This window comes from Strongylocentrotus purpuratus, unplaced genomic scaffold, assembly GCF_000002235.5.
Source record: "Strongylocentrotus purpuratus isolate Spur 01 unplaced genomic scaffold, Spur_5.0 spur5_scaffold_17, whole genome shotgun sequence".
Taxonomy (NCBI): Eukaryota; Metazoa; Echinodermata; class Echinoidea; order Camarodonta; family Strongylocentrotidae; genus Strongylocentrotus; species Strongylocentrotus purpuratus.
In genome coordinates, this window is record NW_022145602.1 from 27232546 (window position 1) to 27376724 (window position 144179).

At 37.9% G+C, this 144179-nt stretch overlaps 6 protein-coding genes across 9 annotated transcripts; 4 read left to right on the forward strand and 2 right to left on the reverse strand.

The window, feature by feature from the left end:
• The first annotated feature begins 2922 nt into the window (after positions 1 to 2922).
• On the forward strand, positions 2923 to 36444 carry LOC586044 (receptor-type tyrosine-protein phosphatase beta). 3 transcript variants are annotated; one of them, XM_030988002.1, is made up of 27 exons: positions 2923 to 3196; positions 4104 to 4376; positions 8143 to 8412; positions 9422 to 9694; positions 11236 to 11505; positions 12148 to 12405; positions 13459 to 13725; positions 14897 to 15172; positions 15468 to 15749; positions 16464 to 16763; positions 17426 to 17689; positions 18560 to 18690; positions 19154 to 19249; positions 19769 to 19841; positions 21805 to 21957; positions 24211 to 24330; positions 25395 to 25515; positions 26269 to 26336; positions 26912 to 27038; positions 27545 to 27646; positions 28043 to 28124; positions 29404 to 29494; positions 30290 to 30501; positions 31335 to 31457; positions 32952 to 33106; positions 34336 to 34471; positions 34924 to 36444. In XM_030988002.1, exons 1-27 carry the CDS (start codon positions 2944 to 2946, stop codon positions 35074 to 35076), a joined length of 4929 nt encoding a protein of 1642 aa, XP_030843862.1. In that variant the 5' UTR covers positions 2923 to 2943; the 3' UTR covers positions 35077 to 36444. The 3 variants fall into 3 exon arrangements, with proteins under 3 accessions (XP_030843862.1, XP_030843863.1, XP_030843864.1); XM_030988003.1 differs by lacking the exon at positions 12148 to 12405; XM_030988004.1 differs by lacking the exons at positions 11236 to 11505; positions 12148 to 12405 and having other exon boundaries at positions 2924 to 3196.
• Positions 36445 to 42771: 6327 nt separating this feature from the next.
• LOC586025 lies at positions 42772 to 67290 on the reverse strand. Its single transcript, XM_030988005.1, has 12 exons — positions 67122 to 67290; positions 57930 to 58741; positions 56907 to 57076; positions 55842 to 55971; positions 55034 to 55259; positions 53159 to 53842; positions 50962 to 51269; positions 50420 to 50611; positions 49828 to 49948; positions 48977 to 49124; positions 45950 to 46199; positions 42772 to 45210 (listed from the first exon to the last, which is right to left on the reverse strand). The coding sequence occupies exons 2-12, from the start codon at positions 58683 to 58685 to the stop codon at positions 44986 to 44988; spliced, it is 3210 nt and encodes a 1069-aa protein (XP_030843865.1). The 5' UTR covers positions 58686 to 58741; positions 67122 to 67290; the 3' UTR covers positions 42772 to 44985.
• Positions 61510 to 67215, forward strand: LOC764514. The gene is made up of 3 exons (XM_030988338.1): positions 61510 to 63804; positions 65512 to 65658; positions 67135 to 67215. Exons 1-3 carry the CDS (start codon positions 61510 to 61512, stop codon positions 67213 to 67215), a joined length of 2523 nt encoding a protein of 840 aa, XP_030844198.1.
• Positions 67291 to 72220: 4930 nt separating the features above from the next.
• On the reverse strand, positions 72221 to 81265 carry LOC586003 (retinol dehydrogenase 8). The gene is made up of 5 exons (XM_785803.5): positions 81041 to 81265; positions 78607 to 78880; positions 77215 to 77394; positions 74903 to 74996; positions 72221 to 73072 (listed from the first exon to the last, which is right to left on the reverse strand). The coding sequence occupies exons 2-5, from the start codon at positions 78869 to 78871 to the stop codon at positions 72751 to 72753; spliced, it is 861 nt and encodes a 286-aa protein (XP_790896.3). The 5' UTR covers positions 78872 to 78880; positions 81041 to 81265; the 3' UTR covers positions 72221 to 72750.
• A 3978-nt stretch (positions 81266 to 85243) lies between these two features.
• Positions 85244 to 86608, forward strand: LOC105439607 (cGMP-inhibited 3',5'-cyclic phosphodiesterase A-like). Its single transcript, XM_030988006.1, has one exon. The coding sequence runs from the start codon at positions 85464 to 85466 to the stop codon at positions 86268 to 86270; it is 807 nt and encodes a 268-aa protein (XP_030843866.1). The 5' UTR covers positions 85244 to 85463; the 3' UTR covers positions 86271 to 86608.
• A 17261-nt stretch (positions 86609 to 103869) lies between these two features.
• On the forward strand, positions 103870 to 114752 carry LOC115924968. Of its 2 annotated transcripts, none has more exons than XM_030988007.1 (2): positions 103870 to 104833; positions 105810 to 114752. In XM_030988007.1, exon 2 carries the CDS (start codon positions 106416 to 106418, stop codon positions 112416 to 112418), a length of 6003 nt encoding a protein of 2000 aa, XP_030843867.1. In that variant the 5' UTR covers positions 103870 to 104833; positions 105810 to 106415; the 3' UTR covers positions 112419 to 114752. The 2 variants fall into 2 exon arrangements, 1 of the variants encoding a protein (XP_030843867.1); XR_004064514.1 differs by having other exon boundaries at positions 103871 to 113453; positions 114431 to 114752.
• Positions 114753 to 144179: the final 29427 nt, after the last annotated feature.

Genomic DNA, 144179 nt, shown 5'->3' on the forward strand with positions numbered 1-144179 from the left:
AAAGTGCATGTGTATTAATTCTTTTTGTTTATTTCTGGGTTTGCTATGAATAAGGACTTACATGAACATGTAAATGAAGATGCACTTTAAATACACCTTTGATTATTAGGTAGTACAAAGTTTTGGTAAATTTTGAAAATTGGGTGGATAGTGATTCTTTACAATTTTGACATATCTGGATGCCTAGGGATGTATTATAAATACAAACAAATTTAGCCCCTAAAACACTTCTGCTTTCGAGAAAAATTGAATATACAAATTTACAAGTGCTCCCGGTAAATTTTGATAAATTTCAAATAGCGCCTACGACCATACGATGGTAGCTGCGACCATGAAAATCTCAGAATATGTAGTTGTGATATATATATTCTAAATGGTAATAGCAAAAACGGTCGATTTTATTTAAAGAACATTGTTTTACAGCTAAATTAATATATTGACCTTGAGAGGGCACTATACAGCATAAAGAGTTTATTATTTACAATTTCATCACTTTAGAGTCGCTTTTGAACCGCGACAACATCACTGAATATTATAGGGTCGCATATGCTTCCAATAATGTTCATTTGAACCAAATTTATGACCCCATACCAAAAATTTGTATTACCTTTAAGGAATGACTATTTCTGGCGCTTTATAATCAGGATTTAAATATATCCTTCCCAGTTACTGTCAGAAACTTTCCTTGACATATAATTCACATCTCTTGAATCATCCAACTAATTTGTTCATGATAAACCGTCAATAGTAAGACAATCTCTATACATTGTCCACCTGTAGTACCCCTTAGCGTCGAATTAGTTGCTAATACTTCTACTGCAAGATCTGTGAGTGCAACCTGGCAGTTTCCGGGAGGTGTCGTGGAAGACTTTGAAGTTCAGTGCAGCGATGGCAATGAAACAACTTATACGGTCCAGGACGTGGAGTATATGGCCTTGTGCACGGGCCTAGATACTCCAGGAAAAAATTACACAATGATGGTTACCAGTATTACTAATACGCAGAGAAATGCAGCATCGATTGTATTGACAGCTTGTAAGTACATGTATTACATCCGATATGCAACCGTGGTGAATTATCATCTGCTCCAGTCACGTTTACTACCCATCTATTCACTACAGCCCTGGTATGTGTTATCATACATTAGTCATGAAACATCTGCAACATTTGGGGAAAAATTCATTTAGTATCATGTCTGTAGTAAGACAATCTTTACCAGAACTCAATATTGTAAGAGGCATCATTGTCTAGTGGATACGTTGTCGGACTGTGGATCACATGGGATGCGGTCGGAGTCCTGTCGCAGCACTACATGTATGTCCTTCCGCAAGACATTGATCTAAATTTACTGCTCTCTCTCCAAAGTTTAAATGGGTATTCCTTGAATAATGTGAGCACTAAAGTTGGTAGCCTAGCAGAGTCGGGGTGGTATTAGAGTGCCTTGAGCACCTTGCTTGGTGGATATGGACTCATTATAGATATCCAATATTATTATAATTATTTTTTTTAAACAGCTCTTTCTCGTCAATTCAATACATGAATCAAAGACTATTTTTCTCACTCTCCCATGATGCATTGCCATGCTTCATCATTCACGCACCACCATGACGTATCCATGTGCAAACAATTCTGCTCATTGTGTTGGTAATCAAGGGATTATGAGTTTATACCTCTCAAAAATATGATTCTGTGAAATGTTTTCCATGCATCTTATTCATCTTTCATGTATCTTTTATATTTTCTTTTATAATTTTTTTTTTTCATGAAAATTTGGGCAACTTGAAGAGGAGCAACCCCCAGCAATTTAGTTAATTAATAATTCATTTTCATGTTCTGTTGATGAGAATTTTATTTTACCATTGAAGTTTACATCCATCATCTTGAGTTTGAATGCATTTACATGTATAACAACACATTCATTTTTGCAGTCTGGTACACATGTATACTCTTAACTAATTCTTTCTTCATGTTTTGTTTATACTTGTTCTCATTTAGGGAAGGCCAATTACTTTTTTATGTAATATACATTTTTTTCCAACATGACTGGATAATCAGGGTGAAATCAACAAATATTTGAAAAGCATTTCGCCATAATTTGTTTCCCAGTAATATCGCAGACCCTTTTCATGTCGTAAACTCGTCAAGAATAATTTTAATGAATATGTCCGTATCATTTCTGTGGAAGGAAAAAATACTCTTCATTCTTTTCTTCATATTCCGGGTAGTACGAGACATTTTCTTCTACATAAACCGGTACATTGTACCTTAGTCGTTTTTTTTTACTTTCATGATTTGGCCCGAGTCATTTAAGTTTTTTAATCCAGGCCCTGACCATGTTTTTCCTTCATCTGATACCGGTACTCTGATTTTCTACAGATTTTCTACAGATTTTACATTGACTTAATTAGACCATATACATGTACCTTTAACTAGGTCAGAAAGATGGCTAAAATTTAACTTTTCATACTAGATTAGATTTCATGCCACAGTTCATTATCAAATAAAACTAGTGTTCATTCATTTAAGACTGCTTAGATCTATTGATGACCTGATTTGAAAAGACCGTTTTGAGTTCAAGGATTTCTCTGGATCCTATCCTACTTAAACATGGCATTTTCATGTTCTTGCAACCCGGAACGTGTATCTGCGATCGCTAACATGACCACTAGAAACCATATATTCTTAAGAATACCACCAGGCGAAAGTTGCCTATTTAAGCTCGTTCAGATACGATGTGGTAAACCCCAACAAATTATGCCTAAATGAATGGCAACTGTGTACAAGAAAGGTATTATGCCTATTCACTGAGCTCTTTCTTATTGGTATACAGAAATGTGACCGTGTTACACTTTTCGTCATCATTTCTAAACAATTGCGTTTTGCCACTTCATATCTGAACGAGGTATTATGTTGCATTTTTTTCTTGTAGTGCCTGAATCAGTCATGTTGAATGAAGAGAGAGACAGGGTGAATACTTCCACCATCACTGCATCATGGACAATGGCCAATGGTATAGTGGATTACTATCAAGTCTCTTGCTCCAATGGAACTGCTTCACCAGCCCAGGTCAACCCCTCAGAAGACCTGGAAGCGTCTTGTACAAGGCTATCAACTCCTGGAGATAACTATACTATCTCTGTGACGACAGTCAGCAATGGTCAAAACAGTGCAGTATCGACCATCACAATCACTGCTTGTAAGTATTTCTTACAGCGTTTACACTAAAAGAAATTTATATGAAAAGTGTAGAAAACCTTTGTTTGTTTAGAATTATAGTACATGCAAATAGTTCAACAAAAGGGCCATTGACACGTGGAAAAAAATATCATGTAAAAAAAAGGGAGGCTAAAAAGACTAGGTTTAAAGAAGTTAATTGACATATGTCGGCCTAGATGACAGCTGGCCAGTCAGTGTGTAGTCATGATAAGCCACACCCAGGAAAAATGCAGGATTTTTTACAATAAAACATTCACATTTTAAAAATGAGCCCTGATTCTTTATTAATTTTTCATTCAAAATGATGCTGAAAAATCTGTTTTGCTGTATGACGTTTTGTTATACAATGTTATACTGTACAAAATAATTATGGACTGTAAAATTAAACTATACACTTTTTGTATAATGAAATTATAGATGTACAAAACATTTTTAATTTCTTAATTTTACATCAATAGCATTTAATTATTGACATGTAAAATGTTTGGTCCAAGGTTGAAGTGAGGATATACATGTATGAGCTTTAAACTTCCCACATCTATTTCTTCTTCTTTTTTGTACTAAGAAAATGAATAACTGACTTGTTTATGGTGCTTTAAGTGGTTGATATTTGCAAGGTACATGCTGTGATGTCATGATGTCTGTATATAATAAAAGTTCATACAGTTGTAAAAAGAAATGGAGAAAATGCCAGTGAGAAAAGATGTCCCCTGAAAAGGATGGGATGGACTTGAATGGAATATATCCTGTTTTCTGTCTCATTGTATTTCCCATTTAAAAGTTATGCCAGTTGATTTAGATGGTTCCTAGTTGAATAAGTGAGGCATAAAGATTGATACACAAACTTATACTTAAAAGAGTTTTTTCTTTATCTTCTTACAATTTAGTGCCCTCGCAAGTTACTAACCTTGCAGAATCAGGAGCAACCAATGATTCAGTCTCAGCAACATGGACCAAGCCGGATGGTGTGGTCAGTAGCTACAATGTGACCTGTCCAGATGGGACCACCCGTACAGAACCCGAGGAGAATGATGACAGTACACACTCTGTGACATGTTCTGGTCTACCAGATCCAGGACCTGGGGGAAACCACATTATCATGGTTGTAACACTGAGTGGTAGCAAAGCTAGTGATCCAGCTACAGTTACCATAACTGCTTGTGAGTTGATTATTCATTTGGTAAAATTAAGAATTTAATAAGCAAATAATTACCGTTGGTGAAGGTGATGGGACAAACTATCACTTCCGAGGCGATCTGGATGTAGCTATCTTTCCGAAGCGAAGCTGAGGAAAGATAGCGTATAAATTCTGATCGACGAGGAAGTGATAGTTTGCCATCGCCTGAAACCAAAAGGTGATTATTTGCTTTATATTCCACATCTAAAAACAATATAACTACAACAAGAAAAGGATGTGTATGCATCTACATGAAAGACACCAGGCCCAAATAAAATTCACACCAAAAAGGTTAAAAGTTTAACCCAACCCCTTGAGGGTACGGTGCGCACATGTGTTTGCTTTAATTGCACTCATTGGTAATGCGCGCTTAATTACGCCTATTTTAGTGCGCTTTTGGATAATCTTCAGTGAAAGTGCGTTGCCCTTTGTAGATAGTACCTCTATCTTCAGTAAAAGTGCGTTGCCCTTTGTAGATAGTACTACTATCTACAAAGGGCAACGAACTTTTTGCTTCTCCCATCAATGATGGGCAAACTATCTTTGATCACGTGATTTACTTATGACCAATCGTAGAGCAAGATTCTTAGTATGTGGAATATAATACCTTTTACATCGAGAGATATATATTCATGCCTATTTTAAAATTCATTCAAGTCCATCTACATGTACATGCATGATTAATGTGGAAAAAACAGTGTTTATGGTAAAATTGTACTGTATACACCCAATCGCTTTATGAAGCCCCACCTATATCCACTTATCCACCCCTCAAACCTTGTACATTCTAACATGGAACTGAACAGTAAAACAATTGTGGGTGAAATTGTATCCACCTATTCACACATGCAGCCACACCTACATCCACTGACCCTCCACCCACATCCCACCCCTTCGTTTCTTACAAAATGTGACCCTTATATTTGAACAGTTAAAGGAGAACTAAACCAAGCCCTTAAAGTCTCATAATCCTGTACAGAGTAATAGTATAGTATTAATGACTGCTTTGAGAGAAAAAGTTGTTTTTATACGCTCAAGGGAAGGTTAGAATTGTGTTAGAATTGTGCTAATAGTTATTTTTTAATGACGTGATAGCATGTTAGTTTCACTGCTTTGGAATTGATTGTGATTTCAGTTTATTACCTGTACATGTAAATCTCATTTAAAAAATCTGAAATCATTGTTCCTGAACTTTGTTTGTCTGAACTAGGGAGTATGGCAGTGAAATACATGTATATATGGTTTATGAGGTTTAAACTTCCCACATCTATTTCTTCTTTTATTTTGTAATAAGAAAATGAATAACTGGCTTGTTTATGGTGCTTTAAGTGGTTGATGTACATGCTGTGATGTCATGATGTCTGTATATAATAAAAGTTCATACAGTTGTAAAAAGAAATAGAGAAAATGCCAGTGAGAAAAGATGTCCCCTGAAAAGGATGGGATGGACTTGAATGGAATATATCCTGTTTTGTGTCTCATTGTATTTCCCATTCTAAAGTTATGCCAGTTGATTTAGATGGTTCCTAGTTGAATAAGTGAGGCATAAAGATTGATACACAAACTTATACTTAAAAGAGTTTTTTCTTTATCTTCTTACAATTTAGTGCCCTCGCAAGTTACTGACCTTGCAGAATCAGGAGCAACCAATGATTCAGTCTCAGCAACATGGACCAAGCCGGATGGTGTGGTCAGTAGCTACAATGTGACCTGTCCAGATGGGTCCAACCAGACAGTATCCGAAAAAAATGATAACAGTACACGCATTGTGACATGTTCTGATCTACCATCTCCAGGACCTGGGGAAAACCACACTATAACGGTTGTAACACTGAGTGATAATAAAGCTAGTGATCCAGCTACAGTTACCATAACTGCTTGTGAGTTGATTATTCATTTGGTAAAATTAAGAATTTAATACCTTTTACATCGAGAGATATATATTCATGCCTATCTTAAAATTTCATTCAAGTCCATCTACATGTACATGCATGATTAATGTGGAAAAAACAGTGTTTATGGTAAAATTGTACTGTATACACCCAATCGCTTATGAAGCCCCACCTATATCCACTTATCCACCCCTCAAACCTTGTACATTCTAACATGGAACTGAACAGTAAAACAATTGTGGGTGAAATTGTATCCACCTATTCACACATGCAGCCACACCTACATCCTCTGACCATCAACAAACCCACCCACATCCCACCCCTTCACATCTTACAAAATGTGACACTTATATTTGAACAGTTAAAGGAGAACTAAACCAAGCCCTTAAAGTCTCATAATCCTGTACAGAGTAATAGTAAAATATTTTTGATACGAAAACTCGCTCATTCTAGCCTTCAGATGTGGTTTTATTAACTATTTAATATGACACGCGCCGTCTGTTCTTGTACTAAATAGAGAATCCAGAGATGCCAACCAGTACGATTAAATCGTATTTAGTACGATGATAAGAGTAAAATATGATAATACGATATCACCTCTCAAAATATGATTTTTCACCTTAAAAAAAAAAAAAAAAAACGTGGAATCGCATAGAAACATTTACAAGTAAATATCAGCAACCCCAACAAACAATTTACTTTACAATTTTCTCATTAAATTTTAATGAAACAGCAAACATTTAACTTGACCGTTCTTAGCAGTAAAACATTTTTCTGAAATGTTACTGGCCCAGGGCCAATGTGCCAGTGGTTGTGTCGAGTTTTTGTGAAAATTTGATTTTTCTCTCCAAAATCTAATTTTTTATGATATTCAGTATTTTTTTGTGTGTTAAGAGGTTTTCATCTCTGGGAATCGCCATTTTCACGGCCTAAGCCTGAACCCCTGCTGAGTTGTGACGTGTCAGCGGGTAACTGCATTAGGGATTGTATATTCATGTGTGTACTTATCGCAAAGAAGATGGTGTACTGCCAAGCGTTTGGGTTTAAAAATGCCTCCGGGAAAGGACTCTAAGGAAAAGCAACCAGAATCGTTTAGGCAATGAAAGGGCTGCGATTAAAGTTGAAAATTCTTAAAAAAACAGCTACAAACACAGCCATCATGATGTGATCTATATACTTGTGTACAAGTGATTTGTGTACATAGGTATACGATTTTTGTACATTGCTGCAGTGGGTGCTCGATTTGAAGATCGGCAAATTTCTCATTTTCGTTATGTCTATTTCGAATATATCAAACTAAAATAATTCATCAAAAAATAAATAACTGGTATTAAAAAAAAATTATTGATAGTAAAGTCATAAATTCTCTAAAATTGACAAAAAATTTCTAACAGAAATTAAATAATGCGACCATAAGTATTGATCGGGTCTTTAACCAGCCATCCTAGGTGCGTACGTTACTCTGCTCATACGTCACATGCCCACGATCGGTGGCAGCACTTTTGAAACAATGGCTACTACACATTTGGCAATTCAGCTATCATACTCAAGGCCCTAAAATTTTACTAATTTTCTTTCTTTTAGTGAATCTTTCATATGTGGCTCTTAGGGGTATGTAGGAAGTTATTAACACCCATTTAGATCGCAAATTGATGTAGTTTGGGTTTAGTTCTCCTTTAAGTGTTAAATGCACAGACACACCTACACACTCCCATACTCAATTCTTTTGAATAGTTGTTAATGTAAGTTAAGTTAACTCTGTGCCACTGTCACGAACCATGACTGTGTATAATATTAAAACTGAATGTGTCAAATTTGATTTCATGAATCATTTTCTTGATTTCATACTATGCGCAGTTCCGAACAGTGTGGTTCTAAGAGAAGATGGAGTGACAACCAGACAGATAACTGTGCAATGGGTTGATCCTGTGGGAGAAGAAGATTCCTTCATTGTAGACTGTGGTGATGATGGTAGCAATGACATCACCCTCTTCCCTGGTGATGCAACAGACAATACTTTTGAAGCAACTTGTAACACATCGGCGGCTGGAGCTCCCTATGACATCACTGTGACCAGCGTGAGTGGGGATAAAGAGAGCCCTGTCACCGGGACTTTTACAGCAGCAAGTAAGTACTGATAACTCTTTTAAAAGTAGGTTCCCAGTAACAAGACAAGCTTATCTACAACGAGTTGTTCAAAGACATGCCTGTGTTTTTTTTTTACAACCAAGTAGCTCATATGTACAAGTGCTGTCATCAACAAGCCTTTTGCTGATGTTTGATCCTTTGACCAAATACACCATCATTGAGCTCTAACTGATAGTCACACCATGCTTCTGGTTGGTGGTCCTGTAATGCCTGGTCGAATATTGAAATATAGCAGGCTGTTTATGAACTAAGACAAAATAATTGAAGGATCACTACTCTACCAATAACTGTCAAACTTTTTTGGAGATTCTGGGACCAAGTACTATTCCAGGAAGAGGTACAAGAATTATCCATTAAGAAGTTTTGTGGGCACTGTTATGGCAGGAGAATTTGATATTGGCATGTCAGCAGTGAAGATCTGTGCTGACAATTTTAATTGTACTGTGGTTCATAGAAGAAGAAGACAATTTAAGTCACATAGATTTTTATTTTTTATTGACCCATTAACAATTGTTTTTTCATGGTACCCATAGGCTGTGATACAAGATCCACTGGTTTTCCATAGCCATGGGATAAGAAAGCTATCATATACTAGCATGTAAATATAGAGAAGAAAAGGAGTAAGATGCAGCTGAGATTATAGCTCATGGAGACGGTTTTGAGGAACCAGTAATTCAGAGAATAAATTGTTGATTTAAAAAAAAGGCTGGCTAAGTGTACACCAATTTGGTTTGTAATCATACAACCCAATTCTATATTCTCTTCAAAACAAATTCCATTGTACTCGGGTGACATAAATTTCCTTTGGCAAGACATTGATCTTCATTTGCCACACTCAACCCAGGTGATGTAAATGGGTACCTGGCAGGAATGAATTCCTTGAAATGCTAGAGTGCTGTAATGGCAGCCTTGCTAAAGCTAGGGTAATAATCAGGAGTGCTATACAAGAACCCAATATTATTATTATTATTATCTTCATACTCTTTAGCTCCAGATGGCGTGACTTTTGAAGAAGGTTCAGCAAGCACAACGGCCGTTACTGTCACCTGGATTGCATTAGCCAGAGCTGATGGGTTCAGAGTTAACTGCTCTGAGGGCACCCCATCCCATGAGGGCACCCCATCTCCTGACTCTCCCCTTCCTGGTTCAGCTACTGAGGTGACTTGTAATGGAGTCACACCAGGGGGCAATCATTCAGTTAGTGTTATCACCCTGGAAAACAATGGAGAGAGTCCAGCCGCGGTCATGTATGTCGTTGCAGGTAAGTTGATCTTTCATGTTTACTAAATTAATTAGTATCAGTGTCGTTGTTTAGTGTCCATCTTTCCCACGCTGTTGGGTTAGACGTTTCAAATCCCTTATAGCTTCTCTCCTAGCATTCCGGCCTTCAGCATCCACCTGGGTGAGAACAGGTGCTCTTCTGTCTTATTTTTGTTTCTCCTTCCAGGTTTTGTGATGGTCTTCCACAGAATTTTCAGTGACAACCTGAAAATTCATTGCTACATGTATTCATTACTGGAAGTTTTTGTTAAATGGTCATAGTAAAGTAGTATATGAAAAGTTTGACAAGTTCACTTGTGATTTATTTGCTTTTGTTCTTCGTAATTTTTATGTTTTTATCTGTAGATTGTCTCAATTTGATATATTTACATGTTTTATTTGTATGTTTACCTTAAATGATACCTATTTCCGAGAAATAGCTTCAGTTATTCTGAGAGATTTATTGTATTTTTTCCCATTAATCTTCATGATTCCCCACCAAATTGTATAAAAGAGATATAAAGAGAATAATGTACATCAGCAGGACATGGGCATCACCATTTTCTTGATAACGTTCCGTACTATGCAAAGTCATTAATCAACTATTATGCATTCAAATTTATGGATGCTTCCTTCCCAGGTTTGTGTGGTTGTGATGCATTCCATCCACCTGTTTTTATCCTTTGTATTACAATTGCCAGAAAGCAAAATAATTTTACCTTTTCATCTGTGATTTTCCCTCAGTGTAAAGTAAAGTTTTTGTTATCAATTTGTTTAATAAATCCAACTGATGCTTGGTGCATGATACACGTTTGTCTGGTACGTCACATTATTAAGAAGATGGCTGCGCCTATGTCATGCTAAAAGGCATATTTCTTCCAGGCCATTAATCGTACTTTGTTTTTATTCTTGCATTTAGCTTTTCCTTTTTAATCTGATTGGAAACACATCGTCTGGAGCCAGAAGGGCACAAGTCATGTAATTGCGCACAGATTTAATCCCTTTTGGCTCCAGACTGACGATATTATGTTTCATCTGAAAAAGTACTGCAAGCTCATATGATAACATTGTGTGTTCCTGCATCATATTAGTATACATGCTTGTACACTATATTTTACATTGTACATGGTTAATGAATTCACAATTCTTCTGTTCAGAGTCTCCTTTTAGAGGCATTTTTTATTGTCTTTTCATCCAGAATACTTGGAATTTCATATTCTACATTTACATGATCAGAATGGTCAAGGATCACAGAAAATTTGAGTCCATTTCTTATGCAATACATCGTACCTTTCACGAATACGAATTTTTTTAGAAACAAATGTTCTTATGAAAGAGGACATGGATTTCTTAAGCCAAATATGCCTTTCTGTGTGTGCCACAAGGCCCTACAATTGGACCTATGCTATTTCCAAATACAAGGTTAAACAATAAGGCTACCAGATCCAATGCCAGGTTCAACCTGTTGTTTTTTTGTATATTAAGTGCAAGCCAAAGTTGTTTGCTATAATCTAAACTTGAATCCATGTTGTTGACATGCAGTACCTCTAAGTGCTGACCTCGCTGCTGATACCTCGACAATAAACTCTGTCAGTGCCATGTGGCCCTATCCTGGAGGATTGGTGGACATCTTTGAGGTGAACTGCAGCAATGGTACAGAGAGGAACGCGACATTGGCTGCTAATGAAGATCTTAATTCTAGCTATGTAGTTAGTTGTGATGGTGTGTGGAATCCTGGAGACAATTACTCCATGGTTGTTACAAGTCTGAGCAATGGAGAGGAAAATTCTGCTAGCATCATACTAACAGCTTGTAAGTGATAACATCAGCTGACAATAAGAAAAGAACATTTTTTTAAACGATAATTACAACATTCTGTATATTTGTTTATTGAATCTTGTCAAATTTTAACGTCCTCATTTTGTTTCGAAATACATTTAAAAGAAGTTGTTGAAAAGGGTACAAAAATGAAGTGTAAGAATTTTTCCAATAGTTAAGTTTAACACCAAAATAGAAATTTCTGTTTAAATTCCTTTTTCAGCAGTGAAATCCCATACAGTGTACATGTACAGTATAGAACAATGCTGTCTATGATGTAATTTTATGAAGCAAAAAAGGGATTATTACTATAACTTACTAGGTATTTAACACTGGTGACTTGAATTATTTAAATGTATCACTTGTAATACCCGTAGATGTACAGTATGCTCAGATTTTTCACTAGTTAGTTGAAAACTGCAGTGTTTAGTTTTCTCTGTGATCATTTAAAACCAATTTCAATTTTCTTTGATTAGAAAAACTCCTTGTATTCTGCTGATTCATTCAATTTTCAATGAAGTCTGCTCAAGCATTTAATTTTCAATGAAGCTAAATGTAAAATGTAGTTCCATTTCATAAAAAGCTGTTTTACAAAGAAGTGATCAAGAGTGTTTTTTCGTGAACGTCCACCTCTAGTACCTGTTAGTGTAAACCTGACAGCCGGGGGTTCTACAACCAGCTCCGTGACTGCAACCTGGGATATTCCTGGAGGCATAGTGGACGAATTTGAAGTTGAATGCAGTAATGGTACTGCAAGTACCCCTGGTAATGGTTCGGACCAGGATTATTTAGCCTCCTGTGACGATGTAGACTCTCCTGGAGATAATTACACTATGACGGTCAAGAGTCTGAGTAACACACAGAGAAATTCAGCTACAATTGTATTGACAGCCTGTAAGTGAATGACCCTTATAAGCTATTCTGCGATTACCACCATGGCCATTTCACTCTTCTTGGACGTACATTACATGTACATTGCACTGCACCAACCATTGGGACGGTACAAGAAAATGGATAAAACTCTACTATTTATATTACATTTCATGGTCTCATTATGGCTGTCATGAGTCTGAGTAGCATGCAGAGAAATTAAGCTACAGTTGAAGCTACAGCTTATAAGTGATAGACTGATGTAAGCTATTCTGCAATTACCACCATGGCCATTTCACTCTCTTGGACCTACGTTACATGTACGTTGCACTGCACAAACCATGGAGACGATACAAGAAAATGGATAAAACTCTGCAATTCATCTCACATTTCTTGGTTTCATTTTTGATGTAATAGAGTTATGGCCTCTTAAATCAGTTTCAATTAAGTTTTTTTTTCATCAATCAAATTATTTTGACATTGTACATCATTTGAATCATTGGGAGCTTCACTGCTGGCACGTTACTGTCTCCATACCGGTATTTGTTTTAAGGATAGTGTGTATGGAATATGGAAGTGTTTATGGTTTTGCCTTCATTTACAATATACTTTTGCTACTTGTAATGGTATTCATTCATTAAACCTGTACGTACATGTATGTTGTACTTGTATTTCATTAAACTGTTACTGTTACTGTTAATGATTGACACCAGAACTGTTTTTAGAAATATCCAAACAAAAACTCTTTACTTGGCAATATGTTCAATAGCTCAAATTACTTAATAAGTTTTTGTTCTTTATTTTAGGGTTAAAGGAAATCAAACAGTATATATTCATTATATTCATCCTCTTCATATATATATATATATATATATATATAAATGTGATTCAAATGATGTAGCAACAAACAAATATACCAGTGTAATCAATTTGTAGGAAAAAACATGATCAACTTAGCCACACAAATGCCAGTGATTAATGATTTAAAGTAAGAAAACATTCCCCCAAAATTCTATTTCATTTGACGCATGTATGTATTTATTTATTTGTGAATTTTTTAATATTTTATATTTGTAGTGCCTGAATCAGTCAGCTTGAATGAGGCGATAGACATGGTAACCACTACCACCATTACTGCATCATGGACCAAGCCCAATGGTATAGTGGATTACTATGAAGTCTCCTGTTCCAATGGAGACCCTTCACCAGTCATGGGCAACCCCTCAGGCAACCTGACAGCATCTTGTACTGGGCTATCAACTCCTGGAGACGACTATACTATCTCTGTGACGTCGGTCAGTAATGGTCAACGTAGTGAGACAGACACTATCACAATCACTGCGTGTAAGTTTATCCCATGAATGTTAGAAAATCCAGGGGGAGGGGAGGTGTGCGTCGGAAACCTCTGAACCCATACCCAATTTCAAGGGTCATTTGAGGGGGTATAAATGGGTACCCATTATTAGGGAGTTCCATATAAAAAGGAATTATTTTTTGCATCTGGGATCTACCGTTTAGTAAAAACATTGGAAATGGGTGAGGTATAATTCTTAAAGAAAAAATGTTACCCATGATTAAGGTCGATATCTAAAAGTAGGGCAATTTGAAGGGATTTTTTATATACAAAATCATACCCCATACTTTGGGATTTTTTTTTCTCATAAAAAATGCCCCATTAGAGCTGCACATTCGTGTATTAGGGGTGTGTAGGCTGTAGCGTATCCACACAGTCCCTGTAGGTTTTACATGTGTGTAGTGCAGCATGCCATTTTTAGAAGTTACATTGCAGGATGGTTTCTAAATTATTTCAACCTTTTTTGGTGTTTTACCAAATAGGGGCGTTGTCAATCACCAGGATTAGAGTTCAGTTTTCATGGCCAATAAGCCTTATGTAATGCTCGGCATTTTCCACCAATCGCCCTATATGGTAAAGTCATTATCTTACACTTCCCTCTCCAAAGACTCTGAGAGACTAGGGGATATTTCCTGATGGGAATCCAGTTTTACTGTGTGCTAAACTTGTACACCCATTACTGATATTTCCACCAAGTCGGGTGTCGGCAAATTATGAACTACTGCTCATGGAATCTGACTACCATCTCTCTTTAACTCTTACACTGCCATGACATGTAGGTCTAGAAACAATTAGACCATCATACACAGATAGTAAGACAATTTTCTTTTTTTATAATTGTCTGTGTTTACAATGTTCCTTGTGATAAAAGTAGTGTTCTGTACAAACAGTCGTCGAAATCTATAAACTATATGTTTGTCAAATTTCAAGAAAAAACAACAATCTGTTCCAGGCCTGAACAATATGAGATGCAGCATTGAAATTAGGGCAGTTAAAATATTCAAATACATTGAAGAGGTTTACATTAAGTAATCAACATAGTTTTGCAGAAATCACAAAGATTTGATATGTATTTTTATGTTATAAATAGACATCTGTAAATCAGTGTAATAAACGAAAGTACCTGTCATGGTTTTTGATTAAATGATTTCTTTAAAATAGTACCAGAGGCCGTTGAACTTTCCGAGGGTGAGTCTAACACAACAGTCATCTCAGCTACATGGACAGTCCCTAACAGTGTGGTGGATACCTTCAATATCACATGCTCCGATGGTACTGCATCCCCGCCATCTATTTCTGTGGACAGCAGTCAAGCCGGGCAGCAGCTGACGGCTTACTGCGTAGGGTTACCCACATCTGGAGAACAGTACGACCTCTCGGTGGTTGCTATTAGCAAAGAGAAGCTGAGCGCCGTCAGCACCGTTGGAGTCTTTGCACGTAAGTTGAATAGACAGTGCAGATGATAAGACATTGAAACCTCGTAAAAAGACCATCAAATCTTACGGTGTACCAAGGTACATGTACCGGTACATGTACAATACATGCACTTTTAAAAGTTCTTGCTCTTTTTTGTAATCAGTAGTATGTTTGAGAAACTTAAATGTTTAGAATGCGATGTACACTGTATGAATATTTTATCATTATTATTATTATTCTCATTAGTACATTTGAATTATTATTTTTATTATTATTATTATTATTATTATTGTTACTTTTAATAACAAACATTTAGTGCCCCTTGGAGTTGACCTCGAGGAAGGACCTTCGACCCTGACATCAGTTAGCGCATCCTGGATGAGGCAGAATGACACCGTAGAGAGTTACAGCATCACGTGTAGCCATGGAGACGCATTCCCATCCACCATCGAAGACACCAATCAAGAATCATTCTCAGCAGCCTGTGTGAACCTGACAGGACCAGGAGCGACCTATAGCATGAATGTTTTCAGTGAAGTGGGCACAGACTCATCCTCTAACGGCACAAGAGCTTCGAGTCTTATCAATCTGGTTGCAGGTTTGTATTATCTAGTAAAACAGGGCCTGCCTTATAAAGAGTTGTGATCGATCCGGATCAATCGCAAGTCCTCCAATCAGTTGGAAGTTTGCAGTCTCTTATCTCTTTAATATGTCCTTAGTTGGGATTGATATCGATTGCAAATTAGTTGCAATTGATATAAACTCTCTATAAGACGAGGCCCTGTTGTGGATTTTGACACTACAGTGAAACCTGATTCAGCGACCACCTGTATAGAAAGACCACACATTCTGTTTCCCTTGAATACTTTTTCTCATTGGAACATGTACTAAAACAAACCCCTACAGAAAGACCACCTGCCTATAATTATGGTACTGTACGTGTTTCGGTTGGTTAACTCATATCCTGCCATAAGGCCGCACGCACACTTCTGTTATAGTGCTTTGTACACACGGGTGAGCTATCGATTGGCTGCTTAATTCGTGCGAGCGAGCTACTGCTTCGCTGCTTCATGCATGTTTGCTTGCATTCGTAATAGCAGTTATTGTTCATGCCCATTGTACTGTACTGAGTGCTTAGCACCGCTATTGATTTTAACATTGCGTGCATCAGATTATCTCAAAATAAACTTGGCACAGGGAGATTTGTGGCTTGGCACAATGGGGATTAGCCCTGTGGCTCAGGGCTGTATTCATTATGGCAGGATAAGAGATAACTGGTAAAGCACTTGTTTTTGTTATCCTTTAATTGCAGTGCCTGCATCGGTTGAAAGCATTGCTGTCACTGAACCCACCACAACTACTGTTGATGTACAGTGGAATCTCACGCAGTGCTCAGAGTGCGTCTACAACTATTTCCTGTTGACCTTTCAACCCGACAGTCAGGAAGCAATCAGAGTAGATTACATGGCTGGTGTTAATGAGTATTCTTCTCAAGTGTCGGGTTTAATACAGGGGAGGAGCTATAACTTCACTGTGGTGTCTGTGAGTGGGGTTGGTGTTGAAGACGCGACACTAAAGACTAGCGAGGAGAAGAGTGTGGATCAGAGAACAGGTAATTAAGGATAGTAGTAAAAGAAGTAATAGTGATATTTAGGAAATCAATTTATTTTAATTCATGATGAAAAAGAAGGTAGCTAGAGGAAAACAGAAAGGGCCATGATACGGAAGATGAGTGGTGTGAAACTGTCCAATAGAAAGAACCCAACGGAGCTCATGGAAAGGCTGCGTCTGGAATAAACTGTGGTTGAAGTGGTAAAGAGAAAGGAATTGACAGGAATGGGTCATGTGTTGTGGAGGGAAGATGATGAACCTGTGAAAAGAGCGTGGGAGCATGGGATCTGGAAATGGATGGCATAACAGGGAAAGGAAGACCGAATATTTTATGGAAAGATATGGTGACAAAAGAAAAGCAGTAAGGTTGGTCAAAATAAGGATGCTCGAGACAAGAGGAAGTGGAGGGAGGAAGTGTCATTCTTATAAGAGGGAAAATGATGATGGTGATGATGATAATACATGTAATACTTCTACTACTAATTTATGTTTAGGGTTGGGGGTTAGGGTTAGGTATAGTGTTGGGTCCAGAGTTTAAGTTAGAAATTTGGTTACCGTAGTTCAAGAAATTGATGCAGATGAATTGTCACAGGTACCCAGGAGATGCAGATAAGCGTCTTCATGGCAGCATAATTGACATCGTTCCTTACAATTTCCAAACAGTTCCTGCAACTCCATTTGGGTTGGTCATCGTGTCTAGCCAGCGGGAACTAAACCTGGAATGGGAGTATCAAGGAGATGCAGATGACTTTACCATCACAATCACACCCGACCATGGCAGAGCCGTGTTCAATGAAAACTTTACTCGACCGGCTGCAGAGATCACGGATCTGACCCCAGGGACAATTTATGACATTGCCATAGTAACCGTCAGTGGCAATGAGAGGAGTGAACCCATAACTGATACTGCCAGGACCGAACCTGATAGTGAGTTTTTAAAAAAATTACTTCCATATTTTTTTCTTCTCATGTATTAGTTAGAATGGTGTTTAATACATACCTGTAGGGTCAATTCCAGCGTAATGGACATAACATTCCGACCTATTTTGGGTTTTAAACAACATCAAAAATCCTAATACATACATGTACTTACTAAAGAGAATCCGAAACATTTGACTATTATTGACATTTCCAGCAAGTTTCACAGTATAGTAGCCCAAGATTGAAATGGACTCCTCGTAACCGTAATGATTGGACATGACACAAAATGGACAAAGATTTTTGTTGCCCCTGTGAACAGTTTTGAAAATTCTTTGAGTTTAAGGGTGCAATGAATATAATTAAGGCAATATTAGGATCCTTATTCATACTCTGAACATAAATATACGTTGTTAACTATTAGATTACACATTTTCTTGCCAGAGCTGTAAAAAAAGTACATGCTACTTTTAAAACCCCTATAACTTTGTTTAAACATGTTCAGTGGGTTATTAAAATAACTTATCCCTAATATTCGATCCCTTCATCGTGATTTACCATGACAAAAAAACATCAAATCTGAAGCGCTTGTGGCATGAAATAATGAGAACCAAAGATGAGATGTTATGATAAAAATTATGGCCATATTTTGGCCCAAGAGTGGGTTTTTTTCAAAGAACTTCACGCTTTAAAGTATGTTTACCTCAATCCTATTGATTTACCACTCAACTTTTGGGGAGATATCGCCCAAATCATATTTTTTAGCAAGTGAACATTTTCTGTGGAATTGCCCATTTTGGAAACAATGTTAGGCTCTGATATGCAAAGTTAAATCTTGATTTTTAATGTATTTGGTTTTGTGATTTTTTATCATTTTAGAGCCAAGTCCTGTAGGCAACCCTCAAGCAGAAGTAGTAGATAAGAATACAATCACCTTGACTTATGAGAGTCCAGATGAGCCTAATGGTAATATCACGTCTAATGTGATAAGCTACATTGGTACAAGAGATGTAAGTACATTTTACAGAGGTGATGATGATGATGATGATAATGATAATGATAATAATGACAATATTACATATCATTATTTTCATAATAGTTATTATTATTATTATTATATTAATAATAATAATAATAATATTAATATCAATAATAGCAATAATGATAATGATGATACATATACATGAACAAATAAAGATAAAAATTATAATTATAGTGCATGTAGTGGTATTATTAGTTGTAGTAGTTGTAGTAATAGTAATGATGATAATAATAAAAACAATAATAATCATCATAATCATAATCATAATAACAACAATAACTGAATATAATTATATATATATATATATATATATACAATTAAATGTTATGCAATTGATTCCAGTACTCATGCAGATAATTAAATGAATTCATTTGCATGGATCATTTGTATAATATGTTGAATTTAATTCTACTTTTGTCACCCACGTACAGGACAACCCTAGTCATGAATTCAGCAAAGTTTATAGTCCCCCGGTCCTGACAGTTACATACGATGATCTGTATCCTGGGTTCTCTTATACATTTACGGTGAGTAATAAATAATAACTAAATATTGGCCTTATTTACCCATGGTAGCCACATCGGTATTAATACTGCTTTTTTTCTGCAAGCCCTGCAATTATTATTACTCCAGCATTGCCAGGTACCTCCACCTTGGTGGAGAGGGACAGATGAGGGCAAAACACCTCGTCCAAGGATGTAAAAACCAAGCAGCGATCGAACGCAGGACATCTCATATGAGATGCACATTAGTGATAATTATTTTTTAGTGATAAACTGATAAATTGACAGTTATTTGCTGAATGACTAATAGAGAGTGATAACTGTTGAATAGATAAAACAAACAACTTTAAAAAATAATAATAGTAAAATATTAATGATAATAATAATAATAGTGGGTTCTTGTATAGCGTTCATGTCTGTCAAACCTGACACTCCTGGCGTTCTGCAATTATTACTACGGCTTAAGCATGGTGACATGATGGCGCCCTAGCAAATACACTGCAATAACAAAGCCAAACAAATTTCTCTGTATTTCTCTATCAGATAATAGCAGTGAATGACGGACCTTTTGAAAGTGAACCAGTTTCAACTGCACCAGTGGAAACGCCACAAGAAGGTACGTGTTTTGGTGTCATATCTCTAAAGACTAAATACTAGAAAAGGTTGAGTTCTGGTGAAGGTGAAAATTGTCTGAGTAAGCTTTGTCATTCTTTTAAATCAGCTTTGAAGAGTATCGTGGAAGAAATGTCCTCAGAAAAAATATTGGTCTTCAACTGCCCTCATATTTGAAATATGAAGAGGAACAGCTGAAAAGTTTCACCCGAAATTTCATACTGTATATTTGTGTAGTTCCATATACACATTCCTGTGTGCAGAGCATGCAGCTTTCAGCAAATATGTTCTTTTCAATATCTTACACCAATCATTTTGCACTACCTATGTAATCATCATTACCCAATTATTTTCAGAAATTTCTTTCACAGTATAATTAATTGAACAGGGGGGTGTTTCACAAAGATCCTAAGTTGGACTTAACAATTATGGAAAGCCGTTGTCATCTTTAAAAATGTTTTGTAAAAGTTATTTTAAAAGGCATAAAAATGTTGTTTCAAATCATTCATATTTTCTATTATCAAGGAGATTTTATGTTCTTGATGTGGAATTTATGAAAAGTCTAAAATACTTTTTTTTGTTGCTTTTGAATATATGTTATTTTAAGGCTACAAATGGCTCTCCATAATGTTAAAGTCCAACTTAGAGTTAAGTTCGACTTAGGATCTTTGTGAAACACCCCCCTGGACTCAACTGTTATCTTTAACCAAACATGGACATTTTTCTCTCCCTTTGTAGTTGTACATGTACATGTACTTCCGCTCGCCCCAATCATCTGGGTAGCACTTTTCCATCCCTTTCTGACCTGAGCTTTTTTCTTAATTTCATCATATGTTACATCACCTTTCATGTCAGACTCTATCCCAGGGCTGAGGCTACAAATACACACACACCTCTTGCCCCTCTTGCCTTTCATTATCCCTTTTTACTGGGTCTTTAGCAGGTTGGTTACCCTGGAAATTGTACATGTGTCATGTTTATCTTTTAATCCATTTTCTGATTGTTTCCATTTCTAATTTCACTCTTGTCAGAACTTCATTATTAGTGAGTCTATTCCACAAAACAATTCCTTACCCTCTTCTCTACAATGGTTTTTCAAGACTCATTCATTGTGGGGTTTACTTTGTTTTGTTATAAATATGATGTGAGTGTATAACGCTTCACATTTTGTATCTTTTCACACAGAGAAAAGTGAATACCCAGTATGCATTGGAACTTTCTTGCACGCAATTGGCAATTCATTTACACATTAAAAACAAATTTAACAGTTTTACTTCTTCATATCTGAACGAACCTTTAGGCATTCTTTCTTTATTTCTCTTGGTGGTTCTAGTTACTGAGCTATACTAAACATTCTGACATGTTTCTCTAATCGCTAGCAGGAAGTTAATTATCATCATTGCAAAGAGGAAGAACATAGATCCTGCCAGTGTATTGTATGCAGAAACAGTTCTGCAAACTGGCTGAGTGGTCACATGTAGAATTGTTCCAGAGATGTCTCTTTTCTTCTTACTTCAACTCCTCTCTAATCTAGACATGCAGGTAAAGTACATGTAGAAACATTCCTGAGATCTGACTGAGTGGATACATGTAGAATTGTTCCAGAGATGTCTCTTTTCTTCTCACCTCAATTCTTCTCTTAATCTAGAACTGCAGGTAAACTACATGTAGAAATAGTTCTGCAAACTGGCTGAGTGGCCACATCTAGTATTGTTCCAGAGAGGCAATACTAAACGTGAAGTGCCACTGCATCACTGCTCGTGGCTAGCGATCACCGATTGGAGTCACGTTCTTGTTGCAGTGGAGACAAGATATTCCTTTGATTCTCTAGATCCTAATCATTTCATTCATAAAACATGTGCACATGATTTGTCAATGTCATCAGATCCTTCATTGTTGATACCAATTGTTGATACCACAAGGTGTTTTGGATAGTTTTTTTTACATCTGACATTTTTGAACGACAGAGCCATCCCCAGTTCCGGAAGACTATCCCTATGAAGCCAATACAGTTTTCTCTGAGACCTCTACCACCTCGTTCGCTGTGGTGCTTCCAGACGATTTATTCAGCCATGACAACGGTGAACTTTTGAGCTTCGCTATCATCATCACAAAGGAAGGTGAGTTTGGTATAGATGGGTCATGAGACATACTCTGAAAACATCTTCCTTAACAAACCAAAGTCTTAACTTCTAATTACAATCATATTATCCAGTTCAACCCTGTGCCAAATACTATATATGTACAGTTAACAACCAAAAGTATTCATACCCTTTAACTCATATCCTGCCATGAGACTGCTAGCACGCTATTGTTATAGTGCTCTGTGCACGCGAGCGCGCTATCGATTGAATGCCACGTTCATGCTAGCGAGCCACTGCTACTCTGCTTTGTGCACGCAAGGGCGCATATGTAATAACAGTCATTGTTCATGCCCATTGCACCGTGCTGAGTACTTTTGCAGCGCTATTGAAAGTACCATCGCGTGCATCAGATTATCGGCTTTGGATTGTGCATCTTTGTATACAACAGTCAGATTGGATTTTCTCGAGTAATTTAGCGATTTGTTTTTTGTAAAGATTTGAATAACACGCGCTTGAACCAACCTTAAAATTAACTTGGCACACAGGAGATTTGTGGCTGGCACAATAGGGATTAGCACTGTGGCACTGGGTGCATTGTACGGGTGGCAGCTTAAGAGTTAATACCAAGTTTTGTACTTTGTTGAAGTATGTGAAAATTTGATTTGTCCCAATTTATGTTTCTCGAGAATGTGACATATTAAATCACACATCTAAAGTATTTTAAAAAGGCCCTTATTTAACCAGTCCACCTTTCATTCTTGAGTTACAAAAAAAAATACATCCAATTTACAAAGGATATGAATAATTGAGTCGTTAACTGTACATGTATTGTATACCGTAAATCTCCGTGTATAAGGCGCACCTGTGTATAAGGCGCACCCCTATTTTGGGGAAAAAAAAAAAAAAAAAAAAAAAAAAAAAAAAAAAAAATCATTTTTTTTTTTGGTTGTTGTTGTTTTGTTGCCGAAAACCCACGCGGGGAAGGACCTTCATTTTACATCGAGGTGCAGTTGAAGGCGCTGATTTGTGCTTGTGAACTTGTCACAAATAATAGTAACAATGTCGTTTTTAGAAGAGTGTGTAAGATCATTAATGTAAATTAAAAACAAAAGAGTACATATGGTACCAATGGTGCACCTTGTGGAACACTATTGCTATACAAAAAAATATTTGAGGAATTATTATTATAAACTACATTTTGAGATCTATTAGAAAGATTACTTTAAAACCAAGATGATAGACAAATTTGAGTGTTGTTGTAGTTTCCGAGTGGTGAGTCAACACACTGATTACTGAGCTGGGAGACATTGCCAGGCATAGCGCCATAAATCGAAACTAAAAAAAAAAAAAAAAAAAAAAAAAAAAAACTTTTTTTTTCTGTACCTGTGCATAAGGCGCACCCCCGACTTTCAAATTTTTTCGGCGGCAAAAAAGTGCGCCTTATACACGGAGATTTACGGTATATATTTACCTGTACATGTATCGCCCTTGTTCTGCTTTCGGTTGTTGCAAAACCAACCTAGTGAAGCAGGGGCATCGTGAGAATGATGACACCATGTGCATGTGTGGAGAGGAGCGGACTATGCATCATCTCATAGCCTGCCCACATCTACCAGCGCTGTAGAAGAAACAATTATTATGATAATGAAATGTATTATTATATTTCCGTATCTCACAATTCACTGATCTGTGAGTATGTGTAAGGGCCATTGTTATACTTTTTGTGTACCTCAACAATATCGCTGTGCATTTCATTCACAATTTGCATAGAGCCAATATGGCATGAATTATGAAATAACTGAGTTTTACTTTCAGCTGTTCATTGCCAGATTTATTGATCAACGTATCAAATTTAAAAAAAAATGATAGGCTGTTTAATGTTAGACAATTACATGTATCTTGGACTAGGAAAACAAAATCTGCCAATACACCAGTTTACGGTTATGGGCGCCATTTTAATTTATGGGTAAACAAACCATTGACCTCTAGAGGTCAGTAGTTTACGCGTAAATCAAGATAGCTCCCATGCAATCACTGCCTGCGCTATGCGCTCACATCATATTTGCATGGGCGCCGTCTTAATTTACGAGTAAACTGACCTCTAGAGATCCGTGGTTTGTTTACCCGCAAGTTAAAATGGCGCCCATGTCAGCGCATGCGCACTGTTGTAACCGTAAACTGGTGTATTACAGTTATTTTCAGGATTAGATCTGAATATCCTTTTTTTTGTTGGATTCACACTGTATTTAAATGTTAAATGTACACATATGTTTTGAATCCTTTATTTAGCTAATGATCAAACTGTTGGCAGCACAGAACTGACTTACGACGAGGCCAGAGCTCAGAATGGGAATATGCCTGCTTACATCACAGCCATTGATATCCCATATCCATATCCACCGTCATTTGGTAAGAAGGTCAAAGGTCATGCTTGAAGGAAAAATCCACCTTGATATTTAGATGATTTTAAGAACAGCAGAAAATGAAGTGAAGCAGGTCATTGAAGTTTTGAATAAAAATTAGGAAAATTATGAGTATTTGAAGTTGAAATCAATCATACCCAAATTGGCAATGCCGTGACTTATGTTGCGAGTTCTTCTCTGTTCAGAAAATTTTACAAAATACCATTTTCTTAGTTGCTGATGAAGGATTTTTTTTGACAACTTGTAAAAGGCCACAATGTTGTAGAAATCATAACTGAAATCTTTCCCTCAAGTACAGTATTGTGGTAAACTATTACTTATTAGCAAAATTTCATATTATGACCCAAAAATAATTTTTGATTATTTCACAACTGGCACAACATTGAAATGTTTACACTTTGTGAAAGTTCTTGCCATGAAAATGGCTGGTGTTTATTAATTCACAAAATTTTCACATGGAAATTTGTGTGTGATCACACTATTTGCAATATAATTAACTAGGAAATCTAAAAATAGTTTGTGTTTAGAACTCTTAGAAAAATATTCAATTCAATTCAAAATGTTTTTCAATTTATTTTGGTTTATTTTTTTATTTTTTTTAACTTGCAACATAATGTTGAATTGGGCATGATTTACAATCAAAATGATAAAACATTCTTACAAGTTGAAAAGAATAATTACTATGAGTGATGGTTGAAAATAACATGGAAAGTTTAACATATGTAGAGACTAATTTTAAATACATGATGAAGAAAAACATATGTAGTCCTTAACATAATGATATAATTTTCTCATAAATATACTACAGAGGGTACAGACAGGGTGCTAATATTGTGATGGGGGTAATTATGAAGAAAACAAATTAATACTCTGCTGTACAACTTGTAACATTATTTGTTTACAAATGTATGATTGAAATGTACAAGCTGGAGATGAGAGAGAGAATAATAATTTACCAATTTTATGAGATTCATAAATCATAATTTGATATTAATATAATTTGATTGTATGTGGTATGTGATATATTCTTTACATATGTCTATCCAACAGGCTCTAATCGTAAAAGACGGGCAACGGAACCCTCGGCTACAGTAGTCATAGGTAATGGGACCTGTGCAGGTAGTCCAAAGGAATATTGCAATAGAGGTTTGGATGACGACACAGAATACTAGTGAGTATATCAATTTGTGGAGGTATAATTGTTTTGTTTAAAGATAGACTTGATTCCTGGACATGCAGTAAGATTGTGAAAGAAACTAAGCAGTTTGGAATGGTTGATAGTATACAGTGTACAGTGGTATTTTCCATCAAATTACCATTAACTACCATGATGTTCATGATAAATGTAATTTTGGTGACCAATACCACAATATACTACTGGTGGCCGAGGTATTATCCATGGTATTACCATGTCTTACCATGATAACCATGGCAAATGTAAAATCATGGAACAATATCGCAATAGACTAGTGATTACATGTGCCTCTATGCTGATTAATACTGCTAAAATTGGTTAAATTGAGTAGGATATTGCAATTACTTTACTTACATTTCTATAAGAAAACACATGTATTACACAGTCCTCTAAAAAGGAATCATGGTACTACCACAGTAACCATGGTACTTTCATGGTATTATCATGATAATCCATGGTACCAGCATGGTACTATCATGATAATCCATGGTACATGTACTAGTATGATATTTATGAATGCTCTGTCATGGATTGTGGGTAGCATCTTTGGAGACGGATTGTTCAACACAATACCTTGAGAGGAGTGAGAATGGTTGCCTGGTAGCTTCCTGAGGTGCTGCCATAAGTGAGAACATACTTGTAGAATACAATGAGTGCATGGATTTTTTTATTTGTAGTTGGTAAATCTGTATCAATTTGAAATGTTTTTTTCTTCCCGTTATTCAACAGCTATGCGTTCAGAGCATACAATGGCATGGGTAATGTGACATCCAGTACATTTGGACCTGTGAAAACAGGTGAGTTTCCTTTTAACACACAGCTATTTGCAATAATCTTCAGGTCTATATACTATCATATTTCCCCTTCAAATTACTACCAATTATTCTTATTTTCCACTTCTACATATTTTTAAAAAATTAGATACATGACATGAACCAATGTGAATGAAAAATGCTAAATTCTACCAAAAAAAATGCCCATTTGTACACAACAATAGTGATCATAAATTTCACACCGCATTGTCAATCTTAGAGAGTGTATTAAATGACGACAATGTATATACAATCAAATAGTTGTTCTTCAGGAATGGTTCAAAATTGGACTCAAAATTTTCTGTGATTTTTGCTTTCTGCTCATGTACAGTACACATTTTTTTTTTTTTGTTTTTTTTTTTTGGGGGGGGGTCTTTTATTTCCTCAATAAGGCCTACCTACATGTATATCATTGCATATTCTGGATAAACATATACATAAAGTTTGTAGTACTAGTATCAAAACTTATTTTCAACTTGGTACACACATGTACATGTACATGTATAGTTTGGGTTAACGATTACTGAAAATATCTTTCTTTCTTTTCAACACAATTTTAGTTAAAGACAACACAGCGGGGATTGCTGCTGGGGTATCCGTCTCACTGATCATCATCATCGTGGCTGTAGTGGTAGTTGTCGTGTTCTTAAAAAGAAGACAACCAAAGGAACCTTCACCACGCCCAAGGTAATAATATTTTTCTCTAATTTGTTTTTCTTGGTACTGATTTAAAAGATTTTCTTGTTTGCAACACAATTTGAAATCTGTGATTTATGATATTATGCATTTTAAGAAAGGCACGTTCTTGTGTTGTCAATAACTATCAAATCAAAAATAAAATCAAATCAAATATTTTGCTGAAACATTACATTTTAATATGATTACTTAAGACTAATTAATTTAAAAAGTTTTACTAGGCGTTGTGGTGTGCGTCTGTAATCTAGCTAACAATGGGAGTTACAAACTGATTCAGCCGAGGACGCAGGTTTGAAACTGAGTCACGTCTTTCGGATGGTGATGTTAAAAGTCGGTCCCCAGACGTAAATAATCATATCTGATTGGTACACCTCTGTAAAAACCCAATTACACACACACACATTTAACTTTGTAGGTAAATGTATGTGTAATTGAGTTCTACCTGTATTTTCATGAAATTCAAATGCAAGTACTGGTATTTTTCTTTCTTTTTTCAGTCTTGAAGGCAGAGAAAATCAAGGCTATGATGGACCTGATCATGAAATGCGACCAACACGAAGAAAAACCGGCGGCTCAATGCACAGGAAAAGTCATTCTAAGTGAGTATATTTGTCTTGCTTTTATTGGCAACTTATCGAGATCGAGTAGCATTTACATGTATTGTACACATTTTTTTTTTATAACATTTTTATTTTGCGAAAATGAAGAGAAATTACAAAACTAAAACTACAAAAACTAAAATTACAATGTACAGGACTACATAAAACTTAAATAATAATAATAATAATAATAGTAGTAATAATAATAATGATAATGATAATAATAATAATAATTGATGATGATAATGATAATCATTTTTTCCAAAAAAAATAGTTTTTCATCCTCTTTCATGTAATTATTTTATCATACATGTATTTTTTAATGTATCACACGATCATTGATTCCCAGTAACTTTTACAGTGCAATTGTATTTATCTTGAACCCTTCTTCTCCAGGCCCATCGTCTTGAATAAGTTTGAGGGGCATTATGGCCGGATGAAGGCTGATTCAGATTTCAGATTCACAGAGGAATATGATGTAAGTATGGAACTCTTACCCACTACCTAAATCAAATCATTTGTGTGAAGCTGGAATTTATCAATTCAACCTAAAAAAGCATTGTGTTGGGTAATGGTTAAAGGGGAAGTCCACCCTGAAATTAAGTTAGTTTTAATAGGAGTAGAAAAATGAGAGAAACGAGTCAGTGAAAGTTTGAGCAAATTCCGATTAAAAATAAGGAAGTTAGGATTTTTGAAGTTGTGATCAATCAAACACAAATTGGCAACTCTATGACGTATCATGCGAGCTCAACTTCCATTTGCTCAGTACTAAAAAAATCTAAAATTTTCATTTTCCCTCAGGAAAAATTTCAACCATACATGCACCCTAAATATAATAATTGCAAATATGTTTCTATACTCCCCCTGCAAGGAACAAATATATATTCCGTCATCAATAACGAAGAAAACATGATTTTATGGAATATTATGCACAAAGCAAATGAAGGAGAGCTCGTATAATAAGTCACAGAGTTGCCAATTTGTATTTGATTGATCACAACTTCAATAATTCATAACTTTCTTATTTTCATTCAGAATTTGCTCAAACTTTCACTCACCTGATTTTCTTATTATTCTGCCTCTATCGAAACAACTTATTTTTGGGGTGGACTTTCCCTTTAAGGAGTATGAAAAAAAATAAAGAAACAAGTCGGACTATGAGAGTGTGGCAAATTTTTATTACAGGAGGTATTAAAGGAGTTGCAGGTTTTGGGGGTAATAACTGAAAAAGCCCTTTCACCTGGTTTGAGGGAGAGTAAGTGTATTACCGGTAGTACTAGTGGCCTCGCGTGTATTGTACATGGATGTTTACACATAAAGCACATCACCTAGGTATGGTGGGGCTTCATTATTGAGACATTCGTATTACAGGGATCGTTTAACAATGTTAAATCTGAGATGCATGTCCCTACGTTTTATCAGTGTCTGTGATATGGTGTAATATTGAAGAAAAAAAAAATTGTGCTTCAAGCTGATCATGAAGTCCTTCAAAAAAGTAAAAACCTTTGAGTGACCGGTTTTACCATACTCATTTTCCCCAAAAGACTGTAAATGTTGGGAAAACGGTTTTTGAAATTTTGAATTCCAATCATAAATATCTAGATAATCAGACAGGCGATCAGCTTTTAATAGTCATGAGATTCCTGACTGACCTAAAGGTTTATAATATAGTGAGGGTTAACTTTCTTCCACACTTATATGAAAGTTAGCATTGTGTTTGAAGTCGTAATTCTCATTTGGATAACGTTTCTCTGCAGGAAATCCGTCTAGTGGGTAAGGACCAAGCCATTGTATCAGCTTTAGAGATGGTGAACAGAGCCAAAAACCGATTCACTAATATCCTACCATGTGAGTATACTCATACACAGAAATATAGTCAAACCTGTCTATAAAGACCACCTGTAAGGAAGACCACCTGTCTAGGAAGACCACTCGTCTATAAAGACCTTATTTTGGGTTTCCGTTGAAATTGGTTTCTCATTGAAACATGTAATAAAGGATCCTGTACATAGAGACCACCTGCCTATAAAGACCACTTTTCTTGTCTTCCTTGAGCGGTCTTTATACACAGGTTTCACTGTAATTATATGAGGCATTTTAGCTGCAAAATAAGCCATATTATGCATGCTAATCTGAATACGAAACCGAAGTGGGCAACATTTGCCATATTGCCCTCTTCCGGGTTTTCCCCGTAGAACACTGTACTGAATTGGAGGTCAAAATTTGTACATATTCCACTCTTTCTTGTCAGTGCACTTTTATTAAATATATATTTATGATTGACTGTAAGTCCATTTTATGTTACAATGCTCTGTACAACTGTTCGATACAGATGAGCATTTTTGTGTCAAGCTGGCAATTCTCTCGTGGTCAGGCCACATACGTACCACATCAATGCAAATTACTTGTCAATTAGCTACATGTTAATCCCAAAATGAGAAAAATACCTTTCATGTTTAAAGATGAAGGTAAGTTCTGGTCATGCGATTGCATTGTGATAGAAACGGTGTGGAATCGATCATCTAGCATATAAGTATTTGTGTGTATTGCAAGGTTCTGGAATCATCAAAATGATTTTTCACCTCTTCCCAGAACTCAACCTTCTCTTTAATATCTCACCATGTATTTGATTGTTCTGTACAGATGAGCATTCCCGCGTTAAGCTTGCGGCTCTCGCCGACGATTCAGACACGGACTACATCAATGCAAATTACATCCCCGGTTACAACTCGCCACGCGAATTCATGGCTTGCCAGGGCCCGTTGCCGGGGACGGTGGATGATATGTGGAGGATGATCTGGGAGAAGAAGACCTCCATCATCGTCATGCTGACGCAGCTCGTTGAAAAGGGCAAGGTAAGATGATGGAATGTTGTCATGTAGGTCTGCTCTTTAATTTAAAGGGCAAGTCCACCCTGGTATTAAACGGGGTGTAGCATGAAGAGACTATACACTGTACGTGTCTTTTCCGTGGCCTGACTCGGGGCCTATCGGGTATAATATGACTACAGACGGCGCAACCACAATATTCACATGCGTGCAACATACACAAAACCGAAGCGTGAGGAAAACTGTGGTCCGTTTCACGAATGCTAGCGCGCGCCGACCGTTAATCAAGTCCATTTGTTTATGTGCAGTTGTCCAAAAGTAGTCGTAGATGGCGTCAACCAGTATTTGCCATGCTACACCCCCCTTTAAGTTGGTTTTGATAACGGCAGAAAAGATAAATATATCGGTGAAAGGTTAAGGAAATTCTGAAAAAAGGAGAATTTTTTTTTTTTTGAAGTTTGATCAATCATTCATGAATTGGTAACTCTGTAATGGATCTTCTATTTTCCTCTCCCATCAGCTCTGTACTTAAAATTAATAAATTTTCTCTAAAGAAAAGATGCATTCTATATATAATTACACACTTCATTTTTTTTACACAATTCCTGTATAAAGTAAATCAAGGTCCCCACCAGCAACCATGAAAATGGTAATTCATTACACAGTTTATGTACGTGTACATGTACAGGCATATGTATATTTCTTTTCGTACCTACATAATGCACAATTTTGAATCTTTAAATATACATTGTCATTGTACCTGTGTACATAGATGTTGATAGGCGAAACAGAAATCAATTCATTATAAAATTCTATCAATTTCTTTGATCTATTTTGTTTTCCTTCAATTTTGATTTCAGATAAAATGTCATGAATATTGGCCTGCAGATTACAACCCCGTCACATATGGATCGATACAGGTCTCCGTACAAGCACTTCAGCAGTATGACCACTGGGTCATTAGGGAGTTCAGCATATCACAGGTAGATATTAAACAGATATTGAGGGTGTTTCATAAAGACTAAGATCGACTTTAAGTTGCGCTTAACTATGGCAGGTCGTTATGCCACTGTTTGCTCTCACCATTTACTGGCATTGGTATCTCAAGGGACCTAAAAATCATGGACATAAATCTACAGAATTTACATTTTTTGATAATTCATTATTGAAGGAAAAAATATTGTCTAAAGATCATAATGGTGAGAACAAATAGTGGCATGAACGGCCTGCCATAGTTGAGTCCAACTTAAATCCTTTGTTTGTATCTGTAAGAGCTATCTGATGAATATACATAGAAAATATATATGAATTATTTCAGTGAGTCTTAAAAGATTTTTAAAATGTATTGTTTGGCACTGACCGTTTTCTTTCACTTTGATCCTCCAGAGGAGTTGATAACGTTTTTTTTTAAATTCATGTTCCGTTGGGCTATTCACAAGGTCCTAAGTTGAACTTATCTCTTAACTTAGAGTTAAGTTTGACTTAGGATCTTTGTGAAACACCCCCCTGGTCTTATCATGTTCCTGACGATGGGAAAATATTATAAAATCAAAAATTGTTTCAATGAGTCGTCAAGATCATTCCCTGTGGAATGACATTTGAAAACCTGCACTCTGCTTCATGATCTAGCCCAACTACGGGGGGAAAAGGAATGTTCTTGCGCTGACCTGACAATCGCTCTAGGATTTATTTCGTCGAACACATAGGGTTAGACTTAGGGTTGCAACCGAGTTTTACATGTAGATTTATGTTTGGGATTAAGGGTGAAGTATAGTGTTGGATCCAGAGCTAAAGGCGTTGGTTTGGTTGGTATAGGTAATTGACATGGAGCAATTGTGACAGGAGCAAGTGTTGTACTAACGTTCTTACAGATCATCAGATACATCAGGGTAATTTTTATAATAATAATGATAATACGAACAATTTATATAGCGCTTGTGACATAAAAGTTTCAAAGCGTTGTGCAAAAATCAAGATTACTTTAAGAAAAATCAATATAACTAATGGAATTAACATCATTTAAATTACCAAGAAAACAAAATATTACTAACATAACTTAACAAATTAACAACTTCAATTACCAAGAATATAATATATTACTGACATAACTTAACAAATTAACATTACTTAAATTACCAAGAAGATCAAACATTACTAACAAAAGAAATTAACAAAATGTGTAAATTCCTTGGAAGATTAACATATTCTATCATTATATCAATAATAGCAACAATTTAAAAAGACATAATAATAATAATAATAATACATAAGATTTATAAGGCACAAAATCCACTTGACAGTCAAATGCTCAAGGCGCAGCTTGTGCAAATGATGAAATACATGATAAATATACATGTATACAAAAGTGCAATAGGAAAGGTAATGGTAATCAATTATAAGCTAAATTAAACAGATATTTTGGTATTGTAATACTAATTCAAACCTATTTTATCCTGTCCTTTGTGTTCCTGTTCTAGGGAGATGAGATCCGAAAACTTACGCAGTATCATTTCATGTCATGGCCTGACCACGGGGTCCCGGATAAGACCTGGACCATGCTGGACTTTGTCCGAACGGTCCGAGAAGCAATTCAGAAAACAGCCAGCGATCGGCCTATTGTAGCGCACTGCAGGTAGGTTTTGGTTTAAGGACCGGGGAAACTGAGATATAGAGGGACATCTTGCAGAGCTGCCAACTAGTACGGATTTCCCGTAATTGGGACAGAAAGTAACGATCATTACGGAATGTTGTCACAAATTATGGATTTAAGAAAATTAAAAATATAAAGATTTTTTTTTCTCCCTTTTTTTTCTCTTTTTTTTTCATAATAAAAGCCAATTTTCATGGAAAACTGTGTTGTGATGACCTGAAAATCAATATTTAACAACTTTGTGTGAGTAAAATCACCAAAAATTTGAGACAATCATGCGTCCGCGCAGTGTTGGGGTGCCGCTTTTTTTAGACTCATAGCGCCGCATAAGAAATTACTGATTTATACCCAAAATTACTGATTTTGAGCCTTGTGATTACTGATTTTCTGTTCTGGAGGTTGGCAGCTTTAGTCTTGGACTTGGTTGAAATTTAACCCATTGACTATTGACTCCACTTTTCTTTTCTTTTTTCAGTTCAATTCTGGTTTTATTATAAATAAAAAAAAACATACTGAATAAAAAGTCCGGAGACTCATACAATTCAGTTTACAAATTATAAATACATACAAGAATAAAGAAATCAATACTTTTAGCAATCTTTTTATATTAATTACTGATTCTAATGAACTAAACAACTAATTTCAAACAATCTTGAAATAATACATGTTCTAATTATGCAGTTGTAACATTTAAATAGTAAGATATGTTGTTACCCTTTTCTAAATGTCATATGCAATTAAGTAATACACTTTCAAATTAATAAGTAGTCTTTTTTTAACCTAATTCCATGTGAGAGAGGGAGAGGATTGGGGAGTCCTGTTTGAAACGTCGAGCCCCTCCTACCACCCATCCTCTCCCTACTATCGGCGCTGTACTGTAGTTCTTTTTAGAACTACATGTATCAGCTAAAGAATGATTACACTGGTCCTTCTAGGACTACAGACAGTCCTTGTTAGGACTACAAAATCCTCCCCTCTCACATGGTGCAACCGTAAGCCTACTAAAGTATTCATTTGTTTGAGCATTTCATCTTTTCTCTCGGTATTGTTTTGTTAAATCTTTACAGTGCTGGTGTGGGTAGGACTGGGAGGTACATTGCTCAAGATCGGTTGATGCAGGCCTCGACTCCTAGCTTCTTCCATGTTTGATTGAAATATTCTTTTGTTGCAGCATCTATTCACTCAGTATCGTTTTTGTTAAATCTTTACAGCGCCGGTGTTGGTCGGACAGGGACGTACATCGCTCTCGATCGGTTGATGCAGGCCATGCAGGAGAACGACTACATCGATATCTTTGGGATTATATGTGAGATGAGGATGCAGAGAAATCACATGGTCCAGACGGAAGTAAGTGATGCCTTACATCTATCAGAAATATGATTATAAAGTGGGTTCTAGAATTATGGCCTCCTTTATAGCGCTCATACATGTATCTATCTTGCAGTGAAGCTTGGGTATATTACCCTGTGAATTGCCGAACCGCCAAAGTATTTTGGATACCATTTACACCTGGGTAAAGAGATTAACATCATGCCAAAGAGTGTTAGCGCCGGGCTAGGATTTGAACCCGTACCTTGTGATTCACAGACTCTTGGCATTTTGTTCACAGTTTTAGCTTATTCCTGGACATTCATCTCTACATTTTGGGCCCGTTTTATGAAAAAAATAATTCAAACATATGAAAAAAACTGCAACTGCTTAAACCAGTTAAAAATAGAGTGTTATCATTTTTTCCACTATTTATTAATTGTTTTTTTCTTCCTCTCCTCCGTCAAAACCCACCAATGCTCACCCAACAGAAACAGTACATCTTCATTCACGAATGTGTGATGGATCTCTTGCGGAGAGGCGAGGAGGAGGATACAGGGGAGAGTATCTATGTAAATCTTCCTTCCAACGGGTTCAAAGATCCAGATGACGTCAACAAGAACCTGCTAGACCAGGCCGTCTAGTGCATCCTGGGAAGGTTACGAGAGTTGTCTGCAATATCTCTTAAAGCCCCACTGCACTACTTACATGTATAGCTACTTGCGCCCTCTATGTAGCAAACAATGCCTAATCGGTGCCTGTTGGTCCCCCATGATCCTCTTTTTCTTATGTTAATTGATCGAGAGCTGATGGGATGGGATAACCAACTGTTGGTGACCTTGCAGGGAGGTCTAATCCCCCCTGGCCAAACTAGTGCAGACGGGCTTTAAGCAGGATTATCTCAGGATTCAGGAAAGTTCTGTTTACAGCAGGAAAGATTTAAATTCCTCTGATCTTTTGATAATGGTTATTCATTGAAGAGACCATTTAGGATGTTAATTTTTAAAGGTCTGAAGTCGATCAGCATTTCATCTTCAAACTGCAACTCTGGTGTTTTATTTTATTTTTTATATAGTTGTAAATTTAATCATTCATCTCAACTTAAGTTTCTACTTACATGTATATACTGTTCATGTATGTGTATGTAAACAATAGGCACACTGCTTAAGTTTTGCCTTTATTTCTTGTGTTAAATATATCATGGACTGAATGAAATTATTGTATCTTTCAACCAATATAGCTTTCATTTTTCTACTTTACCTTTGTCACATATTTGTACTTATTTTTTACCAATCTGTAAAAGATTATCACAACTATTGATGGGGAGAAAAAGTTGTTTGTAATCATAATTGACCGTCCATGTTATTTTTTATGGACCATGATGCACTAGTAGAGCACAGAGAAATTGAGTGCACCTACGGTATACAAGAACATGAAAATCTGGGTCCTATTGTTGCGAGTGAACCGAATCAATATCAACTCCTCCAATCAATCGCAAGTTTGCAGTCTCCTATTTCTTTAATGAACAAAGTTGCGATTGATATCAATGGCAAATAAGTTGCAATTGATCCCAACTGTCTATAAGACGGACCCTGGCATATGGACTTTTGAGATGAATCACATTTAAGGCATAAAGGGTGTCTTGATATCGAGAGCAAGTGTACAGAGTGCCTGGCATTGAGCCCACAACCATACAACTCAACACAACTCACAAACGTGTTAGTTTGTATGCAGGCGCATGTATATTGTACATGTACGTGTAGTCTGCGTTTAAGTCTCAGGTGTTTCATCTATTCAAAGGAATAGGAGTTAGTGCCCTTCTGGCTCCCAGCTAGTATAATAGGAGAAATACATAAATATGTGTGCATGTTATGTACAGTGTGAGTTTGAGATTTTTGTGGTGCAATGGTGCAATATCCACAAATTTTGCCAAATTGCTCTCACGTCTTTCTGCACCTTGTTGCATTTTGCACCAATGAAGGTGGTTTTGACCTTAACTGTTTCAGTGGTGGTTATCATATGTACATGTAGGTTTGGGGTCAATTTTCATTGCATTTAAAACACTGCAAATAATAATAATAATAATAGTGTAAACTTATAGAGCGCACACACCGTCCAGGGACGCTCATGGCGCTAGCTCAGCAACAGTTCTCTTTGATGCAGGAAAAGTAAATAATTTTACAATTTTTTTTTTTTTTTTGCAATATTTTTTTGTTATGACCCATTTCGGTGCTCAGCTCTGCCCGATGGGGCCCGGTGCCCTCTAGATGTACAAATAAAGATGGCAAACAGGAATATAATTCCTCTATTGCATAATTACAACTAGTACGCATATATACTGAAATGGAAGATTTATGGTTCTTGGAAAATGTCATGCAGAAATCAGGTTTGTGAATATCATTAATGAAAGTAACGACAGCAGTATTGAAAAATATAGAATTTGTCATGTACATGTATATGTAGTTTAGATTATATTCCCTCACTATATACAGTACATGTACTTTAATATACATGTCAATGTACATAATTTGAACAATGTTTCTGTATAAATCAAGATTATGTGCTTGAAGATTTGTGTGTGAGAACTATTATTAATATTAATATTATCATTACTATTGCTATTAGTTATTAGGCAAAGACAAAATCAAGGAACAGTGAATACAAAACAACATTAAGATTTGAAGAGAGTCACACAGAATCCTGGTAAAGAAGGACAAAAATTAACTCAATAACTACAACCCAAAGATCTTCTTTTCCAATCCATGTGATTTTACATCAATAACTAGCACAGAATAAAAAGATACAACAAATAATAATTTGCAAATATATTGAATTGGAGAAAAAGACAAAAACAACTCACTGAATCTTTCAAAACTAGAATGGTTTCTATAGTATATACATTGGTATTGTGCACTAATGTAATGAGTGGAATGTCAAAATGTTGCATGATCATTTTTTTTGTTTTCATTATTAATTTACTTTGTTTAATTGTACAGCTTGTTGCACATGAAAGGATAATGAAGGATTTGAGTTGCAAATGATTGGAACATATTCAATGTTTCCTAGATTCAAATAATCAAGTCTGGAATAGCTTATTGATAATTGTGTGCTGCAATTTATTCTTTGAAGAATAGTGTAATTACACACATGTATATTCTAACATTTTACCTGTTTGAATATTGTAATTATATTCAAACAGTTTGCCTGTTTGTATGAAATAATCATAAGTGACAAGTTACTACTCTTCATATTTATAGAACCTGTGTATTGTGTTATTCAGTCTTATATAGTGTTCATTGTGATTATATTCTTATAGTTGACTCAAATTTTGTTTGCTTTCACTATTATAAAGATTTACTGCATAAGATATAATGCCCATGTATGATTTACATGGAAAAGTGACTCAAATTTCATTGGCTTTCATTAGAATTAATATTATTTACTATACAAAATATGATGTATGTATATAATATATATATATATGTATACACAGACCTCATAATTCTTATGATTGTATGATACATGTATAATCTGTAATTACATATATTTATTCAAGATTCACTTGTGAAGATTTACAATCAGTTTTAGAATGTTCTAAACAGCATTTATACATTTTCCATCGTGTGTAATTAACTCAATTGTCTTTGATTTTATAATTAGGGTGCTATAGATTTGTATACCGATATGTAAACAGAGGAAATAGATTAGTTATACATATTTACGTTTTTAATATATGTATTAGAATTCAATCCAATAATCCTACATGCATTATGCATACATTTTCATTTGATATATCCTACGTTATATATTCATTTTATATTTTCTTATTTAGAATTACATATATATATATATATATATATATATTTATACAGTTTTTTCTATCTAATCAGCATTTTGATTCGTCCACCCTAATGTTATTGAGCTAATGTAGAGAAAGGAATTGTTTCTTATCCCTACCAGACGTGTTTTCCTTAATTGTCCACCTGTTCATTCCATGGTTCCTTTTGTTACAGTTTACATCAAATGTACTTGATGATTTTGTTTGGTTGATAGTCGTAGTATAAATGTAGATTTAAAGAGAAAACATGTTAATGTTATAGAAAGTGTTATCTTGAATGTTAAGCCTCGGTCACAAATGCCATTACAAACTGCTTCGAACGCCATACGGACGGTTTTCAGACAACGGAAATTCAGAAAGACAATGGACAAACAGAGATTCGTACAAACGCATCGATCGTACAAACCTTTGTGACCGTAGCTTTAGATAAAGAGAAAACATTTTAATGTTAGATAAAGCGTTATCGTGAATGTTAGCTAAAGAGAAAACATATTAATGTTAGATAAAGCATTATCTTGAATGTTAGCTAAAGAGAAAACATATTAATGTTAGATAAAGCGTTATCTTGAATGTTCGATAAAGAGAAAACATGTTAATGTTAGATAAAGTACTATCTTGAATGTTAATCTTAATCTTAATCTTTATCATTCATGTATAGTTGGTTTTGTATGGGACACATTAATATATTTGTGAATGGTACCAATACAAGCACATGTAGATGCCTTGAACAGACTGTAACAATTTGTGTTACCAAATCATCTGAATTTGTGCCTTGAGAAGTACTTATGTACATTGCAGCTCTTTATAGTAATGAATAATGAAGTACAAATGAGAACAGTACTTATTGGAAATTTAATTTCACAAGTTTTTATAGTAGATTTTGATTGAAATATATGGTATTCAACTCTTGTATATAAAAGGTATGTGCCTTTAATGTTTAATGCTGATTTTGTACACGTCCATACAAATGAAGTTAAATAGCATGTTGTTTGTCATGGTGCATGATTGGATTGTACAATCCAGTTCTACATTGTATGTTATGTATCAAAATAAATTGATGTACCTAGCTATACTCCAGATAAAGAGAAATAAGCTATTGAAGCTTAAGTGTCTGTAAAGGTTTGTTAGATATATTGATGTAGCTTTGGACTAAAACTGGGCCCTGTTTCATGAAACATGTTATCGGTGACAAGATATGATGATTGTTATGAGCTACTGAAATCCTTACATTTGATTGGCTAAGACCAGATTTGTCATAGATCTGTGGCACTTGTTACTGATAACAAGTTTTGTGAAACAGGGCCCTAGTCATTTGCAAAGCCAGAATGAAAGATTTGAGCCGAGCCAAACACAACCCAGGGACCTGTTTCATAAAACTTGTTATTGATAACAAGATACTGTAGTGGTTATCAGCTACTGAAATCCTTGCATTTGATTGGCAGAGAGGAAAGTTGTCATAGAACTTTGGTTATTTGCTGTTTATGAAACAGGGTCTATGCCTCGAAAACGAAACGTGTCGAGCTGGAAACAGAGATCGAAGAGAAAAGAGTCGTGAAAAGGCCCATTATTTTTCCTCGTTTAACACCCAACTCGGTGTGGCGGGAGTCGGTTTGGCGGTGTATGACTTGGGTTAAGGTCTAGTTTTGAAATGAACATCACACAGGTATTAACTTGGTTTTACTATGTACTTAATCCCCCTTTTTTTCCAGCGCCATATTCTGTTCATTCTATACTAACCACTATCCACTTAGCGTGTTATTTGATATGTACGTACTGACATGTATATTAACATGTACAGTCAAACCTGTTTTTTAAGGCCACCCAAGGGTAATGGAGAAACTGGCCACTGTAGGCAGGTGGCCTATCTATACAGGTTCTAAAGTACACATTTATTTCTTGACGGAAGCCAAATATGTGGCTAGGTTTATAACCAGGGACCCTTTTCACAAAGTCTTTTTCAATGACAAATGACAAAAAGCAGTGACAAATCTGCTGATAACCAATCAGGAGCAAGGATTTCACTAGCTTATAACAAAAACTGTCATTTGTCACTGATGACAAGTTTTGTGAAATGGGGCCCATGTGGTCTTTATAGATAGGTGGCCTCTAAGACAAGTTTGACTGTACTTGAGAAACTTCCACTGTATTCAGGATTTGAACTTATGAAACCACCATCCAGTAACTCTCTGCTTTGTTCATCGTTATTTTTTTGGTTGTTATGTTCAGCCTTGGTGTACATGCAGCATATTGAGAAAGATGATAATGCTGCAGTAATTTTCAAACACAATAATGTAGTACTATCAAAATGCAGTCAAACGTTTAAATTAAAGAAACTGCTGGACAGAAGCAAGAAACAGTTCTCGTTCTTTGACCAATCCCTTACAAAAATTACCATGGTACACGGTATTTTGGCCACGGTGCATATACCATATGGTACTCTCATGGTAGTACCATTACAATTATTACGGTACAATACATATATAGAGCCATGGTAGTACTATCTGTACATGGTAGTACCATGGTAGTACTGTACCATGATAATACCATGGTAGTACCATGTGTTGTTTTTTTGTAAGGGACATTGAATTAAAATTCTAACCAAACACTGGGATTAGGCTTTTGTCCAACATTACTTGAGCAGGACTCAACTTTATCTTTGAATATAATGAATGGTGAGTCTTTGTAGGTTGATTAAATGTTGATGAATATCGTATCTTCCAACCTTACACAACAAAACTTAGGAATATCCAAAGCCAATAAGGTACCTGACATATACAGCATATTTTACATGCATTTATACAGATATTTTCAGAAAAAGAGAGGAATATAAGGTTCATAAGAGTAATTTCAAGGCAGAAAATTAGGAATGGTTGGTAGCTATATATTGTTGAATGTACTATTCTTTTTGTATGTTTTGTTACTATACCACCATTATTTGCAGGTACATATATATTTATACTCAGAAGGTTTGCATCCAGTAATTGTTCAATGTTGACAAGATATGTGATCTCATTGCAAAATTCTCTCCGAATTATTTTTGTGAGAGTTGAATGTTATATTTTTATATTTAATTTGAATTATTATGCATTGCATTGGAATTAAATGCAAACCTCTCACAAAATTGTTGTGTCGTTCAAAATTGTTTGTTTATTCATTTACTGTCCAATAAGTATGCATTGTCTTTTATGAATTATTCATACCCCTTGTATTAAAATTTGATGTGTTTTGTGTTTTTCATAATTTAAGAATGAAAGGTGTATGTTGAATTTGGGCCTTTGTTGAATAATTTTAGATGCAAGCTTTAATATGTCACATTCTTAAGAAACACATTGGGACAAATCAAATTTTCACTTACTTGAAACTACAAAATTTGCCAAGGGTATGAATTATTAAGCTGTTAACTGTATGTATTTATGTCAGGGCTGTCAACTTTGGGGAACTGCTTGGAGGGAGATATTTTTCTTCAGACGAACCAGCGTACTATCGCTTTCAAATTGGTGGTGGTGTTGATTTAAAAAATTTAAAAAAAAATGATTTTATTTTTAGTGATATTGCCCCCTCCCCCCTTCAGCAAAAACAAAATTGATAGTTTGGATGCTGCAACCCATACCAAATTGTTACCTTTCTGGTCATGTAAAAGGGCAAATATGGGTCATGGAAAGTCATGGAATTTTGTTCTTAAATTTCTATGGGAACCCTGGCATGTATATGTAGAGTACTGAAGAAAAAAAGTACTGAGACAATAAAAAAGGCAGCATACACAAAATTGATTTTCACATAGGCTGCTAAAACAGTTCAATATTTAATCAAACACGTTCCGTTACATGCAAGAGGAATGTATCTGATTCATGATTCCTGCTTTCTTCGATTCACAGTAATAATACAGCTTGAAAAGTTTCACGCAAAGATACACTTTACATTGTACATTTATGTAAAAACTATCACTAGACAGAGTCGGTCAATACACATAGCTCTAAAAAAAAAATTTGATTTAGACATTCTTGTACAATCTAGATATCATGATTCATTTCAATAATTCTATTTTATCACACTTCACATCCATTATAATCATAACACAGAAAAACACTATACATGTTCAACAAAAAATACTGTACATTAAAGATAAAGACCAGTTATTATGGTCATGCGGTTGCATTATGAAAGAAACGTTGTGAAATCGATCAGAAAAGGTTGATCATCTAGCATATAAGTATTGGTGTGTACTGCAAGGTTCTGGAATCATCAAAATGATAAGAAATTTGGCCCAGTCTTGGTAAAGTTACAAGCACTGTACACAGAAAGATGTATATGGGACTATAGGCACACATGCGCGACACATGCGTTATATCTATCAGGTCCAAATAGATATAATAATTTACCAAATATATCAATTAGTAGGTGGTTTCTCTGCATAATTTGTATCATCACGTATTAGTCAAAACATATTCTTTCACATGAATTGGTAACAAGAGCTTCGATTTTATTTTTTGAGAGTGGGGCGTTTCCAAAACTGGTCTTTACCTTTAAGACAAGTACTGGACATAATCAGTTCTACAGACATACCTGTACCTGTACTTATTTAAATATTTCATATCATTCTCTCTATACATATCTTACACTTAATATTAAATATTAATATCAAAGCTCCATTTAGAGGAAAGGAGTAGATCCTTAAACAAAGTATACTTCTAATTTACATACAATTGTACAATATTTCACTACACACTACATATGCACATCTGCAAATATTTCACACATTGGTTAGATTTGTTTTTTTCAAAGCTAAAAAACATGTATATCATATACATCTGTTAAACCTAATAATCAAAATTTGCACAAAATACAATGAACATTAATTGAAAGCATGTACAGTAGTACAATAATCTCTTATGCTTGGCAAAATTGAGAAATTACTCCAGTGTAAAACTTAATGAAAGCGCTATGTAGTTAAATGTTTTCTGTATTACTAGTCCTAACTCAGTGATCAACAGGTATATCTGAATAAAAATAAATTCAAATAAAATATCAAAGAAGAAATGTAGATATTATTAAAACAGTCTATGCATTATTCATAATCATCAAATTGAATACATGTTCAATTGTCCAATCAGAGAAACACTATCCACTCTATGGTGAAATGAAAATAATTTCAAAATCTTCAACAATCATTTATTTAAATAAAACAAAACAAAATGAAAGAAACATCCTCTAATCAAATGTTGGAAATCAATTAGAAATTCAAGTACACTTAGAAAGACACTTGCAATGGCTATTAATGTCTTTAAAATGCTTATTTTTCACTATGGGCTAGATGTATAATCTTTTAATTTCAGCATTACATACATATACATGACATGTACATGTACATGATACAATATCAAATATACTAGATAAACACCTACCGTTACATGTATATTTAACATTTAAAACTTTTACAAAAGATGACAATTAAAAGAAAATATATTAAAGCAAGGTGATCAATTTAACCTGAATATGAATATACAAGTCTCCTGAGTTGTTTGAAATTATCAGCGTATTTATAATTCTCTTTTATCACCTGTGAAAAAGAATGCAGATATACAGTCCACACAAATCATTCTTTTCCATGGCGAACATTAAACCAACAACATTTACAAAAAAGGCTTTCAAAATGAAAGGACAAGAGACCACTTTCTCCTTTAAACAATATTCTCACAAAAGTATGCAGACTTTTCTGCACTTGTGGACAAAAGAGTTGAAAGTAGAGGGACTATTCTTTGTACAGTTATCCATTAATACTTCAAACTAGGGATGAAAAGCGAACTGCATTACGAACCAAATGCAAATATGATGATAAAACACTTTTTTCTTGGCACAATCATTATATATTCTTGAATATAAAACATGATACACAAGGTAGATTACTCAAAAAGCTGCAATGATGTTCAACTGATTTATCAAAGAGAGTTGCTGGTGTCAACAAACTAAAATGTATAGTCTATCTTATTTACAAAATTTAAATCGTCACCTAAAGATCAATCTTGAAAGAATATTTGGTCACTGTCCAAATTCAAACTTTATTAGCTTCGTCCTTCCCCTAATAAATGTACAACTGTACATATACAATCAAACCTGCTTTAGTGACCACCTGTCTTTAAAGACCACCTGTCTAAAAAGACAACTTTTTGTGATCTCCTTGGGCGGTGGCTATAGACAGGTTTAACTGTATTAGGAAAGGCTATCCTAAAGCTTTGATCCACAAAAGAAGGCTTGCTCAGTGGTAGAGCAGTGGTCTTGTAACATGGAGGTTCCAGGTTTGAAAGCAAGCCAACACGCTTGGGCCCTTTGGTAAGGCATTAATCCGCATTACCAAGTCCCTTGGAGAGGACTTAGAGCCGTCAGTCCCCAAGGTGTTTATATACAAGTATATACATGCTTTCTCTATTAGCAGCCAGGTCAGACTGTCCTCATCATCATTAAAAATTCTTAATAATAATAATAATAGTTTGCAATTTATTTAGCGCCTTTTTCGTTGGATACAAAGCGTTTTGAGGTGCCCATCTCTGGTTCAGTAGTCATTCGAGTTCAAATAATTAAAAGTTACGTGTACCAAGCAGTGACAGTGTGAGTTCAATGTATACAAAAACGTAGCCAAACTATGTTTGGATTGTCCCAACTGTTGGTGATTATTTCAGATGAAAAGAGGAGACTGTTCCAGATTTTGGAAGCAGTATAACTACGGTAGAACTTGTGAGCGGTACTCCTCATTTCGTTGCTGCTTCACCGCGATCCTGATGTCCTTACGCTCCTGGTTCTGTCGCTCGTTGTTACGGAAGTGCGATCTCCTGCTCAGCTCTTTGTTACGCATTTGCAGGTCCCGTGCAGCTTCCTGCTCGCGCCGTTCGCAGAGACGTTCAACGTGCTGCTGAGAGCGCTCATTCTGCCGCTGCAGCTTGACCTCCTAAAAGAAAAACAAACAATTTTTTGTTAGAATTGATATTCATGTTTTTAATAATTTCTAGCTTTTTGGTATTAGGGATGTTTAGCCTGGCCAGTATATTTCCAAATGCTCTAGTGCCAAATTGTCTAGAATCAATTTTTTTTTTAAAGCATGTGGGTACAAAACAGAACCTTTAACAATCTTTTTAACGTAACATTTATAAATTGCATATTGCGCATAATTTGAAATAATGTTCAGGAGAGAATATTTCTTGTTTTAAATGTCCATACCTACAAATATTATCTTATGGTTTATTTGTATTTCTATTTGGAATAGGTTAAATATCAAATTACACATTTTTTTCCAAAACAAAGTCACATCCTTGCAATATAACATAAAGTGAAAAGTTGAGTCAACTTGTCTTCAAGAGTTGCATAAATTATTATCCACAATTCGCCATTTATATAAGTTTTCTTTTGAGGCAATAAACCTGTGAATCATCTTGAAATTAAATTGTTTAACTTTATTATTACAAATTTGCGTTAATTTAAGTGGAAATACATCCTTCCAAACAAAGTCACTAACATGTTGATATACCTTGAACTTGTGTGGCTTCATGTATTTTCACTGTCTTTTATTCAGAATTTGCTGGAAAAAACAGTATCTGTAGTTAACACAAACATATTTTTTTAACATGTGGATCCCTTTTCTATATTACCTTTACCACAATTTCATGTAAGCAAAGAATACGACTGCCTACCTCTTTCTGTCTCACAGTCTCGTGTAAATCTTGGGCCTTCTGCCTCTGCACTTCCATCCTCTGGTCATTACGAGCCTTCAGCGCATCGATCCTCCGCTGCTCTCGCGAGTCGCTCTGTACCGCAACCTCCTTCTGGCGCTTAGAGATGGTCCCACTGACCGCGCTCTTTGCGGCTTGGACTTGCTCCATCTTGGCTTCACTGTCCTTTTGGCGCTGAACATCACGCCGGGTCACATCGGCCGTGTACTGTCTGTGGAGCAAAGAAAGAAAAACAGGAATATTTTGTTAATTAATGCACATAATAACTTTTGGCCGTCAACTCTATCGTTCAAAGTATCTTCTCCCAGCTCGAGGGTTGATCGCAAAAAAATTGCACACACCAGGGCTCCGTCTTATAAAGAATTGATATCAATCCCAATGTACATAAGAGATACGAGACGGCAAACTTGTGATTGATTGGAGGTCTTGCGATTGATTTGGATTTGGATCAATCGTGCATCTTTGTAAGACGGGGGCCATGCAGGCCGGCCCTATTTCACAAAACTTGTCATTAGTTACAAATGATACACTGTAGTTTTTGTTATAAACTAGTGAAATCCTTGCTTCTGATTGGTTATCGGCAGATTTGTCACTGATATTTGTCATTTTTCAATGAAAAAGGCTTTATGAAACGGGTCCCTTGCTGTTCTCTGCTGCCCTAGCTAGTACACTCTTGCAGTAGTGTTATTTCACTGCATGTCTTGATATTCACCTCCCAGTTAATATAGCCGTCATCTACCAAAGTCTATTTATAACAGACAAGAATTACTGTACACTAAACAAATGTACCGTACATTGTATGTATAAAAGGAAACAGATTGCATCTAAAGGCTTATAATTACATGAACAAAATATAATTCAACAATCGGTCATTTACTGCAGGCTTAATTTCGTCGACGACAATTACATGAACAAAATGTGATCTCATATTTGCTCCAGTCGTGACGTAGCTGGGAGACTGCATGTTACAAATAAGGGTCCTAAATATTAATTCAGACAGGATAACTCATATTAAATTGGCAAATCATAATTTTCAATCACCCAGCAGTCTAGATATGTTCTACATTATCCATAGTCTAGAGTGATACAACGAAAAGACCACATTGAAGAAAGGAGATGAAAGGAAACAAAGAAAACAACTACATTACAAAGAAAGTTAGAGACCAATACAAGATTTAAGAACATTTTCACATACAGTAAGACATACAGGTGTAAGACATGCAAATGTATAATATTATATGTGTATGAAATTATAAAGGCATGCAGAACAGGATGTACTTTTAATAATAGCATTGCATTAAAGAAATTAAATAGGAAGATAAATAAAATCAGAATAACAATCGCATAGACATGTAGAGAAATCAGTGCTTATATCTTAAAAGATATTAATTAGATGAGCTCTATAAACACGTAGCTTTATGCTGTCCGCAACGAAAATAAATTAATAGCAACATAGGCAATACTGATGTTTTAGTTAACAAAGCATCAACATGATTATGTGATTTATAAATGTACATATGTAAACATTATAACATTCTGTACTCAGATATAGATTATTATGTTATTTTCTTCATATTCAAGATCCTTTTCCTTTGAGTTAAACTCCTGGGCACATCCCCCCCCCCCTACAAGAACAAATTGAACTTGTACATACAAACAAGTTAAGTTACCAAGTTAAGTTAGAGACATTTCCAAAGATCCTTGTGTTTCATACAGGTACCAAAATTAGCCATATTATTCAATTCAACAACAATCTAAATCCCACATGATGCAACCGCAAGCCTACTGTATATTTACATCACCACGCAAGCCGATACTTATAAGCAGCATATAATCTAAATCTTGCATTGGTAAATTCTGAAATATGTGATTTGTACCCAAGCAAGCTAACAAGTTATGACCGCATGCACATCCAGTATTTATCTACATCTACATGTAACCGCCAGAAAGAGAATTAATGTTTAAAATCAAAGGAAGAAAGAAAATATACATGAAATACCCAGCACATTTAGATACCTGTAAGAAGCAAGCTGTCCAGGCTACATGTATACTGTGTTTGCTAAGAGCCAGCTACATTTCACATCTAAATGAAATACTCTGGCTCTAAAGCCTAAACAGATGGAATATAAAGAAGATCTCTACAAATCTCTTCTACGTCATAGAGTGGTTATATCAATCTATTTTCGCTTACTGGTACATGCTCGCTTCGGTGTTAATTGTGAGGGATTTTTCAAAGCTACGAGTACTGTATAAGAGGCGGAAAGTTTGAGAGAAAAAAACATACATGTAGAAGTCACAGACAAATCCCATTCTGGGAACGGACAACAGATGTCCCCTAGGATAGGACGTAAAATGAAGGTCCCATATATATATAAAGGAGATTAGACACATCCCACTGTATTTATTTATGCAGTTACTGCCATGTTCAAATTAAATAGAGTATGGGAAATATCGGTTAGGTGGTGTAGTGGTATATTTCTACGTCCGCAATCAGGAGAGGAGGGAATCGAGGATGGCGATGCTAAATAATGAAGACTAATTTTTACATTTTAATAGCCTTGTCATACACAATGAAGGTAGATTTCCGGATGATTAAACAGTAACTAAACAGTAAAAGAAAGATGTTGTCACACAAATTACATGTATGTGCAATGAATGCAACATGAAAACCTACAGGTAACGTAAATGTAACAGACGATAAACATTTAAACTCTATAAAATTAACATAATAAAGACTTAAAATGTACGCTGTGATATATATATTTGTATATATGAACAAACAATACAAAATGATAAACAATTTTTTTTATACATTAATGTGCAGTTCTGCATGGAGAATATCATCTGTACAAAGTACAGAGATGGAGTCTCTGCAGAAATTGTTGCCTTTTCTTCTTATGGAACTGGTATTTATTTTACGACTCTGAATAAAAAGTTATTGAGCCAATTAAACCACAAAATGTGGCAAGATTGTTGCAAAATTCTCACCTGCATCTTTCGTCCCTAGCGTCTCTCATCTTCTCTTCTTGCTGTCCCTTCATGTACCAGGTGTACTCTCTCTTCACGGTCTGCATCCGGCGGAACTCGATGTAGCTGTTCTCTTTCGCTTCTCTGATCTGGTCTCTTGTTCCTGATACTAAACAAAGGAGAGTAGAGGAGAGACTGAATTGAATTCAACATGTTCATTTTTAAGAGGTATATTTGTTTTGTTAGATGATTATGCATTCAATATAAAGTGTAGTATTGGTAAGTCTCATAATATTAACGATAATATATGCATACTTATAAAGTGCATATCACATTATGATATAACGTCTTTATGCGCTTTATAATAACTTTGAATATTATTACCCTAGCTTTAGCTCCAGCAACTGTATCCCCGGCCGTTCTATATTCGATTTTTAACACATTACGTGTTGAATAATCCATCAACATGATGTAACTTGTGTTTCAGTTCATTGTTCTTTGTTTTCCTTAATTGTTCGATGAAAAAATTATCTAAATCATGCAATAGTTTCACTATTTTACTCTCGATATTATGAACCCTCGATATTATCTGAATGATAAATATTCAGATAATATCCAGGGTTCACTGACACAAGGACGTAGCTCCATATTTTGCCAAAATGAGTATTTGATATCAAAATGTTCAGAAGAATATGGGCTTTCCAGGAAACACAAAGACTTACATTTGTAACTCCACCCAACACCCCATTGAAGTCAATGGCTAGTGAACTTAGACTTGACTTCTTAAGGCCCAAGTGCTCAGCGACACATAAACCACTTTTTCTCGAAATGGCCAAAATGGAGTTACGTCTTTGATATATATCTGTACTTACCAACAGCTTGAGCGACAGGTTTTCCAGGTTTTTGTCGTTGAGCTTGGGGCGGAGGAGGGCGAGGCTGTTTGTTCTCCCATTCAATCATGGCCCGGTCGCTACGAACCTGGGAGTGGTTCACCTGTAGAGGGAGCAATTGTTTTTAATGAAAACATGATCTGCAGATTGTACAGACAGAGGTAATAGACACACTTTTCAAACAAAATAAGAGCTTTTATACTTTTATAAGTTGTATGTATGTTAATGTCCCATTTCTACATGTACCTTCAACTTTACCAGATTGGAAAATATATGACGACGGATAGTCAAACTGTTCGAAACTCCTGCCACCCATCCTCTCCGACCGGCGCTATAGTTCTCCTTAGAACTATAAGCTAAGAAAGATAACCACCAGTCTTTTTCAAGACTACACCAACAGTCTTTTTCAGGACTACACACCCTCAAGAAAGATTACCGAGAGTCCTTTTCAGGACTCCTCAATCCTCCCCCTCTCTCACATGGTGCAACCACAAGCCTACTGTATATGAAGGATGATGCTAATGATGCTAATTATGATGAAGTGAGCCTGAACAATGTTGACAAATTTACTTACCGGTGTAAACACTGCCGATCTGTTCAAGTAGCCTTGATCCTCTCGGTAAGCCGGCTGCATCTTGGCCTCTATCGGAGCCTCGAGGGCAGTATCACGGAAGGCGCCGACATGAGCTGTACGAGGGCGTGGCCTCCGCATCTCCCACTCCACCTGGGCGCGGTCACTCCTGACCGGGGAGTGGTCATCATCAACCTACAACATGAATGACAGTGTTAGAGAATTTGCAACTACAAGAATGCACTTAAAGTGACATCGAGATGCGAGTCAAACAAATTTATCAAATAAGTTCAGAAAAGTCTGTAAGCTGATTGGTTGAAAGCCAAGTAGCACAATTGAATTAATTGTACTGACAGCATAGATTATGCATGCATAATTTTCGATATAAAAATTAAAAAGATAGCTTTTCAATATGGCGATGGTGAAACAGCAGCAATATTTGACTTTATTAAGACTGAAAATTAGAAGAAGAATTCACAAAATTTGTAGGGGGTGGGGGAGAATCTTGCAAAAATAATGACTTATAAATCCCATCCCATACTCACCGGAGTAAACATAGATGATTTGTTGACAGGTGCGTAGACATGCTTATCTTCAAAGACATAGGATGACTGAGCCGGTGAGGAGTGGAGTTTGGCGTCCTTGGAGGTGTCCGTCATCGTGTCTCGGAACGGACCGACCAACCCCTGATGCGTGCTGCGAGGGCGCTGCATTCTCCGCCAGTATTTCCAATGCGGTTGGGAGCCAACTTCGGCCTTGGCGGATTTTGGTCGCCGCGGGCCGTTCCGGTAGAGCAGGGAGGAGTCTGTTCCCACAGCCGTGTCTCTGAGTGACATGGTCTGGATACCTGCATCTGTTACGGAACATTCAAACATGTAAAATCTTAAAGGTATAGACCAGTTCTGGTCATGCGATTGCATTGTGAAAGAAACGTGGTGGAATCAATCAGAAAAGGTTGATCATCTAGCATACATGTATAAGTATTGGTGATACTGCAAGGTTCTGGAATCATCAAAATGATAAGAAATTTGACCCAGTCTTGGTATTTTAAAAGTTACAAGCACTGGACACAGAAAGATGTATATGGAACTATCAATATCTTTCCAGTCCGGGCAAAATTTGTATCATTATGTATTAGTCAAAACATATTCTTTCACATAATTGGTAATAAGAGCTTCCATTTCATTTTTGAGAGTGGGGAGGGGGCGGGGGGGCATTTCCAAAACTTGTCTTTACCTTGAATAGCTGAGGATCTGAATAGTCATATGATTAAGAAAATACAACTTTCAATGGATTTCATGATTTGAAGCCAATTCAGCTTTTTATTTTGACTAGGAGATTTCAATGCACTCAAATTCTGTTACTGATGTTCTTATCATTATTTAGCAGGGAAATCAGGAAGATGATGTTTCTTGATATTTCCTATTAAATACGATTGCCATTTCTTTGCCAATTAGATCACAGAACGATCGTGTAGTGTACGGTTGGCTTAAGAGACATAATCTGAATGCTGTCACTTGTTACGGGGGTTTTATTAAGAGAAATCAACAGAAAATAAAAGTCAGAATGTGGAGAACAATTTTGGCCACAGCGTATGTCCTCTGATTCATCTGCTCAACATAAATTATGAAAGATAGAAACTTTGAATCCCTTTATCACTTTGGATTTCAAAGTTTTTAATTGTCTTTTGCCTGACTTAATCATTAAAAGAAACTAGATGGAACTTCGACTGCGCGCAGTCGAAAATGATGCCTCCGTCATAGAGCAAGTTTACAAACCAAAAAGCAATTTCTCATATACATATATGACCCTTTGATCTTTGACCTCATGACCCTAAAATGTACTCAGTTCATTGGCTCTGCAAGATGTCCTGAGTTAAATAGTAATCCATCTGTCAGTTCTAATGAGAATGCGTTCACAAGCTATTTTTGCATACATAATGAGCCCATGACATTTGACGTTTGACCTCATGACCCAAGAATCTACTCAGTTCATTGGCTCTGCAAGATACATCCATGATCTAAGTTTGGCAGGAATCCATCAATCTGTTCTAATGATAATGCGATCACAAGCTACTTTTTGCATACATAATGAGCCGCATGACCTTTGACCTTGACCAAGACCCCAAAATCTAATCAGTTCATCGGCTCTGCAAGTAACATACATGACCTAAGTTTGGCAGGAATCCATCAATCGGTTCTTGAGATAACGCGATCACGAGCTGTTTTCGCATACATATTGAGCCCTATGACCTTTGACCTTTGACCTTTGACCTCGTGACCCCAAAATCTAAACAGTTCATCGGCTCTGCAAGATACATACATGACCAAAGTTTGGCAGGAATCCATCAATCGGTTCTTCAGATAACGCGATCACGAGCTGTTTTTGCATACATAATGAGTCCTGTGACCTTTGACCTTTGACCTCGTGACCCCAAAATCTAATCAGTTCATCGGCTCTGCAAGATACATACATGACCAAAGTTTGGCCGGAATCGATCGATCGGTTCTTCAGATAACACGATCACGAGAACGGGACGTACGTACGTATGTACGGACGGACAACCCGAAAACATAATGCCTCCGGCTACTTCGTAACGGAGGCATAAAAATTAATTATCTTCAAAGAACAGGATCTTGATCTTTCAATAGAATTGGGGGATCCAATAATAAATCAAATCATCCATCCAAGCATTGCTTTTATCAGTCCTATTTCACATCAAAGCACATTTTACTACTGTACCTATCAATGACGATATCTCTCGTTCTGATTTTGCAATTTTCTGCTTCATTTCCTCCACTTCCTTCTCTAGTTTCTCCTCTTCTGTTGCATACCCTTCCGAGTCCTGCTCCGTCCTGATCGAGCTGATCCCGCTGTCCACTCCAAAGCTGTCTTCGTTGAAAGAAACACTTTTCTGCAGGGTTGACGTTTTTGGGGTCTTGGCTAGGATGTTGGCTTCGCCTCCCTCCCTCAGTATGCTGCTCCCCATCATCTTATTATCCATGAGCTGTTTCATGACTTTCACATTGAGCTCCTGGCGGGTCATACCCGTGCCGGGGATCAGCGAATGCATGTCCTCGCTTTTAACTGCGCTCTCCCGGACGACACCACCACCGCTCCTCCCGCCGTAGTCCCTCGTCTCCGCCCCAGCCATCATCATGGGGACATAGACACGCCCCTGCTGCAGGACTGGCAACCCAGCCATAGCCCCGCCCTCCTGATGCGTGCTGGGTACGGTGTAACCGCTGATGGAGCGTTGATAGCTTGGGTCGTTGACGACATAGTGCCGGGCCGTTAGCGGCATCTGGATTTCGATTCGGTGTCGCTCGTATTCGGTGTGGGGAATCCAGACTGCCGTTTGCTTGGGTACCTTGACCGTTTTGCCGTTGAAGAAATTTACAATAAGATGCCCAGAATCAGCAGCACCTATAAACATCAATGCAAGAGAAATGGGATTGAATATGAATATTTTCTCTATATATCGAGGGTTCAATGAAACAAAGACGTAACTCCATATTTTGCCAATATGACTATTTGATATCAAAATGTTCCAAAAAATGCGGGCTTTCCAGGAAAGACAAAGACTTAAATCCACCCAATACCTCATTGAAGTCAATGGCTAGTGAAACTTAGACTTAACTCCTTAAGGCCCAAGTGTTCAGTGACACATAACCCACTTTTTCTCAACGTGGCCAAAATGGAGTTACGTCTTTGTGTCCCTGACCCCTCAATATTTAGTTTGTCATACAGGTTTACTGAATTAAAATATCAGTCTCAAACATCACTTCTTAACCAGGTTTACTTGTGATGTAGTAAACTCAAACAAAATAATACACTTGTATGATGTGCAGAGTGTTAAGGGCAATGCCAAATAAAAAAATTACATTGAATTTGGAAAGATATATTCCCTCTCTTTTTTATCTGCAGGGAAATAGAAATTCATCCATAAAGAATTGCTAATATATATGGTGACATCTAACAATCCAAATTATGCATGATGTTAGACTTTGAAAATAAGTTCTTGCACTGCTCAGTTGACTGAGAAGACAAGGAATCTGTTTCATAAAACTTGTTATCAATATCAAATGATAAATTTCTATGACAATTTTGCTCTCGGCCAATCAGATACAGTCAAACCTGTCTATAGCGACCGCCTAAGTGAAACACAAAAAAGTCGTCTTTATAGACAGGTTCCTTATATGTTTCAACGAGAAACCATTTTCAAGGGAAACAAAAATGTGGTCTTTGTAGATACCGGTAGGTAGTCTTTGTAGACAGGTGGTCTTTGTAGACAGGTTTCTTTAATACATGTTTCAATGAGAAACCATTTTCAAGGGAAACAGAAATCTGGTCTTTGTAGACAGGTGGTCACTAAAGCAGGTTTGACTGTACCACGTTTTCAGTAGCTATATCGTCTTTATAGAAAGGTGGTCTTTTTAGACAGGTTCCTTTTATAGTACCTGTTCCTTTTTAGTACATGTTTGTTTCCCTTGAAAATGGTTTCTTATTGAAACATGTACTAATGGAACCTTTCTACAAAGACCGCCTGTCTATAAAGACTAGCTTATAACAGTTATTGACGAAAAAAAATTATGAAAGAGGGCCCGGGATACTCACAGCCAGTCGATCGTCCCTCGATGCCGTCCAGGACGATACCAGGAGCACAGCGGTATCCAGCCTTCTCCCAGGGAGCTAGGACCTTGTCTCCAGGTACCACAGGATGTCGCATGGTGTCGTTGAGCGCCTTGATGTCATAGATGGAGGTCTCCTGCAGGAGCCGCTGACACTTGCCTCCCGAGGGATCCTTGTCAAAGAACACCAGGAAGGAGCGCATCGCTGACAGCTGTCAAGGTCAAGGGTCAAAACTCGTTAAGGCTATTTTTTAATTCAAACAGCTTGTTTGTATAATGTGACAACGCAGCTAATAGGAGGTGAAAATACAGTAATATGCAAAATTTGAAAATAGAAGAAGGATTATATTAAGTTATTACAATGTATATACATGTATATGCGAGACAAAATGAAACAATTAGTGTTAAGCTAGTGTTAAACAAGATCTTTGAATATATGCTGATACTGGGAATCAGTCATTTAAAAGGTCAATCAAAATGATGAGTGAAGTACTAAAATTGGGTGGTTTTTTCATTTTAGTAATCAAAGGGATAGTTGAATTTTGTTGCAGAGGGCGCTATTCAATCTAAATTTCACACATTTTAGGGTCTAAAATTACCTTCATAGCAATTTTAGGTCCTACAAGGGCACTAAGAATGTCATGAATAAGAATAAGAGCAACAACCATGCACTTTGAATGCATTTGCGGTCTTAAAAAAGAATTCAACTATCCCTTTCCAGGTACTTGGAACATGAATTTTGAGTTGCAACTTGGAATTACAAGTGTGAAAGGTTTACAAAGAATGATTCTTACCCTTTCTCTGATGGTACCTGGACAGTAGTAGCCATCTTTCTCTCTTCTTGCTAAAACCCTCATCCCTTCTAAGAGTTCAACGGCACTCTGGGGTGGGACTGAGATGATGTGGCTTGATGCAGGCTCAGTTCTAAAATAGCAAGAAACCATTCATTTCATTTCATTTATTCAACCATGCATTTAAAACTCATAGATAAAATATGTATGTAGTCATATACAAAGTAATAAAGGTTGGGAGCCCTAAAATAGCAAGACACCATTCATTTATTAAACCATTTAAAAAATTGTAGATAAAGTGTAATCATATACAGTTGATCAACCTAATAAAGGTTAGGAGCCCTAAAATAGCAAGACACCATTGATTTTATTTCATTTCAAAATCGTAGATAAAATGTAATCATATACAAATTAATGAAGGTTAAGAGCCCCAAAGAAGAAAAATCTTGTAAACAGGGCCCCTTGAGCAAATTATACATACATAAAATAAAATCTTATATAAAAAATTGCGATCATCAACACATAGCTAGAAGGAAAGAAAAAGAAGAAGAAATAGAAGAAGTAGTAGAAAACAAAGAACAAGAAACAGAACACGACCACCGAAAAAGAAAAAGAACACGACCATGGAGTGTTGAAGGTACGAATCTAGATCAGCCATGTAAACAAATCTAAACAAAGGCAACTTAGCCAGTATGTACTATACAGTACTGCAATCTTGTCAACAAGATATTCATTCCATAATCATGGAATGCACGAAAAATATATTTTCTATGATTCAATGTTACACTACCACTCAAATCTTCTTTAAACTCTTCCTAAAAAAAATTTTTCCTCTACCATCCTTTGTTGAAATGTTTTCACATAGGCATAACTTGCTTTCATTTCATAGCCTTATTAACCTTCATTTTCCTCTTCCTTGTCTTCCATGTGAAAGATAAAAGCACAATTAACTGAGGTTGATTTGATTTGGAATAAAACATCAAATTCTCAACATTGAGAGTTTTCAGCCAGGATTTGCTATCCAGGTTCTACATTGAAAGGTCATTCCCCAATCAACATCACACTAACCTCACAGTCTCCCAGGCGGTTGCTGCAGGTATCTGGACAACAGTTCTTGGGGCCAAAGACTCCCTGACGATAACTGTCTCTGGAACAGGATTGTAGTCCATGGATGTAGTTACACTACAGTACTTCACTGGACGCTCCTCATCTTCTGTTCTGTATGTCAGTGTGGTACTCTAAATTAAAAGGACATATATGTATATGTTTTAAACAGGATGCAGAAATAATAATAATAATAATCTTTTAAAGTCCACTCCAAATTTTATTTTATTAAGTTAAACCGAAAATGGAAATTCTTTTTGCCCAATTGATCGTGAGCCCGGCAGCCACTGAGCAGCGCCAGATCGACGTTGTTCTATCCCTTATTGTTGAACGCCAAACAAGGTACATGTAGCAGCAACTCCCGTCTTTTAACGTCTTTTGGTATGACGCGGCCGGGGTTCGAACCCACGACCAGTTGTGAGGCGGACGCTTTACTGACTGAGCCAACACACCGGTACACACCGGTACTTGTTAAATTTATTTAACAAGCCGTTGAGTAAATTTGCATCCAGGATGCAAGTTTTATTTCAACCTCACTTGTTTCTATTTCTTTCTTTTTTATTCATGTACAATTATAAAGTAACTCCTCAAGGAAGCAACCAGAAATTTTTAGATCATACTGTCAATCATATTGCTTTACTTTTTTTAAATCCCTGTTTTCTTTTCTTTGTGGTAAACATCTTTCTTCTATTAAAGTCATATCAAAATTGTAAATTGGTTTTGCATTGTATACTTCATCCAAAATACCAAACATAAATGACATTTTTATCATATGTCTGTAGGATGCATTATCTTGAGCTACTGGAGACAACTACTTCAACGTGTATTCCATGGGTTTAAAATGATATATCTAGGATATCTGACAATTTTACATGATTAAAAGAAATTGTTTCCATGTTACACATTTTATCACAGCATTACAAACTTGATTAAAAGATGGTTGAAATCTAATTCAGCTTTTTGAAATAAAGAATGAATCCTACTTACTTCTGGAGGATTATCTAGAGTTGTTTTGATGCTAGTAGCTGGGACTCCTCCATGAACGGAATACGTGGTTGCTTCTGCAATGGGTGGGTTGTCAAGAGTAGTCAAAGGAATCTCTGCTTCGTGCTGCCTCCTGTAGATAGCCTTCTGTATCCTGAGAGGACTATGGTCCGACGTCACAACCGCTTCAACTCTTTCAATGACCCCATGCATGGTCATGCTGATAACATGGAAGGTACCAAGGGTCTGGGCGGCCAGACTCTCCAGGAACTCCTGCGCGGCTACTTCCGTGTGGAGTCCAGTCAGGTAGATGGCGTGGACCGGACGTCCTTCGCTGACCAGTGCGACTTGTTTCCTGATTTCCGTCGGCTGCTGGTCGGGTAGCCCGTCCGAGACGAGGTAGACCGCCTCGCAGACGGGGTCGGAGAATGCGACGGTGAGAGCATCGAGCGTGTTGGTTCCGTCCGAGCAGGAGAGTTTGTTGACCCACTCGCTAGCGACCTTGACCGTTGGTGGTGTGCAGCGTACCATTCGATCCGCCCAGGGTGTGACCGACGATGAAAACTCGATCACATTGAACATGGAGTCTTTCTCTCGATGTGCCCTTGCCAAGAGGACCTCATTCAGGTGATCTTTGACGGCAGGAAGGTAAGAGTACATGCTCCCTGAGGTATCAATGATGAAGGTCACATTTTTGGCATCGATCTCCCCGAACATTGTTTGAGATGCAAAGGTTGGAACAAGGTGTATTGGAGCCATGATGAGCTGAGGACTGGGACTTGGAAAGTTGTCTGCTAGCTTGGTGTCAATTAATCCTGTTGAATAATGACAATATAATGATATACATTATCCATTTAAGAATTAGATCTAAAGTACAACAATAAAAGTAAGGGATAAAAAAAAAAAAAAAAATGTTAATCGCAAACACAGGCATTAATTTGTTGATAAAAAAAAAGTTGGATCTGTATAGGTCACCGTCTAGATCTAAATTTGATTTATTTTTTTTTTTTTTTTTCTTCTTTTTTTTTTTCTTCTTTTTTTCTCTTTTTTTAAATATTATTTTTACCCCAATATCTTTAAAATTTGCACTGTAAAGTCATGACACTGACTGTACATGTACATGTGTGTAAAAGGAATTTGTGATGTCATACAGCCTAGTATGCAATTTATAATAAATAATTAGAACTAATGAAAAATGGTTCCACATCCACTAAACTTTCACTTCCACTTGTTTTATGCAATTCAATTTGACAAAAAAAAAAAAAAGCAGAGACTATGCAATTATGTCAGGAAAGAAATTTATGTGTTTCGCTCTTTGGTCTGGAGTGTTCTTTGTTAAGGTCAGGTGAAGATGTTAAGGTCAGATGTTTTCTTTTCAGGCCAAGATGTATTGTTCCCTATGAATAGGCCTGGGGGAAGTCATTAATTCAGTGTACATGTTTTATCTGTTGTTTAGCACACATTTAGGAAGCCTCTTTTCAATTCAAGTATTTTCCTTTGTAAGTTCATTTCCTCTCCAAATATTTGTAGTCATGTTTTTAGAATTTACTTAGTAACCGTAGGGTATATTAAGAGGTGGATTTTCTGAAATCGGGGAGAACCACCTAAGCTATAATAGACTAAACGTCATGTTAGTCGGCAGTTAAAGTCAATATCTGAGGGTAATTCCACGTCGGGACGAGAGGCTAGCTCAACTGCCACCCGGTTCTCCATATCTTTCGTCGGGGGCTAGCTCTTGTCTGGGATCGGGACACACACCATCGTATCTCAGTCTGCGGAGGCCAAGAATCCGGAGCGACTACCGGGGCCAAGTGGAGCAAAGACACCGTCTGCGGAGGCCAGGGCCAAGTGGACGACACGAGCTGTGACCGGCGTCGATGTCAGACGGGAAACTACCCATCCAGAATTATTTTTGTTAAAGATAAGTTTATTTACATACTGTATTATTATTGAAGCCAAAACAAAGTCTGTGAAACAGGAGAAATGATTGGAAATTAAACATTACAATTTAACTTTAATTAACAAGCTCTATTTCCCTTTATTTTGTGTGTCCGTAGCAATAATAAAAAATAAAAAAAAGTCTCTCACGTGACAATTTGGAGGTCCCACCGAGACATTGCTACTGATAAATAATTTCAAAAAAAAAAAAGGGAATTAGATATTTCTCCCCCTCTTTTCCCCGCATACGAATTTGAGGTGTAATTGATGTTTGGGGTTGAAATACAGGTTAAAAGAAATTATCAATGCTAGGTTGATAAAAGCAATAATGTCAAGAGTTTAGTGGATTCTCCCCAAGGTTAAGCCCTTGGTAACGCCTATAGACTAGGGTAGTGCTTAGGCGGGTTTTGCATTATGCATGGTATTTTGCTCGGATTACAGATTCCAGGTTTGAATTACTATAGGCTTTGAATGTTCATGTTGTGAAGTTGACCGGTGTTTCGCATGGTTGGATTTTTTGTTCTCGTTAGGAGAAATTCTAGTGTGCTTGTTAGAAGGCACTAGGGGTTGATTGCCTGGTGTGAAGCGGACCGGTGTTTCGCATGGTTGAATTAATTGTATGCTCATTGGGAGATACATTCTAGTGTGCTTGTTAGAAGGCACTAGGGGTTGGCATTTGTTGCCGGTGTTAAAGCCTAGGTTTTTGTAGTTTTGGAATCGATGTTTAGTCGCTATGGCTAGTACCGAGCAAATGAAAGAGTTTTCTACTTTAGGTAGGGAAATGGGTCTTAGTGGAGGCGAGTTGAGTAGTTTCGTTTCTGAACGCTGTCAGGCGGTAGAAAGAGAAAGAGAGCGTGAACATGAGCTCAAGTTAGCGCAGTTGCGTAAGGATGAAGGAAATAATGTAGCTCAGTTAGGTCGGGTTAAACTCGTTGTCGGTCAATTTGATGATGCCCACGATAAATTTGATGCTTACATTACCAAGTTTGAAATGATCCTGAAAAGTCAAAAAATCCCTAATGACGTGTGGGTACTACATCTAATCTCTAATTTGAAAGGGAAGGCTTTAGATGTAGTAAATAGAATGAGTACAGATGATCGCCAGAAATATACCGTAGTTAAGAGTGAGTTAATGCAATCTTATAATCTCACTGAGGAGGGGTATAGGCGTAGTTTCAGATCTGTTAGGCCTTTGAATTCAGAACGCCCAAAACAGTTTGCTAATCGGATGAAAGGTCATTTTGATAATTGGATAGGTGCGTCTAAGATAGACAATAGTAGGGCTGCTCTTGAGGATCTAATGTTGCGAGAGCAATTTTTGATTGATTGTCCAAGAGAGGTTGCTAGGTTCATCAGGGAACGGAAATGCACGAAGTTTGACGAGGCAGTGGAGTGTGCAGAGGTTTATGTTGGTGCACACGGACCTCATGTTTTCTTTGGTGGAGAGAAATCCGAAAGAAGCCGATCGGATCCGAAGGGGGGTAGTAAGGGCCCTAATCAAATAGGTAAGAGTAATGCAAAATTGGGCGAGGTTCAAGCTAGGGCAAAGAAAGTGGAAGGTAGTAAGCCCTTCCAAAAGAAGGGGTGTTATATGTGTGGGAATCCCAATCACATGAAGAGGGAGTGTCCCCTGTTGTTAAAGTCTATGGCGGCTCAGGGTATGATGTTGTTAGGGGGTGATGAAGTCCCCGGGGTATATGCTGTTCATAATAAGCCTAATGAGGGTGAGATTGAATCTGATGCCGTAGAGTTGACAGCAGCTTGCATTGCCGAGTCGGTGGTCGATAGTGAAGTCATTGAAAAAGTTGGAATGGCTTACGATGATATTGAGGCGATGGTCAATGATATGCCTGTCGTGTCTGGGAGGTTGATGCCTGGGAATGTTCCCGTTTCCGTGCTACGTGATTCAGGTTGTAGTACTTGTGTTGTGAAAGAAGCGTTAGTTAGGAAAGAGCAATTCACAGGTCGTCATGTTAGAGTCAGGTTAATTGATGAAACGATAAGGCGTTTCCCCTTGGCAAGAATCGTTGTCGATTCGCCTTATTTCGAAGGAGAGGTTGTGGCAGTGTGTATGCCTAGATGTTTGAATGACGTAATCATTGGTAATGTGAGAGGGGCTCGTCCACCAAAAGAGCCTAATTTCCATTGGGTTCCTAAGGCTGACATAGAGGTCACGCCGGAGGTCGTGCCGGAGGTCACTGGTTTGGAAGATTCGAAGTTGGAGAGAGAATTTTCAGATGAGTTGAAGTCTACCGCTGAGGGCGTTTGTTCTGATGAGGGCGGTATTAGATTACAAGCTGTTCAGACTAGGGCAAAGAAGTTGAGAGATTCCAAGCCTAGTAAGGGTTTGCCGGTGGCTGACCCAGTTGCTAATATTCAGTCAAATCACTTTCTGCAAGAGCAAAAAGATGACGTATCATTGCGCCCTCTGTGGCAAAAGGTTGATAATGTTGACAAGTCGCAATTCATGTTTTTGCGTGAGCAAGGTTTTCTCTTTAGGCAGAGAAAGGATGTCAATGCTAAGGGTATAGGTCCTAAATTACTTGTAGTGCCTAAGCCTCGTAGAGAAGAGCTAATGCGAGTTGCACACGATTCTCTTTTAGGTGGACATATGGGTATTAATAATACTCTGTCAAAACTCAAGGCGCAGTTTTATTGGCCTGGGATGTCGGAAGATGTAGCCAATTTCTGCAGATCATGTGATGTCTGTCAAAAGACTGTTGATAAAGGGCGGGTGCCGAAGGCTAGTCTTGGTCGAATACCCCTTATTGGTGTTCCATTTCAGCGGATTGCTATTGATCTTATGGGTCCATTCATACCTTCTGCCCGTAAGCATACCCACATATTAACCATAGTGGATTATGCTACAAGGTATGTCGAGGCGATCCCGTTGAAGTCTATATCGACTGTCGATGTGGCTGAGGCCCTTGTTTCGGTCTATAGTAGAGTTGGTATTCCAGCAGAGGTCATGTCGGACTTGGGTACGCAGTTCGTATCGGATTTGATGCGTGAAGTTTGTAGATTGTTGTCGGTCAAACAATTGACCAGTTCTCGGTACCATCCCATGTGTAACGGGTTAGTCGAGCGTTACAATGCGGTTGTGAAATCGACTTTGAAACGGTTATGCTCCGAGGAACCAGCTCAATGGGATAGGTATCTCCCGGCTTTGCTGTTTGCTTTACGAGAAGCACCGAGCTCGAGTTTGGGATTTTCCCCGTTTGAACTTCTGTATGGGCGGCATATCCGTGGGCCATTGAATGTCCTGAGAGAGTTATGGACGACCGAGAAGTTAGAACCAGAGCTCAAGAGTGAATATGAATATGTAATTGAGTTGAGGGAGAGGTTGGTGAAATCTTGGCGAATTGCGCAAGAGACCCTTAAGTGTTCAGCAAAAAGGTACAAGGGGTACTATGATCGTAGGGCTAGAACAAGAAAGTTGAATGTAGGCGATGATGTGCTCATTCTACTTCCTACTGAGCACAATAAATTACTGATTAGGTGGCAGGGTCCCTACAAAATCATAGGAGTCAAATTTGACTACGATTATGTCGTAGATGTTCGTGGCATTGCTAAGACGTATCATATCAACTTGTTGAAGCAATACTATAGTAGACCCGTGAATGCCCCAGTAGGTGCTTGCTTTGAAGTCGGTGTTGACGATGAAGTCATTGATGTCAAAGATGATGTCGGTGAGGTTGAGGAGACTGAAGTTGATCCCGATTGGGGGGATGAAATACCCAAAATGCCAAGTGCAATTCAAAGTGAATTCGTGGACAGGGTGGGGATAGATGGAAACTTAGATGAAAATCAGAAAAATCAAGTACGAGACATTCTCTGTGAATATCAAGACATATTCACTGATATCCCTAAGAAAACGTCTGTGTCTAAGTGTGAGATCATGTTGACAACTGATCAACCTGTACGGACTTCACCTCATAGGGTACCACAAGCTATGGAGAGTGAAGTTGATAAAGAGATCGATTCCATGCTTAAGTTAGGGATTATTGAACCATCTAACTCCCCATATGCCCATCCGATAGTCATAGTTAAGAAGCCAGACGGATCGAATCGATTTTGTGTCGATTTTAGACGTTTGAACAAGTTAACTGTCTTTGATCCAGAACCGATGACAAACCCCCAGGAAATGTTCGCTTCCCTTGCTAAAAGCAAATATTTCACGAAGCTAGACTTAACAAAAGGCTATTGGCAAATCCCGATGCGTAACGAAGATAAAGCCAAAACGGCTTTCCTCACTCCTAAGGGGCAACACCAGTTCAAATACATGCCTTTTGGGCTTGTGACAGCCAGTGCCCAATTCACTAGGATGATGAGAAAAGTACTAGCGGGAAAACAGGAACCAGCGAATCGCGGTCGCCGTTATGTTTAGTTGGTTAAGTTTTAGTTACGTTAAGGAAACATTGTCTGTTAGGGCTTAGTTGTAAATTAGTATAGGTTAGTTTAGGGCCGTTAGGATTAAGTTAGGTTGCTTTAAGATTGTGAACGTAGTTTAAGAAACAAGCTTCATGATTTTATGCGGTGTCATAGATGTAAAAAAAAAAAAAAAAAGATGTAAATAATTTGTTTAAAAAAAACAAAACAATGAAGTTATATTAATGGATAACAAAAAAAAAAATATATACATATACCATAATCAAGACAAGCATGTAAAGTTGTTATCGGTTGAATGTTATATGCAAGAAATGAATCAATATAGTGCATTTCAGATGACAGTTTGGTTATAGTGAATATAGAAAAGTTGCTTAATAACTGCAAAAGTACATTCAGAGTGCAAACATAGATTGAGCAATCTGAATTTATATTGCCTGTTTCATAATCTCTTGTCTTTTAATATGCTTATACTTTTAAAGAAAATGATCAAACGAAATAATGATACATATTTCATACAAGGAGTGTGATTTCCTAATCATATTCAAAAGAAAATGTAAGCCATGTTTTTCATGGAGAGACAGAACTCACAGCATAACAGTCAAACTTGCTTTAAACACGGTTTTGGATGCTGTGGTTTATAGTTCTTTGGTTTTTATACATACATGTACAGTTAAAAAAAAGAGAATTGAATCATTAGTGTTTCCAGTAGGTTATGTATGTTATATCTTATACTTAAAAAGCTTTTCAAATAAATGTTTTTATAGTGGATATAAGTTAGATCCCCTAATTATATCTTAAGGTGGGGGATATTGTCAGGAAAGAAATTTATGTGTTTCGCTCTTTGGTCTGGAGTGTTCTTTGTTAAGGTCAGGTGAAGATGTTAAGGTCAGATGTTTTCTTTTCAGGCCAAGATGTATTGTTCCCTATGAATAGGCCTGGGGGAAGTCATTAATTCAGTGTACATGTTTTATCTGTTGTTTAGCACACATTTAGGAAGCCTCTTTTCAATTCAAGTATTTTCCTTTGTAAGTTCATTTCCTCTCCAAATATTTGTAGTCATGTTTTTAGAATTTACTTAGTAACCGTAGGGTATATTAAGAGGTGGATTTTCTGAAATCGGGGAGAACCACCTAAGCTATAATAGACTAAACGTCATGTTAGTCGGCAGTTAAAGTCAATATCTGAGGGTAATTCCACGTCGGGACGAGAGGCTAGCTCAACTGCCACCCGGTTCTCCATATCTTTCGTCGGGGGCTAGCTCTTGTCTGGGATCGGGACACACACCATCGTATCTCAGTCTGCGGAGGCCAAGAATCCGGAGCGACTACCGGGGCCAAGTGGAGCAAAGACACCGTCTGCGGAGGCCAGGGCCAAGTGGACGACACGAGCTGTGACCGGCGTCGATGTCAGACGGGAAACTACCCATCCAGAATTATTTTTGTTAAAGATAAGTTTATTTACATACTGTATTATTATTGAAGCCAAAACAAAGTCTGTGAAACAGGAGAAATGATTGGAAATTAAACATTACAATTTAACTTTAATTAACAAGCTCTATTTCCCTTTATTTTGTGTGTCCGTAGCAATAATAAAAAATAAAAAAAAGTCTCTCACGTGACAAATTACAAATTTACTATACAGTACACCTACCAACTTCTAGTTAAAACTGGTTGTTCAAAACTAGCTACTCACTCGATATAAAAAGTAAGGAGAGCTTTTTAATATGAATTGAACCAGGTCCAAATTCCTGCACTATATGACCAGGGGGGTGTTTCACAAAGATCCTAAGTCGAACTTAACGCTAAGTTGGACTTAAATATCATGGAGAGCCATTTGTAGCCTTATTTTGAAATATATTCAAAAGCAAAAATTTCAAGTATTTTAGACTTGTCATAAATTCCACATCAAGAACATGAAATCTCCCAAGATAAAAGAAAATATGAATGATTTTGAATCAACGTGTTATGCCTTATAAAATAACTTTTCCAAATATTTTCAATGATGCTAATGGTTTTCCATAATTGTTAAGTCCAACTTAGAGATAAGTTCAACTTAGGATCTTTGTGAAACACCCCCTCCCTGGCCCTGATGACTATTCCTGCACAGGACTCGCCCTCTCACTTTCACTTGTCTCAGGAGTCAAGTCACGTCAAGTGAGTTAATTTTATTCAATTCCGATCGAAACATCTGAACACAAAGGGCGAGGTCTCGTCACATCTCTTTAGAATTTACAATTGCACTTCTACTTCTTCAAACTAGTTAGACAAAGACTTCTTTTCTGATTCTATCTAGCTTCAAACTCATCTTACACAGACGTCTACTCACTAGTGCGGTCAGTTTCATACATTTCAGGATTGTATTTCAAGTTATTATCACACTCACACAGATTTTGGGTGAGATCGAGATATACATAATAGTCTACACACCCTGGGCAGTGTTTCTCGAAACCGTCATAAGTACAAGTTCACCGACATCCCATTGACACGTGTGTATTAAGTTTAACACGCGTTTCAATGGGATGTCGGTGAACTTGTAGTTATGACGGTTTCGAGAAACGCTGCCCAGGTAACTAATTGGCTCCTGCTCTCACACACCTCTCTTTCCGACTAGATCATGTAGATCAACCCCTTATTTTTCACAATCTGATCTCTCTCTGCTCTGGGCAGCGTCTTATGAAACCGTCAGAAGTACAATTCAAGTGCGTGTACATGTAGGCCTACTTAAGTTTAACACACGTTTCAATGGGATGTCGGTGAACCTGTACTTACGGAATACGGTTTCATGAAAATTGAAACGCTGCCCAGCTCAGTTTACTAAATTCATCATCATCTTGATCTCCACGACAATGTGATGTCAGTATAAACTCACCAAATCTTTGTAGAGGTCTATACGTGTTCTACCTACACCTGCACCAACTGCAGTTCTCCAAACTGGAGGACCAAGCAAAGAAGAAGAAGGTTAAACCACTCATGCATATCGTATTGATATGGAGAGAGAATGGAATGCATGCTCATCTACACCTGTCTACGCTGGATTGTTATTGTTTATGTGCGTTGCCATATGTCTGAAAACGTGCGCTTAAATAATAGACAGACAATGGCGTCGTTGTTATGTGTACTGTAAAACCCAAGTGATGACAGTGTGTCCGATCCTCACTTCGCATTCATTTCTTATATTATGCGAGTATTATCAATTATATCATTGTAATTGAACATATGAATATTATTTATTTGAGATATTAAAGACAGTATTAGGCCCTTCACTGTTGCCTGATGATTACCGGTAGCTTTAAAGAATCACGAGTAGCTGTCTACTACAAAATGCAACTGCCATTCGATAATTGATTGAATGTTCAATATCTGACGCAGAGGGCCAGTGAGATGTTGATAAAAAGATTGGAACGCAGCTGTCTACTACAAAATGCAACTGCCATTCACAGAATTATTATAATTCTGTGCTGCCATTCGATAATTGATTGAATGTTCAATATCTGACGCAGAGGGCCAGTGAGATGTTGATAAAAAGATTGGAACGCAAAATCTGACCGTTTTAGGACAATCACCCCCCCCCTACTCCTTACAAGTACCCCCGAGGACAGTCCCCCCCCCCCCGTTCTTTAAAGGGGAATTCCACCCTGATCACAAGCAGGTTTTAATAAAAACATTTTTTATTGTTCTCGGGGGGGGGGGGGGGTGGGGGTGTCCAAGGAGGTAGTTTGCAGGGGGATGGTTGTCCTCGGGGGGTAAATGTCTACGGGGGGGGGGGGGGTTATTGTCGAAGGGAGTAATTTTTCCTTAGGTCATTTTCCCTGGGTTAATTGTCCCGCCGGGGGGGGGGGGTGATTGTCGAGGGAATATTTCATTTCATTTCATTTCATTTCGTTTATTTCCATTTCCAACAAAATAAATAAAGTACATTGGCTTGCATTGTACATAGTAAAACAATGAAACTTAACAATATAGTTGTAATGGGTCCACAGTGTACAACATGCATATAAAATAGGTTGGTCATGGAGGGGACTGCTGAAAATCTGGGCTTGTAGATTGCAGCCCCCTATAACTTATAGTTGCAAAAATAGTATATCAATAATATTGGCCTATAAATAGAACCGAATCAGACACGATCATGGTCGGAATTCTAATCAAATCGCTTTAGAAATAAAAGTCATAGACAATCGACCCGCTAAAGCCAGCAGCCATACACACCGTTGTAAAATCATCCAACCTCTTCAAATAAACGCCCTCCCTATGAAAATTATTAACTATCATTCCTTATTTGTAACCCTCTGAATTAATGGCCGGTTTACCACACTATTCAAGGCTCCCATTTTCATTGAAAACTTTTTTCTCTGATTATAGTGGAAAGAGAAAGGGAGGAATTAGAAGAAGGTGAATAATTATGATGACGATGATGATGATGATGATGATGATGATGAAGATGATTGAAATTGAAATTGAAATTTATTTCCATCACTTTATGACAATATATACAAAGATAAAATATGGAATTTCATAACATGTAACAATATCAAAATTACATATAAAATTGACATAATAGCATTCAAAATATAAATGGAAAATGGTGCATCCGTAAAAGCCAGTAAGGCTTGACAATTGAATGCACCAGGCGCAGAATTAATAATAACATATACTTGAAGAAAAAAGGGGGGGGGGGGAAGGGACAAATAAAAAGGAGTATTAGTAATATAGGTGTGGTCTTAAAATAAATTATGCGTAATAAAGAGAGAGAAGATGTTTCTTGTAAAGTCTTTTGAAAGAATTATTAAATCCAACAGATTGTAAATGATGATGATGATGAAGATGAAGAAGATAGGAAAAAGAACAACATAAAGGACAAGAATAAGAAGAAAGAATAAGAGTAATAAAAAGGAACAAAAGAAAGGAAAGAACAAAAGGTTACAGGCGTTTGAGGTCAATTAATTTTAGTACTTTTTATAATCTTTGTTTTGTATAATAAAAAACATATATTCCTTGCTTACTTGCCGCATTAAACATAATGGAAATGTGACACTCTCACAAGCGATGTCGGCTCCATGGCAAATTTGTCCTCTGCGCCTATTATTCCATTATGTGTATTTGCATAGTGACAGAAACCCATTTGCATTGTTTGCTTTCGTCAGCTTTCGTCAGCTTTCGTCAGCAGATCTCAAAACAAGTGCCAATGCTAATTTTCAATTAAGACTAATTGAAAAACCTGTTATGAATAGCATATGTTTGAATTGTGGAGTCGGGGTAGAGGTGGCAATATTTTCCAGTAATTATACAAAATTGCCATACATAATGGAAATGGGTTCAAAGATGACGTACTCTTTTACAAACCTTTGTCTTTTCGATATTGGCAAGATCATAACGTAATATCTGAAGATTTAGAAGCAAATTACCCCCATAAGCGTTCCCGCATTCAACACCAATCGTAACAAGGTGCTCATGGAATCGTCACTAGTCGCATATGTTGAACGCAACATCAACCACAACACAGTACACCTCCAGTTTAAACACCTTTACGGCATCTTTTAGAGGAATCCTACCAAGTACCAAGATACAAGTCGCAACAAACAGCATACTAGGTGGATGCAACGTCACAACCTGATCCCCGGACCTGATCACAATTATCATTGTAGGAAGCAACCTCATTCGCAACAACAAAAAGAAAAACCTTGCACGATGGATGCAACATCATTCGCGTCAAACATGACAAACTTCTCGTCGAATTCCTCTTCTCTAGCTTGCAGAATCACCAGATATTAATGACCCTCTTCATATCGTATCATTGAGAGTGAGTGCCAAGATCCTGATGTACATCTCCGGTTTCCTAACTTTATCGACTCTGCTTTGTATCCTCCTCCACAAGAAACTGAGAACACCCAAAAACATCATTCCTTTCAACATCGTTCTTTGTGACTTTCTTGTCATTGCTGTACGGATATCTTATCAAGTAAGTTAAGGCAAGATCCTTGCTTATCAGATTGTTTAACCCCTCCTTCCTCGTAGTAGTATTTCTTTTACTAGTTAAAAAGGGGATTTGTTTTATGTTACTCCATGTAGGCCTACGTATTATTATAATACTTTGTAAAATATGAACAGATCTTATTTCAAACAGAAATTCGTGTTATACTTATATACATGTAGGCCTACTTGTATTTTTTTAAGAATTAGAAATTGAACAAATGATATCCTGACCACGTGCGGAACTTTAAATAAAAGTTTGGATGCTTAAACGCATGTATAGTAACAGTCGGGGATACCAAATCTGACAGACAAGCATGAGCGCTATACAAGGATCCACTATTTATTTTTTTATTATTATTATTATGTGAAAGAGGTATAATTGAGTTTAGAATGCCTGGTCTGCAATCACTCTATGTTGGGGAGCAAGATTAAACAGTGACAATGGTGTGAAATTCTTTTTATTCTTTAGTAGAATAAAATCTCTCTATTAATTCATATAGGGTCCCGATTACAAGCAGTCTTGCTTCTCAGGGACCCTGACCATTATTATTCTGTATGTTGCTGTTATTTGATATCATTCTTCTATTGTATTGATGTGTTGTATATTTTGTTGTTTTTAATGGTCAATAAATGAAGGGACTTCCTTCCTATTCAATAAAAACAATTATCTTTATGTTTTTCCCCCTCCGCCCCGTCCCCATCGTTTGCGACCGGCAGATCACCGACAGAAATCCGTCTGTCATCTACTCTTTGATATCGGCCTGCTCCTCCTAACCGGTTTCTTCTACGCATTTGTTTACAAAACTGCAGCTGGAGGCTCTACAACTGTCAACTTCACTGAGCAGCGAAAACAGGAAAATCGCAGAATATTCGCCACCATAGCACTGATTTATGTCACAACGTTGGTGTTTAGAATGATATTCACAATTGGGTATTCGTCCGTCTTTTTCCCTGAATCTCCGTTTATGTTTCTCATTGGGATTAATGCTTATTACCTGAGCACATTGTCCAACGCACTTGTATACTGGTGGCGACTGAAGGAATTTAGGTCGATACTGCCAAAGTGTAGAGGGGCCAGAATAGACGTTTTAAAGTAAGATCTATATACTTTCATAGAGTTATTTATGAATACAAAATAGTTAACCATTTATCAAGACCCCCCCCCCCCTCCCCCTCTGTCAAATCAAAATCACAAACTCTCAAACATGCATAAAACATTCTTAACAACTTTGTAATCCTCTTGTATTCGCCTCAGACTTTACAAACTTAAATCAAATTCAAAAAGAATTAATGTGACACAATTTCTTTTGTTTATTACGTATCCCGAAAGATTACATAAGATTATAAGAGACAACCAGACTACCAGAGATAAACAAAGCTCATCAAAACAAAAAAGGTAATACAGAGATCAGCCATCTGGCTAAATTAAAGAATATGAATTAAGATCACATCTCATTCTTACTGACCCTTAATAATATTTTTTTAAAGCAAGCAAAGAAGTATAATGTATTATGCAATACTTTAGCTTATAATCATGTCATTGCAAAAATGAGAAACGTTGAGTAAACAATGAAACGTTTTGTTTTACATGATTTAATCTTTGGACATTGATGGATTTAAAACATTATTCTTCTGCGTGCCATTTTGTACTACCAGGCAGACCGAATGCGCTAGCATATAGTGGCGTAGATAGGCTACCGATGGTACGGGGCACCTGCCCCCCCCCCCTATCAAGAGGTGGGAAAGTAAGGGGAAAGGAGAATATCGAAAAAGGAGAAGGTAAAAAGGAGAAGTGGAAAAGGGGCGAAACAAACGGATGAACCACCAACGGATAATAACAGTTTCTTAGGATACCTCAATGTATGTTAATTATGCATTCAATATATTTGTTTAATTTCGATTATTATCTGTATAAAATTATATACACTTAACATATTGTATCAAACCATATTATGTTCATGAAAATGTATGATGAAAAAAAAATTAAAAATGCAGAAACCAATAAATAAAATAAAATAAAATAAAATAAAATAAATATTTTTCAAACCGGTGATGAATTATATTAGTACGTGTAGTGCTGGTTTTATAATAATCATATAGATTAATGATAATAACAAATAATGATAATGATGATCATATGAGTGGTAAATGTAGATTGAAATGTTGCTAAAGGCTGTTGGTGCCACGATGATACTGTAACCATGAACCCTGTGACGTATCCACTAGACCGCGACACATCTACACGTTTCCTTTAGTTCATCGTTAAGTTTAAAAGATGATGTTAATATATACGAGATGCATTTAATAATATATTTATCTGACAAAGATTTAAAGCCCATTTGTCTTAGTTTGGCTAGGAGGGATTAGACCGCCCTGCAAGGTCACTGGACAGGTTGGTATCTCATCAACTCAGCTCTCAGTTAACATAAAGAAAAGATGATCATGGGTAACCAATGGTCACCGATTAGGCATTGTTTTTCTATATAGAGGGAGCAAATAGCTACAAGTAGTACAATGGGCCGTTAAGCTTAATTTCCAATAGACTTCGCCATTATGCCGATGACGGTCTCGCCGGTAATGTCAGCTGCCCCGGCTGGGACCGCATCATGAAATTCAACCGGTAGAAGATGTCTAAGGACGGGCTCGTCGACGTCCAGACACCTTGTCTTTATCGCTTCTGCGACCGCGTCGGGCGTGGCACCAGGCATTGCCTTGAGGTAGTCATCCAGATAACGGAGTTGACGACGATCGATGTCGTCAACGGAGTCGCCTTGGGCTCCTGAGACAAAGCCGGCGTGGAGTTGGTCCGTGAGGCCGGTGTTTACCTTACCGGGTTCTACCAGACAAACTCTAGAACAAAAGTTTTTAGAAAATTCGGACTACAATATTATTGTTATGGAAAAATAGGCGAATTCATGACAATCACTACCCCATCATAATTTTATGGCATCGTTCCCTCACAACTCACCAATTATTTAAATAATTTATTGATAATACAAAATTACAAATCGATAATACAAATTTTCAAATTTTGTCAAAGAATCATGATTTTGTCATAACTTACACGTATAAGCGTTCTCAACACATTTCAGTAACTCAAAAGATTGAGATTGATTTCGAAATATTACATACACAATATTCATAATCACTAGTTTGTTATGCATATCATATCGAAAACTCAGATTTTTCATGATAATTCAGAAAATATTTAAAGGGGCATGTTTTCACAAAAGGCCAGGTAACGCGACCACCCGAACCGACGCGAGGATCCGATGAATCGAAGTCAGCCCTAAAAAAAACCGAGGGCAATAGACCAGTTCACGGTTAGCACATTACTGCAATGACCCCGAATATCAACAGATCTTTAAAATATGAAGAGGTCCCACTTTGTACAATTTTGAAATAATCACTCCTACAGCGATGGATCGTGCTATATAAGTAGCCTTTGTTTCCTCTTTTCAAAGAATACTTCCACCTGTGTATCATGGAGAGCACTGAATGTGCATGAATGAATAATGATTACATAACTTTCAAGAGCACGTATCCAGTATTTCGCCTCAGTGTATTTCAAAATTTGTTCTGCAATGACCTTTATCTGCTCATGCAACACCGATAAGGTTAAACACTTAATTGGAATGTTACTGACTTTTTAAACAAAGATACATTTAATCAAAAAGTGCATTTCATACCCGTTTTTAAAGGTAACACTTGACATTAATCCTTTCTGTTACGTACCCTTCCTATCTAAAGATGGTGTTTAGTCGATTCCTTTACTGTTTGTCGCGGGTGTAATAGTAAATGTGTACCGATCGCAAAGACTTTCACGAAATCTACTTAAAGATGTAGTTGAGTTTTGGTCATGCGATTGCATTGTGAAAGAAACGGTGTGGAATCGACCAGAAATGGTTGATCATCTAAGCATATAAGAATTTGTGTGTATTGCAAGGTTCTGGAATCATCAAAATGATAAGAAATTTGGCCAAGTCTTGGTAAAATTACAAACACTGTACACAGAAAGATGTATATGGGACTACATGAACACGTGGCGTAAAAATCCTACCCCCGAGTTTTACGATGTTACATGAAATATTTAGAATATGAAGTCATTTAAAGAGCCATGCTTTTCAGGGAACATGTCTTATCTGATGTTCTTCCACACTTGCATAATAAGAATGATAACGCTCACAAATTATTTTTCACCTCTTCACAGAACTCAACCTTAATCTCTTTAAAGGAAAATTCATAGAAAGCATGTTCAGATTAAGTAATCTGTCCCTGTTAACCCATTGCTTACGGGAACCTGGTGGTCCCTATGTTAAGCCTATGGGAATAAGATAATTCAGTAGTCAGCGGGTTAAGTATACTTTTCAATCGGTATAAAAGGAGATGGACAAAGCTAGTGAAATTGCTGTAAGTTGTTTTTTGAAAGTCGATGCGAGCCTGTTCCTAATATACACCTACACAGCTAGGCAGTACATTTAAACCTGAAAAGACCACATTTTTTGTTTCCCTTGAAAATTGGTTTCTCATTGAAACATGTACTAAATGAACCTGTCTACAAAGATCACCTGTCTACAAAGATCACCTGTCTACAAAGACCATGTTTTGCGTTTCTCTCGGGCGGTCGCTATAGACAGGTGAAGCTGTACAGGACACTTATTTTCATTTTTCTTTCCTCACCTGATATTAAATGAACGTAATACTGTCGCAAGACCCTCGAAATATCCCTCAACTGCAAATTTAGTAGAGCAGTAGATCTCCGTATATGGCCAACCTAAAACAGGTAGAGTAAAATTATTACGAACTGAACCGTAACGGCTGCTGTTGTTGTTGTTTTGTTTGTTGATTTGTTTCAATGAATTTGCTAATAATATAAAAATACACGAACCTATATTATACAAATATTCGCACTATTGAACGAATGACAAACATGCAGTATTTGTTTTATACAACATCGAAGAAGATCTTATAGAACGTTAATCAACAAATTATGCTATACTCTATATATATATTAAAGATAAACTAAAGTTGGAGTCAAGCCTTCTCGATTACATTCAGATTGCCTTCACGTCAGATGCACGCAGTCTGCATATAACCAAAAATGCACGCCCGTGAACATAGGCGCCGGAAGTGGGGGGGGGGGGGCAGGGGGGCAGTTGCCCCCCCCCCCCCCCAATCAAAAAAGTGGGGGGGGGGGGCAAAACGCATTTTTGCCCCCCCCCCAAAAAAAAAAAAAAAAAAAAAACGCTCCCCCCCCCCCCCTCCTCTCCAAAGAAAAAAAGCAGTAAAGGAATAAACATGGTTTGTATTTTTAACCCCAAAAAACATAACAATAATAAAAACCTGAATTAAATCAAATATACAATTCCATTCAAAGAAAAGGAAAGTTCACAGGAATTAAATTTCATAAATATTGCGCATGCCACTTATTCGGTATTTATCAATGGAGGTCTCTATAATAGCGATACGCGCATATTGTGGGCATATTGTGCGAGAGAGGGAAAGCGTGTCTGTTTGTTTTTTTGTTATAGGGGTGAGAAGACATGAGCCCCTGAACGCTGGCGTACTGATGGGGGGGGGGGGGGTATTTCTTATTCGGTACCAGTGATTTACAAATGTTCCTGTTATGACATGATTTTCCGGTATTTTTTCTCCATTTTGGGGTAAGTTCTACCTTTTTATGCGTTTGTTGGAAAATAAGAAATTCCCAATTTACAGTCGGGCGAAAAATACGCTTATTTAGAAGCCTTTATGTCATGGTCAGCAAAGTGGCTGGGCACGAGCCCCCCCCCCCCCCCCCCTTTCCTCACTTTTTGAAAAATTATGTTAGAGAGAAAAAGAAAGAAAGACGGAGAGAAAAAATAAGTGACCTGCCAATGTCACAAATAAGGTATAAAAAATGCTCATTTGACCGTTATTAAATACCTAAAACCCCTGAACTTCCGGGGGCTCTACCCCCTGGACCCAACCAAGGGCCCTAGGGCGGCCCCTGGATGCTCATCTGACCATAGTTAAATATTAAAACCTCTGAGTTTCTGGGGGCTCCCCCCTGGAACACGTCAATGGCATAAAGATGGCCCCTGGATGCTCATCTAACCGTAATAAAATCCCTAAAACCCCTGAGCTTCCGGGGGCGCAGCCCCTTGACCCCCTGCCGAGGCTCATGCCCTAGACCCCACTCCAATTTACGCTCTACCTGATCGTTAATACTCTACTTTGAAAAACGTTCCGCGGGACCTGCATGTAACGTGTTAGACTGGTGGTGATGCCGATTTTTCGTCTGCCCCCCCCCCCCACCCCTTCCGAACATTTTTTCTCATTACGTCACTGCCCCTGGAAGGTGAGCCCCATGGAATGTTTGCCCCTCCCCCCCCCCCCCCCCCCAATCCCAAACTGCTTACGGCGCGCCTGCCCGTGAATATCATGTGACCAACAATCCTTCAATCAAATGACAAGGATCCACGTAGGTTTTGTATAAATTGCATTAACATTTGATTAAATACACTTTGCAATCTGAGGTAAAGTCCACGTGGCGAGAATACGTTAACTGGTAAATAATATCAACACGGAAGATTAAAGACAATTAACCAATTAACCCCCCCCCCCCCCCTTGAAAACAATTTTGTTTTGATAAAAGCAGATTTCCTTCGGGGGATGATTATCCTCGGGGGGTAATTGTCCACGGGGGTAATTGTCCAAGGGGGTAATTTTCCGGATTCAGAATTGAATATGGTCATTTACAAGAGATGAAAAGGGGCACTTATGATTATGAAAAGGAACCATTTCATAGATAAAAAGGGGCATTTAGGGAAAGGGGCTCTTTTTTAAATGGGAGCACTTATCATAAGGAAAAGGGGCACTTATTAAAAAAGGAAGGGAGCACATGTGAAACTATAAGGTGCGCTTAACCGAGTTAAAAAGGGGTAGTTATTAAAAGGGGAAGGGGCACTTTTTTACAAAGGAAAAGGAGAAACAAATGCAGTATACTTAACCCATTCTTCCTGCTATACTCGAAACTGTTATTATTTTTCCAGCTTTCCTCGTTTTCATCTGAGGTAAGACGGCTTGAGTGAGTCGTATTGCCCCGAATACATTCACGTTGAAGATCATCTCCATACGTTCCCGTGTAAGGCGTTCGGGGAGTCCGGACATAGCCATCCCAGCTACGTTAACTGAGAATTAAAAAAAAAGTATGTGGGATTGAGAAGAGAGGTGGGAGTGTGTGAGGGACTTTTGTCCTCACTCAATGCTCATTATCAACCAATCCTAAAGCCCCTCCCCCCCCCCCGCCACTCAGTATCATTTAGGGTACGCGTATGCATGTTCCCTCCTTTTGAAAACACCCCCTAAGTCTGGTGTGTAAAGTAAATATGGGCCGGATTTTTGTTTACTACGAGCCGGACTTTAATTTGGTGCGTGAAAAGTATCCTTTTGCCGGACCATTTGGGAACACGCATGCGGTCCCTCCGACCCCGGATCTAGGGGGGTGGGGGTTCCCAAAGGATCTTTTGGGAATCATCTTATATGACAGAGGTATTGATTAATCATAGAAACAACTTTCAGTATAATATCCAATGGCAGTACGTATCCAGCCGTATCGCCTTTTTTTGAGCTTGCATTAGACAAATGAAAACGCACATCTTACGTCAAAATATTTTCAAGATTCCGTAATACAATTCACAAATTCTTTGAATTAACATTTGGAACATAACTTGAACTTGCACGTAAATGATTATATAGCGATTAAGATAGCTCGATCATTTTAAAAACAAGTCTTAATTTCATCAAAATAATGTAGCAATAGAGGGCAGAGATGGATAGAAGGAAAAGATGGCATAATAATACACAAGATCAAACAAAAAAAGCTCAAGCTAAATTCAAGCTGAATTACCTCGATTCTTGTGGAACGTCATAAAATCCCAAAAGAGAGCGAATATTAACGCAGTCGATATGTCTTTTATATGCCGAATTGAAACAATAATAAGAATGCTTATCTTATCATGTTTATTGAGTAAAGATTGGTTAAAACATCACGGAAAATCTGAGACACTGTCTGTAATCTTTGCTTGAAAAATGACTGAAATTTTCAACCATTTAGGAATCGCAGACAAAAAGCACTGTATGGTGTCCGCGCTCGCACACAGAACATTTTAACACGTAAACCCATGGGTATCGCAGCAAAATGTTACTTTTTTCATGGTAACCGGAATTTTGAGGGATCTCACTCTTGGACTATTAACTGGTATTGGCATTTTTCGTTTCTTTACAGGAATGGCTAACATCACGACTGCAATTTCGACCAATTAGATGGCTGGATTTCTTAAGTGAGGTATATAATAAAAGCTAAGCGACGTTATAAACCTGAACAAATCTGAAATACTTACGGAGTACGTCGATCCTGCCATACTTTTTGAGGGTGCCATCCACCACCGCTGCAATTTCCTCATCCTTTGTGACGTCAAGCTTCTCGATGAAAACAGTTTTGTCAAGAGCGCCCGAAACGGCGGCCTCTAGGTCAGTTTTCTCCGACATCTCAATGACGGTAGCGATGACGATGTATCGCTGATCGATGTCGAGAGCGAGACATTTAGCTGTAGCGAGACCGATACCCGATGAGCAGCCGGTCATCAGCACGATTTGAGGAGCCATGGTCTGTACCTGAATGTTGACATAAAGGAAAATAATCAGTAGGCCTAACCACTCAATTGTCAACCCTTCACTTATCAGTTTTATATGTTCAGTTGATTTCCAATCATAAATATCTTGATAATCAGACAGGCGATCGGCTTATAACAGTAATGGGGCTCCTGATGACTGACCTAAAGGTTTATAATTATCATTGCAGCATGAGCTAAATCCAGGATTTTGTTTCAGAATCTGAGACAAAGACACATAATTATTTCCCGCAAGAAATTATGGAAATCTTATGATGAAATGATGATTGTTTGGTGTTAGGGGGGGGGGGGGTGCCAGTGGCGGATTCCCTGGGGAAAAAAACGTGTAAAAACACGTTAATTTTACCTTGGCGCTCAAGGAGAGGGTGCGATTTTTCAAATTTTCGAGGCCCCCCCCCCCCCCCAAAAAAAAATAAATAAATAAATAAATTTTAAAAAAATACCGACCCCCCACTGAGCGAATTATCGGCCGGCTGTTTCGCCGCTAAATATTTTCTCAGGAATTGGGCCCCCTCCCCTGCCGCCGGCTGGATCCGCCCCCGGGGGGGGGGGGGGGTACTCACATATTAAGACATACGGGGTGTGCCGCTCTAATGGATCACTTTTCCATAAAACAATCCCTAAACATGGGTCCGTTTTGTCAAAATATGGTGAAAAACAGGCTTTACTTTGTAAAAAAAAATCCCCCCAAATAACCCTTAAAAATAGGTAGGGGTGTAGAAGCTTGAGCGGCATACCCCCGTCCAAACCAAATCTGCCCCCCCCCCCTCCCTCCCTCGGGGTTCAGTGATTGGTTGACTTAAACGTCAAAATGTTTATCGCATGCATGATGCTAATTTCTGAAGAAATCTTGTATAACAATGAATCAAATATTATTTTCGAAAATTCAGAGAAGGATTAAAAGTCGAAAACGGTACAACGAATCGTCTTCTAGTTTCTCTAATAATATTATCAAACGTCAAAGCTTCCTGCGCGTGCCTTCGCGTGCCCAATAACCCCCCCCCCCCCCCCCTAACATAAAATCCTAGCTACGCGCTTGGTGTATCACGCAAGGTTTGTGTGTTTCTTTTTAACAGATGTGTTTTCGTAGTTTGCCCTTCAAGTTCAGAGGTTATTTGTATTTACGTCATAAAGTCAATACTACGTGTAGTTCAGTAATGACTTTGAGGCCTGGTCACCTGGATAAACCAATTTCATTCACTGTGTTATAGCTAGTTATCGTTATATGTTCACGCGTTTCGCAATGTTAAATTCTAGATCTTTACTTCTTTCCGAATTCTAGAAACAAGAACGTTTTGAAGTATCCTTTGAGGTGCGCGTTATGAATGTACATTATGGAGGGGAACTCAATTCAGCACTCAGTATGCCGTGTCAGCATGAATTTTTCACACGCAATAATCCGTGGGGGCATGTGAAATTGAGAACATCAAATAGGCCTAATGTGAATTACAAGAACATGGTAATTAGCGCACAAGCAGAAAACTTGGTTGGGAACTAAAGCAAAACTATGTTATACTAGGGCTGTCGAGCCTCGATCTAAGTATGATAGGGAGCTATTTCTGCGCACCTCAGACATGCTTTACACTTTAACAATACGTATACTTTATATTCATCTTTTGCTTAATATTATAATATTTTCTAATATCCCCAAAGATTCAGTGCGAAAGAAATATCACCAAAGTTTAAGAGAAACACAATGCCATGTCTATATAGTCATTTACACGCTCTGTGGCATACATAAAACCGAAATGAGACCATTTTCTCAAAACTGTTTACTTTTTGCATGTACGCATTGCAGTGTTGTTGCGTGTGTTTATATATACTTATCTCTCTCTATCTCTCTCTCTCTCTCTGTGCCATATCGTTTGACTTTGGCGATCATGCTGTTCCAAAACCCTCGGCTCCTAGCCTTCTGTATTAGTACCACTCCCAGTTCTTTTACTCCTCTCTCTTCCAACAATTTCTGCAGACTGTCCATCCAAAGTATCCTCCTTCTTCCCCTACTCCTTCTTCCCACAATTTTCCCTGTCAAAGCAAGATTCTCTAGGCCTTCTTCACGTGTAATGTGACCCATGAACTTCAATTGCCAAATATTTATATACGACTTCTATTTAACCATATACTAATACAAATCTATACTCACTAGTTCTGTGTGAAGATATTATGATTAAAGAATAAGGCGACTGATTAGTTGGATCCCAGACAAGCGTGTGAAATATAGAATGATGGTCCTCTTGTATAATCCTGAACTGTGACTTATAAATATGGCTTCAATAATTAACCATGGATTTTGAAATTGATTCACTGAATTCTAACAATACGTATTGTTAGAGATCAGCCCTTTACTTCATGCACAGTGGCCGGAGGTTAGACATCGTGACGATCACAAAGCCCTTTTTTAAAGGGAATTTCCGCCCGGATTTCCACCCAGATATAAGTTCAGTGGCGGATCCAGGAATTTCTTACCGAAATAGTTGGACTATTTTTGTTTTATCCCAACTTATGGAATTATTTTTAAAAATAATTTAAAAATAATAGATCTAGATAATAGTAAACATTCTCAGATTTTATTGAATAATAATTTGACAATGTGTGTTTTGCGCGACTGCTAAAGCATGTGTATGCTTCTATGCTTATCAAACAGTGGACCTACGCCCTTAAGTCATAACTGACAGTAATGAGGATTAATGCCCCACAAAAGGGCACTAATATAGCACATCGACACGGTTTTGATCTTGGGGCCTCACAGTTACGAGGCCATTGCTTTGTCACTGAACCATGACTGTACGCAGCGGGGGCTAGGGTAGGGGGCAGTTTCCATAAATAAAAAAAACACAGAAAATGCAAACAAATTTCAATAATTTATTGCATTTTACCCCGGTTCCGAAAAAATAATAAAAATCCTCCGTGTGCCCATGCCTTGAGCCATAATGCATGGCCCTCCAGAGGATTTTTTTTATGTTGGGGATGAAGTGTATATGAAAAACGATGGAGCGAGGCGACAGCGGCGAAGGAGCGGAGTGACCAAGCGGGGGTGGGTCTGGGAGGGGGTCAGAACCCCCTCCAAGAGTAGGGGCACATTTTATGTAGAAAATCTAATCATTTTTGCACAGTATACGAATAAGGAAAGAAAAATGTTTTAAAAAAACAAAGAGAACTTTTAAGATAAGATGAAAAAAAAAAAGACATAGAGAAAAGAAAGGGGAACAAATGGTTTACAAAAACAAGAGGTAGATAAAAGAAGAAAAAAGAGTGAAGACATGGTATTGATATCTTGCTCTTTTCCCCCTTTCTTTCGTCTTCTTTCAATTTTAATTTTCTTGCAATTTCTTTCTTGCTTTCAGAATATTTTCATAATTTTTTTCTTTCGTCCTTGGTTTCTTTCCCCCATATTCTTTATTTCTTCCATTCATTTATTCTTTATATTTGTTTTATTTTTAAAAACTTTTTCTTTCTTCTTATCCCATTTCTGTTACTTCCTTTCCTTTCTGATATAATTATACAAGATACTTCATGGATCGCATGTCTTCCAAAGTTTAGCGCCATCTTGTGGTGACTGCGTGTTAATCGCTCGCGCAGGCTAAAAAGCAGCCCATGCATTCACCCAACCAGAGGGTCCATCCGATTTCTATCATATATGTTCTATGTTCTTTCTATAGTGTCTTGAATTAAATGATATAATAATGATCATGATGAAAAGATGAAGAAGAAGGAGGAGGAGGAGGAGAAGGAGAAGAAGAAGAAGAAGAAGAAGAAGAAGAAGAAGAAGAAGAAGAAGAAGAAAAAGAAGAAGAAGAAGAAGAAGAAGAAGGAGGAGGAGGAGGAGGAGGAGGAGGAGGAGGAGAAGGAGAAGAAGAAGGAGAAGAAGAAGAAGAAGAAGAAGAAGAAGAAGAAGAAGAAGAAGAAGAAGAAGAAGAAGAAGAAGAAGAAGAAAAAGAAGAAGAAGAAGAAGAAGAAGAAGAAAGAGAAGAGGAAGAGAAAAAGAAAAAGAGGAAGAAGAGGAAGAAGAGGTAGAAGAGGGGAGAGACAGAGAGACAGAGAGAGAGAGAGAGAGAGAGAGAGGGAGAGGGAAGGGGCACATTAAAAAGTATCTCACTTTTCAAGAGTAAATTACCGAATATTTACTTTTCATTATTGCGATACAATTTATTTTGAACTGCTTGGTCTTGTTTAGTATAGGTCCCCTCCCAAGGGGCCTTCCCTACTGCTGCTTGAACGAAAACATGAATTATACATAAATGTATATTACATTTATTACACAACTTTTATGCAATTGTTGTCGAGTTACTATCATGGAAATAATATAAAGTTAACCATTACTGCATGTTTGGCCCCCGCTTTAGACAATTTTTGTTGTTCCCTTGACGAATATAATTATACGGTGATTAGCTCGATATGAATCGATAAAGCCCACTCAGTTTTTACAAACGAATAACCGGCTTACAGTATTGTTCTTTATTTGGCAAGAAGCGCGGAAATAAATTATGAAATTAGACTTTTAAAAGAAAAAAAGGCAAAATACATTCAGCTGATGTTGTGCCTCATAATTGTTATCCCCTCCCAGCCCAGCGCTATAACTAAGAGTTAATTAATTATAACATCGAAGTTTATAAACGTTGCGATCCAAACAGAATGAAGTCAGAATAATAAAATTGTGTTTTGTGCGCAAGTAATATTTCTACCAGGTATTGTTTTTTATTTTTCATTTCAAACCTCATTGATGAAATTAAAAAAGATTGTTTGTGTTAAATTACTAAATGAGCTAAATATAGGCAGTACAATACAAAACAGTAATTGTACAAACAATGGAAGATATTATATAAAGTATATTTTATTACTTTATAAATGAAATCGAACATTTTAATTCAATTCGGAGATTTCCACTTACAATATTGATAACATTTCGTCTCTTATAGTTTGTTTACTTTTATGTAACAAGATACATTATACCTATATATCTTTTGCAGTTTCAAGATTCATTTAATATTTTGTAAGGCAAGGTTGTTGATAATTATGGCTAAACAGAATATATTTCCAGTCTGTTTTGTATTGATTAGTTAATTTTCTTTTTACATAAGAAAAAAAAAACAACAGTTAACGGCAGAATATTGCAATTAAGATATCATCCCCAAATCGTGGATTTCATTTTTCTCTTGGCACAATAATTAATTGATTATTTATATACTTTCTTGAAAACTTTTGAACTATTGCTTGTAACCTGATTTGATTCTTATTTTTGTAATATCGTAATTTATTGATTATTAACTGTATTGATAACTTTGAACTCATAGATCATTTGTAACCTGTTTGATTCTTCTTTTGTATATGACTATTTATAAACTGTCCTGATAAATTTTACACTTTTGATTTGTAACTTGTTTTTATTCTTTTTTTGTAAGAGCATAATTTATTGATTATTATATATTGTTTTGATAACTTTTGAAATATGTTATAATTTGTAACCCGTTTTGCGTCTGCTCTTGTATACGTGTTTATCAATGAAAATCCAAATTATTTTATAAATTTTGTTTCTTTCATAGTGGTGGGTCCAGGAATTACTGACGGAGTAGGGGTGGGCAGAGAGAGAGAGAGAGAGAGAGATAGAACTGTCAAAGTTTTTACATTTCGACATGCATTCTTGATATATAAATAAGTTGACTGGCAAAATGAAAGGATAGAGAGAAAAGGTTCTCGAATCACCCAGCCCAGCCCCCTGTGTTTTAAAAATGGATTTGACCAGCTTTGTGCCTGGGGTGGGGTCCAGGGCCGGGAGAGGGGAGGGGGCGTTACACGTGCGCGCCCACAATCTACCTGTTAAAAAATGAGCAGTACGAAACATGCAAACGGTATGCCTGATTATTTAGCATAATTCATTCACTTAGCTATCATCATTGTTCTAAGATTTGAACTTTGAAATTTTGTAATTAATTTCACTGTCGATATGATATTCATGAAATTGAGATAGGATGGAAGTTGTAAGCCTACAAGATGAAACGGTAACTCAACTAGTTTTAGGCAAATTTGATGCCTTCTCTGATAGTTTATTCTGGAAACTGCACAACAATAGTTTCATGACATGAGAATCATTTTGAAAGGAATGTGTTCAATATATTCTTTTTATTTATTGCTGACCCCCCCCCCCCTTCTTTTTATTCCGGACGGCGAATGAAACTAGCTATAGCTCAAAATGTAAGATGACAATGTCCCGAAGTTTGCGTACTTCGTATACCTGTGAATTGCTTCTTCGCAGGTGAACATGTATTGTTATGTACAATTATTGATAAGCCGATCCTTTGATGTTTACGGTCCGCAGGTAAATTGAATTGATCTCATCACGTATTACATTTTGATGATAATACAACACACAGCCAGCATGCTGCGGCAAATCCAACGATCGCATACGGTGTTTACATGTGTACGTGTGGCTAGCAGCCCAGCATAGCAGCCAGGCGCCAGATTTCGTGTAGCGCCAGTGCAGCATACACACAATAATACATGGTGCCGGGTATTTGTTGTTGAGCAGAGCCAAATTGTACGCAGATATGGCAACGTGAAGCTTGAAGAAGATGGACGAAAGACGACCTTCTGCCCGATATGGCCTAAATAAGGGATATTTCAATCTTGACAACTCGGATAATAACGGATATATTGCCGGCACAGCATCACCAATGGAGAGAAGGAATTACAATCCATACCTAGCTTGGTTTGGGCTTAAAAACATGAAAAATATCGGTGCGGAAAGCCGGTCAGCTTTAGCAGCTGGAGTTGCGGGGGTCGCAGTGCTCCTGTACATTTTACAAGACTCGTTCGTCACTGCATTGCATATTTTATGTGGACTTTTTGCCCCAATGTTCAGCGTTATCTGCGCATTTTACTGGCTTGCTATCTATCTACGGAAATCTTGGACGGGGAACAATGTCTACGTTTTCTTCATGGCCTGCTATGTCGGGGAAATTTTCGGCCAAGTCTGCTTCGGGGCATGGAACTTGTTCAGCCCCTGGCTTGTGGCGAGTGTTCTCGCCTCAGCCTCCCTGGTTAGCATGACATCCACCCTCTCAACCCCTCAAAGTGCGCTAGTTATAAGCTTTTTGAGTTTCATGAGGTTCCTGAACGGATCAACCCTTCATGGTCTACCTATGTGGATGAGGCCCTATTTCGCTTATTTCTGTGGAATTGTAGGGTGTGTTTTGTCGAAGTATACCGAGGCCCATCTATTTCGGCACAGCTCCATCGTGGCACAGTTCGCAAACGACGGCAAAATTCCAGTCCTGCGGCGCAGGCGCACCTCGTCACAGAGCTCCGTAGCAAGTCACAGCCATAAAACTCGTCGGACTTCTTTGCCAGCGCTGATTCAAAGACCGCAGGTAAATTAATCCGAAATAATTAATTACTATCTCTGACAGGGTCCTTTTATTGGTGTGTTATAAAACGTAGGGTTTCTTATTAAAGGTCATCTCATTGTGAGCTGGCTATTAACATTGTCCTGTTAATTTGGTTTTGAAGCGAATGAAGGGATGACTCAAAAGTTAATGTGCATACAAATAAATGATGCTGCAAATGAGATGACGAGACAAGGGAGCTGGGAGTGAAGTGAGATGAAGATATACTGTGTACTTTCTGTGTGAGGTGCATATAATGTTTAATCTTGATGCTATTTTGTCTTCTTCTGTATTTCTTTTTATTTGATGCAATCATTTTAATATACAAAGTGTACAATAGACCTATAAATTTTAAAAAATGACAATGAACATTTTTTTTCTTCTCAAACTGGCTGCAAAAAGTAAGGATGCCGTAATTGTCAGGCTGAATAGTTTGTGTGCCATATTGAAAACAGTCATTAATGGCAATGCCAGGTAGACATCACCATCACCATCACCATAATGCATATTGTTATTGGTAGCAAACAAATTTATGGAGATTGATGATGTACTGGTATACTAATTTGTAAACAGGCCTTGAAATTTTAATTCCATCTACATGTATTTCCCCCTATCAAATTTGTTCATTACCTTGTAGGCTCTACATGAAGATTCAAGTCGTATTGTCCAAAATAACACAGAAATGTGTTTCCCATTTGCGTTACAGGTGTACGTTACATACAGTCAATACAAACACAGGAGGCATGGCCATTATATAATGTACATGTAGTATGCTGAGAGCCAGAAGGGAGTTTAGTTACATGTAATGTTGAACAAGAATGATGTAACACCATTCTAGCTGGCAGACGGTACATAACATGAACATTAATCCGAGGTCACAGTCATAAATGCATTCATACTTAAATAGCAAACTGACGTAAATAACAATACTGCAAGTCTGCAACGTCACCCAACCAAGCAAAACGAGGGAGAGAGAGAGACAGCTAGAGCAAATGAGAGAAAGAAAGAGAAAAAGAGAGACAAAGGCAGAGGAAGAGAGAGAGGGAGGGAGGGGTGGTAGAAATGAACAAGAGCCAGGGAAAAATTACTTTAAAAATTTGGGGGGCTACTTTTCAAGCTTGCTTGCATGAAAATAACACTCTTTAATTTGTTTTGCATTGAGCTCTATGCAAAACTAATGCTAGATTACAAATACTTAAATATTATGTTCCTGTTTAACTGTTAAAATAATAATGTCCCAATGCAAACCTTAGTTAGAAACTGAGGTTCTGTCTAAAACTGAAACTGTTTGTAGTTTTGTACTGCCCCCATGTACATGTATGTACATTGTACATACATGTACATGTAAGTATCAAGCCTCTTTAATACAATTGTAGTTTTATAGCCTACAGTGTACATGTACTTGTATGCCCCCTGCACTATTATGCATACCGGCACATGCATTTTCAAGAATGTAGCCATACTGGGCAACTTCTTGACTTGGAGGCCTTTTACAATCTGTCTGTGCATGAAGCTGGCATGCAAGATACAGACTGGAGTACAAACATGTCTCAGCTTCGAGTCCCAGCAGTTCAAGCCTGTACCATAGTGATAACTCACTGCATAGATGAGGTTGGTCACCTGTCTCTTAGCCTCAGCTTGTGTGAGGTAGTGATTCAATAAATGTCGCCCGAATTGAACATATGCACATGTGGTGCTATACAACATTGATTCCAAACACTCATGTTCCTTAACATACAGGTTTATAGACAAAGTAGTGTAACTGCTGTGTACCGGTTGGTGTACAGTAATACAATTTTAGTTGTCTGTTATATATAGACACAAATAAACAGTTACGTGCATACATGTATGTAAAACTAATGAACTACTGTATACAACAAAAGACGTCTTCAGTGCACATGTACATGTATAACAGTATTACAGTATTTGATAATTCTTTGAATTGTCGTTGCGAACTACATGTACATGCATGTGTGTACAGTACATGTACATGTTCGTGTATATTGTATTGCATTAGATTTGAAGAAAATCCTGAAACTCCCATTTTCTCCTCGCTTCCATCAAGCTGTTTGCAGTTCTACACATGTTCATGTACTATACTACTAGTTCTGCACACACTATTGATTATCAAATTATACCTGCAACAGTGAATTCCCCGATTGTTATTTCCTCCTGAATGCTAATAATTATGAGTATGGCCAAGTTTAAATGCATTTACATCTTAATTCTTATGGCCCGTCAATGACCTTGACCTTTATGAAGTACTTACACAGGGATTGATGAAGAAAGCCGCAGACGTAAACACCCAGGGATGACTGACACACATGTACCATGTAGGTCCATGCATGTACTGTAGATCAACACCGAACAGAAATTTACTTTTCAGATACATGTACATGTACTGTATGTACACCTGTAGAAATGGGATGTACACCTGTACATGTAAATTGAACATTATATATTATTGTTTCCTTGACAGAAGCATGCTTACATATTTTGTAGACAACAGGTTCTGATTTTATGTAGTTTTAAAACAGATTAACATGAGTATGCTTTGGGGCCTTTAAAACCTGTCTGTACTAGTTTGGCCAGGGGGGATTACACCTCCCTGTCAGGTGGTTACCACAGGGCAATTCCATTGTAACGGAAGGACACTCAGACAAGATTTTTGAACTTCAGGTTCATACTAAAAGAAATGTTTTATTAGTATGTATTAAACTATGGGGAACAAAATGTGTTTCAGTCAAGTGGAAAGCTTCATCAACTTCACAAAGTTTGGATAAACACTAATTAACTGGAAAAACCATGTCCATTTTTATGTCCTTCCGTTACCGAGATAATTAATATGCACATTCTTAAACTACTTAACTATAATGACAATTTTTTTGGGGAGAATTAAAGGCACTTATATTATATCTGTACTGTTTCACATCTTATACTAATAAAACAGTTCTTTTAGTATGAACCTGAAGTTCAAAAATCTTGTCTGAGTGTCCTTCCGTTACCGTGGAATTGCCCCACATCAAATCAGCTCTCAATTAACATAAGAAAATGAGGATCCTGGGGGACCAACAGGCACCGATTAGGCATTGTTTGCTAGAGGGCGCAAGTACATGTAGCTACATGTTATAAGTAGTGCAGTGGGGCTTTAATAGGCCTTCACATTTTTGACCCACCATTGCAATTTGTTAACTTGTAATTTGTAAAATCGTTTTAGATACATTGATGTCTTTTGCTGACGTAGGAAAGAGCCTTTAGAGTCTTGACAGAAGGCCTGTCTTCACTATCTTGAGATTGCCAATTAGATATCCAGCTATTTGAACTATCCCGATCGCAAACTATCCAGCTAATTTGCGTCTTTATCAGACCGACGTAGCAATTAGCGGGATATTTAGTCGGGATTGTCATCCTAAGATATCTTGGGATAGTTTGCAAAATATCCCACTATTAGGCAAAATATCCAGCTATTTTGTCCAGTGCGTCTTCACAGGACCGAAGATTCGCAATACGCGCTAACGCTGAGCAAAATATCTCGAGCTAATTTCTCAAGGTCGAGTTTCAAGTTTCGAGGTCGAATCTCGAGCTGATGAAGACGTGATTTGTAACTTCAGGATTATTTCCCAAATCACAAATAGCGGGCTACAGTATATGGCAATATCGAGATGATGAAGACGCGCCTACTGAGCAGTGCGAATCTTTGATTTGATGTGGAGATCTTTTGAATCGGCATGAAGCACCCTCTGAAAAGCGAAATTAATTCTGGATTGACAAACAGGCTCAGTCGAAGACGAGACAATCTTCCCAAGATTGAATGTTGTCTCCCCCTCACTCCCTCATCCTGACTGCCATTAAAGGCATCGTTTAACAATGTTAAATCTGAGATGCATGGCCCTACATGATATACATACATGTACGTGTTAATATCAGTGTCTGTGATACGGTGTAATAGCTCGAAAACGATCACGAAGTGCCTCAAAAATAAAAATCTTTGAGTGACTGGTTTTACCATACTCATTTTCCCCAATAGACTGTAGTGTTATAAAAACCGTAACGAAAAAAGAAATTTCATTTCCAATCATAAATATCTTGATAATCAGACAGGCTTGTAAAGTCATGGCATTCCTGACTGACCTAAAGGTTTATAATTATGATTGCAGCATTCAGAGTTAAATCCAGGATTTTGTTTTAGAATCTGAGGCAATGTTACAGAGTCACTTTAAGTTTACTCACATCTGTTTTTTCTGTGCTGTCAATCAAGGGAGAACTACATGTAATAGAAAGCTTGAATATGAATTTTGCATACTACTTCCAATAGAAAGCTGAATGCTGACATTTTACTTGATGAAAATAATGTAAATCTATGAAACAAATTGTCAATTAGAATTATAATTCAAAGAAAGTTGTTTGGTCGATAAGGTTCTTTTATGTAATTCGACTGTACACAATAGAGTTGCCATACAATGTTGTCTAGTACAGTATGTCAGCAAATGTTCTCTTTATTGTACAGTTTACAATACTGGCTGATTATACACGTACATGTAAATGGCTGTTTAGTGGCCCCGCCTCCGCTTCCCAATTAACGCAGTAAAGAATCAATCAAATTGATTTATTTCTCTGTCTGCAATTCAACAATACAAAGTTATTTTCTAGTCAGAATACAGCATTGTATGTAGGTCAGCTATAAAATTTGTGCAAAAATGTGTTTCGATCAGTCAAAATAGTGAACCAGTGAAAGGTACAAGCTGTATACTGAGATGTAATTTTAAGAGGTACAGTACAATATGGGGTGAGCAATAAAAAAAAAAGAAGAATATTTAGGAATCGTATAATAATAAAGATTGATTTATTAAGCGCATGATAAGCGGAAGTTTTTCTATGCGCTTTACAAAGTAAAGATAAGCATGTACATGTACATTACAAGTACATGTATATTTAACTAGTTACCAGAAAAAAATACAAAAACCTTAAACTATTAAAAATGTACACTGTAGCTAAAAATATAAATTGTTTAAAAAGCAAAGTGATTAAGAGAATCGTATGTTAATTTATTTATAAACTGAGAGCTCTCAAGTTCTCAACCAATGCGATGATAACATTGCCTTTGTTTGGGAGGGGAAATTGATGTGGTACATGTAAAATTCTGAATTGTAGATCCTTATCGTTGAGGAATACCCAATGCTACATTACATACAGGTGTATCGTTAATAATGCCTGTGTAAACGGTAGAGAGGCTTGGGAGATGGGAGATGGGTGCTACAATCTTCCGTCCCGTCGTCCGGGTACATGTACTGCATGTAGCTGGATTCAATAAGAAGACACCATGATCATACCAGTGATTGATAACGTCACAGAGAGAGCGCAAAAGTGTGATACCCTGCCCTCGGGGGCATCTCGTCACCATGGCAACCAATTGAAGCTCCTCCATCAAAATGTCAGCTCGGAGGAGGTGCTGCAGCTAGAGCACAATTATTGCAGCATTTTGTACTAGTTTTAATATCTGATGATGGGCAATTGTCCATATCACATTTGATTTGTATAATATCGGAGCTTTCTTTCTTAAATGTACATGTCCTGCATGTGAAAAACTTGTATTAGAATAGATATGTGTAATACTCTAAAATACAAGTAATTTGCATGCATGTACATACATGTACAGTACATATGTATTAGAAAGATTTTCTTAACTTTTCATTTAAATTACTGGTACACCTGTAAGTTGTTACTTAGCCAGGCACACAAGGTTTGCTTTAAGGTTGCCAAATTAAACATACAGTGTACAGTACATGTATTGTAGTTGGACTTTGGAGGCAACATTTCTTGGATACCCCAGGACAAGCTGCAGAACTCTACTCACTCGAGGCAAGTTTGTTTTCACTCTGATGTTTTGACATTTCTAAATCCAGAGAAAGAAATACACAGCTTCAATGTCTTTCTACATACATGTACATGTACAGTACATGAAAATGAAGCAAAAGATTACAATTCAAATACATGATTTGTTACATTACATTGTAATTTGATTTATATGTTTCCAAACACATACATTGTAAATTGATAAACAGATTATTGATGCACATCAATGCAGTTTAATAAATTTATACAATACACCTGTACAGTGTACAGGTAGGAAGGGTAATTTGAGCTTGCATTTTTTGTAGTTGTTGTCATATTATGGTTTCCCCTCATTCTACATCTACTATTGTAGTACTGATATGTACAAATGTATATGTAATGTACATGTACATGTACATGTAGGTGTATAGTTGAGTATAGTAGGTGTATAGTTGTATACAAAGCTGTTGAAATACATGTACTTTGTAGAAGAAGGGGGCAGGGGGTTGTTTGATTACATAACGACCCTATTGAGTGAGAATGAAGGATGTGTGAAGGGGGTAAAAGCCCCCTTACAATAGGATAAGCCTTATCCCTCCTTGAAAGTTATTGTATAGTCTTTCAATTCAGACCCAAGTTGCATCTGACTTTCAGCCTTTTATTGGTGCTCCTGTTGTGTAAATGAAAATGGAGTCTTTTGAGATGTAAAAATATATCTACTAGTCATGATTTTGAAGTGTTCATTTCAATGATAGAAGTTTTTCTTCTTGATCAAAATAGAATGTACAGGTGTACATGTAAATGTGTAAATATTACAGGCATGCATATACACTGTACATTGTGTACAGCTAAATTATTCATACCCTTTGTAAATGTAATTTTTGGGGTGTTTTTTTTTCATAACTCATGAGTTATTAACCATACAGTTCTAAAATGTACATTGGCTACCTGCACCTTGTATGCAGTACACAATAGTACAGTATTGTACATAATTGTCCCCTTCCCTTATCACACCAGACTCCCAACGTTCTGAACTTTAAAAAGGGACTCAATTTTCATTATTTGTAATATACAAACAGCCCCCACCCCCCTAGGTTGTGGACTCTTCTTGAATTGGGGTATGATTGTCAAGACTACCTGAAGCCATTTTGGTGAGACCTAGGTGTTTGTTGTGTTACCTCTGCCAGCCTTTTGTCCTTTAAATTGGTCTAATAGTCAAGCTGGGCTTAAGCCTTAGCTTTGTTTGCCAAGGACCATGAGAAAGGAAGAGGAAGATCTGTTAACAGTTATGTCCTGTGAAAGTGTGATTATTACTCTCTTATTGTCCCTGAAGAGAGGTCATGAGATGGCTGGGACAGTTACATGTATGTTCTTGCATCAATCGCTTGATCATTCTTGGGGGAAAAGAAGTGTTTGTTTGGAAACAGTATTTTTAAGATTTCAAAAGGAGGGAATTGATTAGGGGCTTGGAATGTTCTTGGGGGAAAATAATGATAAAAAAGGAATTTAATGGAAGACCCATAATATTGTTTTTCAAGGTTAGAGGCTTTCAAACTGAAGAAGGGCAGGGGGGGGGGGGGGGCTGAAGGGCTGCAGCCCCCACTTTTTGAGTAGACAATTACATTTATACACTGTACCATTCAGTTGAAGTTATGTGCTAAAATTAACTTCAGGGCTACCCCAGCTTGTAGTAAACATGAATGCTTTCCTAGCTTGAAGTTTTAAACTTTCAATGTTCATCATTGTTGTTTAATAGTGGATTGTGTTTTATAACTTCAAGGTTTCGCAAACTGACAGTTTAAAACAAGGATAGTACATGTACATGTAGCTACTGTGAATTTATAACTAAATTGTCAAAGTTATTTCTACAATTTCTTATTGATGAGAGCTTCATTTTTATCTCCTTTTACATGAAAGCACATACATGTACATTGTTTGTGTACAATGTAGGCTTACTTTCGAGGTACGTGTTCATGTACAGTATATCCAGGACACTTTAATCCCTGGGACAAAAAGATTTAATCAGAATTTCTACTTTGTCAGTTTCCTTTGAAATTCTGCAACCGATACTTCTTGTTATCGTTTTGAAGGTTGAGTATTTTCCATTTTACTCTCAGATGTATCAAAACACTCCACAGAGAAAGATTCACAGAGGACAGGACCAAAGACTGTTAAATTGTCTGCAGTTTGGATGCAGGTCTTGAGAGTAAAAACAAGCGACCAGTATTTAAAACAGGTGTAGGGAAGGGGATTCATAAATGAAATAATTCTTTTGTGACATGTACAGTGCATTCCATTCTGAACTAGAGAATCTTTTCAAAGGCCTTGCAATTTTCACATCCCCTCTCCTTCTTACAGTATGATTTATACAGAAACAAAAGAGTGAAGTGAGAGAGGGAAAACCCCTAGAAGACACTAGAAGATGATTTTATCCATGCATGGTGAGGAGATTTATTGATTCAGCTTGTGGTCCTTTACTTCAAGGTACACTGTACAGCATGTACAGTAGTCTTGTGTTTGTTGAAAGTAAAAAAGAATTGCCTGCAGAATTGTCCAGAAGCCAACCAACATTTTATTGAAAGCATTTTAAAACAGATTTACAAAACGGATAAGTAATCAGCAACATGCATGTAAACAGGGAAATTGATGAGTGATTATTGATACGATTTTCACATTGATTGAACATTGATTAAGACATGTCACTAAATTTTGTGCCAATATTTCAGTGTTTCGGCTGATATCACGACTTCAGCAAGTTGTACCCCTGTACATGTACATGCCCATGTAATGTTATTTTGTAATGCTTCAATTAGGGGCTTGATACTAATAGGGGTTTAGTACACTCCAAATCTTACCTTTGGAAACCCTCCCCCCCCCCACCCCCTCCTCTATCATAGGACCCCAAGACTCACAAGACTCTGAAGTTTAAAATTGAAGGCCCATGCATAGACCCCCTGTAAATCCATACATGTAGCTTCTGTAGAAAAAGTTGATGTGGACTTTGTGAGGCCCTCTTTCTTAATGTGGTCAAAATTAGATGAAAACTTCATGTGTATGTACAAAAAAAAGAAAAAGAAAAAAAGGGATAGAAATAATTTGCTTTTACTTGTACATGTTCATCATGTAATTGCAAACAGAAGATTCTTTCTTCAAGTTTACTTTCTACATGTGCATTTAACAATTCTTGTACCAGGATTTAAAGATTACCTTTAAATCGAGAGGACCTTTGTGGAGAATGTGAGTGCAAACATCCCACGACACGGTGCTCCTCCGAGCTCGGCATCTCATCACCATCGCTATGTGCACCTGGCTCATTTACTATTCCCATCATGCACTGCCTGACGACGACGACGTCGGTCCTTGATGAAGAGATACAGGTCTCTCCGCTGACATGTTTACCATATAACCCTTTCATACTTACAAATTGCCTGCATTAAGGCCGGGACAGATCTCAATTCAAAGGCCTTAGATGTACATGTACATGTACCTGTGCGCAGAATACCCTTTCAGACTAATACACTGTACACAATGTAGGCCCATTAAAAGGGTCTAAGGTACTACATGAACATATACATGTATGTACATGCATCCCTATCATGATAAATATCAGGCATAGATTGCAAGCGGTGTGAGGAAGATGAATGATGGGATATTAAAAGGCATTTAATAGTTTAGATGCTTCAGTAGTCCCTGAATTATATGATAAAGCTGTGAATGGTCTTTATCTACATGTACACTGTTCATAATAGCCATTACTTGTTTAGAGAAAAAAAGACCATTCTATAATGTACATGTACAGGATATGAGATTATACGTAGAGTTAGATGGTTTTAACAGATTCCCCAACAGATTTTACCATAACCCTTTCATACTTACAAATTGGCTGATTTAAATCAGGAGCAGATCCACACAATTGAAGAACATATTGGCTCTTTCATACTTGTGAATTATCTGCACAGAATCCATTAATAGTCAATCTAATGAAATAAAAAAGGAAGTATTAAAGGTAAAGACCAGTATTGGAAACGCCTAATTTCAAAAAATGAAATGGAAGCTCTCATTACCAATCATGTGAAAGAATATGTTTTGACTAATACACGATGATAAAAAATTTGCCGGGAAACCGCCTACTAATTCGTATATTTGGTAAATTTGTTTCTCTCATGGTCTGTGAGAGATATAGGGTAGTCCCATATACATCTTTCTGTGTATAGGGCTTGTAACTTAACGAAGAATGGGCCAAATTTCTTATCATTTTAATGATTCCAGAACCTTGCAGATGCTAGATGCTAGATGATCAACCTTTTCTGATCGATTCCACGTTTCTTTCACAATGCAATCGCATGACCATAACTGGTCTTTACCTTTAACTTATTAAGGTTTGATTGTGCTACATAAATGGAATAAACATGCGTATGTACCCTTTACCAGCCAAATGTAGTGCATGCTGACACTGACAGTCCAGAGAACTTTAGGGACTTCTCCTGAAGCATCTAAACAAGTTACCTTTTAATGTATCCCATTAAACATCACTTGTCTTCCTGAAGTCGCTTACAATCTACATGTACATTGTACATGCATGCATGATATCCTGATATTTATCATGATAAGGATGCATGTAGACCCTAAGGCATATATTAAATGTATCTTTATCACAATAAACTTTTGTTGATGCCCTGGATTTTTTTGGGGTCAATATCAAACTTTTAAAAAGCATTTTGCATGAGCCCTATAAATCTGGGGGGGGGGGGGGGGGGGGGGAGAGGTCTGGACTTCATTTTGGGCGCCTACATGTATGTGTCCAGGGCACCTATTACATGTACATGTAGGTGATTTAGGTATAGTTTTTCTTTCGTTTGTAAGTCATGAAGTTGGTGCCTAGCGCTTAATGAAAATTACAAAAACATGTACATTGTACATGAAGGACATGTATACTGTACCTATTGCATTGCATTTTCTTTTAATTGTCTGACTGACTGGATTGTGTCTGTAAGATTGTGACCCAATCTTGAAGATATTTGCACAAGTAAACAAAAAGAAGAAGACCAAACCATTGCCTACATGTACATGTTTAGCGCCTATTCGGTGTAGATCCAGTGTGTCTTGCCAGTGTAATGTAGGCTAGCCTGAGGATGATAAGCGCATGCATACCGAACGTATCCAACGGCTGAAGATGGCATCCGTACTATAAGCAACATGGATTGAGGGTAAATATGAGGGAATCATAATAAGATCATTGCAGAGTTGAGATGGATTTGAAAGGTGATGACAGACAGGATTATATGTGTAGGTGGATGACAACCATCTATCCTCTTACAGTAGGCCTGTCATCATCAGACCAAGGAGTTAGTAGTATCTCCTTGATTAGACCAGAAATGCAAAGTACATGTAACCCGCTATTTTTTAAAACTATGGTAGCCCGATCTCAAATCTCTTGCTAGCATACAGTAGGCTGTAGGCCTGTCCTCATCAGACCAAAGTTGCATAATAACCCACTATTTTTGACTAGCCCGATCTCAAAATCAGCCAGCTAATTTGTGTTTTCATCAGCCTGCAGTTGCAATTAGCGGGTTATTCGGTTGTGACAACATCCCAAAAAATCTTGGTCTTGTTTCCAAAATAGCCGTCCGAGCTAGTTTGTGATGAGCGTATGGGTCTGGTGAAGACGCAATTTCAAGCTTCGGGAAAATATCCTGAGTCTGAATGGGTTATTTTTCAACTTCGGTCTGATAGGGACAGGCCTAGGGTTGCTCTTAGACAAGGGTTAAGGGTACCCCCCCCCCTTCCCTCTTTTTCTAAATAAACAAATAGATAATCCTATGATAATGAATTAATGATAACATATTGATAGTAAGGTTCACATGAAAAAAGTCTGATAACTCAGAGCAGGCCTGATCGACTTTCAGGCTATTTTAAATGCTTTTTCAGGCTTTTAGTTTAAACTTGGAATAAAATAATGTCTTTGTTATGTTCTATCATACATGTAGGAGTAAAATGACTACCTACAGTTGTGAAAATAACTTTCTACAAATGTATCCTTTGTAAATAAAAAGTCTTGAGATTTGATCATGTTGTTAGTGTTGATGTTGATGTTTTTTGTATGTGCTTTGTACATGTACATGTACATGTATGTAACACCAAAGAGATAGTAATATCCTCCTTGGTAACACCAAACATCAATTTGTGTTTAGAGGAAAATATTGCACAGAAGAAATGAAAAAGATTGAGAACAATGCCATCACCACTGGAAGCAATACTACGACTACTTTGTTGCATGGAGGCATCACGTACAAGCATATAAAATGTACTGTATATTTTCCTTGGTCGTAATGTGTAACTTGAGATGGCAGGCCATGTTTTATGTCATGTTTTATGTCATGTCTTTTCATATGATTTATGGCAAAGTTGTCCTCCACGTACAACCTGTACATGTGTACTACATGTACATACAGTATACCTGGATGTAGTTTATTCGGGCAAGACCGACATGTGAGTAATCTTGAGATCCCCCTCATACTAGACATTCTTGCACGTGTTTGAGAAGAGGATGTGATAAGATTTGAGGTCAAACTATCACTATCGGAGAGGTGTTTGCACGTAGACAAAATATTCAGTAACTAAATCTTTCACAAATCTTTGTACCGGTACTAATACTACATGTACATGTATGGGAGTTGTTTCACACACAGAATAGTGTAATGGTGAAATGATATTCAACTGCCATCAGGATCTCATATTATTTTGGGGGGAATTATGATTATTATGATTATTATTATTTTTGTTGGAGGGGGGGGGGGGTTACATGTACCTGCCTTTAGGTGTGCTCCCATAACACATGGTACAATTACATGTGTAGATGTGGTAAGAGTGCAAATACCAGCAGATGGGAGACAAAAAGTCAACAGGTTTGTGATCAATGAGATTGCAATCATTAAGTCATACATCTCACTTTTCTTTGTACTAGTAATTGAAAAAGGCTATTGTTCTTAAAGTTGGTACACACAAAAATGACCCAAAATTATATCGGAAGTAAGAATAAGACAAACTTGGATGAAATGATTTCTTACTATTCAAGTTGAAAATTGAAGAGAATTACAGCATATTTTGTTGTGCCCCCAAAAGAGCATTCTGGTACACTTTACAACACAAATTGACATACTGTGTACATGTACATGTACATGTAGATCTATTCTATTATCGGTACATACTGTATATTTTGTATGATAGAGTCACATAGCCTTTTCTCCTAAATTTGTTTTGTGGTGAAATCTTTTTAAATTACTAGCATTTTCTCCAAAGAATATATCTTATCATCCATGTACCTTAATTTGCCTTGTACATGTACATGTACATGTATGTATTGCTTGTCACATGTTTTCACATGTTTCTGTATCCTAGCCAAAGAAGACAGATATCCCTTTCAGGCAATTCTCGTTACAATTGAAATGGAGACCTGCTCGCATGGGAAATCATAGAATTGCCAAATTGAGTTTTATCGATGTTTTCTTTAGATGTTCATAGCTCTCTTTTATCTTCTATCAGATTTGCTTCAGATTTGTTTTTGTAATAATAGCTTTGTTCATTTTCTTTGTTTATGACGGTTTTACATGTATGACACATGATTTAATAGAGACTTCTGCTCTGTTGTTGATATCCTTCACCAACTAAACTATTTAACTTTGAACTCTGGAAAGAACATTTTATCTTAGTTTTATACATGTAATCATGACAGAGTAGTTTTGTTTCATACATGGGTTGTATAAAAACATGTTTGCAATAATTATATTTAGGGTGAATATATGATTGAAAATTTTCTTAAAGGAAAATATGAAGTTTTGAAGTTTTTTAGTACAGGGCAAATAGGAGGGGAGCTCACAAGATATGTCACTGAGTTGCCAATTTGTGTTGATTGATTGCACATTAAAAAATTCCCAATTAACCTATTTTTAATCAGTTTTTGCTCAAACTTTCACTGACCTGCTATTCTCATTTTTCTGCTTCTGTTATAAAAAACAGCTTTACATAAGGATGGACTTCCACTTTAAAGGTAAAGATCAGTTCTGGTCATGCAATTGCATTGTGAAAGAAACATTGTGGAATCGATCAGAAAAGGTTGATCATCTAGCATATACATGTAAGTATTGGTGTACTGCAAGGTTCTGGAATCATCAAAATGATAAGAAATTTGGCCCAGTCTTGGTAAAGTTAAAAGCACTGTACACAGAAAGATATCTATCAGGTCCAAATAGATTTAATAATTTACTTAATATATCAATTGGTAGGCAGTTTCTCTGCAAAATTTGTATCATCACGTATTAGTAAAAACATATTCTTTCACATGATTGGTAATAAGAGCTTCCATTTCATTTTTTGAGAGGGGGGAGGGGGGGGGGGGCGTTTCCAAAACTGGTCTTTACCTTTAAAGATGAAGTTGAGTTCTGGTCATGCGATTGCATTGTGAAAGAAACGGTGTGGAACCGACCAGAAAAGGTTGATCATCTAGCATATAAAAATTTGTGTGTATTGCAAGGTTCTGGAATCATCAAAATGATAAGAAATTTGGCCAAGTCTTGGTAAAATTACAAACACTTGCACAGAAAGATGTATATGGGACTACACGAACACGTGGCGTAAAAAGCCGGCCCCCGATTTTTACGATGTTACATGCATATTTAGAATATGAAGGCATTTGAAGAGCCATGCTTTTCAGGGAACATGTCTTAACTGATGTTCTTCCATACTTGCATAATAAGAATGAGTAATATTCACAAATTATTTTTCACCTCTTCCCAGAACTCAACCTTCTCTTTAAATACTACGATTGACTAGAGTTTGTGCCTGCCAACTCAGGACTGCTCTGAAAAGCTTTAATGGACTGTGTACAGTCACATGCTACTTGAAAGCACTTGGCCTGTAATTGAGAACTGTTTTTGCTGTAAGCGATACAGAATTGAAACTATTTGTATGGGAGGGTTTTGCTTTATGCTGTGTATCACATTTCCTCTTGGTATGCATGTAAAGGGCCTGTAAATCACAGAGCGTTTGCATTATCTCGAGATTGCCAAATAGCCGCTATTTCTGATTTGGGAAATAATCCAGAAGTTACAAATTGCGTCTTCATCAGCTCGAGATTCGACCTCAAAACTTGAAACGCTACCTTGAGAAATGTCGCACCGGACAAATAGCTGGATATTTTGCCAAATAGTGGGATATTTTGCAAACTATCCCAAGACATCTTGGAATGACAATCCCGACCAAATAACCTGCTAATTGCAACTTCGGGCTGATGAAGACGCAAATTAGCTGGATAGTTTGCGATCGCATAGTTCAAATAGCGGGATATTTGGCAATCTCGAGCTAGTGAAGGCAGGCCTATAGAGCGTCCTGGGGAGTGTTTAACAAAGACTAAGAACGACTTTAAGTTGGACTTAACTATGACAGGCCATTCATGCCACTAGTTCCTCTAACCATTCCTGGCATTGTTTTGCATTGAACTTTATGCAAATTTTGGGGGCTAATTGGCCCCAAGCCCCCGTGTATTTTTTTCACCAAGTCCAACTTAAAGTCGATCTTAGTCTTTGCGAAACACTCCCCTGGACTTCTGCGTAGTGATACAGTTGTAGGTACCTACTCAATCTGCTACCAATGCTACCTTTCATACTTCAATAGGTCCATGCTTCAATGTACTTTTAGTACAACAGCTACAGTCTCATCTGCTATATACTTTTGTTTCCATGGATGCGCTCAAGGCGATGCATCATATTCCCTCTCTTTCTGATGTTTTCCTGCCATCCCATGATGAGATACCTGGATCCACATCAAGCTGCATGGATACTATTTCTTTTACAAAGAAACCATTTCCGATGTGAAAGAGCAATTTTTGTCGCAAGAAGCTTTTGGGAAGTGCAAAACCTCAGTTTCATGGAAATAGTGGTTCTTCATTTTGCACCATGAAACTTTCACCAATCTGAACCACAGTAAAAAAAAATCTGCCATAATTTCCTGCACATGAAAGTTTCTGGTTTTTATTATACAGTTGTTGTTGTTCTTGTTTAGGTTTATACATGTAGGCATTTATTATTCAGAAGTGAATATTTTAAACACCTCATCTGTTAAGATTTTTTCTTCTTTTCAAATTAGATTTACTTTTTGAATACATAGCTTTAGGTAAATTGGATTCTTAAACTTTTTTAAAATTTAATGTTGAAGAGGTCAGTGGCTGGCGAGCAAAAGTTAATTATAGAGTTAGTATTCTCGATTCCAGACTCAACCCACCTCAGGGATAAAGGTGCTATAGCCTGAGAGCAAGGCTATAACTCTTCAGAGTTGTACATGCACATTCATGAATGTAACCATGAGCTGTGAAGCATGTTCATGCTAATGCAGGTCTCGCTCTTTGATTTGACGTAAGTGGCACTTACTTTGCAAAGGTAGATTTAAAGATAAATGTTAGATCTGGTCATGAGATGATATTATGTACAGTGTGTCAAATTTATTCCATATTGTAGGCTTACATTGGGTTTTACAACTTTTAAAGCCCCACTGCACTACTTATAGCTACTTGCTCCCTGTATATAGCAAACAATGCCTAATCGGTGCCTGTTGGTCCCCCATGATCCTCTTTTTTTGTTAATTGAGAGCTGTTTTGATGAGATAACCACCTGTCAGTGACCTTGCAGGGAGGTCTAATCCCTCCTGTACACTAGTACAGATAAGCTTTAAAATTTATTCTATATTGTTGGCTTACATTGGGTTGTAAAAGTTTTAAGTTCGGTTTAGGGCATGTGACATTATAGTCAGGTGTAGTGTCTGGTCCAAAGTAGAAGTTAAATTGTGATTTGTGTTCGAAATGTAGAAATTGACGTCAGAACGTCAGTATCGCGTGATCAAGATGCTATCCAAATCAGAAAGGTTTTTCTTGCGTCATTACTAGAACGTAAGATTGCCTTTAAGAATGGGTGCTTTTGGCATGATGGGAAGAGGCAGAGCATGCCTCGGCATAAGAAGATGAGGTAATGAGACCGGTAGACTTGAGATGCGGGAAATGAGATGACTCAATCACTTCAGATGATGAGCGCTGACAGGAGGGGAGGAGGAGGAGACGGAAAGGGTTGGATGAGAAGAGGAGAAGAAGATGAAGAGAAGATGAAAGAGGAGAGTACATTGTAGGATGAATATAAAAGTGCTGAAGATGGGATGATGTTGAAGGAAAGATGGGTACTGAGAGGGAAGAGGAAGAGGAGGAGGAGAGAAGAAGAGAGGAAGATGAAGGGAATATGAAAGAGAAGAGTAGAGTGCCATGATAGAAGGGAGGAGGAGACCAAAAAGGTTAGGTTTGCAAGAGAATAGTAGATCTGATGAAAGATGAGATGATGAAGAAGAGGTGAGTGCTGAGAGGGAGGAGGAGGAGACATTCATGTTTGGATGAAAAGACGAGACGGAGATAAAGAGAAGAGTAAAACAATGACAGGAGGGGAGGATGAGAGGGGTTGAGGCTAGAAGAGAAGATGGCAGGAATTCAAAGAGAAATTGAAAATAAAAAGATGAATAAAAGTAGAGATAAAGATAAGAAATAAGACAAGAGGAGAAGATGAAGGCAAAGAGTGGAAATTTGACCGTGTCTGTACTCTTGATCGGAGTTGTGCCTAATATTACAGTACTACCAAAATATTTTTTTGACACAAAACATTTACTAAAATGTTAACCACAGCGATTTTTAGACAAGAATTTTGTTAGATTTGCAAAAGTACATGTAACCCCCATAAAAATGGCAGTTACTAAAGTCATATTTTGTTATTTATTCTTTTCCTATCTCTCTCTTGTCTCTCTCTCTCTCTCTCTCTCTCTCTCTCTCTCTCTTTGTATCCATTCATTTCATCTCATACTTCTAAGAAACAAACTCTGCTTTGTGCTCCTTATGCAGTTTAGTGCAATATAGGTTTGTTCTCACCCAGATTATTTTCTTCTCCCAGTTTAGGAACTATTGCTGGTAGATAGCTTATTTGCTAGAGCTTTGACCATCAATAACACTGGACACAGTGTTTGGGATTATATTGTCTCCCACAGAATTCGGTGCCCTTTCCCCTTTGTCTATTCCCTTTAATAGGACCCTCTTTACTTAAGTGGTGTTTGCAGGTAGATTGTGTCCCTTCAGGATGTTGCTACTGTTAATCTCTGTATTCAGAAGAAGTATAGTTTTAAGTGGTTGTACTAAGAAAAGATCTAGACGAGCTTTTTAGACCATGCTGTAGAGAGCTGGCTTGGAGTATTGGGTTTGAGACAAAGGATGGGTTGTTTTAGTTAAGGATGCAAGCTTGGTCCTATCACATGATGTTAGGTAACCAATAAGAAGTCTAGTTGGAAGGAAGGGTAATGTGGGTCTGGACAGTTTGATAAAACTTTGAAACTTTAAGTTTCCAGCTCATTCTCTGCCCAGCTGCCATTGCTTCGAACACTGCCCTGTATATATTCAATCTCCATGTTGGAGCATGTGCTACTAAATATATCTGTAGCCTCTACCTGATTTTCTTCTTCAAAATATATATATATATATATACAAAACGTATATATCAACTTTACCTTCTTCAAGTTTCTCTAAGTTTTGAGAGAGTTTCCTGTATTATATTTGATTGGGCATTTCATCCAACTTCAACCTTTATGAGTTGCATGGTTATCATCCCAGTTCCTGATTTTATATTGCAAGCAAGTGTTGGCTCTTTTACTAGGTAAGAACACTATATTTTGCTATGTATGTTTTCATTACTCTGTTGTATGAAGTGTGTATATCATGATGATATCTATATTTTGCTTGTATGACTCTGAGTGTAGTTTGAGACTGTAGCATACATTATATAACCTTTTTAATTCAGATGTGTGTTATACAAGATTGATTCTTTCTGCTGATCAAACAATTCAGTTAAATGAGAAGAAAAGATTATTATGGGAGATTATTTTGCAGTTATTATACTGCATAGCATGCAAGCCCTAAAATAGCCCATGCTGAAAGATAATTGGCTTTTATTTAGGGTAATGGCAACTCGTGCTAGAGGTCATTGAACTCTCACTAAATTTGGTGGTTTGAGATACTTGGTTGTAGATAAGATTTACTAACCTTATCTACTGATTTACTGGTAATGTGTATTTGCTGTTCATTATGGTTATGCGCAGCGTGGAGCATTATTATGCATATTCATTTGCTGGACTTTTCCATTAATTGTAAAAGTCAAATGTTATTTTGGCAAATTCTAAATCAAGCGATATGGTCAGGTCAATCAGATAGATCGAGCTATCTATCTGTGGCATCCCTATCGCATTCATTATAGCTCATAATGATATGAATGAAAACTCTACTGAACAGTTGGTGCATTATGCTATCTTCATTGCATGCAATTATTGTGATGTATACATATTTTATTTATATTTACTAACGTGGTATAAGTGCTATTTTGAAAAGGATTGTATCATGTTAATCATGAATTAAACTAAGTTATAAGTATAACTGAGTAAATTAAGTTGACAGAATCGCATTGATTCTTCCAAAGTTAATTAGATAAATCAAGAGGCAAACTGTCATTCTTTTCTAAATTTAATCTATTGAGGGACGAGCTTGTTTATATATATATATATATATATATATTTATCTTTCCCTCTCTTAAGGAATGTTTTATTAGAAGAGTTCTGTTTATTATGCTCTTTTACTAGGGTCTTTTAATTGATGAATCTCATCGAGCTTCAAGCTATCGTTCGACCTGTTCTTGTTTTCTGCGTGCTGCGACGTCCTCTTCGACGACACAGAGACGCCGGATATTGATCGACCGCGTATCGCGAGCGAGCTTATGAACATTTAATAATTTGGTCACTTAAATATTTAGATAACAGCTGTTCTAGTTATAAGTTATAATACCTTATAATGTTATAGATGTAAGATGTGGAAGTTTTGTTTATTTCAATGTTTACTTGATTTGCAGTTGTTATTGACAACGAGCTAATAAAGGCATTGCCAGGTTATTTTGTTAAAACGTAACCTCAAGTGTGATTTCTTTATTTATGGACCTGGGAAATTGTGACATTCGGGTTACATAAATTGGGGGCTTGTCCGGGAACTAAATTTGCATATATGCATAATTAATATTCCTTATTTGATAGATACTTTATAATTACCTTGTAATTAATTAATATTCTCCGATTATTAAGTTTTAATTGCTAGTGTAAGCAATTAGTATTATACATTGTTGAAGGCATTGTACATGTCTTTGTCATTATAGTTAAGAGTTTAAGAGCCAACACTTGCACAAGTTAGTAGAAGCAATGGCAGCGAACAGTTTGAAAGAATTTGGGCAGGAGTGGTGCAAGGAGGAGGGAATAACGGCAGATAATGCCCTCCTACTTGTGACACCAACTATGGCAATGCCTGATGAGGTATTTGCCCTGGCAATTTCGGATCGATTTCCCACGTTAAGTGGCATACTCAGAAAGAATGAGCCAACTAATAATGAAACATTGATACTTTGTATGTTTGAGGGAGCCTCTCCCGTTGTAGGTGTAGGGAGGGAGATACACATTTCCGTAGATGGAGACACTGTGTGCCATGTAGTTAGGTTAGAAGAGAGCGACCCCTCCAAAGTAGGTAGGATAACCATTAAGGACCTGAAGGATAGTGGGTTGGTAGACGAATGGATGAAAGCTAAGGGGGCCACAGTGCTTAAGGAAGAGGTTTCCAAGAAAGAAAATGTTTCCCGTAGCCATAGCCCAGCCACAAATTACTCAGATCGGGAAGTCCCTTCATTGTCTGCGTCATTATCAAAATGCGCGCTTACAATAAATTACAGACAATTGCGCTGTTTCTCAGGAGCGAGGAACCCCGCGCGCGATGAGGACACATATCCTTTGTGGATAGAGCACGTTGAGGGCCAGATGGATGAGTGGCGGGATCTTGGAGACGGCGAGTGCCGAAAGCGCATTCGCGAGGCGCTGCGCCCTCCTGCGTCGAGCATCATTACTGACCTCCGTCGTGAGTTTCCCCAAGCGGACTCATATGAGTACCTCAAGGCTTTAGATTTGGCCTACGGGGATACAAACACTGATGATGAGCTGTTCGTCAAATTCCATAACACCACACAGCTCGAGGGCGAGCGACCCTCTGAGTATCTTTCTCGCCTGCAGGAGATACTGAGACAGGTAGTGAGGCGTGGAGTAATCAAGCCGGCAGACTCCAATCGGGTAAGATTGAAACGGTTTATCAGGGGCGTCTTGTATAATGAGATGCTCCTGGTCAAGTTACATCTCCGTGATAAATTAATCCACCCTCCTTCATTTCTGCAGTTATTATCCTCTGTAAGGAAGCAGGAGGTAGAAGACTCCATGAAGGCCAGCCTCACTCGGCCGAAACAAAGAGTAGACCAAGGTAAGCGTGCCGCTGCACATAACTGTGTGGAGGCCCCAGTTCAAATTTCCCGGGCTTCTACCCCCTCTGAATCCACCCCTCCCAAGCAGACTCCTCCCAGGTCGCACAGCAACACATCTGAGGTCATTTGCTTCAAGTGTGGGGAGGTAGGGCATATTAGTAAAATATGCAACAGCCCAGCTGCCCCTGAAATTATCAGCAAGAAGTTGATCCAGTTCATTTCTAGGCAAGCAGGAAAACGCCAAAGGACGCCAGGTAAGGAGAGACCAGGAGTCCACCTAAGTACTGCACCCCAACAAGTATGCGATGTTCCTCCAGGACTGGTTGGGGACAGTATCACCCAAAAGTGCTGGGTGGATGGGATAGAGACTACTTCCCTCATAGATAGCGGCTCTCAGGTCACACTCATTCAAAAGAGCTTATTTGCTAAGCTAGATCGAGAGTTGCATCCTATGAGGGATCTAGTGCTCTATCATGGCGGTGACGGAACTCTACCTTACTTAGGCTATGCCTATGTTAATATTGGATTTGAAAAGACCTTTAGCGGGACAGGAACCCAGTTCAGTACTCTAGCCCTAGTAGTGCCGGATGCTCAGCATCAAAGAACCCATTCAGTGGTTATAGGGACAAATTCCGGTCTTTTCCGAAATTGCTTTGAGTCCTGTAAGAGGTTAGCTGGGGTTCGATTTGCACAAACTTTGCAAATCAGTCCTGTGTGTAAGGATATCTATTCTTCTCTCTCTAAGAAACAGACACTCCCCGCCGACGGTAAACTCGGCACCATCAGATCAAGAAAGAAACATGAAATTCATATTCCACCTCATAGCAGTCATACCATAATAGGTCAATGTAGAAACACACTCCGAGCACCAGCGACTGCGGTCATTGAGTCACATTCCCCAACTAGGTTAGCAAAGGGCTTAGAAGTGATACCCTCGGTGGTTGACGTCCCTGGGGAAGCCTTTTGTAAGGTCGAAGTTCTACTTGTCAATAAGAGCTCAAAGCAAATCACCATCCCTGGGAACTGCCCACTGGCTGATCTATTCATCCCAGAGTGGTGCCGCCAACCTCCCAATCAGGGTTCTACTAATGCCATCCATGCATCATCTTCTGCTACCAGCGCAGAAATGGGCACCACCATTCCACATGATATCGATGTTGCGGACCTCCCTATCAGTTGGGGCCCCATAACCCCTGAATGGAAGGAACGCCTTCTACATCAGTGTAGGCGGAGGAAAACTGTGTTCTCCAGGCATGACTTTGACCTGGGATGTTCTGCCTATGCTGAACATCAGATCAACGTCAACGACAGCACGCCATTCAGGGAGAGATCTAGGAGGGTAGCCCCTTCAGACTTGAAGGATCTGCAACAACATCTGCAGCAGCTACTTGACCACAAAGTAATCAAAGAGTCTCGAAGTCCATACGCTTCTCCAATTGTTCTTGTTCGCAAGAAAAATGGGAGTTTGAGAATGTGCGTAGACTACCGCACCCTCAATTCACGCACAATTCCTGACCAGTATGCAGTCCCTCTGATTCAGGAGGCCATTGATTGCCTTAATGGAAACAAATGGTTCTCGGTGATAGACCTGAAGTCAGGTTTTTACCAGATCCCCATGCGTGAAGAGGACAAAGAAAAGACAGCCTTCATCTGTCCTCTAGGTTTCTACCAGTTCGAGCGCATGCCCCAGGGTGTGAAAGGGGCACCGGCCACTTTCCAACGTTTGATGGAGAAGTGCATGTCAGGTTTAAACATGATGGAGGTGCTTGTGTACATGGACGACCTCATCATTTTCTCTAAAACGCTGGAAGAGATGGAGGAGCGCCTGGGTAGAGTGCTTGATCGGATGCATGAATTTGGCTTGAAGGCATCCCCTGAGAAGTGTCAATTCTGTTGTGAGTCGGTCAAGTATCTAGGTCATGTAGTCTCGGCAGAGGGAGTACAGACAGACCCAGACAAGGTAGCAGACCTCGCAACGTGGCCTAGACCAGAAACTATCAGGCAAGTGAAGTCTTTCTTAGGATTTGCAGGATACTATCGGCGATTCATCAAGGACTACTCCAAGATATCACGCCCACTTAATGTTCTCACTATTGGGTGTGTATACCCAAAGAAGAGAGGGCAGCCACCTCCAAAGAGGCAGCCTGACCCTAATGCCAGACGAGCTAATGATTCCATTAGTGACCTCTGGACAAGTGAGTGTGAGGATGCGTTCCAAACACTCAAGAAACTACTTGTTTCTGCCCCAGTGCTTGCCTTCGCAGACCTGTCACAACCCTTTGTTTTGCATGTTGATGCGAGTCGTGACGGTCTGGGTGGCGTCCTATACCAGGAGCATGAAGGGAAGCTCCGCCCAGTTGCATACGGCAGCCGAGGCTTATCAGCAAGTGAGAAGAACTACCCGGCACACAAGCTGGAGTTCTTAGCCCTTAAGTGGGCAGTTACAGACAAGTTCCGGGACTATTTGTACGGAGCTAAGGGTACACGGATTATGACAGATAATAATCCGCTTACTTATATACTAAGCTCAGCCAAACTCGATGCCACAGGCCATCGGTGGTTGGCTGCACTTTCATGCTTCGACTTCTCTATCCACTATAAGCCAGGTAAGGCAAATATTGAGGCTGACGCATTGTCACGCAAGCCTCAAAACCCTGCCTTGGATGAGGAATACGAACAGCGCCAAAAGTGGAAGCTAAGTGACCTGGAGGCACGGCTCAGGGATGATGTCGATGTAACCTGCCCTCAGGAAGCCATAAGTGCCCTGTACCAGCGGTACGACGCTGTCCCCAAGACGGAAGTAAGTACCACGCCTCGGGTCACCCATAAGCATGGACCTATGATAGAGACCCTTTGTGCTAGTGCCGAGTCCATTCCTAGTCTGTATGCAAAAGGCTCAGACCTGAACAAGGTAGACTGGTCTCAGGCACAAAAAGCAGACCAAATCGTGAACCTGGTCCGGAGTCATGTGGAGCAAGGTAAGAAGCCTTCTTCGTTGGATGGTGTACATCATGATGCTAAGCTCATGCTCCGTGAATTTGATAGGCTCGTGCTGAGGCAAGGCATCCTCTATAGGTCTTTCTTAGATTCTCTCGGGAAGACTCATTATCAGCTCGTCTTGCCCTCAAGTAGCCGGAGGCAAGCTATGAGAGGCATTCATGATGAGGTGGGTCATCTCGGCATCGAGAGATCGATAGCCTTTGCTAGGGACAGGTTCTACTGGCCCAAAATGAGTGCCGAAATAACAGAGTGGGTGAAGCACTGTCCCCGTTGCGTGGCAAGAAAATCACATCAGCACCCATCAGCACCACTGGTTAGTATCAAGACGACGAGTCCGTTGGAGCTGGTCTGCATGGACTTTCTGTCCTTAGAGCCAGACCGCTCTAACAAAAAGTCAATACTAGTGGTAACTGACCACTACACTCGCTATGCGCAAGCTTTCCCAACAAAAGACCAAACCGCTAAGACTGTGGCTAAGGTCTTATGGGAGAACTTTTTCGTACATTATGGCCTGCCTCAACGCCTTCACTCCGATCAGGGCAGAGACTTTGAGAGCAAAGTCATATATGAACTGACCAGGCTCCTTGGAGTCCAAAAGTCAAGGACCACCCCATATCATCCTCAAGGTGACCCCCAACCCGAAAGGTTCAACCGAACTTTACTAGGTATGCTAGGGACCCTTGAGGAAGAGAAGAAACAAAACTGGAGCAAGTACGTAAGTGCATTAGTGCATGCGTACAATTGCTCAAAGCATGATAGCACTGGTTTTTCCCCATACCTGTTGATGTTTGGTAGGGAAGCTAGACTGCCTGTTGATTTGCGCTTTGGCACGAGTCCGGACAACCATAGTGGCACGGATCACGTTCAGTATGTCCAGGGACTTCGTGAACAACTCGCTCGTGCTTACAAGCTTGCATCTGAGGCGTCAGATAAGTCGGCCGAGGCCAACAAGAGAAGGTATGATGCTAAGGTGCGAGAAAATGATCTCCAGACAGGAGACAGAGTGCTTGTGAGAAATGTCGGTCTGACTGGCAAGCATAAGCTAGCCGACAAGTGGTTTCGAGAGCCACAAATTGTTGTACGGCGTATCAACCCAGACATGCCTGTTTATAAGGTAAAGCCGGAGAATGGAGAAGGTCGAGAACGTACCCTCCATAGAAATCTCCTCCTGCCAATAGAGTATTTTAATGAGACCGTTTCCCCTAATGTGGAAAGAGTCCGTAAAGGTCCATCACATCGGACTAGATCCAAACAGGTTCTAGCCGCCGAACTGAGTCACTCAAGTGATGAACCTGTCTCGGATGATGAGGGTGTCGCTCTGCTTTTCCCAGAGATGCCAATGTCCCAACTCAATACCCTACCTGCCCCTGGCCTCCGTGTGGATGCCCCTGAGTTTGTCCCAGATAGGGTAAGGCCCATTCCTGAGATCCCATCCCCAATTATAGTGGAAGATGGAAGTGATGAAGGAAGTATCCGAGATGGCAGTCCAGCACTAAGTATGATTGAACCTATGTCCCTAGAAAGTGATGAAGAAGTATTATTTCCCTTGAATGAATTTCCTGAACTGATAGAGCCCCAACAAAGGACCGAGGAAGTAGGTTATGGGGACCAGATTCTGAGGAGGGAGAATATGGATAGCGAAGAGATGGGTGCTGACCCCGTCGACCAAATGGGTAATATATCTCTTGAGAATCCCTTTGTGTCTATCGATGTACCTGGTGTCTTACCAGGCACCGAACCTAGTGCTACAGACGCAGATTCTGAGCCGCAATCCATCCGACGCTCAACTCGCTCTTCCAAGCCGCCGCAGCGCATGGTATATCGTGATTTGGGCGATCCTACGACACGATCAGCTACCTCCTCTGGGTTATTTGCTAGGTTAAGGCTGAAGATTTTTGGATTTTAATTGGACTAACTTTTACCTTTTAGTTATGTTCCCGGAGAGAACAGGGTTTGAGGAGGGAGGATGTAACCCCCATAAAAATGGCAGTTACTAAAGTCATATTTTGTTATTTATTCTTTTCCTATCTCTCTCTTGTCTCTCTCTCTCTCTCTCTCTCTCTCTCTCTCTCTCTTTGTATCCATTCATTTCATCTCATACTTCTAAGAAACAAACTCTGCTTTGTGCTCCTTATGCAGTTTAGTGCAATATAGGTTTGTTCTCACCCAGATTATTTTCTTCTCCCAGTTTAGGAACTATTGCTGGTAGATAGCTTATTTGCTAGAGCTTTGACCATCAATAACACTGGACACAGTGTTTGGGATTATATTGTCTCCCACAGAATTCGGTGCCCTTTCCCCTTTGTCTATTCCCTTTAATAGGACCCTCTTTACTTAAGTGGTGTTTGCAGGTAGATTGTGTCCCTTCAGGATGTTGCTACTGTTAATCTCTGTATTCAGAAGAAGTATAGTTTTAAGTGGTTGTACTAAGAAAAGATCTAGACGAGCTTTTTAGACCATGCTGTAGAGAGCTGGCTTGGAGTATTGGGTTTGAGACAAAGGATGGGTTGTTTTAGTTAAGGATGCAAGCTTGGTCCTATCACATGATGTTAGGTAACCAATAAGAAGTCTAGTTGGAAGGAAGGGTAATGTGGGTCTGGACAGTTTGATAAAACTTTGAAACTTTAAGTTTCCAGCTCATTCTCTGCCCAGCTGCCATTGCTTCGAACACTGCCCTGTATATATTCAATCTCCATGTTGGAGCATGTGCTACTAAATATATCTGTAGCCTCTACCTGATTTTCTTCTTCAAAATATATATATATATATATACAAAACGTATATATCAACTTTACCTTCTTCAAGTTTCTCTAAGTTTTGAGAGAGTTTCCTGTATTATATTTGATTGGGCATTTCATCCAACTTCAACCTTTATGAGTTGCATGGTTATCATCCCAGTTCCTGATTTTATATTGCAAGCAAGTGTTGGCTCTTTTACTAGGTAAGAACACTATATTTTGCTATGTATGTTTTCATTACTCTGTTGTATGAAGTGTGTATATCATGATGATATCTATATTTTGCTTGTATGACTCTGAGTGTAGTTTGAGACTGTAGCATACATTATATAACCTTTTTAATTCAGATGTGTGTTATACAAGATTGATTCTTTCTGCTGATCAAACAATTCAGTTAAATGAGAAGAAAAGATTATTATGGGAGATTATTTTGCAGTTATTATACTGCATAGCATGCAAGCCCTAAAATAGCCCATGCTGAAAGATAATTGGCTTTTATTTAGGGTAATGGCAACTCGTGCTAGAGGTCATTGAACTCTCACTAAATTTGGTGGTTTGAGATACTTGGTTGTAGATAAGATTTACTAACCTTATCTACTGATTTACTGGTAATGTGTATTTGCTGTTCATTATGGTTATGCGCAGCGTGGAGCATTATTATGCATATTCATTTGCTGGACTTTTCCATTAATTGTAAAAGTCAAATGTTATTTTGGCAAATTCTAAATCAAGCGATATGGTCAGGTCAATCAGATAGATCGAGCTATCTATCTGTGGCATCCCTATCGCATTCATTATAGCTCATAATGATATGAATGAAAACTCTACTGAACAGTTGGTGCATTATGCTATCTTCATTGCATGCAATTATTGTGATGTATACATATTTTATTTATATTTACTAACGTGGTATAAGTGCTATTTTGAAAAGGATTGTATCATGTTAATCATGAATTAAACTAAGTTATAAGTATAACTGAGTAAATTAAGTTGACAGAATCGCATTGATTCTTCCAAAGTTAATTAGATAAATCAAGAGGCAAACTGTCATTCTTTTCTAAATTTAATCTATTGAGGGACGAGCTTGTTATATATATATATATATATATATATATTTATCTTTCCCTCTCTTAAGGAATGTTTTATTAGAAGAGTTCTGTTTATTATGCTCTTTTACTAGGGTCTTTTAATTGATGAATCTCATCGAGCTTCAAGCTATCGTTCGACCTGTTCTTGTTTTCTGCGTGCTGCGACGTCCTCTTCGACGACACAGAGACGCCGGATATTGATCGACCGCGTATCGCGAGCGAGCTTATGAACATTTAATAATTTGGTCACTTAAATATTTAGATAACAGCTGTTCTAGTTATAAGTTATAATACCTTATAATGTTATAGATGTAAGATGTGGAAGTTTTGTTTATTTCAATGTTTACTTGATTTGCAGTTGTTATTGACAACGAGCTAATAAAGGCATTGCCAGGTTATTTTGTTAAAACGTAACCTCAAGTGTGATTTCTTTATTTATGGACCTGGGAAATTGTGACATTCGGGTTACATACAGTTTCATGTAAATTGTTATTTCCTGCCATGAAACTTTCATGAATAGTATTACCCCTTGTGAAATTTGCCAATAATGTATGCACGCTTCATGTTTCATACTGTAATACAGTGTATTTTGCAATGTTCTATTGCGAAACGTTTGTATAGATATTAGATAACGTTTCCCCTTGAGCTTGGAGCGTCCATGGAGCAAGCCACCGTATACTGGTTTCCATGGTTGAATTGCTTTGCATGTCATCACCCAGTAATAACAAAGATACTTAGCGCTACTGCTAGTAAATATTATTTGAGAGGCTTAACCTTTTTCTTGTTCGCTCTTCCATCTATTGCACATTGCGGAGCTGTCATTTATGAAGAGATATGATTTATGCATTTTACTTCCCCCTTTGCCCAGGGATAGGAAGTTCATAGTTATATAAATATACAAACACATGTACAGTACATGTACCAGTGGTGTTTGAGAAATCTTGATGGAGAGAGAGAATGAGAGAGGGAGGGAGAAAGAGAGAGGGAGAGAGAGAGAGGGGGGGGGGGGAGAATAAGAGAGAGAGGGAAAGAGTGAGAGAATGAGAGAGAGAGAGAGAGATATGTACGGAGGAAAGAAAGAAAGAGAGAGCGAGGAAGAGAGAGAGAGAGAGAGAGTTGAAAAAGGGGGGGGGGGGGAGGATATATACAGAATAAATACATTTTTTCAGAGGAAGCAGCATTAATCTACATTCATTTATTTTTTTAACAGTTGCCATGGTAATTGGTAAATGTTAATGTTTGACAAAAGAGAAATAAGTGAGCAAGTGTTTCAGATTAAATGGCACTTGGCTGCGTTATTATTCTGCACTTTATGTTTAAATAGTTCGAATCATATTCTTGTTTGCGGTAATTAACAAATGTTCAATTCAATTCAATTTGTTTTATTAAACCATTTTAAATCAACAACAGTATATAAATCATGCGTGTATGAACATTATTGATTTACAGTAAATGGTCAGGGTGCCCCTAAAAGGCAAGGCTCGAGTAATGGGGCCCCCAATACTTAAAGAAATATACATAGCATAAACATGAGATACAAACAAACTTAGTTATAAAAAAAAACATTAAAACATTAAGCACTAAACATACAGGTAAAGGGAAATAGGAAAAGGCGAAAAGACATTAGATGGAAAATTGCTTTAACAATCTCCCACAGAATTGGCAGTAGCCATGTTTTGTAACATTTTTTTAAATTTGTGATTCATGTTTGTGATTCCAGCTTCAAAAAATTGCTTGAACGTACACACCCTATGAACTCACATCTCTCTGCGTAGAGTGTGCAGTCAATATACCATGTGAAAAAGATGTACTGTATAAAGTCTGTAGCTGCTTCTTCTTTGACACAACCAGAGACTTTACATGTAGGCTGGGCTCAAGACTTCATGGAATTGAGTTCAAGTGTCAAAGGAGAGTCTGTGCTTGAATACAGACTATAATTATGCAATGCATTGTGTTGCAACACATGTTGTCATCCTAGAATCCCATGATGAGTGTTGTGTTTTGAACAAGGCGAGGAAAGGAAATGAAATTAGGCTGAATTATTCTGTTGTTGTGATGACCGTGATGTCATTTTTTTATTATGAAATAACAGCCATAAAGGAGGGATTTTACATGACCTCGCTTTGAACTTTAATAGCTCATTAATTTTGTGGCTTCAAGAAAGGCCATTTAGGCCTGTCTTCACTATCTCGAGATTGCCAAATTTCCGGTTTTCCGTGTTTAGTTTACTAGCGCGCTGAGCAGTATAGATCGCATGTGCGCCGGAAATCGTTGTGCATGATGGGATCGGGATATTTGACTCCGTACTTGGGTCTAATGATGATGGTCGCAAACTATCCCGCTAGTTGGGAAGTAGTGGGATATTTTGCAAACTATAGACCGAGATATCTTGGGATATTATCCCGACCAACTATCCAGCTAATTTGCTACTTCGTTCTAATGAAGACGCAAATTAGCTGGATAGTTTCGATCGGGATAGTTCAAATAGCTGGATATTTGGCAATCTCGAGATAGTGAAGACGGGCCCATTGTGGTAGTGATGGCGTAATAAACCTTGTAACTGGTCAGCCGAGAGAATGAAGGGAGTTTTAATAATAGACAATTGTACTGTACTGCATAATTAACGTCCTTCTGGCGTTAAATGGACAAAGATTATTTTTTTGTGTCATGTGAGTGTCTGGCTGAGATCGGTTTCTGTGTGGGAAAAAGAAAAAACAAGAGATTATCCAAGTCTACTTCTCTTTTAAGTTTTGCTTTCATTTTGTATTTTATTGAGGTTAAATTAGCACTTTATTGTTATGTTGTACATGATCGTTATTGTAGCCTTTGAATATTAAAGACTATACATACAATACTGTACATGTATAGTATGTCCATGTACATGTACATGCACGCGCTGAGAGCACAACACCTTTTGAAATCTATGATTTTGACCAACTGTGTTGCCCTTTAAACTAATAGTGCTGCAGCTTTTACAGTACAGAATTCAGCATCTAGTACATGTAGCATACCGCCGGATCCTAATTTCCATACACATTTACATTGTATGTTAAACTACATACCACTTCTTCTCAGAATCGATAGACATTGCCAGGCAAAACCAATTTTAACCTGATTCACGGTTATTCAGATTAGCTCTTAAACATGTAAATTGGAAATTCTTTTCATTCAAAACAGATGCTGTGAAGAAGGTCCCCCCCCCCCCCCCCCCCCCCCCCGTCCTTCATTTCTTGTACACTGTATGCATGCTTAATATGACACTGTCATAGGTGTACATGTTCAGTATGTACATTGTAATACTGTTTACAGCATTCATTTGCATTCTCCTGGGCTTTATGCCAACGTACATGTACATGTCCTGGTACTCTGTATCTAGCTATTCACTCAAGATGTATGTGAACCTGTCAAACTTCATTCACACCAAGATCAGCATTTTTCTTTGCCTTCTTTTCTTCTCCCCTTAAACCTCTCTAGCTCTAGCACACCTGCGTGTATGTCACCTGCGTGTATGACACCGTCGTTACGATGCAATGGTTTACTAGTATACTCCATACCCTCTCCATACCCTTCTCTTGTGCCTCATGCGATACTCTTCCCCGTTTTGTGTTGCAGAACAACACAAGTACAGGGTGCATCATAAAATACATTTTGAGATACCTGTATAAGTTCCCTCTTTTGCATCATATAATAATGATACTCTTTAACTGTAAAATGTATTAACCCTAATAAGGCCCCCTCCACAATTTTTCTGATTGCTCGGAAACGCATGTGGATGGCGCCCCGCCGCTCGCTGACTTTTTTCTTTCGAGTCTTTGCGGCCGAGATCTTAAGGGGGGCCATAATGCCCCCCCCCCCCGGCCGTACTAAGACCTCAAATAGCCCGGCCTGTTTAGGGTTAAGGGGTTTTGTGTTGCAGAATAACACAAGTATAGGGTGCATCATAAAATACATTTTGAGATATAAGTTCCCTCTTTTGCATCATATTATACTCTTACTGTAAAGTGTATGGGGTTTTGTGTGGCAGAACAACAAAACTACAGGGTGCAACAAAACATTATTTCAATTCCCTCGTATGAGACTTTGTGTAGGGTGATTTGAGTTTTGTGTTGGAGAATAACCAAACTACAGGGTGCATCAGCAACTATTGTATTGTATCTGACCCAAGCTCTGGTTGGGCTATCATTTTGATAGAGTACATTGTTTTCAGGGCTCGTATTCACAAAACCTGAAGGCCACTTGTCTAACTATAAAGATTATAGTACCAGCTGTGCGTCTACAAATGCCTCATAAAATTCTATCGTTTTATGTTTTATTCGATGGGGTCGATCATCAGAGCAGATTGACCCGAGTCATGTGTACTATACTATGGCACATAATGAGTTGACAACTAGCTTTAATACTGAGCATGTATGGTTTTATGAATATGTGCCTTGATGTATACCAAAATCTTTGATGTACTTGTACATGTAGTCGGTTCGGTAATGGTTTAGGACAAAATAGTGTGGACTTGCCCTGAAGCATAACATAGAGGTCTGTCCTCATCAGGCAAAGTTGCAAAATAACCGGCTCTTTTCAGACTCCGGATAGTTTTCCGAACTTCAAAATTGCGTCTTCATCACAAATTAGCTCGGATGGGCGCAAATTAGCCCACTATTACCCAAATAGCGGGATATTTTGGAAACAAGACCAAAATTTCTCAGGATATTTTCTCGACCAAATAGCCTGCTGATTGCAACTGCGGGCTGATGAAGACGCAAATGAACTGGGTAATTTGATATCGGCTAGCTATAAAAAAATAGCGGGTTATCTTGCAACTTCGGTCTGATGATGACAGGCCTATGAAGTGTGAACACTTCTTTTTGTCTAGATGAGCCCTACTGTGCAAACATTTCCAAGCGTAAATGAGAATTCCAAGCGAGCTTAATGCCTGCATGATAACAGATCTCATCTCAGCTCATCAGCCCCCGATTGGCCGACAGCCCTGTCGTCAATTGAGTGAGATTTCAACACCGATGAATCGACGACGTGGCGTCTTCTTCGCTTTTTGCGATGGCCGCCGACAAAGCATGGGCTAATGTTGCGGGGTTGGCAGTGGAGCATTTGTTGATACTTCTCCGCGGGGGAGGCGTATGTATTCAGGAGATGGGGCAGAGAATTGCTTGCTGCGTCGCTCCTCTAGGAATGTATTTAAGAATCTGTCTCGCGCTAATAGGCAAGGGGGAAGCACAAGGAACAGGATAAAGTGCAGTGAACAGTAGGAAAAAATAAAGGAGAGGGAGGGATATGGATGAGGTAGAGGAGATATAATATAAATGGAATTTCCTTCGACATCCCTATCTATCGTCCGTTTAGAGCCGTAAGGCGTTAACTCTGCGTTAAAAGATATGAGTGAACGCCCTTCTGGCTTCAAGCAGGCGTAGGTTTCTCATACACCATGTACATGTACATGGTATTTATTAATTCTTAGTTTTTTGGTCTTCACACACTGAACTTTTTCCTTCCTCTTTTTTACAGTTCTTTGATATTTTTGTTGCAACATAAATATGAGATTGACAAACTTCTAGGAAATCCCAAGTCCCTGGTTTAAGGAACCAAAAAATAATTGAATGGGAATATTTACAACTTCATTTGATATTCTGTGGTACTGAACAATTCAATTTAAAAAAAATTGTTTTGATAGTGACCACAAAGCATTTGGCGAGAAAAATACAAAACTGTTGATGTGGAACTTTTCCTCCTATAAAATTAAGTCTAAATTAAGTCTGCCTGTATTGTTCAAATTTGTATTGATTTCATTTATTGAATTAGTGTTCTGACCCCCTTATCTTGTAGTGATGATCAATTTTGTATACACTCATATTTGTCCAACCTATTAGTAGATAATGATAGATCTTGTCTAGAGAAAAGAGAATAAAATAGGTGGAGGTTGGATAGATAATATTGATAGATGTACAGGGTGTATGTAAGATAAGAAGGATAGCGAGAGAATGCATGGTTAGAGAGAGAGAGAGAGAGAGAGAGAGAAAATAGGAGACGAGAGAGAGAGAGAGAGGGGGAGAGAGACAGAGACGGACAGACGGACAGGAAGGAGGGAGGGAGGGGGAGGAAGGGTTAGGGGGGGGGGGGTAATGAATTTGGTAAATCATTCAGTGGGCAGAACATGTACATGTAGTACATGCAGGTCGCAAGATAGAAACAGAAATACCTGTAAGTCTCATTTCTCTTTTCTTTAAACCTTGTTACACTTTGGTATATCCATTAAAATTGAGCAAAATATGATTGTTTACAATTTGCAAGGAGGTGAATATCACTGTGATACTGATTTGCTTCAGTGCAGTGCAAGAAAATTGATTAGGTTTTCATATTGGGAGGAAATGTCCACATATGCTGATTAGAGAATCTGTTTTTTGAAGACATGTTATGATTAGCAGATGGTTTAGAACGGAAGGAGAGAGATTGGAGATGTGTTCACACTCTGTAGGTCTTAACCCCTTTGACCCATGAATGCTCTCATTCCCATAGTTTTAATACAGGAGCCACCCTGTTCACATTTGCAATGGGTTAAATTTGGAACACACTGACCAGATCCACCCTGCTACATGTATATGGCTGGATTTGTCCTTGCATGAAGTCCATATAATTATGTAATAATGTAATAAAAAGACTTGTTTGCCTTAGATTTTGTAATATGTACAGTATAATATGTATGCGGAACTCTTATTATTTTTTCATTGAAAAAGAAGAAGAAGAAATCGTTATTTTCTTTAGTTTGAATCAAATGGTCAGCTGGTCGCAAGGGAAATCACAGAGTTGCCAATTTGCATTGGATGACAACATTTTTTGAGAAGTCATCATTTTCTTATCCTGTATCAGATTTTCTTCTATTTTCCCCTATCTGTTCATCTCACTTTTCTGTTGTTATAAAATCAATCCAATTTTAATATGAAGGTAGAATTTCCCTTATTGTGAGAGCTTGAGTATCTTGCTGTTATTTTGAAAGTTTAACTTCCTCCAATGAATGAAGAATACTCCTAATCATGTATCTTGAAAATGCTGCCTACTTTCATTCTGAACACACCAACTTAGTGGCTCGGAAACGCATGTTCCAGATGCGTCCAAGTGAAAAATGGGTAGAACAGGCATTAAATGAATCTTATAATACAAAAGGGAGGCACGCCACTTTCCGTGTATGGCAAAACCATATCAAAGATAGGCTGTTCTTAGTGCCAAAGATGCCCGAGGTTGTTTTCGTCTATTAACGAAAGGTCATTTGTAGATTATAGGCCACCATACCATTTCATAGGGTCGTAAAAGAAAAGGGTAATGATTTTAAATGGACTGAGTGAATCGATCGACCGTTTTAGTGTTTTTATTAGAGGTTAAAGCCCATTTCTTCTTTGCACCATGAAGGCGATTATCAATTTTATTTTAAATGTAACTGCCACCCAGATTTCATCACATTTTTTTTTTCAATCTATATGTAATAAAAGAAAGTCTAAGCAGTTTATTCTATATATACATGTACAGTGTATGAAATATTAAAGTAATGAGATGTGAAAGGAATTTAAGTTCCAGCCATGGATGTAATTTTAAATTCTCATGTGTAAGAAGCATGTATAAAACCAACGCTATATTCATGTAACTGTGTATACCAAGCTGTTTTTTCATAACTCAAGAATGAAAGGTGGACTGGGTGAATTAAGGCTTTTGTTGGAAACTTCTAGATGTAAACTTTAAAGATGAAGTTGAGTTCTGGTCATGCGATTGCATTGTGAAAGAAACGGTGTGGAATCGACCAGAAAAGGTTGATCATCTAGCATATAAGAATTTGTGTGTATTGCAAGGTTCTGGAATCATCAAAATGATAAGAAATTTGGCCAAGTCTTGGTAAAGTTACAAACCCTGTACACAGAAAGATGTATATATGGGACTACACAAACACGTGGCGTAAAAATACGTCCCTGGATTTGTACGATGTTACATGACATATTTAGAATATGAAGGCATTTGAAGAGCCATGCTTTTCAGGGAACATGTCTTATCTGATGTTCTTCCACACTTGCATAATAAGAATGATAACGCTCACAAAATATTTTTCACCTTTTCCCAGAACTTAACCTTCTCTTTAAAACGTAAATTTGGGACAAATGAATTTTTTATATTTTAAAAATATTACACAACTTGGTATTAAAGGAATGAATGATTTAATTCTTACAGTAGCTATTCATGCTGCACTGCAGGTAATGCTTTTCAAATCCTAATTGAATTTTTAGTACTATAAATACTTTTACTTGATTGGATTTACCTCTTACGGTCTACTTACAGTACATGTACATGTACATGTAGCTAATAACAATTTCAGATGACAAAAGGAGGCCAGTAGTAATTAAAAATTCTAAGCGGTTTTCCACTAATTAAATACACCTTGTTTGAAATGGCCAAACAAAGGCTCGAAGGGCTCCGCATTTTAATTAGATGTTTCTTTGTTCTTATGGTATACAGAGGAAGATTGTCTGAATACTGTTCTATTGTTTACAGAGAGCCAGAAGGGTGTTTTAATTAAATACTTATACGTAAATGTAGTGTTCAGAAGTGTTGCGGTCTAGTGGATTTAAGTCATTTCTCTGTGAAGCACATAGTACAGGGTTCAAATCCTTGCAAGGTTGCCATGACACTGATGTCCGTTGGGAGGACACTAATCTGCATTAGCCTCTCTCCACACAGGTGAAGTAGGTGGTAGGAAGACATTCCTTGGAATGCTTACTAAAGCCCTGTATCATAGTACATGTAACCAGGCCAGGCTGAAGCCAAGTTATAATATGAAGGATGTCTGGCCATTGGTGCACGCAAGGAAGCTATTGCTACCCTGGATAAAAATTAATTTTAGTAAATTCATCATTAGAGTTGGGTCCCTTGTGGCACTTGGCAGATGTTATTCAATGTACTCTGGCTACACACGAGCCTTCATTGTGCACAAGCATGCATGCTATGTTCATGCAGGTGGCTATAGCAGGATAAATGATGTACACGTTTCAGCTATTTCATGAATTTTCAAATAGCATTTAGCTTTCAGTATGTCAAAAAAATCCTGTCAACTGAAATAATAAGATTTTCATCTCCTGATACAGCACCTTGGGGGATACATGTAAATCTTTCCATTTTAATACCTTCATCGATCCCCCTACACTTAATACAAGTCACTGGAAAGCCATTTCTTCCACCCCAGTCCCAGACATTAATAAGAGTGTCGTGTTTGGATTGATGTACTAGAGCTTTAATTGAAATGGAGCCATGCATGAAATATCTTACCCTCGTCTGTCGATTGTCTCATTCAATATTGACGCACAGTAATATCAATGATATTATACAGTGATGATGAATGAGGGCCGTCAAGCGAGGCCGATGTTCGTGAATTCAAAATGAGGAGGTCCCCTGCGTGTACTCGCCCTTGTTCTTGTACGTGATGGATGCCTAGGCTAATGTAATATATTCTTTCTACCTTGACTTTGTGATAATGTCTAGTTTAATATATTCAGGGCCTTTGCTGATCAATTCAAAGGTTGAATTCTGCATGAATTTGAAACTTTGAACATGAAATTATTTTATGACTATAAAAGTGCACATTGACTAGTGGTGATCATACAGTACATGTACAACTCATTATACTGTAGGTGCTACATATATCCTTTTTTTCTTAGTAGTGTTACATAGAACAAAACAAATTGTTTGAGATTAGAAATGGAGAGATGGAGGGAGAGAGCAACAGACAGACAGAGAGAGAGAGAGAGAGAGAGAGAGATAGGGATAGACAGAGAAAAAGACCACCACCACCAGTGAAGCATTGACCATTTGGCCCACTGGCCCACTTCCATATTTCTTTTATGAAGGAAAGAGGGTATATAAACAAACAGAATAATGCCCTTGACAGAGCTTTTATCCTCAATAACTTCTCACACAAAAGCCCTATTGTCTGTCACCAATGACAACTACCGGTATGCACTGAGATTTTGACTTGTCTGTGCCCTTCCCGGAGGCAGATATTGGTGTTTAAGTTTGGGTAAAAAAGTCAAGCAGGTGAAAAGAACAAATTGATTTATATTGCTTGCTTGTTTGCTTTAAAGATAAAGACTAGTTATGGTCATGTGATTGCATTGTGAAAGAAATGTTGTGGAATCGATCAGAAAAGGTTGATCATCTAGCATATAAGTATTGGTGTGTACTGCAAGGTTCTGGAATTATCAAAATGATTAGAAATTTGGCCCAGTCTTGGAAAAGTTACAAGCACTGTAGACAGAAAGATGTATATGGGACTACGTGACACGTGCACGATATCTATCAGGTCCAAATAGATATAATAATTGACCAAATATATCAATTAGTAGGCGGTTTCTCGGCAAAATTTGAGTTTTCACGTATTAGTCAAACTCAAAACATATTCTTTCACATGATTGCTTCCATTTCATTTTTTGAGAGGGGGTGTTTCCAAAACTGGTCTATACCTTTAAGGTGTCTTGTCATTTCCAGACATTGGTGATCAAGGCTTTCCATCTACTTTTATCTCTAGTTCGTTGTAATGTGATGTTGCTTCTCTTACCAGTCAGCCCAATGAACTTATCCATGTTGATGCGCTGTCTCCCTCTGTTCTGTTTTTCTTTCCCTGACTTTTCCCTTTCGTCATCCTGTTTTTTCTGCTTTTTCTTCTCATCTCATCTCACAATTTGCCTGATACACTTAAGTTGTCTTTTCCTCACAATGTTTTTATAAAGAAGGTATCTTTCTCATGAACTAAACTCAATTCATAGAGTTTTCTCATGAACCCCACACAATTCATAGAATTCTGTTCATATCAACTATAATGGATTTCTAAGGAACCAGAAGCAAACAATAAACAACTTAAGAAGCAAAAAACAATAAGTAAACAGACAGAAAAACAAGGAAAAAAAAGAAAGAAACAAAAATTCAAATTTATACTTCATATTAAAGGGAAACAACAATGTGTTTACAAAGAAAACCCAATCTATTTTTATACTCTCATAAAACAAGTAGATGCACATATACATGTATATCCATACACCATTTTTGAAGTATTACCACTTCCACTGTTTATGATTATCCAATACATCATCCCAAGAACATTTAATATGTTGCTTCAGGCAGAGATATGCTTCATGAACATGTACCGTAATTAATGGTGTATTAACCGCACCTTTTAGCCGCCGAAAAAATGTCAAAGTCGGGGGTGCGGTTTATGCGGTTTATACACGGTACACCCCAAAAAAAAAGGCGCAATGTCTCCCAGCTCAGTAATCGGTGTGTTGACTCACCACTCGGAAACTAGAACAACACTCAAATTTGTCTGTCATCTTGGTTTGAAAGTAATCTTTCAATATGTAGTTGATAATAATAATTCCTCCAATTTTTCTTTTATTACACGGCGTACCACAAGGTTCTATCCTAGGTCCTCTACTGTTTTTTAAGTCGGCAAAAACTTTTTTTTTTTTTTTTCTTTTTTTTTTTTTAGGGCGAAAAAGAGGGTTGCGGTTAAGACAGGAGGGTGGTTTATACAACGTTAATTACGGTATGTTTCTGTTATGAGATCATGTATTTGAAATACCATACCTATTCCATCATCATGTTTCTTTGCAATGATCTTCCAAGAATGAACAAGATCATAATTTAATTCTTTTTTGTCTCCTTCCTTTCTTTGCATCGTTCCTGCCTGACCTCTGGATTGCATCTTCTCTTTCTGCTCATGATGGATGCATACAGCAGGTAAGTGACTGTCAGCTAAGATTTGGTTGTAGCTTTACAAAACCAACCACTCTGCCAATTTATACATACATTTTAGATTCTGTTCTTCTTGTTCATCCCTTGAAGAGAAGTTTGAGATCGGTAAAGATGACAAATCAATTGTAAATTTGTAAGCTTTAAATTATATTATAATAATATTAATAATAGCAGTGGCTTCTTATATAGCGCACATGTCCGCCATATCTTGATGCTCCTTGTGCTGCTCGAATATTACCCTGGCTTTAGCAAGGCGGCCATTACGGCGCTCTAGCATTTCACAGAATTAATTCCTGCCAGGTACCCATACCTCACCTGGGTTGAGTGTGGCAAATGTAGATCAATGTCAAAGGACATTATAAAAGAGTTTCATCAGGATGGTTGTAATAATGGTCAGCCAATCACGTCCTTTAATGTACATAATTGCTCTTTTAGGCCAGTTTTTTAAAACATTTTAATTGTGGTACATTTTCAATGGAATGTGTAATATAAACCTGAATTTTGAAACTTGTATTCTTGGAACACACATAATTAACTTAAATTCCCGATTGCTCCGAGACATTTTTTGCATGACCCAGGCAAACTCAACTTGATCTTTAAGAAATGGTTGTTTGTCTGGGCTAGATGGCCATGACTCATGCTCTCAGGTTTGCTCAGGTTTACTCAGGCATACTCTTGGGTCAGGATGGAAACACAAATGTCTTACATGGTTTACATTGTAGGAAGGGTGATGTGATGGGGACCTGGTTTAGGTAGTGGGCTGCATGCATGCTACATGTCATACATTTCACAGGTGAAAATTTCCCTTTCCATTCACAATTACACAATGTACATGTATCATAACGTCGCTGTTTTCACGAAGTGACGGTAGTGAAAAAAATTGCATTCACTTTGCGTGACGATTTTCCTCACTACCGTCACTTCGTGAAAACAAGGACGATAAGTACTAGAAAATTCAGCCCCCAAAACACTTCTGCTTTCAAGAAATTGCTCCTGGGAAATTTCAAATTGTTCAAATAGCGCCTATAAAGCCATGCCATGGTACCATGGTGCGACCATGAAAATCTCAGAATATGCAGCTCAGATTTATAATTTCCAAACAGGAATAGCAAATCGGTCAATTGTAGTCAAGAAACATTGTTTTAAAGCTAAAGTAACATCAGTTTCGAGAGGGAGCTATACAACATAGAGAGTTTAATATTTACAATTTCATCACTTTAGACTCAAATTTTAACCACGACAACAATCATTGAATATTGTAAAATCGCATATGCTTCCAATATGTTCATTTGAACCAAGTTCATGACCCCATACCAAAACTTTGTAGTACCTTTAACCTTTTGCAATCGCTTCCACTCAGGTTCTTTCATAATACACTCCATACACGTTAACCCTTTTCAACAGAGAGTTATATCACCTCTCTGGTTCTGGGAAAATAATGTTTGGCTTGGTGCATATCTCAAGGCTTGTCTAGATCTGTCTTTGTAGAGCATTTATCGAGGAAGGTTCTTGCAAAGAATTGAAACTGATACCGAATGTCTGGCTGGCTAGAACCAGGATGCAAGATATTAGCTTCATTCACACCACAACCAAATACCATCAATTTTTCTCACATTCCAGTGTTTTGCCGGTAGTGACATAGTAAATAACGGCAAACGACAACAAATTAGAATTAAAAAATCCGCCTTTTGAGTTTGGCTTTTGTAAACGACTGCCAAAGTTTCAAAGATTTGTTGGCAGTGTATAGCAAACTTCAGTAAGAGACTGATTTTCGCACACTTGACTCTCCTCGCTTCCCTGCTAACGAATGTAGGGCATTGACTCGCCGACAAATGGGTATGAGAAACTTTGACGTTTTTTATGGCTTTTTTAAGGAGTGTGAATGGAACGCATACAAAAAAAAATCAACCATTTTTCAAAGTGGTGTTTGAGATGCGAAATGGGCCTACACTGTATATTTTGGTAGCCTATTTGTCGCTAATGGGCCTATATTCCATCACTCCCATGATTTGTATTAGTACATGATTTGTATTAGTACATGATCTGCATTATATATTTTTTTTTATTGATCATAACTTGTTAGAAAGGCTTTTTGCATCACACGGAAGTCCTGAAAATATAGGGCAAGATAATTCCTCAAAATCGTTGCCAGAGCAATGAGAGCATGCTTTTTTAACATACTGCTTGAGGTTTTGATCAATCAGGACTTGTTTTGATAGATTTTGGCATCAGTATCAAGTTCAATAAAATGGACCATTAGATCTATATCACAGATGAAATGCTCTTCTAGCTGCTAACAGACAGTAAGATTGAACAAACTATGGCTCTCGTCTGACATTTTCAAAAGTAGTCGCAAGTTTTGACAATTCAGCTTTTTGTCTCCTCTAAAATGTTAAATAACACCCTAAGAATAGTAATAGATACAAGCACTGAGAATTCAACAAACATTTTGACTGATATGTGAAGCAACATTTTGCTTCATGGTTATTCAAGCCTTGCAAACTAGCCTGCAAGCACAGACTCCATATAATTTTACACTTAACCTAAATGCTTAAAGCCTTGAGCAGAGCCTAGCCAGTTTCTGGCTGTGTCAAATAAGGTAAAGTAAATTTGTAGCCTGCAGACTTTTTTTGTTAACGCACAACAACAAACAAGCAAACTATACCAAGACAATCTTTTATAAGGTCATGAGAAGTAAAATTATTTTCTTCAGGCAAACGTGCAATACCGGTATATCACAAAAGGTTAAACAAGAAAGAAAAAAGAAAAAGACAAATTTGAGAAAAAAAAATATCCCACAACCTTGAGAGGCCTAGTATGTAATAGCTCCAAAAAAAAGTCCACACAAATGGAAATTCTTTTAAAGATGATGAATCAAGGATTATTATCTCCGTTAGATTTCTTAGAAGTCAGGAAAGTCAAGACCGGGGAACTTGGTCGAGATGTTTTTTTTGCAGGTACATGAACATGTACAAAATTTGAAGCATATATTATAATCCGTCTTTTGTCAAACGTGACAAGCTTCTGGAAACTGCTATATGGAAGCGATTCAACATTTGCTCTGGCTACAATCACTCTGTAGGGATCATTAGGTTTGCAATTGGTTTTTATGGTTATTAATGAAATATAGTGTTATTGGTCCGATTTATTTTTACCTTACGCCATTCTGTTTTTCTTAGTTTTCTGCTTTCATACAAATAAACCTATTACAATCATTGGATCGCCATTTGATTTAAAGACTCCATTTTATGTGGGCTTTCCAGGAAACACAAAGACTTAACTCCACCCATCACCCTATTGAATTCAATGACTAGTGAAACATAGACTTAACTCCTTATATCAAGGTTCAAGTGCTCAGTGACTCTTAAACCACTTTTTTCTCAAAACGGCCAAAATGGAGTTACGTCTTTGTGTCACTGGCCCCTCGACATATCCCCCTATCCCTCCCCTCTCCGTCCCCCGTCCTTCCGTTCGCTTCCAGCAACCACAGTCTTCTTTAATACTCACCTTAACCGTAACCTTCCTCTCTCCCTCTCTCTCTCTCTCTGTTTTCCGTATTGTAATGGTGTTTACGGAAGGACCCGTATTTGTCTAGCGAGTGCGCTTATTTCCCCGGGGGGACCTGTGATCTTTGGGGAAGGGGAAGCTGTTGTCCGGTTCTCTTGTCTGACCTTGACAGGTTCACTCATCCTCGCTGCTTCTCCGAAGATTTGTCACCCCGGCGCTTTGACATTGACTCATAATGCCAGGAGGTACAAGCCGGCCGGACCTGCACGTGGCCTCCTTCACATGCGACTCCTGGCATATGGTCCAGTCATAATTGGTCCTGGCTGTACATTGTACATGTACATGTATGTCCCCAAAGGTATAGGATGAGGGCTAGAGTTGCAATGGACTGGTTTATTAACAAATTCAAATTTATGGATGTTTCTTTCCGGGGGGTCTACCGTCCTAGTGACGATTTATTACATTAACCTGTGATTAATGAATGAATCCAGTATGCATACATAACTTGCTGATATGTCGGGCAAGCCTCTGGCAGCTTTTAGGTTGTCAAGAACAACCTTTCTTTATTACAGTAAGCATACACTTTGAATATGTTATTGTCTATAGGGTAAGGTTAGGTTAAGAGTTAGGGTAAGGGTCAGATATTGTGTTCGTTCCAGGTTTTATGTTAGTAAAAAGATGTCCATTGTCTTTAACATATCAAAATTAGGACAAGTCATTGGCTAATGTTAGTGTGGTACGGTATGTCACTGAAACAGCTCCCGTAGGATTATTGTGCCAAAGTTGATTTTTTGTTTGCATTTTTGGATTCATTGGGGTCCAAGCTATCAGAAATTGATGGGGTTCAAATTTTCCTGAAGACACCAAATTTCCCTATTGCGCGTTATATACATGTAAGCCATTTTGGCGCCCAATATGGACCCCCCCCCCCCGGAAATGAAGGAGGGGTCTGAAAATTTGAACCCCATCATTTTGGGACAATTTGGGATCCTTTTGAAGCCAAAACAGCAACAACAACAACAACAAAAATCAACTTTGGCACAAAAATTCTATGGGATTTCATACCATACCGCACTATGTCTTCGCAAAGCTGGCTATATCTGTGCAAAGCTGGCTATATCTGTGCAAACACCAACAGCAAGTGTTAGTTCTGCTCATTTTCAGTAGCTGCCAACCATTCCTATTTTGTAGGAAAGATTCCTGATTTTCTGCCTTCAAACTCACGGTTAAATCCTTTTCCTCTCAGTTTTAAGTTTGTTTTGACTGAGCCTTGATCCGTTAAGCATGGAAAATTTGCATAGAAATGGACTTTGTTGGATTTGTATGCAAGTGTATGCGGGCGAAAATGTCAAATATCAGATACCCGGTAACATGAAATCCCCTTCTATTTATGGTTGGAGAAAGCAGGACAAGAAGCTTGAATGATTAAAAAAAACAGTTTTATCGATCAGGCCTTGGAGCGTTATGAAACGTACATGTAGCTAATACAGCTGTACAGGGAAAAGATGAATAAGAGGTATTAGAAAACAGATAGAATGTAATGTTCTTTATAGGTTTGCATAGTGAAGTAAATGAGTGAGGTAAAGTCAAAAAGGGATTGGGTATCTTTGTCTTTAGATTCTAAACATAATCCTGGATTTAGCTCATGCTGCAATCATAATTATAAACTTTTACCATAGGTCAGTCAGGAATAACATGAAGTTTACAAGCCAATCGCCTGTCTGACTATCAAGATATTTATGATTCAAATTAGGGCCATGCATCTCAGATATGTAAAACTGGAAACATTGTTAAACAATGCCTTTAAATGGGTACACCATGTGTGTAGTTGATTCAAATGATTTTATTTCTCATGCAAAACATAATACAAAAATAATATCACTAAAAAATATGCAATGAAACAAAATATATAATGGAAAAAGCACGAGAATAGAGGAACTTCTTAGAAAGACTGGGCTATTCTTTCTTGGAAAGATGTATTAGTTCTCAAAAGAACTGTCGTGTACGGTAATTCTTTCATGATTATAGTCCAGTTCTGACAAGAACTTTTAAATCCCTCAAAAGAATATACAAGGCCAAGATACAGGTAGAAAAAGAAAAAGCCAATACAATGAATAGAATGAAATAGATGTAAATCCATGTAAATAACTAATGTAGTGAATTATTGACAAGGAAAGAAGGAAATGTGCGTTTCAATCAAATTTCAATCAAATATAAAGCATGATCACCTTGATGATTGATAGTGCATGCCAAAATTGAAATTGAAATCGAGGCAGGAAAAAAAAAAGTCTGAAAGGGGGAAATTGTGTTGGAAAATTGAAAAAGAAAGAAATTGATAGGCCTGAACAAGCGATGAGAAAAACACAAAGCAATTATAAGCTTCTCTGCCGCTCTGTAAAGAAATACAGAACAACTCCCTATCGCCTTATACCCATACAGCAGTGCCATTAGCTAAGTCTAACCTTTAGAAATTCAACCGCATATTGCAATTACTTGCGACACACTCGCAATCTCCTTGTGATCATTTCTCCAGGTTTAAAGGAAAAAGTGGCACATTTTCAAGCCTTATTAAACAGTCATGGTTTATAAAATCTATACTAAGTTGCTGGCAAAGCACCTTTAAGTTTAAGGGAAAAATAATTGTATTTTCAAGACTTTTACTAGCACCTTCATGTATATGTTTAGTAACCATAGAGTGATTTCACCTTTGCAGATTAGTTTGTATTTCAAAGCAACTAGGACTTGACATGTAGATGAATTTTACATTTTTGACAGCAATACTTCCCCATTGCTTCCCTAGTTTCCCATTACGTCAGGAGCAGACTTTAATTGTGTAAAAAATGATAAGGAAGAGGAATTTCAAAACACTTATTTCAAATGTTTGATTCAAATTGATAAATTCCTCTTCTGCATTTTTGTTGACAAGATGATTAGGACCCCTCAAGTGGCGTATCCAGGATTCTCCTATATGGGGGGAGGGGGGGGGAGAGGAAGGGTCACAAGTCAGAAAAATCTATGACAAGCAAAAAAAAAGATTATGACATTTTTCAACTGTCCTTTGGGCACTAAATTTGATGCCTGGGAAGTATAATTAAAGGGCGCTTTTTTCTTTAAATTGAACTTCAGTTATGCCAGATTGGGTTTTAAAGCCGTCTGTACTAGTTTGACCAGGAGGGATTAGACCTCCCTGCAAGGTCACTGACAGGTGGATTTCTCATCAAATCAACTCTCAATTCTCATAAGAAAAAGGGGATCATGGGGGACCAATGGTCACCGATTAGACATTGTTTGCTATATAGTAGTACAGTGGGGCTTTAAATTGAAATTCAGTTATGTCATATCAGGTTTTAAGGGGGGGGGGGGTGCCTCCTTGGCCTGTCACTGTCCGAATGCGAGCTCTCCATAAACGAGCAGTACCAAGTGTCCTTTTTAGAATTTTGATGGTGACACCTGCACTATCGCAGGGAGCCTAGCTAGCTTGAAATTTGCAATTTCCTCCTTCGCTGGCTGCCTTCTTGTATACTGATTGTGAACACTTCTAGTGATTGGTCTTGTGAGCTGTGTTCATATTTTGACATTGAATGACCCCTTTCACACGATGGGATATTTGCACGAAATAGATATTTAGAGGCTGTTTAACTATAGGGATATAAATCACATGGTACAGTCAACCCTGCTTTAGTGACCACCTGTATAGAAAGACCACATCTACAAAGACCACTTTTTCCCCTTGAAAATGTTTTTTTTTCATTGAAACATATATCAAATGAACCTGTACATACATTTAAAGACTACCTGCCTTTAAAGACCACTTTTCTTGTCTCCCTTGGGTGGTCTTTATAGACAGGTTTCACAGTCCATGTAAATTTAAAGTCTATAAATTGAAGAGACTTAATAGTAGTGAGAATTAAGAATGTTGTTTGGGAAAGAAGCTAACACGGGGGTAGTGCACAGTATAATTCTCCTAACTACGTCTGTTTGGAGCCAGAAGGGCCTTAACTTAAACACTTTTACAGTACACAGAGTAAACGCCCTTCTGGCTGTGAACAGATGATATGACGTTCACATTCAGCCAGTTGATTTCAATTGAGTCCTTCTTCAAAACGATACCAAAACTTCTGCTTCTCTCTATTGAAGACCATCGGACAAGAATTGGATCACTTCTTTTGTAACTGCCATCTTTGTATGTAACATTGTATGGTCTATAGTGTATCTTATCTTAAAGTGTACTGGTTGGGTTAGTTGCAAGGTCTTTTGAAGATGAGGAAACAAAGACCCCGTTCTCACTCACTTTGAAAGTGGTCTTAGTTAGACCGCTCCAGACCGCTCCAGAGGAACGGGTCTTGAGGAACGGTTTGCGAGCGTTCACACCCCGAGCAGTTTTTATGGCTCAAACCGCTCCACGAGTCAAAGTGGTCTTGTTGCTATGGCAGCTCAGGTAGGCGGGTCAATTTTTTCACGCGCGGAATCCAAACCGTATGTACCGTACTACATGTTTTGCACCGAAGGTCACTAGCTCACTTCCGTTCAAAGTACGCTTTCCGTTCACATTGCACGTTAGAGCGCTCTGGAGCGCTCTTAATAAGACCCGCTCTTCAAGACCACCTCGGAAGGTGGACTTCTGGAGCGCTCCAGAAGTCCGCTTCCTGGACCACTTTGAGCGTTCTCACTCACCTAAGAACCGCTCCTGAGGAGCGGGTCTTAGTTAGAGCGCTCCAGAGTGCTCCAACGAAGTGAGTGAGAACGGGGTCATAGTCTAAAGCAAAAGAATTTTGTAAAGTGCAAGCAAAGCTGATCTGTAGACTTTGCCTCTTTTATATCTATGTTTTTTTCCTCTTTGGTATGTATTGTAAAAGCGCTCGATGAAAGAGTCCTTGTTCAAAACGATACCAAAACTTCTGTCTAGTACAAGGAAAAATAATCTATAGATTTTGCCCTTTTTCTTTCCATGTTTTTTCTCTCCTTGATGAAAAATTTTCAAACCACAATTGACCTGAACAATTTATAATGATAACTCAAAATATAGTGGAAAGACACCTTTTTACTCGTATTTATCGATGGAAATAAATCATTGAAAATATTTGGAATTTGGAAACAAAACAAAATAAAATAACAACATACAGCTATCAATTCTTTAGAAATGTATAGGTAGATATGTTTAATAATGAACTACCTGTATAAATTTTCAGGTCAATTATGTGTGTAAAATAGTATAAATGGTTTGGACATTTTTCCTCAAGCGCTTATAAATACATCTATAAATTTATTGAGAAATTATAGATCTTTTCAATTTACCTTTTTTTTCATAGATAAATACACTAAAGGGAGTAGAGAATATGCATACATTATGTACTTGCAAGCCTGAATCTGATGACCAGGGTTATAATGATCTGTAAAGTGCTTTAATAGAGACATTGCTGATGTAATACAACTTATATAAAGCCAGAATGATATCATTATTATTATTGAAATGGTATCTTTTGAGAAAAGAATGCTGCAAAATCTGTTACGAAAAATATTTGGATAGAGATAAGAACTCTACTTGAAACTTGAACATGCATGCATTCAGCGGTAGAGATAATAGACAGCGCTGCCGTACAATGGACATATTGAAAAAACAGACACAAGTGATAAAAGAAAACAAATACCTGCATGGACCTCAAGTCTGGTAGAATTTAGCTGTCCTAGTTAAAAGCTGTTGAATAGTACATTGAAAAGTACGTTCACCCCTCTCCCCGTGAACTTCAGAGAGAAGGTCTAGTTCTGGGAAAGGTGAGAAATCATTTGAAAGCTTTTTCATTCTTGTTTGATATGTTAAGTGTGAAAGAATATCATAGGAGAAATATCCCCTAAAAATAATGGCTCTTCTAATGCCCTCATATTTGAAATATTACAGTAAATGGCTAAGGTGTTCAGAGCAAACTTGTCTGCCACATGTTCGTGTAGTCCCATATCCACATTTCTGTGTATAAAAGTGCATTTGACTTTCAGCTAAGACTGAGTTAATTTCTTATTATTTGATGATTAAAAAACCTTGTGTGATATATAATCAACCTTTTCTGATCGCTAGCAGACTGTTTCTTTCACAATGCATTGTCATGACCATGCAGACTCTATGATACCATGTAGCTTTCATATGGTATGAATATATGTTTTTCATTGGTTTAATTTCAATCTATAGGCATGATGACACATTCTTTTGAGAATGAATACAATTTGATTGTACATGTATAGTCTTGGGGGAGGGGGGGGGGCATTCCAGTGTACTGACAGTCACGGCAGACATTGATGAAGGTTTGTTAGACCGATAGTCCTGGAGACAGACGGTCCACAAGACCATCAGCCATCCAGCCCATGGACCGACAAAAACAAAGAAATATCTTTAAAAATATAGAAAAGAAGACAGTTCCCGAAGGTTCACAAATTCAACAACCCTTGGCACAGACAAAACAAAAGACTAATGAGAAAATAGAAAAATGTAGTGGACTGCCGGTCTCTTGGGCTGTTGGTCGAGGGAAGCCTCAATAGGCTTACGATCGAGGCTGACATTGTGTGGATGTCATTCTTGTAGGCCATTGGTCTAGGGGAAAAATGTCAGAAGACCAATTAAGACACTGTCGGTCTTGTGGGCTGTAATTAGTCAAGTGGGGTTTTGGTCTTGTTGGAAGTCAGTCTTGTGGGCTGTCGGTCTTGTAGGCTGTTTATCTTTTGTGCTCTCGGCACGGCCCCCCCACTCAGTGTTATTTAGGGTACGCGTATGCATGTTCCCTCCTTTTGAAAACACCCCCCTAAGTCCGATGTGTAAAGTCAATACGGGGCGGATTTTTGTGTACTACGAGCCAGACTTTGGTGCGTGAAAAGTACCCCTTTACCGGACATTTTGGGAACACGCATGCGGTCCCTCCGACCCCGGAGTGGGGGAAGGGGGGCTGGGGCTCTCGGTCTCATGGGCTGTAGCCAGCCAATCAATCATCTAGCTGCAGTAATCATGGCGTGATGGCTTCTTATCACGTTGTGTCAACAACGCAGTAAACTAATCAGACATTTATCTTTGGGACCTCTTCATTAAAGGTTATCAGAAGACTATTCGACACTCTATTCCTGTCCTCATCAGCTCGAGTTGGCCAAAAAATCCGCCATTTCTGATCCGGGGAAACTAGCCAGATCACGAAATAGCGGGCTATTTGGCAGGTGAAGACACAAACAGTAGATTTTTTTTTTTTACTCCGGAAATCTTCTCCAGATGTCTTGGGCTAGTTTGTAAACTGGCCCTCTATTTGTGGTCCGCTTCACTAGCCCGAAGACTCAGGAAGATTTCTCGATCCGGGCATGCGTGTTAACTTGTTAGCTTAAAGGGTCCATCTCGCACTACGCATGCTTGAACGCTGAGCAAATTTTTTTTGGAGCTTGAATTTTGAGCTAATGAAAACGCGATTTGTAACTCTTTGGCCAAACTTGGGCTAAAGAAGACAGACCTATTAAAGGTTATCTGAAGACTGGTTGACACTCTGGGTCAACTCTTGAAAAGATCGCATCAGCTGCGGTGAGAAGAATGAAGAATCTTAAGCATGGGGTCACTGTCTAGGGTACAGGGTATCATTATATGTTGATAAAAGATATGGCGATTATAGATAATGATAAGGAAGATTATTGTGATTATTTTGGTGCATATGAATAAAGATGATGAGAGTTATGTTTATGATAATTAAGAGAGGAAATATTTCACCCTCTCCCCTAAGTTCCATCTGTGGTAACAAGACATGTACTCTATATTTGGAGCTGCATTGTTTTTGAGATGAGATTGGTTGGTTTGTTTTACCTGACCGCTAAAGAAGGCGTATGTATGCATGTACGTTAGCAACCAGGGGACTGATGGTTTTAAGTCCTCTCCGATGGACTCTGTAATGAGGATTAATGACTTTAATTATACCAAAGAGCACTTCCCATGCACAAGACCACTGCTCTACCACTATTAAGCCATCGCCCCTCCTCGGGATAATATGCAAACAGAATTGTACCCAAGCAGAATTGCAAACAGAATTACATATTTAAAAAAATTGAATTCTATACCGCATGTGTATGAAACTGTAACTTTGGTAAGGTATTTAAAATATTTATGGACATTTACTGTGAAGTGCATATTTTTCTAAGGCATTTTGTAATATCTGTGTACCTATAATGGAATCATTCGTCATATTTTAATAACAGAATGAAATGAAATGCAGAGGAAATCTCTGGTTCTTCCATACCGGTTGATGCTTTGAGCATGTAGGATCATTAATAAATTGAAATATTTAGTCAGAGGATAGTTCTTTCAACTTTTATTGACCTTTTATTATGACAAAACAAGTGGGTTCAGTTCATAGCCAAGTGATAAAATGTTTTATGATTTATGCCATGGCTTTTGTTGATGAGTATGCTGTTCTGGCAGTTAACCAGGTTTTCATTCTGTGCTTTGTATTAAAAAGGAGGAAGTTCTAGAACATCCAAATTCTTCCCTGTCTCTTTGCATTCAGATCCAAGCAGTAACTTGGGTTGAATGAGGGAGGGAGGGAGGGAGGGAGGGAGAATGTAAGGGAGGTAGAGGGGGAGGGGGAAGGGAGGGAGGGAGGGAGGGAGGGAGGGAGGGAGGGAGGGAGGGAGGGAGGGAGGGAGGGAGGGAGGGAGGGAGGGATGGAGGGAGGGAGAATGTAAGGGAGGTAGAGGGGGAGGGGGAAGGGAGGGAGGGAGGGAGGGAGGGAGGGAGGGAGGGAGGGAGGGAGGGAGGGAGGGAGGGAAGGAAGGAAGGAAGGAAGGAAGGAGTGGGTGGAAGGAGTGGGTGGAAGGAGAGAATGAGGAAGGGATGGAAAGAGACTTGGGAAGGGGAAAAGAAAGTAGAATGATAAAAAGAGACAGAGAGAAAAGGAGAGAGAGAGAGAGAAAGAAAGAGAAAAGAAGAGAGGGAGACAGAGGGGTATTAAAAGGGAGGAGCAAAACAGTGGAGATAGTGATGGAGGGGAGGGAGCAGAAAGGAGACGATGAGGAAGGAGGGAGGGACAGATAAAGAGAGATAAGATTCTATATCTTTGCTGTTAAATGAGAGGTCTGTATAGGAAAGAGCACTCTGTGAGATGCACATGTTAATTTGGGAAAAGAGAGGAAGACTGTGCAGTGCACATGTCAGGCAAGCAAGTTGAATTGTTTACTTCTATTGGCACTTCACCAACTTTCTTACGAGAGGTGACACTGACAGTGATCTCACACCTTTGCTTTCCTGCACTTTGTGAAATATATGTAGCTTCAATTAAAGTAGTGCCAGGAAGAGAGAAGAGAGAGAGAGAGATGGGGAGAGAGAGGGAGGAGGGAGGGAGGGAGAGAGAGAGAGAGAGAGAGAGAGAGAGAGAGAGAGAGAGAGAGAGAGAGAGAGAGAGAGGGGGGGGGGGGGGGGAAAGGGAAATATGAATATCTCCTTAAATCCTCCCCCTCCCCAAAGGCAAAACAAAATATTGAGAATATTACCTGGAAAAGTAAAGAAGAGATATAAAAGGTGCTTTGAAGAGCTTTCATTTTTCTTGCAGCAAATTCAGAATGATCGCTATTTTGTGAATAAAAAGTTATTTTTTTACACTCTTTCATATACCGACTGAATATCTGAGATTGATTTTCATTATACAGTACCTGAAAAAAGCTGTATCGATGCTTTCAAATGTTTAATATTCTTTATATAAATCCATCACTTCAATATCCAGAACACCCATGCACTTGGAAAATTTAATATCATACGTGTGGTAACGTAAGAGTTAATTTTTGTGAGTGATTGATAATGATGTCGTAGAGAACCGTGCACCTGTCCTCTGCGATTCGAGACAAAAGCCCAGCTGCGCCTTGATTCGGCGTAAGCGCTTGACAACAGAGGGGAGCGTAGTCGTTGTAGAGCCGCAGATTTGATAGAGTCGTTTGCTTTGATGTGAGTTAGAATTCATAATTCATTTGGGGGATCTATTTTTAAAGCCCAATTGATAATGCCATGATGGATAGCAGGTAACTGCATGCTAGGTAGTTTGCAAACCAACTTCAATCTACCGGTACATGTAATTGAAACAGTGAAAAATTACTTTTGTTTGTGGAGTTTCTTTTTTTATTTTGCTATAGGGAAAATGAGATTTCTTTTTGACAGAATCTTTTTTTGTTATGTATTGCTGGATTTTTTATTAGAGATTTTCTATACATTACCAAGGCTGCAGTACTTCAAGCTCTCCAGAACAAAATTGCTGAATTTAAATTGAAAAGGCATCTTCGACCTGAGGAAGAAAAATTCTGTCGTACAGAATGCGTGTAAAATTTTACTCCAAAAATTGTAATTTTAAATACATGTAGATATTTTAGTGTTGAAACAAGTGTGCTTTAAATCTCTCAAAAATTGTACTTTTGTAGTAATATTTCAACCAGAGATTGCATCTAGTGTATATTATTGCGTTTATCATTCCTTGGAAGTTGGCTTAAGTATTTTGTACAAGACTTATGTGCCCTACTGCAATCATGATGATGTATTATGTTCTATATAAAAGGCTATGTGCTGCTGTTGGGGAACATGAACTATTGAATAATTCATTGATGTCCAAATCACCTCCTCCATCTCGTTTTTGGATCCAGACTGAGTCCGGACTGAACCCTGCGTGAAATTGAATGTGAAAGGGCCGCGTCTGTAGCAAGGTTTTATGATAACTCATCAAAATAGTGCGCAGAGTACAAAGACTTCTTGTTTGTTCTTGTCATTTTTCCATTACGGTTTAATTCCCCCGCCTCTCTCTTTTTCCTTCTGTCCGCCTTTCTTTCTCTCGTTATTCTCTCTCCCTCTCTCTCTCTCTCTCTCTCTCTCTATCTTTCCATCTTTCTTTCTCTTGTCTTTCTCCTTCTTCTCTTTCTCTCTGTCTTTCTCTTTCCTTCTTCTCTCTCTGTATCTCTTTCTTTTCACTCCACTCTCTTTCTCTCTCTCTCACTCACTCTCTCATTTTCCTTCTTCCTCTATTTCTCCCTCCCTCCCCTCTTCTCTCTTTCTTTCCTTCTTCCCCCTCTCTCTTTTACTTTATTTTCTTTTCCTCTCTCTCTCTCTTTTCTCTTTCTCCTCCCTCTCTCTTTCTTTCCTTCTTTCCCCTCTTTCTCTACCTATCTACCTCTTTCCTTCTACCTCTATCTTTCTCTCTCTTTCTCTTTTCCTTCTATCTCTTTCTTTTCCTTTCCACTCTCTCCCTCTACCCATCTCTCTCTTTCCTTCTTATTCTCTCTCTCTCTCTCTCTCTCTCTCTCTCTCTCTCTCTACCTATATACCTCTTTCATTCTTCCCCCTCTCTCCCTCTACCTATCTACCTCTTTCATTCTTCCCCCTCTCTCCCCCACTCTCCCTTCCTCTCCTGCTAAGCAGCCACACGCTCTCTAGCATGCCTGATATCACAGGCAACCCAAGCATCTAATCACATCTTGTCTGGCTTAGAATGGAAATGGGAAGCACGTTTACAGTTCAGCTGCAGTAGAATAATTATGTCACATTCTGTGTGATTGAAAGAAAGGTACAGGAGGGAAAAGAAGAAAAGGTTTGAAGATGTTTTTTTCTTCAAAAAGCGAGATGGAGGATTAGTACATTGGACTATTTGATGCATACTGTACATGTATTTGTACTTTTGCAGCAAGTTAATTTATTATGCTAGTTGATTTCAAACATCAATCAAAACACTAAAATATTTAGATAACAAGATGACAAAGAAAAAGAAAACAGTTGAAATTACATACAAATTATTTATTTAAAAAAAAATCATTTAATGGCAACTTTCTATGTGTGAATTTTTAATTTTTTTTTAAAAATAAAGCAAAATAACACCCTTTTCCTATTAAAAACCTGAAGTGAGATTGTTTCACCTTAAAGTAATTTTTCATGCAATCATGATAAGTAGTGATATATTAAAGGGTTAGTGAAATGACATGGTTACCGTTTAGAAAGTACACTATACTGGTGATCTACTTTGGGGAGTTCTCTCTCTCTCTCTTTCTCCCCTCTCTCCCCTCTCTCCCTTCTCCCCTCTCTCCCCTCCCTCTCCCTCTCTCCCTCTCTCTCCCCTCTCCCTTCTCCCCTCTCTCCCCTCTCCCCTCTCTCCCTTCTCCCCCTCTCCCTTCTCCCCCTCTCTCTCTCTCTCTCTTTCTCCCCTCCCCTCTCTCCCTTCTCCCCCTCTTTCTCTCCCTCTTTCTCTCTATCTCCCCTATCCTCCATGTCACCCTCCCCAACTCTCCCTCTCAACCCTCCTCTCTCCTTCTCTTCCTCTCATTTTTTTCTTCTATTTTTCTCTTTTTTTTTCTCAATTCTTTGTTGTCTTTCTGTCTCCCCTCTTTAATAAATCAGTAATTAATAATTAAGTCCCATCAAATATTAAGACCATGACAATTATTGAATAGATTATTCAGAACCAGTTGTATCGAAACAACATAGAAACCAGATTTCAATTATTTAAAAGGCATTTTGTAATGAAAGTGATTATGAAACCAATGATAAAGAGCACTCAAATTGACAAATAAGCTGTTAATTCTCAAGTGCTCCAAAATAAATATATGTAGCTGGATCAAATGTAAACTGATTTCCAATAAATCATCAGGGGGTGTTTCACAAAGATTTATGTCTAGACATAAACCTCAAAGTCTCTTGTAAGTGGCCTGATTACAAGAGACTTTAGTTATGAGAGACTAGTCTGTTTCACAAAGCAAAGTCTATGCATAATTAGGCGCGGCTTCATCATCTCGAGATTGCCAAATAGCCCACTATTTCTGATTTGGGAAATAATCCTGAAATTACAAATCGCGTCCTCATCAGCTCGAGATTCGACCTCGATACTTGAAACTAGACATTGAGAAATTAGCTCGAGATATTTTGCTCAGCGTTCGCGCATAGTGCGAGTCTTCGGTCTGGTAAAGACGCACTGGACAAATAGCTGGATATTTTGCCAAATATTGCGATATTTTGGAAACTATCCCAAGATATCTTGAGATGACAATCCCGACCAAATATCTTGCTAATTGCAACTTTGGGCTGATGAATAAGACGCAAATTAACTGGATAGTTTGCGATCGGGATAGTTTAAATAGCGGGATATTTGGCAATCTCGAGCTGATGACGACAGGCCTAAAGTCTCTCCTAAGTCTCCCTCTTATTCAGTCTCTCTCCTTTTCCCTGAAATCCTATGAATATTGAACACAAGAAGTTAAGATGGAACTGACATCGGATTGAAGATGAACACATGCTTTGATTTTAAGAAACACTTATTCCTTCCCCTTCTTGCACGAGTGCCGACTTGTGTCCCGGCCAGACCCCAATCATTTTCGGCTGATGAAACCCCTCTTACGCCCCGTCAGCTCCCATTGTCTCGGCAGTAAGTGATCCATGGGGGTAAGGGAGGAGAGGTTCTCTAAGATTCCATCTGTTTGGAGCCAGAAGGGCATTAAATCTGTGTTAAAGTGTAAGAGTTAATGCCCTTCTAGCTCCAAATAATTCCTTCTGTATTTGTGTTTTGTCTTTTCTTGTTTTGTGTCGCATTTTCAGAAGTCTTCTTCCATTTCCTGGACACTTATGCAGTGAATCAGAAGAGTTATCAATGGTGCCATGCACTTGAGATTGAAAGGCTTACAAGGAAAGTAAGCAATGATAGAATTATGCACAAACAGATTTGAAAAGGGCATAGTGAAAAAGGCAGAGGGCATCTCCCTTTACTAGTGACACTGAAGTCAATAGGTGGGACTGTAGTAGTACTTTTGTTCAACATAGGCACACTAAATGCAGTTCGTGGGGCTAGGTAAAAAACATGCTAGCTCTAATATCTTTGCTACAAAACCCTGCAATGATACAATTATGCACAAAAAGATTTGAACAGGGCATAGTGAAAAAGGCAAAGGACATATCTCCCTTTGCCAGTGACACTGAAGTCAGTAGGTGGGACTGAAGTAGTACTTTTTAGTGCTCAACATAGGAACACTAATGCAGTTCGTGGGACTAGGTAAAAAAACATGCTAGCTCTTATATCTTTGCTACAAAACCCTGCAATGATAAAATTATGCTCAAAAAAATTTGAAAGGGGCATAGTGAAAAGGGCAAAGGGCATCTCCCTTTAGTAGTGACACTGAAGTCAGTAGGTGGGACTGAAGTAGTACTTTTTTTCAACATAGGCAAACTAAATGCAGTTCGTGGGGCTAGGTAAAAAACATGCTAGCTCTTATATCTTTGCTACAAAACCCTGATACCCAATACCTAAATGGTCGGGCGACTTGACCGCAAATTGTCACTTTAGCTCCGGCTGCGCCGTGCGTCGTCACGGATACCCTGAATAAGTGCGCAGTCATGCGAGCAACACTCAAACCGAATATAGAGAGGTAGATTCCGTCCCACAGTCCCTCTCCAGTTTTGCATATAGCGATCGAGTTAGCACCTGCGAAAAACAAAATGAAAAAATAAGGTAAGGTACAAGAAGTCAAAGGGGTTGATGGATTTCGCTCGAGGATTGAAACCAACAGAGAATTCAAATGAGGTAGGAG

Bases quoted from the DNA above. Each gene is read 5' to 3' on its own strand.
- LOC586044 (XM_030988002.1), top strand. From the start codon at position 2,944: ATGTTGAATGAAGAGAGAGACAGGGTGAATACTTCCACCATCACTGCA. The intron at 16,764-17,425 runs GTAATTAAGGAT...ATTTCCAAACAG, and splicing joins GAGTGTGGATCAGAGAACAG to TTCCTGCAACTCCATTTGGG. The intron at 25,516-26,268 runs GTGAGTATATCA...GTTATTCAACAG, and splicing joins GATGACGACACAGAATACTA to CTATGCGTTCAGAGCATACA.
- LOC586025 (XM_030988005.1), bottom strand. From the start codon at position 58,685: ATGGCTCCAATACACCTTGTTCCAACCTTTGCATCTCAAACAATGTTC. The intron at 51,270-53,158 runs GTACAGTAGTAA...GTTCCGTAACAG, and splicing joins AGAGATATCGTCATTGATAG to ATGCAGGTATCCAGACCATG. The intron at 46,200-48,976 runs GTGAGAATTTTG...TTTGCTCCACAG, and splicing joins GCTAGGGACGAAAGATGCAG to ACAGTACACGGCCGATGTGA.
- LOC764514 (XM_030988338.1), top strand. From the start codon at position 61,510: ATGGCGGCTCAGGGTATGATGTTGTTAGGGGGTGATGAAGTCCCCGGG. The intron at 63,805-65,511 runs GTACCACAAGCT...GTCGGGGGCTAG, and splicing joins TACGGACTTCACCTCATAGG to CTCTTGTCTGGGATCGGGAC. The intron at 65,659-67,134 runs GTCAGACGGGAA...AAATCTTTGTAG, and splicing joins GAGCTGTGACCGGCGTCGAT to AGGTCTATACGTGTTCTACC.
- LOC586003 (XM_785803.5), bottom strand. From the start codon at position 78,871: ATGGCTCCTCAAATCGTGCTGATGACCGGCTGCTCATCGGGTATCGGT. The intron at 77,395-78,606 runs GTAAGTATTTCA...TTTAATTCTCAG, and splicing joins TGGCAGGATCGACGTACTCC to TTAACGTAGCTGGGATGGCT. The intron at 74,997-77,214 runs GTTAAGTATACT...TACCTGTTTTAG, and splicing joins GAGTATAGCAGGAAGAATGG to GTTGGCCATATACGGAGATC.
- LOC105439607 (XM_030988006.1), top strand. From the start codon at position 85,464: ATGGACGAAAGACGACCTTCTGCCCGATATGGCCTAAATAAGGGATAT.
- LOC115924968 (XM_030988007.1), top strand. From the start codon at position 106,416: ATGGCAGCGAACAGTTTGAAAGAATTTGGGCAGGAGTGGTGCAAGGAG.